This window comes from Talpa europaea (genome assembly GCF_964194135.1).
Source record: "Talpa europaea genome assembly, chromosome: 3".
Lineage (NCBI taxonomy): Eukaryota > Metazoa > Chordata > Mammalia > Eulipotyphla > Talpidae > Talpa > Talpa europaea.
Genome location: NC_140069.1, coordinates 140,678,216 through 140,798,468, shown reverse-complemented (window position 1 = coordinate 140,798,468; position 120,253 = coordinate 140,678,216). Strand labels below are relative to the sequence as shown.

The 120,253-nt window shown below is 38.4% G+C and overlaps 1 protein-coding gene across 2 annotated transcripts; it reads right to left on the bottom strand.

Annotated features, from left to right (window-relative positions):
• Positions 1-14,981: 14,981 nt before the first annotated feature.
• On the bottom strand, positions 14,982-93,294 carry TRIM24 (tripartite motif containing 24; the record flags this gene model as incomplete). 2 transcript variants are annotated; one of them, XM_084229720.1, is made up of 19 exons in its annotated part: positions 14,982-15,291; positions 16,109-16,258; positions 17,538-17,612; positions 18,692-18,824; positions 19,998-20,326; positions 22,826-22,994; positions 24,289-24,361; positions 26,340-26,475; positions 28,221-28,394; positions 31,358-31,528; positions 35,917-36,185; positions 38,495-38,612; positions 44,224-44,370; positions 46,811-46,925; positions 49,841-49,957; positions 52,454-52,586; positions 56,749-56,896; positions 63,232-63,350; positions 92,931-93,294. In XM_084229720.1, the coding sequence occupies 19 exons, from the start codon at positions 93,292-93,294 to the stop codon at positions 15,082-15,084; spliced, it is 3,150 nt and encodes a 1,049-aa protein (XP_084085846.1). In that variant the 3' UTR covers positions 14,982-15,081. The 2 variants fall into 2 exon arrangements, with proteins under 2 accessions (XP_084085846.1, XP_084085847.1); XM_084229721.1 differs by having other exon boundaries at positions 36,019-36,185.
• Between the last annotated feature and the right edge of the window lie 26,959 nt (positions 93,295-120,253).

Below are 120,253 nucleotides of genomic sequence, written 5' to 3'. Positions count from 1 at the left end.
TTAAATTACTGACCTATTAAATTTCCTCTTCTAGCAAATTAAATGAAGACCTGGAAGACCTATGTCCACCAGAGAACTACAGGACATTTTTTAAAACCTGGTTTTATTTCTGTACACTACTGGTATTTTAAGAAACTGATTGTGCAAGACATACGAATAAGGTGGGGTATCTGTATATTACTTTTTCCTGGGAGACAATAGGTAAAGAACCACACAAAATAGATTGATTAGAAAGGTCTGTCTGGGAAATGGCTTCCTTCCTTGACATTAAACCCGTTAGCCTTTCTATCAGTAATAAATCTCAGACAAAAGACACAGACTTGATAGTTTCCCATGAGGTTAGTAGTAAAAGTTGAATTCAATTTTTTTGTGTGTGGGACCCTCGCTGGTGGCCGGGGAATGAACCGGCGCTGCAGAGGCTGCAGGCAACCTCGCAGCCCAGCGCTCAACCGCTGCGCCACCAGGGGAGGCCCTGAATTCAAATTTTATAGAACTTAGGTATCACCCTAAGCCTTTCAAAGCGAATAGTCACTAAGTTCATTGTCACTTAAATTGACTCCTATACTTTAGTTGTAAAATAATACTTAGTAGGTCTTTTCCTGGTAACTATTTTTCTTCTGACACTGTCTCTTCATTCTGATTTAATTTTATGGGGGAAAAATCTGATTCCCATGTGATAAAAAAGTGCAGTTACACAGATCTTCTCATATGCAGGTATGCTGTTCAAAGTATGCCCCCTAAGGTTTTTACATTTATATTTAGTCTTTTACTGCTGTTTAAGTGTATTATAGTCACCTCTTAAAATGGGGACCCTAAGGCTGGCTACTCACTCCTCCCACCCCATTTTGCAGTGGAAAAAGAACTCACAACCACAGTAAGTCCAATAACAAGCCATGCATATGAGAAGGTTCACACCCCGCCTCAATAGGGGTGCAAGGCATTCCTATCTGAACCAGACACTCGGTATCCTCACATTTTTTCCTCTATAAGCCTTTAAAAACATTCTTAGAACTCAGGTGGCATGAAAGCAGACCATAGGTTGAATTTGGTCACTACGCCAGTGTTGTTGAAATAAATTTCTAGGGTCAAGCTAGAATCACTGCTGTCCAGGGTGGCACAGTAACTTTCTGTTCCAGTCAACACTCTGCTTGACTAGTGTAGCCAACCCCCAAGCTACCTCTGAGAACTAATTTCCTTGTTCCTTAATCCTACAGCTTTTGTCTTCAGCCCCATTTTGCAGTTCTCTGGACCATTAGGAAAAGAGAGAGACTGCCCGTTTCGGGAAGTGTTAAATAAAGCCTAGGGAGGCTCTGAAGCTCACGTCTTAATGGCCTGCAGGACAAGATACATCTGCTGAACCCTCTGCGTTCACTGTTCTTGTTTGAATGAAGGGCCATGGGTAAGTCATCCTCATTTGAGCTCTGCTCCCTTGTGTGCAGCTCTATGATCCAAACCAACTTGACTTTAAAACAATGGTTCCCAGAAAGGTTCCAGGACAGTAATACTGGTAGTTCCCATTAGGAGACTCATAAAACCACATAAATTTGGACCCTTTCAACCAATGGCACAACTAATTCTTAAGTAGATACAAGCCAGGTTATGAAGTCATTAGAGCATCTGCCACGATAAAGAAAGCTGCTCATGAAAGGAGTAACAGATTGGGAGAACCCAGGCGGTGCTAAAGAAATGGACGTTTGAAATGACCATTCCACCTTAGCACGCCTGTTTATGGCTACAAAAATGAAAAAAAGACAACCTTGAATGAGAAGGTTGGGGAATGTTCCAACTGGACAAGCTTGGCCATGTAAGTACACCCGAAAGGGTTCCCAAACCAGCCAGAATGGAGCACCCATTTTAACTTGTGGAGAAACCTCTGAAAGACTTCGTAATTCCAAAATAGCTTCATTGAAAGATTCAACAGGTACCTAGTCTTTGCATCTCTGTAGGGCATTCGTGAGCATGAAAAAAGTGGAATACCTACATTTTTTAATGTCAATGACTCACTATTTCTACCTATACAAACTAAATTCAAACTTACATTATTGAAATAGGTATCTCAGTAAATCTGTTGAACTGCTAGCCATGTTTAAATAATCTATCTAATTAGCTGTTGTCAAGAATTTTTCATTTACCAGTTGGGCAACCACAAAGGGACCCAGAAGGGGCAGGAGGACATGAGGTCCTAGTTAGCTGGGAGCCCTTTGAAAGCCCATCTTCCCACACTCAAGTGAGAGTGAGTCCTTCCTGGATCTCAGACCCAATGGTCCTTGAGAAGATTAAATTACTGTTTCAGGTTATGGAATTCTAGACTAACATTCAGGTTAAAAGAGTAAATTTTACAGCTCAAATTGCAATTTTGCTCAGGCAGACACTGTTCCTGTAAGTGGTTCACTTAATAGTAGGATATCAATTGAATATATTTACACAAGCAATCAGGAAAAGTCAGCTCAAGGAAAATAAAGTAGGTGGAATGACCAAGACATGCAAAACCAAAGAAACTACAGACAGCTTGGCTGAGACTAGAGGCCCTGAGTAAGGTAGAACCTTGCTGTTGCTGGCTTCTCAGATCTCTTTCCTAACTGGTCCAGATGAATGTTCCTACAAGGAAAGCTAAAGGGGGCTTCTCTTCCCTGAGTCCTCTTCTCTTGAAAAGTGACATCTGGCTTCCTTCTTTTGGCCTCCCTCTTTCAATGTCTCCTGTGTCATGCTTTGTTTGTGTTTTGTATGCTGTTGAAGATTTCTAATTCAAGGCTACAAAATGAACTCCAGCCTTCAGGTACTGGTCTAAACTATTTAATGGGTAGGGCAGGAAATTTGAGTCCCAGGTCTTGCCATTTACCCCCATACATTTTTCCAGTCTTGAGGACTGGGAACTGCCATTTTTAGATTTTGTCTTTTAAGAAGATGCACTGAATTAACGGAAATCCTGGAAGTCAAAAAGTCTTCCATGTGAAGTTTAAGTTGGAATAGATTTAGAAGACCCATCGGGTTAATTAAATAATGGGTTAAAGAAAGGATTACTTCATGCAAAATAATCTTACCAGGTATACTGATTGGACCAGGGACTCCATCCTGTACATAAAACTGTAAATGGTAATTCCACTTTAAATTTATCATTCTCCAAATCTCTTATGGAAAATCTAAGGTATTGCTAAGTTTATTGGGAATTCATAGAAAGCCTAAATTATTCCAAATGGAATTATTTTCAGCTCCTGATTAATGCAGGGGAACTAAAAAAAAACTAATGTCTATGAGTAAAATATGTCACCTAGAAAAACTGAAGCGCATATTTTAGAAACTATAAATACATAAAAATTAAGGTTATGAGTTCTGAGGAATGTATGAAATTTAAAGCTAATGGGAATAAGGATGTAAAAACAGGGACATGTTTTGACTGAGCACCTAAGAAAGATTTGGTGTGAAGGTAAAATAGGTTAGTTATGGATATGATGTAAGAAATGGAAAAGCAAAAAAAGGTTTGAGAGAGGAAAGAAATTTTATGTGGCCAAATGTGTTATAAAGGTTTTTTAAGCTTTAATACCAACTGTTTGAGGGATAAAATAAACTGATTAGCTTTTAATAACAAATACTGTTTAAATAACCTGAAGACCTGATGCTCTTCTACCCTTAGGCTTAAGTAGCTAGGAAAAATCTAGTCCAAGTATAGTTGAACTTAGACATTTTGCTCTAAAAGTTATTGTCACTCTGGCTAACTTTGTTTTATAACAATGTGTTTTAAATCTGTGACAAACTTCCCTGGAAATAAAAAATCCAAGATAATGTCTGATTAATTAAAAAATATATGGGAGGTCTTAGGAGGACTCCCACGATAACCCATAAAATTCTCTAAATATTAAAGCAGGCCAATTTAACTGGACACTGAAGTTCCATGGAAAGCACTGTCGAATTTTAACAGTGTAATCTACACGGGGAGGTTCCATGTTCTCTGTTCCACCCAATGAAGGGTGGCGCTGAGCATGGAGAAGCTAAAAAGGACTGGAGAGAGGAGACTGAGCCTGCTGTCCTAACTGTATCAAGAAGACATGTGGAGCAGAGGCACAAGAGAACAGCCATGCTCGCCTCTCAGGCTTGGACTTGACAATGTGAAAGGAAACATTTGAAAGCGACATTGGTGAGAGGCTGATAATGGCAGACTTTATTTTGACTGGCACTTTGATTTTGCTCCTTTCATTCCCCTTCTGTCCTTTTCCTATGGTTCCCCACCAGAAGGTGCCTTAATCCTAAGCTTTTGGGCCTCAGCCTCTTTGGCTGGCTGTTTGCCTATAGAGGATAGGTAACTCTGGGTGTTTCATTGGGAAACTTTTCTCTCTATTGCATGCTAATTCTATTAAAGTCCTTGAACACTAAGAGTATATTTTGTCTTTATGCGGTGGATAGCAATACCTATTTAAAGCATACAAGGTTTGAGGGGGTCCCATGATGTCCCTCATCTGCCCACTAACAATGTTAATTATATTCAACTTTTATAGTATAGATGTGTTCATATTAAAGTCTACTGTTTGCAATATTACTGGCTAATTCTGGTTTTTCTAAAATACTGTATTTTAGAAAAATGGTAAGTTAAGAAACTCATCAATTGCTTTATAATCAAATCTTAATTGTTTAATCATTTGCCAGTTTTAGAAGTCATAGGAAAAGGACTTATAAAATTTTAAGTGCAGTTTTTCTCAATTCTAGAGTACTTTTACTTTTTTCTAGAAAACTTGCTGAGCTATGATCTGCAGCAATGGTAAAATTTTTGTGGGTACAACTGAAACATTTGCTTCCTCTCAATCCCTGACACCCCCAAATGTGAACTTTTTACCAAGTATTAGTGTTTCTCAATAAAATATAGCAAGACTCCTTTTCTCCCTAATAGACTATTGGCAAGATGGGTGTATTGTCAAAGATTTGACCAGAATGTTATATAGTTCAGACTGATTTTAGGGTTCCAGTAAAAGGTACCCCTTGGCAGATCCAGAAATCCCAGGACATTTTCAAACCTCACAATGAGAAGAACTTACCCCAAACCACAGGTATGGCAGTCAAAGTCTAATGATGAAACCATGGTGTGGTCTTGAGTTGGGGCCATGAAGAGCTCAACTGAAGATTCCTTATGAAAGTTCCAGCAAAATAAGTATGGATTTATTTTGTTCCTATTATATTTATGGACAACAAATCAAAAAACCTGTTAATTTTCAAACAAGTTTACTATATTTGGAATTGAGTGAAGGTGGAGAAATGTTTTAGTAACAGCTTTTTTGAATATCAGATTCTGTCCTCTTATAATCACTGAGTTTTTTTAACCAGTGAACTGGATCCTAAATTATCCTACCTGGCTATGATGTTCCAAGCTCATGTTTCCAATTTGTCTCCCAATCTTTTTCACTTAAAAAGCACCAAATGACTGAGCCTGCTGTCCTAACTACATCAAATTGCAAAGCACTGTGTGACGCCCATCTAAAGATACTTCATTCCTTACAGGGCTTGGATTTACTTCTGTCTTTAACCTTTGTCTCTTTAGAAATGTCTTTCTTGCCTGACATTGAATAGAATTGTTTAAATTGGATTCTGAACTGTCACTGGTACAGTGGGTAAGATCACTTTAAGGGACAAAATATTAATTTTTAAAACCTTCCACTAAAATGTTTCCATGGCCTCAGAAGGGCAACAAGAGGTTCAGATCCTGTAAGAAAGGTAAATATGATCTGACATACCTCTTTAAAATCCTAACGTTGGGCAGGATGCAATATTGGTCAAAAATGTAACAAAGTACTTCTAACCAAAAAGGGGGACTAGAAACATCAGAACATTTTCGGGAGACCCTACACCTGATCTAGCAGGTTGAGGTTAAACAGTATTTAATTTAAGAATATTTTTGTCCTTCAAGCAGATAAAAGCTTTGTTTCATGAACCACCTGCTGCCTGAAGGTCAAGTTAGTCTTTTCAGATTAAAAAAAGATCTAATAATGGGTACCCAGCCTTTACATCTCTGCAATGCATTCATTAGCAAGAGTACCAAATTCAATCTACAGAATGCCAGTGTAACATGGTTCACAATTGTTTAATATGTTTCCACTAGGTATTGAGTGGAAGAATTAATAATTCTAAAACAAAATTATAAGGGCTAAGAGGGAAATTTCTTTGCAAGGAAAAGAAAATGTTTTTGTTAAGGGAAAAATCCAGTTAAAACCTGAATATTAAAAACTTGTAGAGGTTCGTGAAAAGGAATGTTACATGTTGTCAAGATTGGAGTGAACTGTAAGTTATAAAAGTGAATAGGAAAATGTGTAGGATTGCCATTAGATTTTCTGTTAAAAGGGAATGTTTCCTTAGATTACTGACCTGTTCTTAATATTACTTTTTAAAGCAACTACACAGACTTTGTGTATTTGAAGTCAGCTTGGTTCAATGGATCTTTTTGACACTTTCCAAAAATCAAATCTTGATCCTGGAATATCTCAAGATTTAGATTACCTGAAGTTTTCCAGAAATTGGCATGTTCTAGTATATTATCAGTCATACTATAATAGACTCATTAGATCTTTAATCATGGATATTTTAAAGCCTCAGTCAGTTATGGTTTTACTTTTGCAAAAGTGTCATGGAAAGGACCCTGCTAGGTACTCGACCACTGGCACTGCTTCCAAAGGTCAATGTGTAAACCTAGGGAGCATAACTCATAATTGAACTCTTTTTTTGTTGACTGTGACAACGCCAGAGACCTCAAAATCAAATTAGGAAGAGAAATAGCAAACTGCAAGATGGACTGCTTTATTCCTAGACATCAGGTCAGGCAAGATAGCCTCCATTTCTCTCCCACCCTGAATCTCCTTTTCCTAACATTTTGTCCCCCTTTTGGCCTTGTCCTGGTGTAGAAAAATGCCACTGTTCACTTATTTTACACTATTACAAAGGAAAGTCATCTAACCTTCATTGACTGTTGGATTTGCTGCACCACAGGTGAGTGATCCTATAGTTATTTTCCTCCCAGATTTCCAATACCTCAGTTTCTCTATAACAGGTTTGCAGGCTAAATACTCCTGGGGAAGTAAAAACAGTTTCACAAAATATGTAAGCAAGTCAAATGACTTAAAGAATTATTTTTCTTTTTTTTAGTAGTTGGTTGGGATATGGAAACCCTCAATCAGGAGTACTCACCAAACCGTGGCATTATTTTGTTGCTAATTAAGCCTGAAATGCACATGGGCAGCCATTGACCAGCTGTTGGAAAGACAAGAGAACACAAAACACGTAGCCAATTTTAAGAACAGGAACCTGACATATACACTAACAGTATTTTTGAGCCTCAGACCAAACCTCTTGAATGGTCAAAGGATAATCAGAGAGAGTAGTACTACTGAAATGGAACTGTCCCAGATGTCCCATCAGCAAAATGAAACTTTTTGTGTCCCAGTAAATACTCGGCATGGCGACAAACACATTATATCTAGTAATCCCCAAATGCCAAGCTGACTCTTGTTCCTTACCTGTAAAAACTTCCTGTCTTCCAGACACTTGGGATTAGAAAATATGAAGTGTTAAATTGTCTATAATCATTTTTAGCAGTGTAAATCCAGCCTAGAATTACCAAAGTTTAGCCCAAAGTATTTTTGACACAAAGATTTATTATAATCATAAATGTAGGGCTAAAGAACCCACCACAAATTGTAATTGAAAGTGGCAATTTATAATTAAAACCAAAGGGTGCAGGCCAATAATAATGGCCTGACACTCCCAATACAGAAAAGCTGGAGACTTAACACCTTAAAGAGGAAGCTACCACCTGAAGCTGAGACATTCAAATCATCTGCCTTATACCCCTCCGGCTCCCAAAACCCAGGATAAAAAATGAGCACTGTCATTAATCACAGTTGGAGGATGCATTAGCAACAGGACCCAACACCCCAGTATAAGGTTCTGTGTTGAAAGAAAAGCGCAGCTTCCAGGTTGGACCCATCAAATACAACAGGGCAGCTAGTGCTCAAACCTGCTCGTTACTCTTCAGCCTCCGAAACCACCTGCCTTCCACACCTAGAGGTGGACAACAGGAGACAACTTGGATGCCCCCCGCCCCTAACACTCTGATTCAGAGCACACGGGGAACTTAAATGCTGTATGTTCACTGGAGGGGATCCTGGGGTGTCCTACTGCCCCCAGTTTCTTTTTACCTATTATCCCTCATCAATACCATTTCTCTGATTACTTCAACAAATACAAAGGCAGCAGTCTCAGAGTCTATCCCTATTATAAGCCATAAATACGAAACATGGTGAGACAGAAAAACATACCATAAATGCTAGCGCCAAAACCAAAAACCGGCAGCACTGTGGGATATGGCTGAAGGAGTTCAATGTAACAGTTACAATGTTCCTCAAACTAAAAAACAAAAACAGTGGATGATATAAAACAGTAACAGAATAAAGATCATGAAAATCTGAAGCACTTAGAAGTAATGGATCTAAAAAATATAAGCAAATAAAATATATCTGAGGGCCTCAATAGCAGACAAATGCAAGAAACGGAGAATTAATGAGTCTGAAAACCTGATGTTGGAGAACACAGAACACAACACTGAGAAAAAAGAAATGTAAACAAAACAAAAAACCAAGATGGCACCAAATGGCAATCAACACATATCTCAACAATAACCTTAAAGTAAAAGGCCTCAATTCACCAGTCAAAAGGTACAGAGTGACAACAAACCTATCTTGCCAACAAAGATAAACATCGATTTAAAGATTGGAATACAGTTATATAAGTAAATGGCAATCCAAAAAAAAAAAAAAAATCAGGAACAGCTATATCAGATAAAACACTTTCAATTAAAAAAGGTAATATGAGATAGACAGACAATATATTATGATTAAGGGCCTAACAGAACAAGAATAATAATACACACACGTACGCACCAAATGCTGGGACACCAAGATACATACCATGCCACAATTAGAGAGCAAAATTGTAACTACAGTTAATACTAGGGCATTTTAACATTCCACTTGCAACTATGGATGGAAGAAGACAGAGTAATGAGGAACTAGAGCAAATACGCTTAACAGCTGTCTACACAGCACTTGTATAACTGAGAAACACTTGGATATATTTTCCAAGTGCACATGGAACATTTTCAAGAAAAGACCATTATGTTGTGACAGACATCAATTGTCAAATAAGACTTCAAATGCCGAAAGATTGAAATTATGCCAATACTCTCTCAACATAATGCCATAAGAGCTAGAAATCAAAACTATGTGATGGGCCTCCCCTGGTGGTGCAGGCAGTTGCACGCATGCTGTGAAGCTGTCCACAGCCTCTTCGATCACGGCCAGCTGGCAAGGGTCCCACATAGCACAGTAGACCTCTCCTGTCTCGCCCGCTGCTCCCCTCAGCAGTGTATTTTCATCAGTCTGCCTGTTGTGTTCCCTGCTCTGTCTCTGGTGAATCCTTTCACCCTTCCGTGCATCTGGCCTGTACCCTGGCTCTTGCATAAATAAATAAATCTTAAAACAAACAAAAACCACTATGGATACATGGAAACTAACCAATATGCTACTTAATAGTTATTAGATAAAAGAGGACATAAAAACAGAATCAAAGAACACCATGACATGAACAAAAATGAGGATACAAGTTACCAGAATGTATGGGATGCAGCAAAGCAGGCTTAACAGGGAAGATAAATCCGCAAATAACTCCCTACTACAATTAGAGCAATCTGAAAAAGAAACAAGACCCAAAGTTAGCAGAAAGGAAATAAAAAAATAAGAGCAGACATTAACGAGAAAGAAGACTAAACACACACAAAGAAACTGAAACAGAGTTGTTTCTTTGAGAAGATAAAATACACAAATCTCTAGTAGGCTAACAAGGAAAAGGAGAAAACAAATCGAATGAGAAATGAAAGAGGACAAATTACCACAGATAGTACAGAAAAAGGATTATAAGAGATTACTATAAACAACTACATGCCAATAAATACACTAACTTGAAATGGACAAATTTCTAGATCAACAGTTGACCAAAACTAACCCAGAAAGAAATGGTTGTTTTGAACAAACAGATCACAAGCATGGAATCAAAACAGCAAAATTAAATCTCTTGCAGATGGGAAGTTAGAAACAATAGATGTATGCAGCAAAATAGCAGGTTACAAAATCAACACACAAAAATCCATAGCCTTTTTATATACAAATGATGCAAAGGAAATGAATAACTATAATTCTTCAAAAAGAATTACTAATCACTATTTGCAGACAATATATTTATAGAAAATCCTAATGATGCCACCAAAAAGCTATTTGAAACAATGTTAACATAATTTTAATTGAACGTAAATTTGAGAAATCCTTAATAAACTCTTACTAGTATTAGTAGTAGAAATAGAAGTCAAATTTTAAGTCGCTTACCTGTAAAAACTTTTCTGGATTGGTTTCACATTCCACCAAAAGATAAAAAGACAACATTGTTTAACTGTTAAAAACAACAACATAACAGGAATCTGTTTTGCTTTCTGCAATAGGATAGATAGAAGTCTAATCTGTCTGAATCTAACTGCTACATATAGAAGGGAACTGATTTCCACAGGTCTAAGCATATAGCTTATGATGGCAAAAAACCTTTTGGTAACATGAATGCCACAACTTTTATTTTGCACTTTTTGTGTGCTGGGGATTTCTTAACATACATCCTTCATCCACAAATCCCTAAACATTCAAGTAGGAGAATTAGCATCATCAAAGCCTAACGCATAGGGGAATCACAGAGAGCTTGTTCCTGCCTTGATGCCCTGACTCATTCTCTGGGGCATTCCGGTCTCAGGTCAGCACATAGCCATTCCCAGGGTAAGTAGTACTGAAGCCTGGTTGATCCTATCCCCTCCCCTAAGACAAAGACAACTAAGTTGTAGTCATTCATAAAGATTTCTGAGTGAATGTTCTAGCTCACTTGATTTGGGCCTAAAGGCAAAGAACAACTATACATGGCAGGGGAAGTTAAAAAATAACTCTTCCACACCAAGTTTGAAAATGTGGGCAACACAGAATTTTGCTAAATGTTTACCTTGTGATTTCTTAGGAAAAACAATTTTTAGGACTCAAGTTAGGACTTATTCTATTAAAATTAGTTATTTGAGAATACAGTAGAAGGTTCTGTCTGTCCCCATCAAAGTAAGATCTATTAGACATCCAGTAATGACATTAAAAATAGTTGTAATTTCTCAGAATCTACTTTCCAAACTTGGTAAGCGAAATAAACACAGGTACACTTTCAGAGTAACTTGCAAAAGTTTCCAATCTGTCTTCTTCCTCCATCCACCAACATGTTTCAGACATGTAGAAATCTTCATGCCATCTTTGGTTCTTCTATTTTCAAGGGGTTAGGTTGTTTAAGGGAGGAAATTAGCAATTCAAAATATTAATCACCCTCTGGCTATTGGTTAAAATGATTTTTTTCTCATCTTTTAAGGCTTACAAAATACACTTTCTAATCAAAAAAGTCAAATACACTAGTCCTATTTACGGACTAGTGATTAATCCCTGTTATGTGTTAATTTTTTAGAGGAATACAGAAAGATAACAAACGGAGGTTCATACTGAATGACAAACTGTAATTTTTCCATTAAAAATTCCTTGTGGCAAAATATTCACAGTAAAAATCCATGAAGGCTAATTTTTATTAAAATCAAAGCTCCAGTTGGTGCCCCAAATTTACACTCACACACACACACACACACACACTCTCTCTCTCTCTCTCTCTCTCACACACACACATACCCGAAAGACTATTGACTCAGATGCCCTTCACAACATGCAAAACCTTTATGGAAAAAGAAATCTGTATCTGACTGACTAGCATTATTCTCAGGAACATGAGCCACCAGCATGTGAATCATGACCTAGTCAATTCACACCCAAGATGAGGGGAAATACATAGACATCAACTATTAATTTACACAACGTTATAAAACACATTTAAAAAATCTATATGGTCATTTAAAAGGACAGCCTCTATTTCGATCAGAAATTAGATGAACTCGTTGTCCTGTCCATAATTCTAATGACTATGTGATTAGATCAGACTAATCACATAGATCAGACTATGTGATTTCTCTCATAACAAATACAGATAAACAGAGAGAGAGTACATCTTCCACAAACTTAAAAAACTTTTGCTCACACACAGGAAATTACTCTTAGGATTCACATAAATTTATGCATCAAGCCTTAATATGAGGAGTTCCCACCTTTCATTGTCTAATTTCTCTCTCCATGGAACCTGTATTTAAAAGTTTGAAGCACTGTAACAGCACAGAAAATTTAAACGTACCTTCATAAATGAGCAGTCAGCTAAATATTCAACCTGTGAGTTTGGGGTGAACCCTTTTGAAAGCAGTCCTTAGTTACATTACATCTATAGTCTTCAGTGGAACCTGATGTTTACAGCTTGGGGGGAGGAAAAAACGTAAAACTACCACAGGAAATTTTCTATTTCGCTTTCCTACCCCTCCATTCAGAAAAGCTAAGTAGGGGCTGTTAATTCAAATGACAAAATGATTGTATGGCCAGATGCTTAAGTACAAACACATTTAGCATTTAATATGGTATATCTCAGTCCATTTACACTTCTCCCAATAGCCGTATAAATCACTGATATGTGCTTGGGTTTCCTTATTGCAAGAAAGCTTTTGAATGAGATGGAATTGAATAATCCTAACTCCCAGTCTACTCATTCATAAGCCCTGGCCAGGTGATCACATTCTGCACTGAGAACCTTGTGGCAACGACACTGGGCTCTTGGTCTCAAACCAAGAGGGAAATCTTTTAGAGTTTTTGATCAGATGTAAACACTAAGTATTTTAAGTTTAGTTCAAGGTTGCTTGAATTGCACTTACTTTCTGGGAGAATGTTCTCTATAAATGAGCATGGGGCTTGGTTAGGGTCATCTTATAGCTCACTTCTATTAGAATTAGAGAACTACTTAGCTGGGACTCACCTGGGCACACAGATGATTATTAAAAAGGTCACAGGACTTTATATATTTACCAAAACGGCTACTTGGAGAAAGAAACTTTTAATATGATAATTGCAATTATGTAGGCTTACAGGAAAGATGGTTCTCAGTTGCCCTTCATGTAGCAAAAGAGTAAGGGTGAAACAGAAATACTGTTTTAAGAGATTAGTATGGCACTGAATATAATAAAATTTTGAGTACATTAGTAGAAACTGGTTAGGATACATTTAGAAAATCCTATTTTTTTCTTTTCTTAAGTGCTACTTCCCTTTGTGATCCTCAAAAATTACCTGTGTTTTAACTCAGGACACAAGTACAGAAGAGCAAAATTCTAAAATACTTATTAACACCACAATAAACTTACTAGCAGAAACTCCACAGCTGCTGTGCTGGAGCCAAATAAACAAAACACTTGCACTGTTACCAAGTGTGTCCAGTCTATTCTAAATGACAACATGACCCATACACACATGTGGAAAAGTGACAGGCATTTGAACCATGAACACATAGTTGAAATACGAAGATGTATCTACACAGAAGTGGGCAGTTATTGCTAATAAGGTATTTTTTCACATTTAATCTCTAGCAATATCAAAAAACTCAATGAATTAGTCACAAGAGTATTTTTAAAACCGTCCATTTTAAGAAGTAATGCCATGTGGCTAAAGCAAGCCCTCTACATTTAACTCACAGGAGCTGATGCAATCCAGAGAGTAACATTCTTTCAAGTCAGCTATATTTTAATTTTATCTGCCTAAAGAAATTTTCCCTCAGCCAACGAATGTTTTATAAATAAAGTTATACATTGGTAAGCTAATAAAATACATGTGCAAATTTTCGGTCTAATGTTAGATTAGCAAATGGCACAACAATTTTCTTCTACCTTAATCTAGTTTTCTTCTTTGACACTAAGCAAGTAAGAGGAATAAATGAATGCCAGTTAAACAAGCTAGGTCTGGCCAAGTAACAAGCTAGGTCTGCCCTCAGAAGATAGGTCTTTCTTATTCCCATCAGGAGAATGAAAATAATTCATAATTAAGACAGATTAAGGTTATCTGAAGTTGTGACTCCTAAAACAGGAACTAGATGCTTCAAAAAAAATTAAATTGTCACTATAATTCCCTCCAACTGCCTGCTCCCAAACCTCCCAGCACATTTTAGCATCCAATTATAAAGACAGAAAACTAGTCCCCTTTGGGGAAACATATTTAATGTTCAATAAGGTTTATGCTGAAGAATTCTCACAAAAAATATGGTACACACTGCTATATTTCATATTTTGTATAATTCTACCAAAAGCCAAACTGCAAACAATGTTTTATTATAAAAGGACCATCTGCACTGTTAAGAAAACAACCCACATGGAGACACACGGCAAAACCAAATGTGTATACTTATTTCCTCAGTGGAAGAAAATATAGAAATGTATGAAAAATGTCCTTGAAAACCTGCTATACCAAACACCTCTACAGACAAGGAAAAAAACCAAAACCAAAAATGAAACGTTCATTTTCCTGTTTTTTCTTTAATACAGTTGCCATCTTACATGATATACTGTTAGGTGCCTTCTTAATAGCATCTAATCTACTTTTTGTTGCATCAGCCAGCATCGTGGAATAGAACTCTTCTTACCACTCACGGCCATGGAGTACTGCTCTTCAGTACAGTGCATATAACTCATGTTTGGCCATAATTAATGGGTAGTAGTATTTTCTAAAAACTGATTAATGCACACATCCAAACCACATTAAAATTTCAACTTAAAGAGTTCATACAAAGTCTACTTCCTTCTATAGTAGCTATCACCCAGACTCTGGTTTTAAAATCCAAGAAATGGAAAGAGTAACAATGTCATTTTATTTTGTTTTTGATGATTCTTCCATTCTTCTTTCTTTCCTTTTTTCTTAATAAGTTTAAAAGAAATGATTAAGGAGATCGAAGTCTAGTAAACATCAAAAACTTATAGATCAGTGTGATCACAAAATCTTTGTAATGTTAAATTATTGACAAAATGTTTTTTGAAAATAAAACAAAAAAAATCTAAAAACCAGTACACGCCGACAGTGCTGCTTACTTAAGCAACTGGCGTTCCTCTATGCTTTTGAGGCGTTTCTTTCGGGGCTGTACAAAGTCATCGTCTGAGTCATCACTAAATTTATTATCTTCTGATTCATTCCTGAATTCCACTTTAGGAAACCTTTTTTCTGGATAAAGGTTCTTTAGAAGTTCTTCAAAATAGCTTTCAAGTTTTATGCCAGCATTGGCTACTTCTGAATCAGGCTGTTGGATAAAAATAAAAATATGAATTAAAAAATAAACACCAACATTTCCTCTCATGGCTGCACCTCTGGTCTACACCCCAGCTCTTTATGCATAAATAAAAAAAGAAGAAAACATTTTGGAGCATCAATAAAAGTAGTCAATTTTTCACAGTCTTACTTTCTTTTAACTCAAGATTATGTATACGATGGATTGTTTGGGGGAAATGTTTATGCACAGTCATTGATACAGATTAAATGATAGTGTGGGGCCAGACACAGTCTACAGGTGAGCTAAAAAAGTAAATAAAAGGCTTTGATGCCTCTGGATTACAGGGGGTGGTAGTGGAAGGATTAGAATGCCAAAGAGATATCAGAGCCACCATATCATAAACTCATGAAGCAGGTATTCTTAGAACAAATTAAATGAAATGTGGAACTCTGGAATGAGGAACTAATACACTGACTAAGCCACCCACAAAACGCCATAAATTTGACAGATGTTTGGATAAACTGACAGATGAGAAAAATCTGAGTTTATTTCAAGACCAATATTAAAAAGGCCTCTGAAGTCTGCAAGTGCTATTTCAAGAAATAAAGGTGGGAATGACAGAAAATGCTTCTTTTATTACTAAACTTTTTTTGTATTACTTAACTTTTCAGGTTATCAGGTGTAATTTGTACTTCTACTCACCATATAATAAATCTTATAATTACCTTTCATTTCCTGACAGACTCAATTTTTTTGAAATTTATGTTAACACAGGTATCTTGATCTCATTTGTTAAGGTGATTGGTTTACTAGTAATTTCACATTGTTATTTTTATTTTCTTCCTACCTCATTGAATTCAGCACAGTTTTGAAAGATCAATCTAAAATCAGCTACAAAATCTTCAGGCTTTGTGTACATGGAATAATCCTCTTGTAGTCTTTTCTTGATAGTTGACAAGTCCATTGGATTTTTAATTATTTTATAATAGTCAGGCACCTTTCAAAATAAACAAGATGCTATTAATACAAATAAATTCTATTAGTAGTAGTATAAAATTCAAGTTGTTTTTATTACTTTAAACTGTACTATTTTGTCACTTTCAAAGAAACCTACTCAGCAACATTTAAAAGTGACTAAACCTTTCACACATTAGTAAATGTTATGTGTCACTTTTTTCAGAGATTTTTCACCAACTGCTTTCAATGAAAAATTTGTTTTTCCCTCTTAAACTTTCTCTTTCTCCTTCATTGTAAACAATAAGCATGCTGCAATGTTACAGCAAATAGTGTGAAAAAGGGCTTTCAATCTGAATTGCTCTTGGTTATTTTTCTTCAATAAAACTTCATATCTTCATAGTTCAGTAACAATAATGCTAACAACTGCTAGGTGTTTTTGTAAAAACTAAATGAGAGGCTATATATTAAGAAAAAGGGGCTATTTTGCTGCTGCTGCTGTTGTTAGTAACACCAAATGTAACTGCAAATGATAAAAAGCGTTAAGCTCTAGGTTAAATTTTTACATGGGTAAAGCTGTTACTGGTGTGACTAGCCTCTTTTCTTTATTTGCCTTGCTGTTTTGGTACATTTCCCCCTAAATATAATTTTTTCTCTTTCTCACTTCAAACTCTCAAAACCTGTTGTCAAGAAAGAAGTCAGTTGTTTATCAGCTGAATGTATTACTAATTCTTTTCTAATCTTGCATTCAATTTTTAAAATTTATCAAACTGTAGAATAAATCTGTTAAATTTCAAAGGAATTCAGACTCAAGAAAAGAACATATTGAGCAGTAAGTACACTCTTTCAGCACTCTAAAGTTACTTATTCAAGTTACATCAAACTTTCAATATAAACCATCAGTCCAAACTTTCAATAAGAAACACACACCACCACTTCTCTATTGTAAAAGTCTACTTATTACTTGGAAGTCTGGATCTATAAATCAAAATACGTACGAGAATTTTAAGGGTCTTTATCTCCAATGCAAACTTTCCAACAGCTTAGGATACACGCCTAAACCTCTTGAGAGTGAAACAATTGATAGAAATCATCCCAGAGAACAGTAGGCAAAATACATGAGATGAAAAAGTAAAAATGTCAGAAGCAAATAGAAGTTTTGGGCTAATTTGTTAAATTATATTTTAGATCAAAACATTTAGTACATGTTAGTAAACTTCAAGGAAATTATTGAAAAGTGAATAGAAACTAGGTTCACATTAATCAAGTTTCAGAAAAATCATTGTACTTTTTAATAAAATGCACAAAATGACAATACTTACAGTAAGAGGAACTGGGTCTTGAAAAGCCAGACTCATTTCATGGCAGTAAAGAAATAAAAGTAGGCGCTCACACTTCTAAGCAAAAATAAATAAACAAGCATATAACAAAATAAGTCACAACTTACTTTAAATAACATTGTCATGGGTCTCACAGTAGAATAAAATTAAAAAAACAAAGAAAAATGTTGACAGTTTTGATCTCCTTAACACTTACGTTGAACTGCAATATTTGACAGCTCAAGGTATCTGTGACATTAAGACCTGTCCTTGTAATTATAGGAACAAAAGCACTATCACTAGAAATCCATTTGAAGCTCTTTAAAAATGAATTGCACTCTCTTCACTTTGCATATTGAATTATTAATAGCCAATAAAGACAGACTATCCATACGTGAAAAGATCCAGAGGTGGGTCTCTTCTATTGCATACTCTGTTCTAAGGCCTCCTTCTCTGTGCGGGCTGGCGGCCCCACCATACTCTCTGCTACATCCGTGTGCGTTCACGCCAGTAGCACTGTGGTACCGGCAGTGCTTGTGGGCCTCTCCTGCACAACTACTTTCACAATGACTCTTCTATGTCAGCTACTAAAAGAGCTTTCTTAGCAATAAAGAAGTGCTGACTGAGTAGCTTTTAAACGTTAATTATAGTTAGCTATATTAGCTGGCTTTGGATATAAACCTAGTAACACATGGTGAAAGAATAAAATTATTTCCAGCAAGAATAAACAGAAAAATATCTTCCTTTGGTGCTAACTCTTAACAAATTCTAAGTTATCTGTACTGGAAATAAAACACAACGGAAATTTACTAAAGGTAGACTAAATCTGAAGATCCAAAACACATAAAGGATAAATTTCCTACCTGGTTCAAGCATAGTATTTTAAGCCTCTAGAAAATGTGTATGCAGTACTGTAATTTTTTAATTAAAAAAAGTCATAGTATGTCTTTAAGTCTATTATTTAAGCTTTCTATATATTTTTGTATAAAATTACTCCTAAAGAAAAAAATCATCAGCATAAGATTTGATTGAATACATATATTTCTTTGACAATAGGCACAAACAACTGCATTACATTAATGCATGTAATACCAATCATATCCCTCTACCCCCTAAACTCTTAACACTTTAAGACTGAAAAAGAATCAAAAACTTACCCTTTTATCTATTGGTGTTAATTTAACAAAGCCTTCAGTTTTCTTTTTTTCTGAGTTGTGACTAGGAGCATCACAATCGTATTCAACTTCTGGTTTGGATAAATCTCGGCAGAAAGTGCAAATCCACTCTCCACTGTTGGGGGATGAAGTATTTCTGAGTTCCTAAAGCATCATTTCTCACTTTGCCATCTACCTCCCTTTCCCACCTCCTCCATGTCATCTATTAGAGAAAATTATTTGGCATGAATTTTAATAACTATTGACCACATGTCTACTAGGTAGAGGGTACCATGCCGAGAGAACCTAACAGCAGAAATAGAATGCAACGGTCTAAGCAGTATGTATTAAAGTCTAGTTAAGCAGGCATGAATTACACATATGAATGAAAACTAAATTAAACACACACATTTAAATATGACTGGGGTGAGGTACAACTGACATTTCCCCCCAGATGGTTCAGGACAAAGAAAACCTGCTGGTATGATTCATGCAACGCTCAAGTTTGAAATTAAAATTTAAAAAGTACAGCCTCTGAAGAATTGAGCCATCACCCCATAGTTCTTCATCATCACCTCATAGGATTTGAGAATGTGAGATATTTGTAAATGATACAGCACAATGTCTGGCAAACAAGATGTAACAAGCAGTGACACTTTGTATATAAGACCATTTAAGACCATTGTTCTTTATAGTAATTCCTTGAAATAATGTAAAGGGCTTATTATCTTTTTTTCTTCTCATAACTGTCTAGGTTTTTTAAAAAAGCAAATGGAATGGGAGGTAGGGCAGAGGAAAGCCTAGGTTGTAGGTTTTGGAACATACATATGTGCCAAGCAGACTTTCACCTAAGTTTTTTTTTTTTTTTTTAATTTTTTTTTTTAATTTTTTTTTTTTTCATAGAGGCATGTTATTTATTTATTTATTTGTTTGTTTGTTTGTTTATACATGCACTGGGTACAGTCAGAAGCGCGGGAGGGTGAGAGAATTCACCAGAGCCAGAGCGGGGTGCAGAGCAGGCAGAAGGACCGAAGTACACTGCTGAGGGGAGCAGCGGGCGGCAGGAGAGGTCTGCGCGCCATGTGGGACCCTCCTCCGGTGGCTGGGGAGCAGCCGGGGATCGAACCGGCACCGCAGAGATCGCGGGCAGCTTCGCAACCCAGCGCTCAACCGCTGCGCCACCAGGGAGGCCCCACCTAAGTTTTTATAAGGATTTTGTTACAAAGATCATTCCAAGTTTCTTGCCTTTGGTGTTTTTTTTTTTTTTTTTCCGGTAGTGAATGTTAGAAAGGATGAAATACTATCTTACCTTGGAAAGTTCGCCAATGTGGGCACATGACAAGAAAGATGGAATACTTTGGGACACTTCTCACAGCACAGGAGTTCCCCTCCATTCTGACAAACTGCACACCAGTCCTCATTGGGGTCATCTTCTTTCCTTGTCTCTCCAACATGAAGGGGTGACTTCTGGGAGGCATCAAGCCACTCAGGCTTTCCATTTGAGGAATTTTCCTGGTGAAGTCCAGGCTGATCTCCTGTGCTGTCAGGAGCATCTGATCTTAGCACAGACTCCTCAGAAGCAGAGCTCTGACTACTGTTTAAGAGCAGGGAGGTAAGTATGCTTCTTGGATAGTTGGTCTGCAATGGAAAAAGATTAACACTGTGTATTTCTTTCAACTGGCATTCTCTGCTATCACTACTGCAATACTGGCTGGAGATTGCGCTCTCCTGAGCACCAGGGCATGTCAAATAAGTTTGTAAACATGCATGAGAATAGAATATTTTACTGCTGTTTAAAAGAGTCCCTTGATGGTACAGAATACATGAAACTCTACTAAAAAATACAACTGAAACAGAAACTTAGCAGTAAGGGGGGTATGCATAATAATGGAAAAATACCTGAATTTACCTATAGCCACAGACAGAGAAGAATATGTAAGTACTGTGTAAGTCAACCACATGAAATATAAATGCATTTTATTGGAGCTGTTAATCTAAATTATACCTAGACACAAAGATGCCTATAGTAGTTTTAAATTATTCATAGAAATGTATATTGCTTAATTTTTGGAAGTATTTCACCCCTGCAAAAGTCATTAATAATAAAGATGAACCTAAATTCTATACTGGAGCCTAGGACAGTGTAAACTTCTAATCACTAAGAAAACTGGTTATCTTCTTTTAACTTTTAAAATTTCAAAGTAATGCACGTATATTTAAAGTATGGGTATATACAGCAGGTCCCTGATTAATGTCCTTTTATTCAAGATCCTTTCATATTAATGGGGGGGGGGGATCAATTCCCTACTGGGGACACTGTGGAGTCTGAGTGTTCTCATCTTATCTGTATGTTTTCTCCAGGTATGTAAAATTCCTCCCACATCCCAAACATGCCACTCATGTGGGTCTCGGTTGTCTCAGACTGAGTGTGGGGTACAGGTGTAAAAGCACCCTGAGATGGAAGGGTGCCCTACCCAGGGTGGAATCCTGTCCTGCACTCTGATGGTGGAATGGGGTCTGATCACTTTTAACTATGAAATGGAATAAGCCCCTTGGAAAATGAATAAGTCTAAATGAATGTTTAATATTATATTTATATTAGAAGTGCTTTATGACTTTGTAAGTCTGATGATGCTTTGGTGACCAGAAATATGCTGTAGGGACTTAACTTTTGTTTATAGCAATTCACCTAGTGTAAAACTAGTTTTGTTATGTGTCATTTTGCTAAAAGTCACAGTTTGCAAGATTCTAGACATGTTATGGGAATCTCATTCCATGGAGGCAATTATTTCCAAATCATTTAGTCTTTCTTTCTGCTAGTTTCATTTTCTTTTGTATCATGTACTCTTCTATAATTTCCTGAACCTTAAATTTCAAACACATTTTACCTATGTTATACACACACACACCCCCAGGTATTAAAGATTATTTTTTTTCTTGATGCTCCATTTTTTTTACACACACACACACACACACACCATTCATACAATTCTCTTAACATAGCTCACTTAAGCACTGAGTATTTTTAGTTTTAACCACCCCATATAACTGTTTATGGCCAACATCTTCCAATTGGTAAGTATCCTGAAAAAAAAAAAAAAAAACAACAAAACACCAATGTTTGTTTAAATGCACATTCAGGTTGTACCCACTGCATTTATTTATAGGTGTTTGTTTACATTATTATGACTATATAAATATTGCACTGCTTAACTCTAGAATGTACGATGGATATACTTCCTTTCTGGTCTTTTTATTTTTACTGAGTCAATAATTACCTCATTCATTCATTCATTCATTCATTCATTCACTCACTCATTCTCGTAGGTACCGATCTCTATTACAGTTGTAAGTGCTTCTCAAACTGTCAAAACACCACACCGTCTTCTGTGCCCCTAGCACCAGGTGCTAAAGGAGCTATACACTGGAGACTGCCTTTTCTCTTGGTCTCTCTTCATGTCCTCTCTTTCTTGGCTTACACCATTTTTTATGCAGCATATTCTCAAATATCTTTCTGAGAGTTCAAAGGAATTAATTTTAGAGAATTTGCATGCATATGTAAATTATAAAAATGTAAAAATGTTTAACTTCAAGCATGATATATAACTTGCATGGGTATACAATTCTGACTAGGATGTAATTTTCCTTACAGTTTTTAGCTTTCTCTATTGTCTGCCAGCTTATAGTGTTCATGGTGAGGGCTTGCTGTCAACTTCATGTCTGATCCTTTCTGCAAAGTGTTTTTTCCTCTGGAAGCTTTTGGACTCTATTCAGAATCCTGGTTTTCCTAATGACTTGAGTCTTTTTTTTCATTCAATGTTCCTGACTTGGTGGGCCCTTCAGTTACACGAAGTTCCTTATGTTATTTCTTTGGCAATTACTTTCCATGTTCTTTACTTCTATATGTTCTTTCTTCCAGATGCCAATCTTTAATTTGAGCCTCTGATTTTTTAAACTCTTCTGTTTTCCACATTTCATTGCTCTGCTTGATAATATTGAGAAATTCTCCCCAAATTTTCAACACTTAAGTTGACTAAGTCTCTGCTTATAAATATTACATTTTAAACTGCTTAAGACCTATTCATAGTTTCTTTTCCCCCAAATAAGAATAGTATTGCAATCATTTGCTATAATTACATTTTGAGGCCTGGATTCTTCATCTGATTCTTGTTTCACTATAACAACAGGAAAATCATAATTTTCAGGTGGTCCACTGTTTTCTTGTTTTATTCGAATTGGCTCCAACATGACCACTGGTACTTTGTGTGTGGAATCAGCTCCTGCTGGTTTGCTGGAAGAGCCAGAGCTATAAGAAAACAAATACATACACCTCTAAGAATGCTACGCTTAAGAATCTCAAATCAAATTACAACAATAGCTTTCAGCTGCTGGACTGCTGCTACTGCTTCCCAACAATGATAACTATTACCTCAGCAAAAAATGATGCATCACTGAAATGCAACCACTGCAGGCAAAATAGTTTCGCTTATGTATAAAAATGTCCTACATATTAACCTATCTGGATAGTTACATTATACATCTAGAAAGGTATTTATATAAATTTAAGCAAAATCTAAATTAAAATAGAAATCACCTTCAATATTCTGAGGCTCTAAAATTAGTCAGTCAGATTTAGTATATTAGATTTGACATCTTTTGTTCTCTAGTTGGTTCTCTATACTCATATTAACAATTTATTGTCATAGTATGAAGACAATTAACTGCAGATATAATTTATCGACACTCTGCTATTTAAAAAATGAGTGGGACAAAAACCTTTCAGATAGCCACTATGTTCTCAGATGATTAAAGGCAAACTCTAATTCCTCATAGAATTAAGAACTGGTCTCACTGTCTAGGAGAAATTCATAAGCATAATGGATGAGCAAAACAGTAAGTTAAAATGCAATTTTAACAACTGTTACTTAATTTTAAAATGGAATCAGTGTTTGGTCATCAGAAAGTCAGAGAACAGTGAAATTAGCACAAAATTGTTTCTTTAAGTTTGTATTTGTACATGTTCCATATAGTGCACAGTTATTATAGCTATTTCATTTTTATATTTTTTTACTTGCTATCATACTAAAGTCAAACATTGTGTGCTTTTTATTTTCAACATAGACAAAGATTTTTTTTTTTAAGATTTATTTATGCACACAAGAATGGAGTATAGGTCAGAGGTGCAGGGGTGAGAGGATTCACCAGAGACAGAGTGGTAAGCAGAACAGGCAGATCTACTGAAACACACTGCTGAGGGGAGCAGCGGGGAGACAGGAGAGGTCTGCTGCACCATGTGGGTCAGCTCCCTGGCCAGGAACTGAATTCATGCTGCAGTGGCTGGTGATAGCTTGAAAGCACTGAGACTTTAACCCCTGTGCCACCAAGGAGGGCCAGCATAGACAAGTATTTTTCTATCTTTGAAGATAATGTATAACTTTACTCAGTCCATTAATTTATGAAGAAATATGATTCTTAAAATTTTAATTTAAAAATGAAAATTAAAGAAGTTGTTAAAATGTACTGAGTATTGAAGTAGGTTGAGCACAGTTAAAAGACATCTCACTAGAGATACACTAGAGAATAAGATTAAATCACTTTACCTTCCTCGGCTCCCAACACTGGAGGCACTAGGTGAACGTATTGGTGGGTGTACACTAGTCATCGTAACAGGTCCTGAGAGGTAGGAAATCATCCACAGTCATAAAATGAATTAATAATTATGTATTTTTACTACTGGATACTACTGGATACTACTGGATCTGTTCACTTAGCTCTATAGTGATATGTAAAGAAAATATTTTAGATAATAAATAGTTGCTGAGCTCCTAACACAGTCTGTTCAGTTCTGTTAGACTAGCAAGGCTGCTCAACTTTAGCACATTTTGGGTCATATAACTTTATGTTGTGTATGTATGGGGGGTTGTGTGCATTGCAGTATGTTTTAGCAGCATCCCTGACCTCCATGTGTTACATCTCACCATGCTTCCTACCCAGGGACCTGACCTGTTAATCAGAAATTTCTCTAAACGCTGCCAAATGTCCCCTGTGACGACACTAGTGCCAGTGAAAGCTACAGAAGACATTAAAAAGTGGTATGACCCAAGGTAAAAGTTGTCCAAGAAAGACCACACAGATATGAATCAATGAAAGGCACTGAAAGTCAGAATCAGGGTGAGGCTTGAGGCAGTAAAGAAAGGGAGGGATGCTATCCGGCTGCCATGGAAATGACTAAAATTAGGCCCAGGTGGTAGTATAGATTGAAAGAGGAAAGGGGGAATAAAAACAGCAAAGAGAAAAATAGTGTTGTCATAATTTGGCTGGAAATGATGAATTAAGGCCCAAACTAAATGGTGATGTAGGAATACTGTGAAAGTAGGAAACAGAAATTTCAAAGTGAAAAAGTTCTAAAAGGTTGATGACCAACAGTATGCATTTGTTAAAATAAATCATGAAAAATTCGTATCAACTTTAAAGAACTTTCTTTAAAAAAAAAAAAGCCAAATGTTTCATTTTGTAGTATCTGAAAACTAGAAAAAGACACAACTTACATTGCCTCTAAGTTCTCCTTTTACTTAAACATTGATAAAATTGAATGATCTCCTTCCATTTCACAAATACATATATATCTTTTGTAATATACTTAAGTTTGGATATTTACATTATTTCAAATTTTCTTACTATTGTAAATAATGCTTTGACAAATAACTTTTCCCTGTACAGTTCTTAATTATTTCCTCATAATTGGAGTTTTGAAGCAGATTCAATGGCATATACATTTTTTAAGGCCCTTGAAACAAATATGAGACACGTAAGGTACTTCCTCCAGTGCCTGGCAGTGTCAGTATTGCATGAATGCTAGCTGTAGTAATATGCCAACATTGTCTTTCCAGAAACACTGTGCTGTTACACTTCTACCAGCTACGTATATATCACATTACTTGTTAGTCTTTGCAATGAGTATTTTCACTATTTAAAACTTTGCTACTATTTTTAAAATGACTGCTAATGAGAACAAGGCCCTTTATGTCCCCCATTTTACTGGCTATTGTGTATTTCCTCTTCAGGGAATCAACTTTCATTGTGTTCTTTGGAAATATTGAATATTTATTTGCACATATTTGTTATATGATTAAATAGTTTCACTGCCCTATTTGTCAAAAATTTCCTTTAGGTTTGTACACTCTTTACTTGTGCCTGAAGAAATAAGAATCTCATTTTAAACTATCTTAATATTTAACTTGTGTGGCAGGTGATTTACTTAAGAAATGTTCTTTTTTTCTTATTGTGATCTAAGGCAGCTGTTTTTTCACAATGTTTCTTTTTTGGAGGAAATAAGAGAGTGATTGCTCTGTCTATTATTACCCTAAGTAAATTACATCCTCCTGCCCCCTCCCCTACTGTCCCCTCCCCTCAATCACAGGTGACTTATCAAAAGATAAAGTATAACACTAATTTCCTCCGGGAAGCGCTATAATGCTTTTAGGTTCTGTTGACATTGAAAAGGTACTGAAGTTTAACTAACCTTCATTTCCCATTTTGAAATAATGCCAAAAGCTTAGCCACATTTTAATTCAACAAAGCAAGGAGGTAGGCTAAGTATTACAAGTAAACTGCAAAAACATGAACAAAATTCAAAAGAAGCCCACATTACCTGGAAGGCCTGGAGATGGCACTGATGAATTTGGTGACTGGACGGTTCTGTTTGAGGGTGGTCTTGGCTGGCCATGATCTATATTAGTATCTTTCCTTACAATATTGTCCAGCATAATAGTACTTGAACAGTCAATCTTATAAGAAAAGAAATTATTTCAGGACATCCTGACTTTGCAAGTTAAAAAATACTTCAAATTAATTACCATCGTATACTAAGACATGTTAAACATATTTGAGAAGTTCTGGTGCCTATTTTTCCTATAATCTCAAATAAAAGCTTTTAGGCAAGAATTCTCAATGTCCTATCTGAGTAAATAATTCAAGGAAATACTATTTCAGAAATCATGAGCCAGGGTCAAGAGCATGTGCATCATTTAAAAATTAAAATGAAAAAAATTTTTAATGTTTCAAAATGTATGTAAAAGAATTGCTTCTGCACTTAATTTGCTGTATAGTGTGGTTCCGGTTAAGGAAAGTGAAAAAAATCTGGCATCATACAACCTTGGGAAAGGATTGTGGGGGCCGCAATGTCTTTGGTACATAGTTTCAGAACTGCTTCTCTGGTATGCACTAGACAATCCAAGCAAGTCCATACCTAACACATTTCCAAAACACTAAGCTCACCTAAGTACTTTACAGATTTTTGTGTTAATGCAAATACTCCATGATTAAGTACACCATATTTCTCAAGCGAGCCTTTGTGATTAAAACCCAGTTCAACTGTCTAATGTAATTCCAGTCTTTCCCAACTAACACTTTATAAGAGAATTTTCTACAGTCTGAGGGCAGAGATTGGATGTAATGGATTTTTATGTTGAATTTACTTCTTGCCTCTAAATCTACAACTCTGCTAGCTATGAACCATCCTTGGGAGGACTGAGAAAATGATCACTCAAATCACTCTTTATTCCATGGTTGGGATGAGGAATTTCAGTTGAGAAAGGCTAGAGTACGAAGGGTCACGTGTATCTGAGGACTGCAGATGGAAAAATAGATCACCTTTAGCGGGTCCCCTTTCCTTTAGAGGAGAGGGGGACGTACACAAAGTCATTCACATTTCAGTCTTCTTTTGGTGATACTTTGTCCAATACTTTTCAGAGTGCAAAAGGTACCATAATGACTGCATTTTGTTATATTTTAATATAAAGTTACACTGTTGAGCAATCCTAAAAGCTAAAATATATAGGAATGAGACAAAAGTAGTTTTTCTATATAGCATCTATGAATGAAAAATATATGTACTCTACTTATTTAAAGTATATAAATTTTAAAATGAAATAACTCTGGTAAGGTTAATGATACAACTATTAGGATAAGAAAATGTAAAACAACTATTAGGTATGGAGATCTGTTGATAGAAGGTTGTATTTTCTGCCTTTTGAAAAAGATTTTTAAAAAAGCCATAATGACAAAGTCAGAATTTAGAGATAAGTATATTTATTTTAAATATAAAATAAATCAGGTAGTATTGATTGGTCAGCACAGTCTAGAAGAATACATTTTCATTTTTATTACTGTCTCCTGATAAAATTCTAGCTTCACTCTCTATCTTTACTGCATCATACTCTAATAATTCAATTTTCTAGTATCTCCTCCCATGTCCTTATATCCCTCCTCTCCTAGTTTAGAGTCTAAGATGGATCATTATAATTACTGATGTACAAACGCCTCTAGCTCCAGTGCCCTGGAAGACATTCAGTAGTATGTTTAACTGCTTGTAATCTTATTATTTTTCATGTTATATATCTAAAAGACAAAAGTAATTCCTAAAAACACACAACCAACCAATGATTCAATAAACTCATACCTTTCAGTAGAGATCCAAATTCACTTATAATTTTTCAAAGAGAGTCTTACTAGGAATTTTGTGTATACTCACATCTGGAAGAGAAGGAAGATTGTAAGAACCTCCTGCTGGTGAGCTCAAATCAATCATGGGGGAACTGAAAGCTTTCCCATCATATCCTGCTGCACTGGTGATGGTGGGACTGGAAGGGGTAGAGGACGCACTGTTGGCAGTTGACGGGGCAGCCTGTCCACTGCTGATCTGCCACTGTGGTAGCAAGAAGGGGAGAAGAAAGGATGTCTATCAGCAGGCTTCTAACAGAAAATGTTCACCTAACCACTGTTCCTGACACAGAAAGAAGTAGAAGACCGTTCTGCTATTTAAATTTGAAAGGAAAGGGAGGAGGGCATAGATATATAACTTTCATGAATTCTAAACAAAAGTAAAAAGCACTCAATTTTACCCCAAAAACAAGGTAATATACACAAGAAAAGCATAACATTTAGTCTTGGAAAGCTTATACATACTGGAAAAGAAATATATACCCAGCAACTTTAAGGTAAGGAGGGAGGATGGAAAACATATTGTCCATGATACAGATGAAACTAAGCAACAGTTAAAAGGGAACTTTTCGAAAAAGGCAATGACTCACAAAGAATACAAAAAAGAACACAAACAGAACATTTACCCACAAGGGGATGAGCAATTTTGGGTGTTTCATTGGGAAACTATATTCTTTCTCTATGCTACTGCACACTATCTCTATTAAGGCACTTTTCTATGGGTGGGCTTTACAAAACAAAAGTCACACTTTGGAAGTTGCAAAGTAGAAAAAGCAAACAGAATATCACTTAGTCATTTGATAAAGCTGAAACATAAGCTGGCAATGGGGGAAAAAAAGAGAAGCAAATCAACATGTATTGCAGAACCCCTTAAAGCATGGGTTTAGAAGCATGAAAGGAAAAGTGGCTAAAAACAGGACAATCTTTTTAAAAGTCTAAGAAGTGTTAGATCTTATGTTCTTCTGCTACTCTGTCTGTAGCCACACCAAGATGATAAGGACATCTTCCACCTCCACAGAAGGCTGGAGATTTAGCCTTTAGAATAGCCAGTGCGGCTGGCCTTAAGGGTGCTGGGTCAGTTGAAAGTATAAATATTGTGCTGAAAACAAAGACTGAAAAACCATACACGCAATGAACGCTGGGCTTCTCACTCTGCCACTGGCCCTCCAACCAGCAGTCCCCCAGCTGGCTTCAAGGGGCTGCCACATACTGCATTTTTAGGTAGCGGCAGGAAGATATTAGGTAACTAAACCAGTCTAAGACCTAAGACCTAAGATGGTGACACTAGGAACGCACTCATTCAACATGCTTCACAGTTCTTACACTAGAGTGAAGCCTCAGTCTCCAACATTGGCCCCAGACTGGGATTTCAGGTGATGCTTTTTAAAACTTATTTAATACATGAAATTGTGTATTAATATATAATTAAACATCTGAGGAAATTCATGAGAGGCTGAGATAACACATTAAGATAATGCTAGGAATGCTGAAGTATATAGAGGTAAACAGTATATATTGTCTACAATGTACTTTAATGCCTACTAACAATAAGTCTTGATTAAAGGATGGCTAAATGAGTATAAAGATATTAAGTGAGAAAGCAAATAGGGCATACAATTCTTTCAACTTGCTATGTTTGAAAATTCTCATAGTAAAATACTGGAGAAAAGGAAAGCAACGAATAGGTACATCAAGACTACGTAGGGGAAAAAAGTTACCAAGCACAGTAACATCTATGTGTGGATTACATAACAGAAAGTGATGGTGTTTGAAACATTCTAATTTTTAAAAACCCAATTTATAGGCTCTATTGGAAAAACTATTTAATCAAACCTATGAATGGGGTGTCACATTCACTTCCTATTCACCTTTCATATTCCTCCCTCTTCGACTGGACCTTCTTCCACTTTGCCTTTCCAGAATAATCACTTATAGTTAATATCTTTCCAGATTTTTTCCTATGTGCATGAGATTTATAAAACCTAACACCTAACAACATGTTTTCCCCTATCTGGAGAGCATATACAGATTACTGGATTTTTTAATCTAGAGTATCACTAATTTTTCTCCTAGATTGCTCATTCATTTATTCATTCATGTTAGATTTTAGACCATGAAAAAATTCATAAACTTTTTTATAGTGTGTCTACCCATAAAACCTAATACACTGGGAAAAAAGAAAAGTAAACATTTGAGTAGTTAGAACATGCTGGTTGCTTTTATTTATTAGCATGAGTCTCAACACAGCTCTGCAAGGTACTCATTTTAAAGTTTAGGCAAGTAAGATCTAAAAAGAAGAAACCTACAGAGAGTCACAAAATTGTTGGGAACATAAATAGAATTTAAGGTCAAAATATAGCTTAAATCGTTTTTGCTTCATTGCTAATATGAAAAAGGCAAGAATGAATTTTATTTAAAATAATCAAACTATCCTATAAGAACACTGAGTGACAGCATAGCAAAGTTAAAACTAATTATAACTACACACACAATGTACACTTTAAGCATGAAAATTTTAAATCATTTGACTAATATAAATGTCAGGGAATTGTAGAAATACCATTATATTAGTTTGGTCTTGGCAAAAAAAATTAAATTAAAATCAATCTACAAGTCTTAAGTTAGAAAGACTTGACCCAAATACTTAGGGGAAGACAAAGCACTGAATTTTTAACATAAAATACATATAAAATTGGATAGTATTTACATCCATGGACATTAAGAATATAAATATTAAGACTTATTACATTAATAACTAAGTATTAAACTTTATCAGATATCTAAGCACCCTGCATTAAATCATACTAAGTTTGTTTCCAAAATGTCTTCATGAAACACTTTAAAGATTTATTTATTATTGGAACACTTCTAAGTTGGAAAACCTAATGTACTCACCTCGAATTTATACAAATCAGTGAAAAATATCTTGATTTCACTGACTATTCTGGGCCTTCACTTTTATGTAAGTGGCTTGACTTCTCTTGCTAATACGAAACTTTAAGACACATCCCTTTGGCTTTGTTTTTATGCCTGTTTGTAATGCACTTTGTAAGTCACACTACAAAAACAAACCTGTTCTTTGTACCTATAGTTTAATCTATAAATTCAATGTGATTTGGAAGTAGAGAAGCAGATATGCAAATGAGTAGAATAGGTAGATAGAAATACCTGTTTTATGGCTTGTTGAGCCAAGAAAGCCATCTGTAGGGGGTTCGGCTTTATTGCTTGTCGTGGCATATTCTGGTTTGGTGGATATCTCAGTTGTGGATGAGGAGGAAGAACTGGTCCATTGGGTTTTGGGCTATGATTTTGAAAATTTATCAAACGTGGCGGGGGTTGCTAGAAAAAACAAACCAATTCAGTAACAATCATCTCCTTGAAGATACAGAGAACTGTTTTATAAAACTTTTATAAAAAGATAACTCTGCCACAGATGAATCATTTCTTAACATTACAGTGAAGGCACAGGGAAAGGAGTAGCCTTCTGGAATTCAAAGAGGTTTTATTAGGAAAGAGCCTTGGGAGAGGTGTTGCTAACTGTTTAGCAGATTGTACCAAAATTGGATCATGATGGGAAGTAGGTATCATTTAAGTCCTTGATGATTATCTTTTAGCAATGAACTGCTCTGCTCAAGCCTAAAATAGTTAACATAATGGTAGAATAATAATTGATAACATTTATTGAGCAGTTATTACATGCCAGGTACTGCTTTAAGTTTGTTACATGTGTTAACTCAACCTTCACAATAATCCTGTAAGGTAGGAATTAAATCTACTTTAACAATAAGGAAACTAAGGTATAGAGGATCTAAATAATTTGTCAAGAGTAATATAGCCTTCACTCTTAATAGAAAAATGATTAATAATGAAAACAGCTGACTATTATTAACAATTAAAGATTAATGAGTTTTTGATCTTACTGAGGTCAAACTATATGCCAGGCATTGTGACTAGCATTTTACATATCTCATTATTACCCTTCCTTCATTTTACAAATTAGGAAATAAACATAGGAAAGCTGAGATAGTCTGAAAAAAGTAACAGCTAGCAAAAGGAAGCAATGAGGCTTTAGTATGAATCTAGTTTGCCATGTCACCAAAACACGTTCTGATGTTTAGGTGGCAATTGTGTAAGATACTAATAACAGCTTAGAGGATGAGTTTTCCTAAAAGAAAATAATGAAAGAAAACCCTTTAAGGACAATATTGATTGACTATAGGACAGGGCAAAGGCTGGGAAGGTAAAGCTACTTTGCTTATAAATGTTAGCTCTGGAAATTGAGACTAGTGTTCTAGAAAAAAGGGTAACATATGTGCCAGTCTTATCTTGATTATCCAGTTCTCTTGATGGTTGGCAGCTTAACACAAAGTAAATACTTCTTTTAAAGCAACCTTAACTATATGATTAGAACTTTACAGACAGGGAGAGCAAGGGGACAAATAAGGAATTTATAAGACTGAAGTAACAACACTAGTTTTGACCCTGTTAAGGATAGTTCTGCCCTTCTGTTGTTGTGTCCTCCCATTTTTGGAATTTACTGTTTTCCTGTGAAAACTGCTTTTCTTTCTCCCCCTTACAAATCAGTTAGCATGGGCCAACACAGAGTAACTTTCAAGAGTGGCAGCAATTACAGACCCAATTCAAAATAGATTTAGATATTGTTTTAAAACCAAGGGGAATTCTGTGGATGAAGAATAGACAAATATTAGAGAAAAATTCAAACTTTTATATATAAGCATAAGTCGACAGTCACAGCAATACTATTTTATTTTCTATAAAAGTGTTGTGACTTGAAGATTTTATGTTACAGGAACACAAACAGAAAATGTAGTAGAAATAGTAGAAAACCTCTAAATTTATCTAAAAAGGTAATTTTTAAAAAAGTGGGAGAGCAACCAAAATGATCCCTGAGGGAAAATGAAAGTGCTTATACAAGTCTTATGATGCTCTGGTCTCACATTCCCACATTGTATAAATACTGCGTCAGTGAAGAAAGGACACTGAATGCTAGTAATGCACTCTGATAAATGAGTGTGGGAATTCTAGTCACTGAGAAACTCACGATCTGGTAAGATGTGAGGTGACTCCCCCCTTCCCCACCATATCAATTGTTACAGTGGACTGAGTTAATTTCTAAGAATACTGTGAGAGGAGAAACAACTTGAAAGAGTAAGATTAGGAACTAATTGTGAACATAAAAGAGCAGTGCTATTTTAAAATCCAGTGCTATTTACAATTAAATGAAATCCATTAATTTGCAAAATACAGAGGGAAAAAAGTGACAGAATAGAGAATAATTAAGACCCTAAGCAAACTAACATATTATTATTCTCATCTTCATTCTAAGTACTTTCATTATTACAGGTTTTGATTTTATTCTAGGTCAGTAGTTTCCAACTGTGTATAATCATGAAGGATAGCACATGTCCTATCATCTACCTGCTATTTAGGAAAATTATGCAGACATATGAATTAGAGTATCTCCACAGCAGTAAATTTAGTTTAAGAATGAGAACCACTGTTCTGAGTTTGTATAAAGTAGTAAGTGGAGAGTGTAGTGTTGTCTAAGGAACTCAGATCTGTCCACTACCGTAGTACATGAATAAAAAGAGATTCACATCATCTATCCAGAATGCAGTCATGTAACCATTATTCTATCCCTGCATCCACAGCACTTTAATGATGGTTAACCTTCAGAGGAAGAACCGTGAAATGTTAAGTGATTCTTAGAAGAAAGCCTTTTAAATTTACCTATAGCCTATGGATAGATGTGGAGTGTAATTGGCACATGCCCATAGAGCCAGCGGTACACATATCTGCCTTTAGACAGACTTTTTCCCACAGCGCATGTAAATATGTAAGCGGCAAGTGGACAAATTGATGAGAAGAATGTATGAGCAGGTATTTTGATAGAGAGCAGATAAAAATGAGACATGAGAATGATAGTCGAGAAGTCATTGAAAATTAACGGGAAAAACAATAGTAAGTATGATGACCAATAGATGTGAAAATTACTTTATTTCTACTGGGAAAACTAGAGATTGCGCAGTACATTCAAAAACAGGATAAAAAAAGATTAAAAGTGAATTTATGAGATAATCAGGCTAAAGGCTCAGAGGTTACTTTTGTTTGTCACTGTCACTGCTTACATAATTATGTAACTATTAATACTCTAGTATCAACTGCCTCAGTTCCTCACTTCTTGTGAAAAGGTAACACAAATAATGGATGTACCTCTTTCAGATTAATCAACTATTTTTTCAGATTAAATGATTAAATAAAAATAACTTCACCTCTCAGACACTTGAATATTAAGCAAATGCTTAGCATTAGGCACTCAACAATTATTTTCCCTTCTTTTCATATTCTGAAAAATTTTCCTCCTCTTTACAGTCTAGCTGAATTATGTCACTGCAATCTGCAGAGCTAGTAACAAAATTATTCCTCAATTTTCTTAACAAAATTTCAACTGCCAGTTAAGGTCCTGGTTTTCTTTTCCCATGGAACACTCACCAAAGATCTCTTAAATGCTTGTTATTTACTTCCTGTGAAAACCTAAGTTAAAAAAAAGTCTGAGAGGACAATCAGTTAGGATTGAGATTTCTTTAGATTTGACATGCCTTGTTAAAGCAAAATTACCAGAAAGCCATAAACCTCTAGCATGTTACCTCAGGCCTTCACAGAAGCAATTTAACAAAATTAAGATCTACATATGCCTACAATTTTTATTAAAGGTTGAAGTGAGAATCCTGTAAGAATCATTTTTTTGTTTTGTAAAATTACAAAAAAATTCCAGTTAATTACTATTTCATAAAGAGCCATATTATATCTCCCTCTTTGGGCTTGTAAAATACTAGTATAAAGTCTCTTCTCTAATTAACTGGTATGCATTGTTTTTATCAAATAATATAAATATTATTCCTGTTTGGTTCTGGCTTTAGTTGACAAAAAATTTGGAGCTAAGTCTTATCTCAAGTATAATGAGAATTCTTAGCCTAGTTCTGCATACTTTGACTCATTAGACTCTGTTCCACTTCAATTTGTATCAATTATAAATCGTATCAAATTCTCAGAAACAGGAATAAATGGAAATGAAAATAAAAATTTATATGAATTAGACTTTATAGTCTTTTTAAAATGTAACTAATATGCCCACATCTAACCTGTCAAACTATTTCACAAAAGCATAAATACCTTTTATCTTCAAAAATCCGGATTAAAAGTAAGTAGAATATTACTATCTGGAAAAATAAGAATGCTTCATGGACTTATCTACTCAGAAATGTTTGAAAAAGATACAACCCTAACAAAACATCCTTGCCCCTTTCTATTTCATTTTGCCTGTGTCACTATGTGATGTGATTCCTCAATGGTTACCTAAAGTATTAGTGATTCTGAAGCACTTATATAGGAATTATGAGTTAAAGGTATACACCTTTTCCTCATCATTTATAGGGTTATGTAGGAATAGAATTATTTATCCTCTGTCATGATTTGAAGACAATGAAGAGTAGATGAAAACAGATGTAGCAACTAAATAAATCATTAAATTCTTTTTTAAAAGGGCTAAAAAACTAGGAGTTAAATCAGGGATCCTTTATGTTATAAATTTTTATAACTTCATATATTTAAATCACGGATAATGGATGTCTTGGTTATTTTAAGAGCTGCTGAATAAAATTGTACTATAATGATCTAAGTTAGGATAGCCCTGCTTCCAAATTTACCTGATGAGAGATGGAAGGTTGCTGGATGGGCCCCTGCATTCTAGGGTTTGGTAAACCCACAGGTGCTGGCCTCCGTTGCACCTGTTGCCTCTGAGCCATTACCTGTTGCTGCATATGCTGGAGTCGTAATTGAGCTAGGCTGATCTGTGTTGGAAACTTGGATAACTGGTTTGAAGATAAACCACCTGGTGGCTGTGAATTCTGTTCCACGACAGGATTCTGCTTAGGCATTTGAGGCTGACTCTCTTTATCTTCAATTACTAAAGAACCTAATTAAAGAGAAAAGATTAATTTCTAAAGTTTTTCTGATAGTGAAATACCACATTTTGTAAGGTTATTTTTTTCTGAATTTCAGAAATGCTGAGAACTTTTTTGTCTTAGGAACACTTTAAACTCTTAAAAGCAGAAGACCCCAAAGAACTTTTGTTTCTGTAGGTCCTGTCAATCAAAGTTTACCATTAGGAACTAAAAATGAGAATTAAAAAAAACTCTACTTATTAAATCATTTAAAGTAACGATAAACCAATAACATGTTCTTAGGAAAAATATTTTTAAAAAATTAGTTAAGAGTGGCATTGTTTTACATTTCTTAAAATCTCTTTAAGTGTCTGCCATATTTGTTTGTATTAGCTGTCAGAATACAGCCTTCAGGCTGAAATACAGGAAGAAAACCTGCCCACACAGGACCATGTTGTTGGAGGAGAGGCCTCCATGGCCCTGAAGAAGCCTCAGGCTACACTTTAAAAACTGCCGTATATCCAAATAAGCAAATCTGACACTGGTCCTAAAGACAGCCCCACAAAATATTCAACTGTTTTATATGAACAATTTGTTATCTCTCAAATTTTTTACACCTTTACAACAACACTATATCAGTTCTCTGACAGAAATGCTTTGACTAGCTTGCAACTGCAATTTTAGAGCTTAAAGAAAACCCATGCCAGGTGTGATCCAAACATAAGGCCAATCTTGATTTCTTCAACAGTAGAAACTCAAAGAATAAGTATATGCATCCTAAAAAACATAGTTATTGTTCATTAAATACTTACTGTGTTAGGCATTGTAACAGCAGATCTATGTATGTTCTTGTTAAAGTCCTTTTTTTACAGATAAGGGATCTATAATTTCTGAGAAACTGAATAACTTACCTAATCACTAAGACATTGAGCAAACATTCATCTAGATAAGTATTTTTCCCTTCTAAGATGTTTCTCTGAAGTCACGGATAAGTAAGTTTGGGAAACTTGTCTCCATAGAAGATCTCATTGTAAATGACAATTTACAAGAGTTGACAGCTCTGAGAAGTCTTATAGCAAAGGATATTGTTTACCATATATCAGAATGTTACAAACTCTTCAAAAACAGGAGATACTGTTTTGATTTTGTTTTCACTGATGGTGACGCAGGGCAAGAGAGAGTCACATGCCTTGCATTAAGAGGTTTCTTTTTGGTCACACTGGGGAGTGAGTGTGTGGTCCCAGTTGCCTACAACATATTAATAAATATGTGGCTGCAGGACTTCTAACCTGACCTGCAGGGGTCTCCTTATCACCTTTCTTTAAGGATTCCTTTTGTTCTTCCTTTGCATGAATGAGGATTTGTTTGAGCCTATTTCTTTCTTCCCTGGATTGTTCTGAGCACTGGCCATTCTTCTAGTCATTTCTTCCTTTCCTATCCAGAATTTAGCTTAGGGACTGAAAGAGCAGAAACATCTTTGATGTTTCTGAAACAGAGTCAATGAGCCCTAAAATTTCATCAAAGGAATATTGGTGCTTGATGAAGAATATCTGAGGAATTCTTTATTTCTGTTTCTATGTGAGTAATGTCTATGTGAGTTTCCCTGAGAGAAATTAAGAAAGGAGGCAAAAAGTGAAGATACATCCTAGTCTCACAGAAAAATTGAAGTAATAACTTCCGGTTGAACTGCCTACAAGAATATTTTAGCTTGTGGTATTACCAAACTGAGAGTCTCCCTTTGTGATATTCAGTTGGCTATAATATTTAGGACCTGTGGCACTTTTCTTTATGCATGTGATAGCCCAACCAGGAAATTAAAAACTACATGTAGTTATTGCTGAAAGGCAGAAGGAAAAATTAAGTCTTCCCTGGCAAGATAAAGCAAATGAATCATTAGGTGTCCCATGTGACTAGGTCTAAACAGTTACTCAATAATAGTACTAGAAATACTATTTTAACAGAAAACATTCCAAAGGGAAAAAAAATCCTACATCAATAGCACTCAAGAGGCAAGGTTTTTTTCAAACCATTCTGGTAAGTTTACAAGTTAATATCAATAGTATAAGCAGGATTCTATGGAAGAAAGTTCCAAAGTCCAGATACCGTGTAAGTCAATATAAAGGATATTTCATATCCCCCATATATTTACATCTGTGTTTACAGTCTTGGATGTGTCATATATAGAACAAATTAATGAAGTGTCAGTGAAAATAACGTCTTTGAAATCAGATAATGAAAATACTTTTGGGGGTAGAAGAGGATGCATTTCCAATAACACGACATAATCACTAAGAGTTACAGAAACAAATGGCACTTTGAGAAAATGCATATAATAGCCTACCTAAATTGAGAATATTTTGAGCCCAGAAACTAGGATCACAGTGAAACTGGATGGTATTGTTGGTCACTGGGGAAGCATCACACCTAGCTCGAAGGAGATGCCGTAACCGGTATGTAATCTAGAAGGAGATAATAAAACATCATTATCTTTATCAGGCATTAAGTGGCCAACAGATACACAAAAAAGTCTCTGGTATGCCAACATAAAATAAACAATCATAAGTTATGAAAAGTGGATATGAGTATCATTTTCTACATTCTATATCTATTCTATATCTATTTCTATATAGAGAAAATACTTTCATATTTTCTAGTTTTTTGTTTGTTTGTTTGTTTATACAGCACTGGGTACAGTCAGAAGTGCAGGAGGGTGAGAGAACTCACCAGAGCCAGAGGGGAGAGCAGAGCAGGCAGATTGACAAGTACACTGCTGAGGGGAGCAGAGGGCAACAGGAGAGGTCTGCGCGCCATGTGGGACCCTCGCCCAGCGGCCAGGGATCGAACCAGCGCTGCAGAGGCTGCGGGCAGCTTCGCAACCCAGCACTCAACCGCTGCGCCACCAGGGAGGCCCATATTTTCTAGTTTTGAGGTATAATTCAGCTATGTGTTTTAATATAAAACTGAAAAATAACTAGGTTAAAGTCAGTTTTTTAAAAGGAAATTTCAGAGGTACCAACTAAGAGCTTGTTCTTTTACTTAATATTTTAAAGAAGGATGCAGGATTTAGAGTTATTGAGTTATATAGTAAATACAGATTAATCTCTACTTGGGAACTATAAGTATAGGCCACACCTAGGCTCACTGGTGGGATGGGATGGTTCTCCTGGCTCCCAAGTCATCGCACCATGCCTTCTACCATCACCACCCTTCACCCCTGAACAATGCAGTTCTCAGGAAACAACTCAATCAATGAAGAACTGGCTCACTATCAACCTCTCTAACATTACTCCTCTCATAAATTTTTTTTTAAGATTTATTTATTCATGCATATAAGAACCGGGATACAGGCCAGATGCATGGGAGGGTGAGAGGATTCACCAGAGACAGAGTGGGGAGCAGAACAGGCAGAATGACGAAATACACTGCTGAGGGGAGCAGCGGGGAGAGAGGAGAGGTCTGCTGCGCCCTGTGGGATTCTCGCCGGCCAGCCGGGATCAAACCTGCGCTGCAGAGGCTGCGGACAGCTTCATAGCGCTACACTCAACTGCCTGTGCCACCAGGGGAGGCCCTCCTCTCACCCTCCCGTGTATCTGGCCTGTACCCTGGCTCTTGTGTAAATAAATAAAAATCTTAAAAAAAAAAGGAAATCTCTCTGTATCGTTTTACCATTTTCTAAATTTAATCACTATTTATTTTGAAGTAATTTAAAATTGGAGCAAAGTATAAAACAAGCCAAAACCCAAAACCCCCAAAACACACATACACATTTTCCAATTGTTACTATATTACCACATTTGCTCCAGCACTCGCCCAGCTACTCCTGTGCATATACACTATTGCTGAATTTTATGTCAACAACCTACTGGCATGAAGTTTTGTCTCCGCTAAACATTCCAATAAGAATATCTAAAGCAAAGATCCTCCAGAAAACATCCATCCAAAGACCTGATTCAAATGCCAACTATTCCAACAGTGCCTCTTTCCAGGATGGTCAAGGAATACAGTTTGTATTTCGTTACCATGTCTCTTTAGTTCCTTAGACTTTCCCCGTTATTCTGTAAGATGACCTTCAGCCCGGGTCTGAGCATACTTCCTCTTACGTAGAAAGCACTCTCCTCTGGAATACCACACAAACAATAACGTGTGTTTCTCAGAGTGCCGTTATCCAAAAGCACAGGATGTCAACTTGTCTAACCTGCTGATACTAATCTTCATCACCTGGCAAGTTTGCTGCCAACCTCTCACCCTTCAGTTTACCATTTTCTCTCTTTGTAACTGATTAATATTTTGCGAAGACATACTCTCGCATTATACCAAAATACTGATCCTCTTCAAACCTCCCCCCACCACTGGTAGCCACTGGTTACTCCTGAACTACCACTATGATATTGACCAAATATGCTTCTTTCTGGCCACTATGCTTTCTACATTAATTTACATTCTGCCATAAACTTTGCCCTTCTTTCAGTTATCATTTACTTACATATATCATTATGGATTCATGTGTCCTTTTAAATTCAATGCACTGAAATCCATTTTTCTATTTATTTAGTTAGTTCAGGAAATTTGATTTGCCCAGTGGGAGCCCTTTTAGGCTGGATCCTGGTTCCTTATGATACGCTTCCATCATTCTCCGATACAGGATATTCTGGACACATCTTATACTTCCCCCCACTTTCCTTGTTATTTAGAAACCAAGATCTAGAAGGACAGATAATACTATTTTCTCCTTTCTGTTGAAGTTAAACTTTAAAAATAAATTGAGTATTTCTGAGTTTCCAATCCTATAAAAGTTAATATGAACTCTTGTCTAAATGTACTTTGTTTATTCTGACAGGAGATGATATCTGGCACTTCATTTTTTTCCACCATCAATCTCTGATCAAGCTCCCATAGGTCAAGCACTGGGAAATACAAAATTTTTTGTACTTAAGTTGTATAAAATTTAATGATATTCACAGAAAACTGTGCAACTATAACAGTGGAAAAATTATTAACAATAGGATGGACATATGCACAAGGCTCTATAAGCACAGAGAAAGGGAATCCAACTCTGTCTGAGTCATGGAAGGTTGACCAAAGAAAAGGATGAATAAACTAAACTGAACCTGGTAGTCTTTAAAAGATGAACACGAGTCACTCAGGAGAAGAAAAAGGCATTCTAAGAAAGGGTTTCAGTACGCAGGCAAGAGTGTACAATATATTCTGAGCATCAAAGATTAGGACTAAGGACAGGCAATGATACACACAAGAAAAATAAAGAACTCTTTGAAGATTAATTAAAATAGGATATGGGGGGGCTGGGGAGTAAAATTTTTTTTAAACAGTTTCTCAGTCACTAATATTGGAGAAATACCTGCTACCAAACTCTCCCGATCCATATTTGGTCAATAATTCTTGCTTTCCTTCTAAGTAATATATAGATGCAATGTAATGTTTAACAGATGGCAGGGGACCCATAAGAAAACGTTGTCGAAATATTTCAAAATATATTACATAAAGACTGGACTTCTAAAAGGATTCCACTATTCCACTGGGCTGTTTTTTAGTGACTAATTCCTATAGCAAAAAGATAGCCTGGCCAACCATTTCTCTTTAATTTTTTTGGTATATAAAAACCATCATTAAAGAATAACCCCAGTAAACATGGCTAAACTGACATATCACAAGAACCCCAAAGAATGAAGCTGTACTCTATAGTGACTCTCAAATTTTCTGGAAGTCTTCCTAAATGTTTACCAGTTACCACAAACATCAATGCTACATGCATTGCAGGCAACTAATGCAACTAGTAATGCAGGAAAGCCCATACGGTTCCAAATGATTTTAGAAATCAAGAGAAACACAATTTAGTCGACCAATAATTTGGTTATTGGATATGTATGGTTCATGGTGTGTTATACTGCACTATATATAATGAGAGGGAAAGCACTATCTCTATTTTAAGAGATCACCTTGCAGTGTAACTAAACCCATCTACTATTTTTATTGTTTTCTCCATTATAATTACAATCAAAATCATACAAAAAAGTCAGAGGAAAAAAATTTCAAATGGATATGGTCGACTATTTGTATAAATAATATGCTTCCTTATACAGATACAAAAAAAAGTCATATGAATATAGTTACAAAAATTTAATTCTCAATTCTGTCATCTTTGATCCCTTCTTCTGTTTGACTTTCAGGGAAATATAAGCAAAAGAAATTATATATATTATATATTTTTTCATTGACATTTGAAGCAGTTTTGGAAAAAAAGAGAAAAATATACTCAAGAGTAAGAGACTGCATCATAAGATAATCATGAAAAAGAATTCAAAGAATAAAATACAATTCATTAGGACAGTATTTAGAAATAATTACAAATTAGTTGTCTAATAAGTCACTCAATATTTCAACCTATTTATTTAGTCAGCTGAACAGGATGGTCATAATTTGATTTCAAAGTATAAGTCTCTACGAAGTCTTTAATAAAATGAAAGTAATGCAGAAGTTTTTTATCATGTATATATGGTTTACTTCTACCAAATAGAAGTCGAGATTCTTTATAAGAAGGATGGTCATAGAGCATCAGTATCATGTGAGAGCCTGTTAGCAATACAGATCTGGCCATAGCCCAAATTTACTGAGCCAGAATCATCAGGTCATTAGTAGGCAGCAAGCATGTTTTCATTAGCAAGATTTTAGACTACTGTGGAAAGAGTTGACCAAATCTGCAGCAAACGGGATTGAAATATCCAGGACCATATATTGCTGACAGAGTAGCAGTATAGTGCCAACAAGAGGAATACAGCCTTTGGGCTAATGTCTCTCAGTTGGAATCCTAGCTATACCTCTTACTGTGGGACTGTACACACATTATTTAACTCTGTGCCTTGGTTTCATCACTCATACAATGGGGGCGAACAGGCATACTTATCTCATAAAGATGATGTAAAAGTTTAAATGAAATACAAGAAAAATGCTTAGAATTCATTCTCGATATACATAAATGATCAGGAAATGTTTACTACTAGACAGGAAAGATCCTGGGACAAGATCAGGACAGGACTCAAGGAAAAAAGTCTGGTTTTCAGGGCTGGTAAACAGATGACTTTAGGCCTGGACACCTGATGCCTTAAGTTTCCTTGATCTATTGCTTTTTATTACTAATTTTCCCCAGCCTGAGCATTCTTGAGCTATCTTTCCACTGCTTATCAAACTGGCAGCTATGTGGAAGAAAGGAAGATACAGAGCTAGAAGACGAGAGTGACAAGGCCTAAGACCGGACCCGTCAAACAGGACTGTGGGTACACTGCCTACATGAGATGCACACCTCAGAAATGGTCACACGCCCTCATAACCACTGAGCTGGCTGACTGGTGCTCACAATTAGTGAAACAAATGAACTTTAGCCAAGTCTCCTCTCCTTGTTTCTCAGTCAGTAAAATTTAATTTCTGTGTTTTCAAACCTCAGTCCTAAAACCTATGTAGACACCTAGCGCTGGGACCTCGGCGTTTCTTATGCCTAGACAGGTCTCTCTGAAATTCTCTTCCCTTGCTCTTTTACTAATCAATAGATATTGATTGCTTGCTTGCCCTACCAGTATATGTGGAAAATTCAGTCTTGATCAGAGGGTCTCAAGAGCCCTTTTACTGGGCTTGTGAGCAAGGTTTTCTCAGCCCACCCCTCTGATTTTCAGTGAGCAGAGCAGTGGACACTGGTGGGTTCACTCCCAATTTATCCCCTGTGGTTCTGGAGGGTGGGATTACACTGAGGGAGCCCAGGTCTGGCCCCTTGTCTGGAAAGGAATTGTTACCATTGTTAGTGTTGATTCCAACTAACACCAATACAGAACTTGAAACAAAACAGAAACGACAATGGTAAATAAAATGAAATTATACTAAAATCATGGCAGTTAAAAATAGCATTTTTTTAAAACCAAAGTACTTTGACCAACTCAAACTAGAATTAGGTAAAAGGCATTTAAACAGACCTTAACAACATTTCTGAGTTAAGAATTCCAATAACTCCATCATTTTTTTCTGCATTTCGATGGAATGTTAAATGCCATAGTTAGTCTCTCTTACCAGTCGCTTGCTATAAAGTAAAGCTGTACTACTGCCACTGGAAACTGCCCATTTAGAAAAATGCATGACATGTTCCAACTGTTTAGAAAGTCCGGCCACTTCCTGTTGTTGTTGCATAAGTTTCATGCGATGGTCCTTTGCAAGGCTCTGAAGAAGAAAATAATTTCAAAATTATTTCTGCATGACATATTTTAATGGTCATTTTCAAATTACCAAATTAGAATAATGACTTCTAAATATCCAAGTGATACAAACTAAAATTATTCTTAGTATTTTTTCCCAGTACTGAGAATATCACTATAGTAAAAAAAAAAAAAAAAAAATCCACCTCCCCTCCCCCAACGCATACACAAAACCACTGTATCCCAAATGCCACTGTCTCCATGGCCCTGCTAGGTCCTCTGGTTTTTACCTATTCTGGGATTTGAGTCTCTGTTCATGTATCTCTTAATAATCGAAAATGGGGCAAAACTGGATGAGCCATAATAAAGTAAATGGTCTGTTAAATTCAACACTAAAATAAATGTACCATCCAGCAATTTGTAATAATACTAGATCACAAATGAGTCAATCATAAAATCTCTCCTTTTAGGCATTCTAGTCCAGACTGTGACCAGTTTGTGCCTAGTCATGGCATAAAGTGGGCAACACTTATGCTTTGTAAGTGGTAAGAAGAGCATCACATTATTTCTTTCCGTTGAGAAATACCTTGGGAACCAATTGTGCCCATGTACTCTCAGGAAAGCTACCTAAACAGAATAGGGGATTTCTTGGAGCGAAGTACACAAGCAAGAACAGAGGTTGATCAAAAACAAGAAAGCACTGAACTTGGGTTATTTTAAAGGTCTCTATCCAAACATCTCATGCCCTACTGGTAAAGAAAGAGGACCAGAATAGGACTTTGCACTGGATCTGAAACATTAGAAAAGTTTAAAAATAAAATTGATATACTCCAACACAGACTTATAGTCGTAATTGAAAAATGAACCTAGATTCTGGCCCTAGTTAAGTTTTAAATTTGGGAAACACATGTATGCTAAATCGAATTAAGGGGAAAAATGCACTGTCAATGACTTTGCAATATTTAAGTTCAGAGATAACTTATTAAAGCTATTTCTGATCCCGATAAAAACTAAAGGTTTCTTTGGATACATTCTAGAAGGAATAGAAATTCTGTCGACTTTTGGGGATGTTGCAAATTGGGAATTAGAAGGTCCAGTTTTCTTGGCCTTCTGTGGCAACAAATATTTGGGGGCTAGTTTCCCTTGTGTGTTAAGATAAAAAAGGGTAATTTGCCTTAAAGGAGGATTTTGTAAGCCAGGAGAATGAATATGAGGACTAGAGACATATTTAAAAGGTGTTGTAAAAATTATATTTCAATGGAGTTGATAAAAATAATATTTTTTTCAAATCTAGATTCATTTCTACAGATGTGAGGCTCCAGTCATCTTTTCTTTATCAGATTCTAAAACACTACAAGCAATTCTGAGTTAGTCAAGCTTGGAGACTGCCATATGTGTACCACTGTTTCTGAGAGCAAATTAAGTCAGGTGTGACTTTAAGCAGAGCTCTGAAAACTTTTTAAATTGTCTAGGTATTTCAATATGAAGAACAAACAAACAAAACCTCAGAACCTTGAAAAAATAATTACTGTAACCGATTAGATTCATCCTGCCCAGAATAGTTCTTCACTAAGTATTTGATTCCAAAAGAAAGGATTTTTTAGAATTACTTGCTTTCTATACCTTTGGTGGGCCATGGAATGAGCATAATTTCCCAGAAGGGATAGAACTTTCTGACAAGGACCTCATAATCTGTCCACTATAAAGAAGCTGAAGTAAGTTATTTCCAGTAGTTTATTTTTATTTTTCAAACATGAGATTTTTATTCTCTTCTCATTCTAAGTTGCACTTTACTATGAATTCTTTCTATAGCAATATGCTAAAAGAAAACCAAAGTAGAATGCAATCAATAATATATTAGTATACCACCTAGAAACTGTGACCTCATTATTATTTCAAGTCAAACAATGACTTTGGAAAGAAGCTGAAGAGAGTTATAGTTTTCTTACTGCAGTGAAAAACTACTAAAGTGTCCTGAGCATTTCTCCCTAAGCACTACTTTCACAATTAAGACCACAGAATGTTAGAGACAAAATGCATATTCTTTTCATCTAATTTCTAATAAGGTTAAATGTATATCCTTGAGAACAAACCATAGTTAATAGGATATTTTTCCAAGAAATTTTTACTAAATTGTACTCCTTTTGGTGATGCATAGCTTGTCTCCTCAATGGTTCTTTAAAATGGTATGATTCATCCCTTTAGCATTGAGACAGTTCCTTCAGGTGAAGCATTATGCTTTGCACTATGAAGTAATCAAGAATTAAGACATTCCTAGTGTATAAAGCCTTAAATTGTGGCTACAACGTAGAATCTGGCAAAGGGAAACTTTGAGATGGAGAAGCAACAATATTGAATCATAAATGGAAACAATATAAAAAAGGCCGTGAAAATTCAAATCCACATACACATAAAACAATACTGTATTAAAATCACAACATACTATGAAAGGAATAGTAACCTACCTCAAGTTGATGTAGTAGAGCTTTACCTTTCTTATTTATTTCTACCATCAATGTAAATATAGCAACTTTAATATCTTGTTCCACCTGTTTTTGATTTTGATTTACTTCAATTATCCTGAAAATTAAGCAAAAACAACAAAATATAAAATTTAAGGTAGATTTATCTTACAATATTAAAAATTGATCTTTTTAGTGTCTAAGTTATATAAAAACACTTTCAGCTCTTAAAATAGCTTTGCTTCTGTTTAAATCATCTTTCTTTGGGCCTCCCTGTGGCGAAGGGGTTAAAGCACGAGTTCGAGCCCCGAGCAGGGAGGTGACACACATGGTGCAGCAGACCTCTCCTGTCTAGCCCACTGCTCCTCTCAGCAGTGTACTTCAGTGGATCTGCCTGTTCTGCTCCCACTGTCTCTGGTGAATCTTCTCACCCCCTGCACCTCTGGCCTACACCCCAGCTCTTGAATGCCTAAATAAATAAATCTTTGGGGGAAAAAAGGTCTTTCTTGAAAATGAGACAGCAGAAATAAAATTCTTCTAGAAGACAGTCTCTAAATTCAATCCTAAAATCAAAATGCATGAAATTAGAAATTATAGGAGAACATCATTCAGAAAGGTGACACCAGCAAAGTAATTCTTAAACTATAAGGATATGCCAAAAAAAAAAAAATATATATATATATAAATGTATATATATATATATATATATATATATATATTTTTTTTTGGCATACACACACACAGGCAAGATTCAAGAAAACTATTAACTCTGAGCTCTATTTGTTTTCATTACAATGAAAAAGTACAAAACTGCAAATGTTACTCTTAGCTTAGTCATCTAAACTACTACAGTATTCATTACACCTGAATAGAAGCAAAAAGATAACAGTTGTTTGCTCATTTAATAACATTTGTCTTAAAAATAAGCACAGAAATACTAACTTTTATATTTCATCAATCACCACATCCATTTCTTCCTTTGATTAGAGAAATTGTAAATGCCACTTTCAATGAGATAGAGACTGACTGAAAAAAGTACATAGAAGCAGAAAAGAATGTGCCACCCACCAAACATTATGAAATAAAAAGCTTCATTTCTTCTGCCTGCATTCCCCAAAATTTAAGGCCAAAGGACAGACATTTCATTCTCTATTGGAAATTCTTTGAGAAAATTATTTGACATTAATATCAGCTAACTGATCAAGGAAACCAGATGGGGAAGTAAACAACCTCAGAAACTACATTATGGGGTCCTCCCTGGTGGCACAAGGGGTTAAGCACTGCACTATGAAGCAATCCGCAGCCTCTGCAGCACGAGTTCGATTCCCGGCGGGCCAGAGAGCAACCCACTTGGTGCAGCAGACCTCTCCTCTCTCACCCGCTGCTCCCCTCAGCAGTGCATTTCAGTCAGTCTGCCTGTTCTGTTCCCCACTTTGTCTCTGGTGAATCCTCTCACCACCACCACCCCCCGCATCTCTGGCCTGTACCCCAGCTCTTATATGCATAAATAAATCTTAAAAAAAAAAAAACTACATCAGAAAGCAGTATCATGTTTGCACATACATAAAAATGAGTTACTAGCACAGTAAATGAGCTCAGTAATCTAATCCTTCCATAATTAGGTAGACTAACAATATAAGACCAGTTAGCACCTGATCCATTTATATTATTATTCAAAGAACAGAATCCTCCCACATAATAATGTATTACCTTGTTAAAAGTATTACTTTTTTTTTTTTTAAAGCACAGACCACTAATAGATTTAAAAAAAAAATAAGTTCAAGACAATGCTACATCTAAATGTGAATCTCAGAGGCCTGAGCGCACAGTTTATATAAAGAAAGAGCTTAAAAAACGTCAAAAGGGTAAATGTTATCGAAGTGGAACTTTCACTTAAAATTATTTTACAACTGCTGCATTTTGTCCCTAGGTGGTATAAATACCTATAATTATTTCTCATCATTCCAAAACATTAATTACTAATTTACAATTACTCAGATACAAAAAACTTTAAAGCCATCATTTACTCTACTTGGCAAAATATAGCATTCTGATTAGACTATGGTAAAGGTAATAGTATTTGGTTAATTAATGCTATGTGAAAGAGAAAGGTAAAATGAAAAGAGTTGAAAAAGAACAGTGAAACAAACTAAAGGAAACACAATGGAACTGTTATTACCACATTGTATAATAATGAATGGTATAATATCTGGGTATCAAGAAAGGGTTAAATTATGTTTAAGAACCACATTTAAGGAAATCAGGTAATCCAGGGAATGCATGGGAAAAATTCCCAAATGCCACGCCCTAGCTATGTTCCAAAAAGATGATAATAATAGATGACGAAGACTGATGAACCTCAACTTTCCCTATGAACATTCAAATCCCCTACAGGACCTTTTTCATTTAGACTCTCTTTAACAAGCATTTCTTGATGTGTTTAGGCAGTGATACACCACTTTTACATGCAAAACAAAAGAGGGCCTGGGATTTCAGAAGTGTTGTAAAGGTCTTTTCAAAACACCAGTGTGTACCCCCAAATGGGATTTAAAAATGAAGCTAAACAAAGTCCCACTTCCTATTGAGGTGGGACTATTCGCTTCCTATGCAGCTAATAGTGGAGAAAACATTTAAGTACCATATCTGACAAGGAATAAAAGTACTGCCTCCTGATGCCCTAACATCTCCATCTCACTGCAAACATGGCATCTAAAGTTTAGCAATTAGGCATATAATCTAGTGTTAGAATGTAATACTGACAAAAAAGGTTGATGGTTATGTTTTTAAATCTTGGCATTTCAGAAAGTAATAAATTATCAGTATCTGTCAGTTAAATGAACTGTTAATAAGCACAGTTTCTTAAAATAATTTTGGAAATGACATGCCTAAAAAGGTTTCAAACCCAGTTTCCAGAAGTTGTATCAACAGGTGTTGTTATAGCCAACTATCAAATCAATTTCACCATGAGTTAAGAAAAATACTTAGCACATTATATAAAAATGTGTGATTATAATACCATAAATGTAAATTTACCTGCTTTGGATTTGATTTCCCGTAAATTTTATGTATTTTGTTTTTTCCATCAGTTTGGTGATGAGTGTATCTATGATCACTTTCTGATTCTGAAAAGCTTCTTCTATAAATTGATATCTAAAAAAATAAATAAGCCAATTATTTCACACAAATGTCTTGCCTAAAATAAGAAATCCAAAGCAAAGAAATATAGAAACATTTCTAAGATTATAAAAATATAAAGAATATAATGATCTTTCCAAAATGGTAAATATATTTCTAGAAGGCAGATTTTTACCACCTCTCAGAATTATCCCTTAAGAAAGGGAGTGATTAAAGATATTACTCATGGACATGAAATTCATAGAAGTTTATAAAGCTCACTTGGCAGACACCTCACAAAACATAACAGATATTTAAGCAGATTTATTAGCTATTTTGCAATTTTAAATCATAGAAGTTTGATGATACGAACGTTTTAAAGATCACTTTTACAAAGTAGGTAGCTGTGCTGCAGAACTGTACAGATTTGTAATACATATCCGTGCCTTTAGGCATGAGGGAGAGTGCAGGGTGAGGAGCAAAGCCCTGCTGGTAGAGAGCTATGAGTGTGATAGCTCCAAGTAGCAGTATCCTATAAAGGACAATCTGCAAAGTATGTAAGATGACTCAAAAGGAGCTCTGCAGAAATATCCAAGTATAATATATAATATATACATACATGTACATATGATTTATTGAATGTTTTCCATAAATTATTAGTCTTTTGAAAGTTCCAATTTTCAACTATTTCTGCATGTCTTTAATATGACCTTTCCTCACTGCCTTTGGGTTTATTTTGCCACTTTTTCTAACTTGAGATAAATGGCTAGCACATTCACTTTTTATCCTTATTACCTAATGATATAAATTCCCCCTAATCATGGCTTTGGCAATGTATTTTAAGGCTTGATCTGTAGTATTTTCATTATCATTCAGATAAAAATAGTTTCTAATATCTACTGGGATTCTACCTTTGTCACTGTATTTATATTCACTCATAAATCATCTTATTATTTTGAAATAATATCAAAGCTACATTTGCAAGAATATACAAATCTTGTGCATACTTTTACACAGCTTCAGAGTTTTTCAAATACTGCCTCATCAGTAGGTGCTTAACTCCTTAGTAATTAGTATACATGCTATAAAACTGGACTGTTTCATTACATAACCATAGTACAATGGCTAAGTAACAGGAAGACTGACATTGGTGTGATACTTTCATCTAATTTGCAGACCGAACAATGTTTCATCTAACCTACAGACTGCCATTACCAATTATATCATTTGTCTCATTAACCCTAATTTTATCCACCTCTAGTCCAGGATATAATTCAGGATCTTGTACCACTGCTTTTGGTTTTCGTATGAATTTATTCATTTTCAAAGGTATGGATATTTTCTCATCTATCGATGTTATTCAGATTATTTGCATTAAGTTTAGAGAAGACTTTGTATGCTCTCAATTCTATGACATGTAAGACTTTGTGCTAAGAAGGACAATTAAACTTTTTTCCTTTTCATTCAAAAAGAATGTTCATTGTTGAAAGAAATGTATATTTGCAGCAGCAACACTGTATCAATTAAATCCAACTTTGTACACTGAAAAAGATTTGAAATGAGCTTTAGTCCCCTTAAGGACTATTTAGTAGCGAGTTCATCTTTACTGTAATTAGTGTAGACTTTCAGGATTCCAATGCAAGGCAAGAGGTCTTCAACCACCGTGACCCCTGAATTCCAATCCTTAATGTCCCAGTCTGGAAAGACTATAAAAGATACTCAAATCTCTACATAAATGCTTTGAAGGGGGTGGGAAAGTCCCTACCGTGCTCTGTCCCCACCCCTCCAACAAAGTCCTGATCCAACATCTTCTAGCTCCAAAATTTCATATCGATAACTAGGTTTTCCAGTTACCCACTGGTATGCTTGGTCCAAATTACCTAGTCTGCCTTTATTGGAAGCCGACAGTACTTTAAAATGCTCTATTTTTACCAACTGACCAGAATCTTACTGTTTAAATCAGTCACTGCTAACTGAAAGCCTATGGAGGTGAGATTTAAAAGTAAACTTGAAGAAATTATGATGAATTGGAAAGCACAAGCTTCATTCTAAAGAGCATGAGTCAATTCTAGCCAAATGCTGAAAAGAACGAACAGGAGGCCCACTTTCTTTAAAAAACAAACAACAACAAAAAACCTAAAAGATTTAGACTTCTTTAATGTAAAATCTCTGCATTTTACAATACTGGCAAGTAATTCTATATATTTAAAAAGAGTTGTAGGCCAGTGACTCTCGATTTGGAATGATTTGATTCCCTAGGGCATCGCAATGCCTGCAGACATTTTGGGGAGGCTTGCTGGAAGAATGCCGCTGGTATCTCATGAATAAAGGTTAAAAAAAAATGCTACTAAACATCACACAGGGCATCACAAAGAATCATCTGGCTCAAAATGTCAACCGTGTGGACGCTGAAAAATCATGGAACAAGGTGGCAAACTGCTGCCTGAACAAGAAGTATGTGGAGACCACCCCGTGGCGGCGCCGCCAGTGCTCACGGAGCTAGATGATGTGCACGATGGAAGACGCTGGTACCTATGTTCTTTATGCTCTAATAGCTGGCAGTCCCGACAGGTCAGTTTGTCACACGTTTCACAGTAAAGCTTCAGTTGCTCCTTTTTATGAAAAGGACAAAACACTGGTCGCTGACTGGTCACACCAACTGCTTCTATAGAAACAAAAGCAGGCATAAAATAAGACTAGTAACAGCAAATCATTATTAGCCTGCCCATTTAAATTCAAGAATATGCTGATATAAAAGAGCCAGTTTCACAGACCCCATCACCACCACTTGGCTTTACAGATACCAAAACACTAAGTATTTTCAGCAGTTCAAAAGGAAAAGTAAATAAACTTTTTACTTTTCAAAGTAGAAATTCAAATTAGTAAGAATATGATCTACCTGAAATTAACTTTCATGTAATCATCAATATTTAGAAAAACTGTAAATGAGTAACCTGCCAGCAAGCAGGTTAAATTAACGAACTCACATTTTCCTTCATGATAACCATAAAGTTGAAACCAGAAACAAAGACATGAGGAAATTTTCCTTTTTAATAAATTCTTGGGTTCATAATAATCACACAGAACTTGCTTTCTGCATTTAATACACAGAATGGGCCTTTGTCCATATCACTGTATGTGATTTACCAAAGTAACAAACACAAAAATATAGAAATCCCTCTTGGATAACCAAAATTTAAAAACCAGCAGAATCAAACTAAGAAATGGCAATTAAGGCTTTAAACACTTGTAATTCTAAGGAAAATTAAGAGAAATAGCAAATATTTATCTAAAAGCTGTCAGTAATAGAACTTTAAAACTAAGTTGAAAGGAATTAAAAATAAAATTATTGAAGACACATAAAGTCTAATTAGATAATGAAATTCAAAAGCTGAGGATAAAATAAAAACAACACAGTCAGATAAAAAAAGTACATAAAATTGAAAAAGAGGAAAACAGATTTAAAAAAATAGTAGTATGTTAAAAGAACATGAAAAGACTATCACATCAAGACCAAAAGGAATTAACTGCAGGAATGAGAAGATTCTTCATCATCAGTGAACAGGACTAGCCTCCTAACTCCCTACACCTCTGTTTGTGATGTTTCTGTCACATGGACAGCTACCACAGTAGAGAGGGGGCACCATCTGCCCTTTGCTTAACATCCTGATTTGTGCCGAATGTTCAGGAATACAAGTTTATATAGCCTCTGTCTGATTTAGATAATTAGTACATATCATGCATTTATAGATGTCCTTTAGCTAGACTAATAAAGAGAAAAAACTAATAAAAAAAAACTAGAATGAGGAGAAACTACCACAGCAGCAGTGAAACACAAATGATATAAGAGATTACGATGAACTATATGCCAATAAATTTAATGACGCTGAAGAAATGGACATTCTGATATTTCTAGAATAATATAGTTTATTATCAAGACTAAACCAGGAATAAACAAAACAGGTGAACTAACCAAACATAATCATGGAACTGAAAGAGTAATCAAATATTTCCCCAAAACAAAAGCCTCGGGGCCAGGTAACTTTACAAGAAAATTCTACCAAACCTTTAAAAAAGAACTTATGCCCACCAAATACAAAAGGGAATGCCCCTTAATAATGCCAACAGTACCCTAATACTTAGACAAAAAGAACACATACACACAAACAAAACCAGGAATTTAAGTAAACCCCCATGGTAACCACTAGCCAAAAATTCCGAATAGATACCTGCAGATGAAGATGCAAAGAAACCAATAGGAATACTACGGAAAGCCATCCAGAAAGAGCAGAGAGAAGCAAAAGGAAAAAGGAACAACAGAAAAATAATCAAAAATCAAAAACAAAATGACTAAGAATAAACGGTTCATATCAATTATTATCCTAAATGTGAATGGTCTGAATTTACCAAGAAAAAGACAGGCTAACAATGTGGGTAAGAAAATTCAGCCATCAATGCTTTTAAATGCTCCTTAAAACCCAAAGATAAAAACAACAGGCTGGAGTACAGTACAGGAACTGCTATCCTTATAACCAATGAGAGACTTTCAACTGAAAAAGGAATCAGTGACAAAGAGACACTACATAATGATCAAGGGAACAACTCACCAAGAAAATACAATGCATTAATATTTAATGAGGTGCTTCAAATATAGGCACACCTAGTGTAAAGCAACTATTAACAGACCTAAGACAATTTATCAACAAAAATATAATCATTGTGAAACTTCAAAATACCACTGACACAGAGGTAAATCATCCAGACAGAAAATTAACAAAGAAATAAAGGTCTTAAATAAAGTATTAGATTAGATGGATTTACTGAATATTTACAAAGTTTTTCATTCTTAAGGCAAAGAATACACTTTCTTCTCCAGTGCCCATGGAACATTTTCAAGAATAGATCATACATTAGGAAACAAGCCTGGGAAAATATACAAAAATAGAAATTGTATCAAGCATTTTCACAAAACACAATGCTATAAACTAGAAATTAACCATAAAAGGAATCCTGGAACAAACCAAAATATGTGGAGATTGAACAGAATGCTTTTGAACAACCCTTGGGTCAATGAACAGCCAAGTAAGAGATTAAAAAAAAAAAATCTAGAAACTAATAAAAAGGAAAGACAAGCTACCATACTCTATGGGATGCTTTAAAAGCAGTACTATGCAGGAAGTTCATACCTATACAGGCCTACATAAAAAAATGAAAGATCCAAATTTAATAATCTAACTCTACAGTTGAAGAAACCATAAAAAAGAACAAAAGCACCTCCAAACCATTTTTTAGTTTTTTTTTTTTAAAGATTTATTTATTTATATAAGCACTGAGTACAGTCAGAAGCGCTGGAGGGTGAGAGAATTCACCAGAGCCAGAGCGGGGAACAGAACAGACAGATTGACTGAAATACACTGCTAAGGGGAGCAGCGGGCGGCAGGAGAGGTCTGCGTACCATGTGGGACCCTCGCTGGCGGCTGGGGATCGAACCGGTGCTGCAGAGGCTGCGGGCAGCTTCGCTGCCCAGCGATCAACCGCTGCGCCACCAGGGGAGGCCCACCATTTTTAGTTTTTTAAGGTAAATCTAGATAGCTTTTCAAAATGGTCACACCAGTTTATATTCTTGCCATTTATGACAACACAGAAGGACCTTGAGGGCATATTGCTAAATGAAGTCAGACAAAGGAAGGCGAATACTGTATAATCTTACTATTTATATGTGGAATCTAAAGAAAACTGAAGCTCACAGATCTATGGGTGGAGACAGATCTATGGGTGGGGGCAGGTGTGGGGCAAGGAGGAGTTTAATGACGTGAAAAAGTACAAACTTTTAATTATAAAATAAGGTATGAGGATTTAATATACAGCAAGATGAATATAATTACTAACACAATATTGCATATTTGAAAGTTGCTAAGAGAGCAGATCTTAAAGTGCTCATCACAAGAAAAACAAAATGTTTGTAAGTATGCATGGGAATGGATGTTAACTAAAATTGCCGCAGTGATTGTTTCACAATATATACAAATATTGAATCATTATTTGCACATCTGAAACTAATATAAATTTATGTCAACTATGGCACAATATAAAAATAAGTTCTGATAAATGCTACAGTATGAATGAACCTTGGAAATACCTTTTGACTTAGTGAAACAGGTCAGATACCAGGGACCAAAAAACCAAAATAAGAAAATTCACAGAGACCGATTAAAGGATATTTGGGACGAGGAGAGCAAACAGTGTGTGTATACACGGCTCCTTTTCACAGTGACTCCAAAGTGTGGAAGTAAACAGTGATGACGGCTACACTGCGAATGCAATTACTACTACAGAATTTTACACTTGAAAATGAAAAGGCAAGGTTGACATGTGTTTCCAGTTATCAGTGAACTCATACAAACAACACAATAAAAACTTAGAAACCATAATTATGTAAAAAGGAAGCTTCTTTGGTGATTTATATATCAAACATCATGAACCAGGTTTAATCAAGAATATCAGCGGGATAAGAACAGTAACGCTTTCAAGTTCACTCCCTGACATCTTAGAAACAAAGAAGTTTAAAAATCAACTTTTTTCCTTTTTCTGCATATTCACATCAAATTTAAGGCTTTTATAGGCGATAAGAGGGTGGGACGACCCATTTTTAAACTTACCAACATTTGTGGGTATTCAAATCTCAGTTCCAACATATATCTCCTTGTATCAACATACTTAAGAGTTTACTAGATGCTTGCAAGTGTACCAAAACATGTAAGTGTAGGCGGGAAGAAAAGACGGGAGGAACAGAGGGTGAAAAAAGATTAAAAAGACGAATTTGTTACCTGGAGAAACTTCCTCTTTCTGTCTCACAGTGTGGTCTTTTGTGAATTTCACCCTCTGATGAGCTCTGATGCATGTCTTACAGAGCCATTCAACACACTCTACACAAAAACCATTAGCTTCTGCATTGTCCTCACAGCTTGTACACACCTAATAAAAGAAACATGTCACATCAATTTTTGAGAAAAATGACAAGGTGTTCATGGCACTATCATGTATGAGTGATATACCAAGCATACTTGTCTATCAGTTCTTCTTAAAAATGTTCTTAAATTTAAAATAACATTGTTTTAAATTATACACATATGAAATGGAAATAAGGATACAGTCCTTTGTTTAATATACCAAATATTGAGACACTATGTTAAGAGATGAGGATGTAACATTCAGGAAAAGCAAACAAGGCCCCTGCCCTAGTCTCATATGGCTTATGGGTTCAAATCCCAGGTATTCTAACTTGCTATCGGAATAGACTTGCGTGGGTTACTTAGAATGCACCTTCCTAAAATAAGAGTAATAACACAGATGTTACCACACAGTTGTAAAGATTTTGAAATGTGAGGCAAACATTATTGGAATAATCACACTAATACATAACTATAAACTGAGAGGTGCCATAAAAGGAAAATATGAGAAGCTATAAAAAGCACATGACAGTGGAAACTGATGTCATTTTACTGGGACTGGAAGGTTGGGGAGAGTACTGTCCAAGGATTACTTTCTCTAAGAGATCATTTTAGCACCAAGATATGAAAGGTGAGTCATCAATTACCAAATGAAAAGCCTTCTAGGCAGAGAACTGCATGCACAAAAGCATCCAGCAAGAAGAGCAAGGCAGGTTCAAAGAACCGACAAAAACCAAGTATGACTGAAGTAGAAAGATCAAGGGGAAGACTGGCAAGAGAATAAGCTGGCAGAGAGCAAGCAGGGGCCAGATTAAGCAGCTCACACGACAATTTTGGTCATACCCTAAAAGCTCCTGAGTAAATAAATAACATGGCCAGATCTGCTTTTTTTCAAAAATCACTGCTGCTGCAATGTAGAGAAGAGGTTACAAGAGGGGCAAGTGTGCCTAAACAGAAGGAAGTAGCTTTTGTAGCAGTGTCAGTGTAGTGGAGATGAATGAGAGATTAAGAAGTAAAACTGACTAGTTTGGAGGAGACAATGGATATGGATGGTGAAGAAGAGGTTACCCGTATGGTGAGACTATTAAATCATACACCTATAGCATTCCTCATAATAGCATTTGTGACTGGCAGAAAAGAACTTCACTGTTCAGACAATGGTTCACATTAAGCCAAACTCCAATACCCAGATAACATATTTCCCTACACCAAAACCTTTCTTTGCTCAGCTCTTATCATCTTTGGCCTTTCTAACATTTGATGCCCAACTGACCACTGCAATTCTTGAGCATCTGTCCCTCAAGGTTCCACCACTACCAAACTTCCTTTCTGTGTCTATAGACTTTTTTTTAGATCTAGGGATTGGTTTCATCTGTTCCCTTAGCTTCAACTATCACCTCTACACTACAAAAAAAGGAATACACACACACACACACACACACACACACTGCTACAATGGGATTGCCAGTATATAAAGTAAAATTTAAAAAGCAAAGTGGAGGGCCTCCCCGGTGGCGCAGCAGGTTGAGCGCTGCGCTGTGAAGCTGTCTGCAGCCTCTGCAGCGTGGGTTCGATTCCTGGAGAAACCCACATGGCGGGGCAGACCTCTCCTGCCTCACCTGCTGCTCCCCTTCAGCAGTGTCTTTGGTCCCTCTGCCTGTTCTGCTCCCTGCTCTGTCTCTGGTGAGTTCGCTCACCCTCCCACGCCTCTGGTCTGTACCCCAGTACTTGTATAAAGAAATCAATCTTAAAAAAATAAAATAAAAAACAAAGTGGAAAACCATATAATGCTACTACAGCTTATCTAAGAATCATGGGGATGGGAAGGGATGACTTATTTGCTTATATTTTAAAAGTAACAAAATTACTTTAAATTTTATATACATATAAAAAATATTAAAACTAAAGACTAAACCATGAAAGAAATTAAATGGTACCTACAAGGTAGAGAATAAATAATGTAGCTGTATAGAAGAGACAAAATTAGAAGTCTGAGTTCTCTGAATAAAAACCTGTTTTACAGATTTTACTTTGGAACTAAATAAACGTTTTATGTTATAACATCTCTTAACATGAAAAGCAAAATGAAACAAATGAACCTGCCTATCAAGTGGTTACCTTAACCACTCAGGAAAGATTTATTTACTTCAAGTAACTTTAAATCATGGTGATCTGCATGCAGTAAATGCTATCTTCCTTGCTTTCTATTTTGACAGGAAACAACTATGATTTCTACTTTCAGCACCAACTCCACTCTTCTATACCCTTACCCTGTAAGCTGGTCTTATGCTTTATGAGCTGATTCCACACTAGAGTCTAACAACAGATGGTGCTGGAGGGAGACTGTAATGTCAGGGGCTGAAGGCATTTCATTGTATTAGTTGGTTTCCTGTTTGCTTGCAATTTCTGTCAACCTCACACCAATCAATGCTGCTTTACCCCAATGGAAGTAGTTCCTTCCCATAACAAGAGGCAACTCTCATTTACAGTTTTTCTGACACTGTGGCTCTATCATACCAGTTCACAGGTACCAGTACCACAGGCCCAATTCTGCTCCTTGGAGGTCGAAGATCCGATCTTAAGGCTAAAGGCTCAGAAACCAGCATAAGACAAGCAACACCTCCTCTTAAGATGCCTGAGCTGATGTTCCACAAGGCCCTTCCTCTAAGTTCCTAACTTACACTAATTCCAACCCTGGCTTTATTCCCTCAGCTTCTCTATAGTTGCTACCTCTATGATACTTTAGCAATTAATTTATTCTTTCAATAAATAACTTTATATCTAGCCAATAGTTCTCAATTTTAAGAATTAAAATGGTCCCTGACATCTGATAATGTTTTTTTAACACACACAGAGAGAGAGAAAGAGAGAGAAAGGACAAAGAATAATTATATCAATGTAATTAAGACCCAAGATTTCTAATATAGGAGAAGGGAGGTAAATATGAAATCATTAAAATTCACTGAAAAATAAATTTTCTCTTTCTCTTATTTAAATAAAATATTTGTTAAATTATTTTCCTGAAAGGCCTAGAAAAATGACTAGACACGCACCCATGATGATTAGCACCCATAACGTAGCCTCTAACTACCACAGGAACCAATGGTTGGTTCCAGGTCTACAACAGAAAATGAATAAATAACATCTTGTCAAAACACAAAGCAAAGGAGATAAAAATGACTACTGCAAATTTCTATGAGGAGGACTTAGGAATCAATGTGAGGTACATACTGCCAAGGTGGCTTGTTATAAGCCCCAGTAAGGAGGACTACAATACACTTTATATCAAAAACCCAAGTTCATTATGTAAACACACACTCTACTCATCAGTCATCTCTGAAAAATGCTAAGAAACTATGTCTCTGCTCTTAAAATTGGCCAACTAAAGGGAAAAAAAAATCTAGCATTTAACTTACCTTTCTTGTGTAACTAGAGGATAAAGGAAGCTTTCTATTTCTACTCCAGTTAATAAAGGAGAAAGACAGGTTGAGAATGTCATCATTTTTCAAAGTGCAAATGAAATATGGGATGTTAGCAGTGACCATTAATGGCCATTCATTAACATCAGGAAAGAAAAAAAAAAAAAGACAACCAAGGTTACATCATGTTTCCCTACAGAAATACATACAAACATATAGATCAAAATAGTCTCATGCCCCTTCACTCGATGAGACCTGAACTGAAACCGTATTCTATAGCTTTATTAGTTCATACAAAACATAACAAGTTTATACAAAATATGAAGGAAGAATGTTAAATGATGTGGAGTAGTCAGAAAAATTCAGAATAAAGCTAAGTCTACTGGACTATAACTCCAGTTTCTCTAATAAATACAAATACATTAAAAGATCAGAAAGGGAAAGCCAGAAGGTAAAGGGATAATTCAGGATTAATTAAAAAGATATGTCTGAGACAAATCAAGCAAATTCAGTGTATAGGCCTTATGGGATGCTTACAGAAAAAATCAGCTTAAAACAAAGAAAAAAAAACCCATTACCACAGCAACGATAACAGATATTTGATCACTGTCTGGATATTTGATGCTATTAAGGTACTACTATACATTTTACATTTTTTTACACATGAAATTGATGTGGTGGTTATGTTTATAGAAAAAAATTTATATAGGTAAATACTAAAATATTTATGGATTAGAAGACAAAGTGCCTGGGCTTAAACATCAATATAATCTAGTGGTAAGGGGTGGAAGTGTCAGGTTCTATTAAGATAAAATTTGACTGCTGAGTGAGGTAATGGCTACTTGGGAATGGTATGCTAACCTGCTCCCTTTCTAGTGAGGTTGCAATTATCCACAACTGAAAGCTATTTTGTATTTAAATTTTTTTAAAGACACATTTATTCAGTATCATGATCAGCCCATTGCACTCAGCAATCAGTATGGGTACCAAAAAAAAAAAAAAATACATTAAAACCTTTGGTTGGACTGCTTTACATTCTCCACAGAACAGAAACTAAAATAACCTGTTACACAACTAGCCATCCTGTCTGAGTCAAAGTTTCGCAAGTAGTAGAAATAAACATTTTCAAAACTTTATCTTCAGCTATGTGTCCTCCTGGGAGCTCCACAGTGTCTATAGATGACACCTACATTTAGGCCCCAGGACAAACACATTCAAAACCAAATCACTCCCTCTATTTACACTTCCTTGCTCTCTTCATCACTGAAAGGTACAGCATTCTGGCCGTGAGGAATCTCCTGCTTCTCTACATCCAATCAGGAACATCATCTCCTATGCTTTGTGACTTACCCCTTTCTTCTCTGCAACCAGCAATCAGCTATCCATTCCCACTACCTCTTGCACAGTGTTTCACAGTTTCACTCCATCCTGCAGTATCACACCTCTCCAATCTTCATTCCCTAAATATCCCTATAAGCATCCTACTCTTGAATCATCTCTCATATCATCCCCCATCCCTACTCACCTACATTTAGGATATCTACTGTACTCTTCTTTAGTTTGATTGTAAGTCAACCCTATTATTTTTCTGTGACAGATACAGAATACATAAATATAAAGTTTTTAGTTAATTAACAACCAACTCATTATATGGAGGCTTAAAGTCCATCTAAAATTTGTCCTTTAGAATCTCTTCAATTCTCATGTCTCTTCCTTTCCTATATATATCACATCATAGCATTATTCCATGTTGATTATTTTGCTATTTTCCTGGATTGAGTATTCACATGCACAACTACAGTTTGCCTAGTGAATTATAATTGGTGAGTGATATGATCAACAAAATATTATCCAGTATAAACACATATGAAGCAATGACACCTGGAAGACAAAATCATTAGCATTCTGAATGGGAACTTTCAGAGGGGTTACATACTTGAGACTATAGCTCACATAAATTATAATGTCTCCATTCCTTAAAGTTGTTTTCACAACAATTAGAAAGTATATTTTCTGTACCAAGTCCTATTTTGACTTTTGATGAAAATTCACATTAGGTAGAATTGTAGACACTTTTGAAACAAAAAGAGGTATTTCAGTTACTAGTGAATAATTTAAATTTAAAATGAATCCTAAATTCCTATATATCCTCCAAGAAACAAAGGGCTGAAAATGAAAAAGCTGAGAAACATAGCTGTCATTCCTGAGGCATCCTAAACATTACACTTTAGATTTCAAATTTTATATTAATAATCATTTTTCTACAATCAGATTCAGTTCTTTCACAGATCTTCTGTTCCAAATTATGAATCATGATCCAAAAGCAGCCTAATACACTATAGTTAGCACATACTGTAGAAATAATCATGGCTCACTCCCCTTGGAGTATGACAGCTCATCCACTAGGGACATGACCTTTACGTTTAAGGGACCAACAGAAATGTTACACATGTGGGTTATGGAAGTAAGGAAAAAAAGAAAACTATCAGTGCTCTTCTAAATGTAATGCGGGGAAATGCTTCCAAATGAAGTTTTCACAAAGATACTATGTAGGAAGGATAGCATATTTAAAACTTAGAAAATCTTACTGAACAAAGGTAGGGGATTTTTCATATGTATCATTAAAAGAGGGAAAAATGGGGGGAAAAGGTGCTTAAAAAATCTAATCGTCAATACATAGTGAAATTACACAGAAATAAAAATGAAATAATGTCAAATATGAAATATTTTTTCTGAGATAGAGAATGTGGGGCTGCAACCAGAACTTCTCTATTGGCACTGTTTCATTCCTTAAGACAAATTATTTATTATTCTTTATATACCTTCTAAAATAGTATATAATTTCACAGATAAAATGTTTGATATCTTTCTCTTACAGTTTCCAGCAATTAAGGCCACCTCATTAAGAGGAGGCAAAAAGCTCAAGACTTAGTACACTTACCTGATTAGACTTTTCTACTGTACTGCTGGGAACTTCAGTAGTGTCCTTCACAAAAAAATTATCTATAATGTGTCTCTCTGCACATTCTTGGCTGCAAACCGGACATCGAATGACTCCAACTAGGAAAGACAAAATTGCAATCTAAGTTTTAATATAAATATACTGAGCATTAAGCCAGCAGTTCTCATACAAAACTGACTGGGTTCTTTTACAATGACCATTATCTTCAAATTCATACCTTTGTGTTATTTAACATGAAGCAATTCATTTTATGCACAGATGTAAATTTTGTATTTACAAATCATGCATCTCATATATTAAAAGATGAGTAAATACTCATAATTTTAAATGAGATGACTCCAAACAAACACGTCCATGCACAACTCTTTGTATTGTTTTGCAACTTCTCTAGCAGTGGTTTCTACAGGAACGTGCAGAACTGCGTGGGAGATTTCTCAAAGAAATGAGAGCTCTGGCTTTCTCTGGAACTATGAGAATTAGGATTTCTGAAAGCGGAACAGATATACTTGTTTTGTTTAAAATCTCCATGGGAAATTAAAAAACACTATTTGCACGTGCGAAAGTGCAAATAGTGTTTGAATTTAAAAAAGAGGAAGAATCATCTTTTATAGTGTTTGATAAACAAAGACTTATTAAAATGTAAATTTTAATTTTTAAAAATCTAATATAAATTTGATGCTCTAGGGACTCCCCGGTGGCGCAGCGGTTGAACGCTGGCCTGTGAAGATGCCTGCGGCCTCTGTAGCGCCAGTTCGATCCCTGGCCAACGGCAAGGGTCCCACATGGCGCACAGACCTCTCCTGCCACGCCCGCTGCTCCCCTCAGCAGTGTGTTTTGTCAGCCTGCCTGTTCTGTTCTCCGTTCTGGCTCTGGTGAATTCTCTCACCCTCCCGCGCTTCTGACTGTACCCAGTGCTTGTATAAATAAATAAATAAATAAATCTTAAAAAAAAAGTTTGATGCTCTAGCTTGTACTAAGATAGCAATAAATTCCCTACTTTTGTAAAACGAAATGCTTAAGAATGACCACAAGTAGTTCTAAGGTCAGCCTCTTTTGCATATAAGCAAAAAAAATCCATTTTGTAAAAGCAAGAAAAATATATTAACTACTCAGGAATGATTTTTTTTAAATGAAGGTTATTGTGGAGAAAAATGTTAACTATACTATAAGCATTTAAACATATGCAAGTAATGAAAAAAATCACGTTGATGATAAAGATTCCAATTCTCCCCCAAACACATCTATATATTCAACAGTTCAGTAATAATTCCAATAGGGATTTCAAGAGAATTTTGACAAACTGGGGGGGACATGCTTACCAATTAGTAAAAATTAGTCTAATATGACAGTAATTAAGATGGTGTGAAATTTATAGAAGGATAATAAAAAGTGGAACTGGATATCAATATCAGAAGCAAGTTCACATATATGTAAATTTTACATATGACATCTGGTAGAACAACTTTTCATACTCTAGGGGAAGAAATTAGATTCCCTACTTTACCCAATTCAAAAAATTACTCTCTTAGATTAAGTACTTTAAAACCTTCACAGGGATATCTACTAAGCATCAGAGAAGGAATTTCTAAGGCAAGAAACAAGTGCCATGAAGAAAATACTAATTCAACATCATTAAAAGTTAAGAGCTACAGCTAGTAAAAAAAATTACCATGAAAGAAAATAAGAAGACAGGCACAGATAATAGGGGAATACCAAGGACGTTCCACTTACACAAATTTGACACTGTAAGTGAAATGGACCATTTATTCAAAGAAATAATCTGACCAGCCCTGTAGTTATACAGAAATTGGCTGCAAACAAAATAAAATACCTTGGCGTAAACCTAACAAAACATGGAAAGGACTTGTATACTGAAAACTACAAAATGCTGATGAAAGAAATCGAGGTTCTAAAATAAAAAGACAGTGTTTGCGGATAGGGGTGATCAATGTAGATGCCAACTCTCCTTAATGTGACCTATAGGATTAACACAATTCCTAACATAACCACAGCAACATATTTTTTGTAGACATAGACAAGATTATTTTAAAATTTATATAGAAAGACAACTGCACTATAACAGCTAAATCAAGTTGAAAAGAAAATGGAGACATCACTATAACCAATTGAAGGACTTTATATATAACTACAGTAGTTATCGACAGAATGACAGACAAATGAACAAAATATGAAGACCTAAAACAGACCCACGTGAGTAGGCCAGCTGATCTTTGACAGAGGTGCAAAAGCAATTTTATGCTGACAAATACAAATGCTAATGAGAGATATATACTGTGTTCATGGAATGGAAGACAATAAAGATGTCAGTGCTACACACACTGATCTATAGACTAACATATTCCTATCAAGATTGTAGAGAAGGTTTTTTGGTAGATACAGACAAGCTATTCCAAGATGCTACACAAGTAAAGGAACTAGAATAGTTAAAGCAGTTTTGAAAAAGAAAAGCGAGAAGAATCACTGTCCAATTTTAAGACATACAGATGTAATAGCTGAAATGGGTTATTGGCAGAAAGACACACAAGTGAATGGAACAGTAAAGAATACACTCACACAACTAAGTTCAACTGATTCTGACACGAGCTGTAGTCTTTCCACCAGACTGTGAGGATGTGGAGTAACTGGGTATCCACAGGCCAAAAATGAACCTCAACCTAAACTTTGCATTTTAAAAAACCAACACAAAGTGAATCAGACTTAAAGTGAATCAACACAAAGTGAAGCAGACTTACTTTTTAAAACAGTACTCCTCAAAAAAAATGTAAAGTATTTATAAATACAAATACTTGTATTTATTTACAAGTATTTTTTTATATTTACTTGTCCTTATATTTACTTGTCCTTATTTTTGCTTTAGAAGCAAAAAATCTTAAGGACATAGGAGATATTGAAGAATTTCCTACATGATCTCAAAAACACAATTCATAAAAGAAATTTACTTCATAAAAATTTATAACTTTTGTCCTGCAAAAGATCCTGTCAAGAGGATGAAAAAACAAAATACACACTAGGGGACAGTATTTGCAGGTCACAGATCTGACAAAGAATTCATGTCTACAATACATAAAGAACTATCAAAATGCAAAAACTTGACAATAAAAAAACAATGCAGTTATGGATAAAATATAAGTAGAGACATTTCAACAATGAAGACATAGACGCAGTAAACTAAATTACCACATGAAAAAAGCTTCCAAATTACTTGCCATTAGATAAAAATGTACTTGGCGCAAAGGGTGCACTACTAATATTTGGTGAATCAATGAATAAATTCCTTAAGTAATTCACATACCCTGTAATTCCACCATGGAGAAACTCATACCTCAGAATCAAGAGACATGTTCAAGAATATTTATTTTAGCAGTTTTTATAAGAGCCCCCCCAATTGGGAAAAACCCACTGTCCAGCAATAGCAGAAATAATATATTGTAGTATATTCAAATAATGGAATACTACACAGTGATGAAATTAATGCACTTGAATTACAAGTAGCAATTATGACAGAATCCCTGATGCCTGATACTCAAACATGGATGACTGTATGTATATAACAAAAGACCTAATTAAATGCTATCTAAAAGAAACCCAATTTAAATCCACAAATTTAATAAGAAATGGATGGATTAGATACACACTCAAACAACAAGCCTGTGAAAACTGGAGGATTTTAAAATAATATCAGACAAAAAAGACTACAGAAAAAGAACTATTACCTGAGTTAAGTGTGGGCAGTGTGTAATAACAATGGGGTCAATTCCTAACAAAGGCATGTAATCCTAAATACACATAAGCCTACTGTTTCAGAACACATAATATAAAAATTGATACATCTGAAAAGGTAAAGTAAATCCACATGATAGTAACTCTCTTTTCAGTATTCTACAGAACAGGAGTCACAAAAATCAGCGAAGATAGAAAAGACTTAAAAGAATCAATTAATTTGATCCAATTGACATTTAAAGAACACCCAATGTCAACAGAATGCATATTCTATAAATGTGAATGGAATACTTGCTAGGATGTAACATATGGTGGGCAATGAAACAGGTATGAATAAATTAAAAGAACTAAAAACAAAATATGCTGCATGATCACAATGAAGTAAGTGCAGGAATGAGTAACAGAGAGAACTGGAAAATGCCCAAATATTTAGAAACTGAATAAATTACTTACAAATAATCTACTTTCAAAGATGATCTAAAAAAAAAAAAATCAATAACCTAAATTTCCATCTCATTAGCTAAAAAAGGAGTAAATAAATCCCAAAGAAAGCAGAAGGAAACAAAGAGTTGAAAATAATGAAAAAAAAAAAATAGGAAGAGGTGGGAAAATTAATAAAAAGAAGCTGTCTGAGGGGGACTGGGTGTGGATAATAAAATTAATAAACCTCCAGTTAGAGTGATCAAAAGAAGAAGGCCAAGTCAGAATTAAAGGATATCTTGGGAACAAGTAGGGCAATACATGGATGGAATATGAGAAAATAACAGCTATTTTAGTTAGCTATAACAATATTGGGATTATCTAAGCTAGCAATGCTTATATTTTGTAGCTACTAGTTAAAATATTTAAGGATGAAATGTCAAATCTAATTTATAATAGCAGCAAAGAATGGTAACAAAGGATGTCATTGTAAAGGGAAAACTTCAGAGATTGGTCCTTCTACTCAAACACTAAACTGAAAAGAAAACTCAGAATTAGCAATTTCAGAACCCACTCAGCCATTAACAGCAAACAGGATGCACCTAATTAAAAATAGTGACTACTGAACTTGGGGAAAGAGAGTTTCTTGTAGAAATTAACTATGTCCCCCATTCCTTACTTCTTCTGGAAAGTGAAATTGGTAGCCCATAGTTCTAGAGTTGATTGCATATGCTGGGGTGGACAGTAAGTCCCTAAACTCTAAAATTTTGGGGTCCCTGGAGGCTAACTTGGCTTTATTTGGTTTCCTCTGGCTAAAACAGATCCTCTGGTGACACCTAACAGAAGTTTTAAAGAGGTGTGTATATATATACACACAGTTAAAAGAAAGATTGCAGGTTGAGGTCCAAGTTACCAGCAACACAGCAAGGAGGACTTTGCAAAATTAGTTTGGAAAAGTCATATATAAATACACTACTGAAGAACTCAACAAGCAGCATAATCAATCCCTGAAGAGGGGAAGAATCTGATTTCCATAGCTACCACAATACTCAAAATGTCTAGTCATTGCCCTTCAACAACAAAAATTAGAAAACACACAAGACACCAGGAAACATGGCTCTTTTATAAATTTTTTTTTCAACTTTTAAAAAAGATTTTATTTATTCATGTATACAAGAACCAGGGTACAGGCCAGATGTGCGGGAGGGTGAGAGGATTCACTAGAGACAGAGCGGGGAACAGAACCGGCAGACTGACGAAATACACTGCTGAGGGGAGCAGCGGGCAAGACAGGAGAGGTCTGCGGGCAAGACAGGAGAGGTCTGTCATGCCATGTGGGTAGCTCCCGGCCGGCCGGGATCGAACCTGTACTACAGAGGCTACGGACAGCTTCACAGCACTGTGCTCGACCACCTGCGCCACCAGGGAGGCCCTCATCAAATAATTTAACAGAAATGACAGATTTGAACAGGCTAAGGAAAGAATCCTCAAACCTGAAGTAAGACAACTGAAATACCTAGTCTGAGGAGAATAAAAGAAGAAATATACTTGAGCGATCAGTGGAATACCATCAAACACACCAACATACACATAATGGAGTCCCAGAAGAAAAAAGAAAAGGGCGGGAAAAAATGGTTGAAGAAACAATGACTGAAAAGTTATTAACTCTGATTACAGACTTGAATCTACACATGTAAGAAGCCCAACAAATTCCGAGCAGGATTAAAAAAAGAAAACAACAGGCCACAAAACTCAAACGCTAAAGCAAAAAAAAAAAAAAAAAAAAAAAAAAAATCATAAATATTAACAAATCATTTCTTCAATGAGTAGAAAGGACATAACATTACTAAGCAGACTTCTGCCTAGGAATGTAAAATCATTTTATTAGAAAATCAATCCCTAGAATTCACAGCAGAGTAAGGGGAAAATTGTCTTACTAGATAACGGTTTTTTGGTGGTGGTTTTTTTTTTTTTTAAGAAAATGAAAGAAAAAATTAAAAAAACAAATACCTACTGTGTATTAGGAATTTAAATGTGGTAGCATGAGGCCTAAAAGGACAACTTAATATTTGCTCTCTTGATTTGGTAAGATTGGAAGGGTACAGATCAGCCTGCCCAGAGGGAACCCTCCCCATTCTATTCCTACAGATAATGTCCTCTAACAAAGTATCTCTCCTTTATCAAAGGGACAAAGCAGTTTCCACTTTTTCTTGAATAGTGGGCTCAATTCCCTGTGAGTGCACAAAATTATTCAAACATGCCAATCATATCCCCTATAGTAACCAGCCCCCTCCCAACCCACTGCTTTCACAATACTATCAATACATACAAAGCCTACCTCCCACAGCACCTGGCTGATCACTCTGCCCCTAAATGCAAGGCCTGTATGAACTAACATGGCACAATGAGTATATGTGGCTAATAAATTGCTGTCAATCTCGTCTGTCTAGAGTTGTGCACTGTGCGCTAGGCCATTCTTAAAACCCTAAGGCAGGAATCCCTTCCTCACCAATGGGATGAAGAGTAGACTATTAAAACAATATATCATGTTTAACATATTAAAATAACACCTATAACTTAACAAGAACTATAGAAACCTTACTGCAAACTTCATATTTAATTATATGTTGAAAGCTTTCTCTGCAAGCTCAGGAACAAGACAAAGATATCCACTGGGTACCACTTTCACTCAACAATGTACTGGAGATTTTAGGTAGCAGGGTATAGCAAAAAGAATAATTTAAAATTCAAAATAATTTAAAAAAGAATAATTTAAAGACCGGAAATGATGAATTTAAAGGCGTTGCTATTCACCAATTATATGACTGCATGTAAACAATATGACCACATACATAGATGAAAAGCCAAGTAAGACTATAAAGAAATCACTAGAATTAGAACAATTCAACAAAATCACTGAAACAAATATTTGAAACACACCTGCATTTATGTTTACCAAGAACAAAAGGTAAACGATACAATAGGACACTACAACAGTATCAAAGACTACCAAGTACGTAGGAAAAAACCTAAGAGAATACATGCAAAATCCCTATGGGCATAATTATAATTGCTTAATGAGTCGCTAAAGAAAACATAGTAAGAGACATCATAGCTATGGATTAGCAAACTCAACATTACAAAGGTTTAAAGTGATCTATCAATTTCCCACAGTCAATATCCTATTAGGTTTTCTGTAAAACTTGAAAAGTGAATTCCAAATTTATGATAATTTCAACAGCTAACACTAATCACAAGACATTTCTGATGATAAATAACAAGTGGTGGCAGGGATTAATACAAGGATTTGTTTTACCAGTTATCAAAATGTATTGCAAAGACAATGACTAAGAGAGCATGGCACTGATTCAGGGAGTGACACATAGACCAACAGATCAGAATTGGCTGAGTGAGAGCAACTACTGAGAAACAGAATCACACATATGTAAATACCTACTAACTAAACAATACTGCAGCGCATTGAGAAAGAATGGTATTTTTAGTAATCGTGCTGGAAGAGCAGGTAAAAAGTGAAACTAGAGTCCAACCTCTGACCACGTATATAAATGAAATTTATACATTGAAACAAAAACATATTAAGGAGAAAACTTATAGAGCTTTTTAAAGAACACAGGAAAATAATTTTCTGGCTTTGGGATTTGGAATGATTCTTTAAACTAACTACTAATCAATCACAAATGCTGATTCACAACATGAGTTTGATTCAAAGACCCCATAAAAGACAAACAAAATGTGCTAAGATATTAAAGAAATCCTATTAAAATATGCAATCCAGTAGAAAGATGGGAAAGAAACTTGAACAAGCACTTCTCAATTTCTGAAATCCAATGTTAGGTAATGGCTGAAATTAAATCAATATGCATAGAAAGATGTTAAGCCTAACTGTACTTGGAACAAAACATCAGAACCAAAGAAATAATCAAGAGACATCTATCAGGTTGGCCAAATTAAATTGGTAATGCCAAACATTGTTGAGATCTAGCTCTTAACCAAGAGGAAAACACATGAGTTGCTGGTGGGTAAATGTCTCTGGCGAATCCTCTCACCCCCCCACACCTCTGGTCTGTACCCCAGTGCTTGTATACATAAATAAATCAATCTTAAGAAAATCAAAATTAAAAAAAAAAAGCTTTCACCTCTAACAGTACTTTTAAACCTATAATGACTATACAGGAAAGAGAGAACATAAAAATAATGAACTTTTACACAATCAAATTAAAGATAAATAAGTCAAGCTTTAAAACTAAATACTGCCACAGGAATGATTAATACTTTTTCTACTTTGAAAACAATTTGCCCTATTAAATCAACTAGCATCCTCTCATGCTTTTCTTTTTTAATTTTACTGATACATATACCAAGTTCTTAAATTATATCATTACAAGACTTAATTTTTTACAAGTCCCTATCCAATTATACAATGGAAGATGGTGGATAAGCTCCTCCATCCAAAATCTCCTCATCCTAATATTTACTTCTATTAGTTTTCCATTACATCAAACCATTATGAACATTTAATAATATTCACAACTGTGCCAAAGAGCATACTACTTTTATATTTCCTTTCTGAAACAACTTTGTTCTTAAGTTGCCAGTTTTTTTTAAAATCTGCCTAGTTTCTAAGTATCACCAAATCAGTACCAAAATTTCCAACAGAACTGCAAATCCCTTTCAATGTGTTCAAGTATATATAGCAATCTATAAATTTTACTTGTTTCCTCAGGTACCTTTGTCTGAACTCTAAAGTCATTCTTCTAGCTATAATCTTTCTTAAACCTGCTGCAAACTGCTTTCCTGTGACTTTCCAGCATCCTGGGAATTCCTCTAATGACATTAATATAATGATCTATTTGGCTTATGCCACATGAAATCTACATAGTTTCAGAATAACCATGTCAATATATCCAGTGAATGAAATAACATTTCCTCTTGTGTCTAGAAATGCACAACTAACACTGCAATTTAAAAATCAGTTGAGGGGGCCTCCCTGGTGGCCTAGGGGTTAAGTTTCAGTGCTATCACTTCCCTGGCATATCTTCTAACTGGTTAGAAGTCAAGGGTGACTTTATGTAGTCACGTATTACATACATGACAGGGATACACTAAGAAATGCATCACTAGATGTTTTCATTGTTGTGCAAGCATCATAGAGTTGATCTTTGCAACTGCTCATCTTTGATAAACACAGTGAAGTCATGAACAAACCTCCTAGTGTCAAGTGTAAGATTCCTGATGCAGTCATAGACCTTGACTTTGATGTCTGATATAAACAAGGACTTCCAGAAATATATCGGTGTCTTTCCCTGTTGTAGCAATAGCCACTACCAGAATACTGCCCTTAGATAGTGGGCCTTAACAGCTTCTATCAACCATAAACAAAATCTTAAACTGTGTATTATTTTCCATTTTGCTGGAACAACAATTCTGAAGGGCATCTTGGAAGGGGGTGAGGGGCTCATCCATAACTTCTCGCTGCTCCTGTAGTGCACTGGCAGTGAGTGCTTACCGCAGAAGTGCTTGAAGGTCTTGGGGTTCTCAGTGTACCAGATCATAAAGGTCAAAATTTGCAGCCTGCATCACTGTTCACAAGCAAGACTGTTATCCTGTCCAAAAAACCATTGAAACCTGACCTTGACTTGGCCTCCTTTATGGATGAGATTAGGAAGCTCTCATTCATATTGAAGATTTGCTCTGGCAAGTAATTTTCCCCGGGTTAGCTTAGTTTCTGAAAAAAATCCAGCTGAATTTGTATCAGCACTCGGATACTCACCACTCACCTTCACATTATGTAATGAATAACAATTCTTGAATCTTTTCCTTCTCATACTTCAGCTCAACCTTTTCTTTCAATAGCACAATCTTTTTGCTTTGGTTGTGATCATCATGGTGCTGAGAGGGAAATACTTCTGTGTCTGGTCTTACTTAAATTCCAGGTCATCAGAAATTACTCAATATCTAATAAGGGCCCTTCTGGATTTATGTTAGTTGGAAGTGTAAGATTAAATAAAGCACAGCATATGGGGACTGCGAGGGGGGTTGCTGCCATCAAGAGATGCAGTAAACATTGTTGTGGGACTGCAAACCCAGTGTAAAATACTACAGTGTTACCAAGGCTATATCATCACCAGACAATAGGAAAATGGGGACCAAATGTGGTTATGTGGCACATCACTGCATATGTGAAAGATGTTAATTTCTTTATAATTTTATGCCCTACTTAAATTTTCATATTATTTATTTAGTTCCATATATACCGGAGAAAAGTCAAGAGAGCCACGTTTTCTTCCCCCCTGATTTTACTCTAGAGTTTCTCCCACTAAAATGCTGGCCTTTGAGACGAACTACACTTAACTTTCTATTTTGAAGTACCTATCAATTCCTTTTATTGACTATTCTTAACATGGAGAATTGAATTTTGCCAAGTGACTATTCTACTCTAGCAACAATTTCGCCCTTGCGTTCCTAGAATAAATCTTCGTTGTTTTTTAAATATGTTGCTTTGTTGCTAACATTTTACTTAAGATTTTAATATCAATATTCATTACTGTGAATGATGTGTAGACCTGTATATTTGTGAAATAGGTGGTAGGCTTTAGTATGTGTTATAAATTCTTCAGAAACAGAATTTAGTTTTCCTTCCTTTTCTAAACCTTAGAACTGACATAGCACTGGGAGTATCTGAATCCAGTATGAATCCTTCCGGGCTTGGAACTACTGTGCAGGAGAGACATTTTGCACTACTTTTTGTTTCTCTATGGAAACTGGTGAATTTAAACCGTCTCTACTGAGGTCTATTGTGATAAATTATTTTCCTTTTCATCATCAATTTTCAAATTTATTTGCATACATTTTCATAAGTTTATCTTCCTGAATACTTAAATTTTCTGATTCTGATGGACACTTTCCTATTATATTTAAGGCTTCTTTTATCCTTTTTAAATATTAAATTAGCTAGTAGGTTGTCTGACAAGCTTATTTTTCTTCAAAGGACCAAAATTTTGATTCATTCTACACTGACTATCAAACTCATTGTTACTTTTATCATTATTAAATCTTTCCTTCTGCATTCTCTTGGTTTGATCTTTTTCTATCTTTCTGAGTATTCATTTATTTTCATTTTCAGTGATGAAAGCATTTCATGCTGTGAATTTTCTTATGATAATTGTTTTGGTTGTAACAAGTCAGCAGACTATCGCCCATGAACCATAACCAGCCTGTCACCTGTTTTTGCAAATAAGGTTTTATTGGAACCCAACCATACCCACTCATTTTGATACTGTCCTGCTACCACAGCAGAATTTACAAGTTGCAACAGAGACCATCACATGGTCCACAAACTCGTTACTACCTTGTGCTCCATAAACAGGTTTACTGACCTCTGCTGTTCTCTACTGAATCTGATGTGTCAAGAAACCTAGCAATTTTGTTTTTAATTTCACGTTAAGCCAAGAGAGATTTAGTAGAATATTTATTAGTTTCCTGACAGAAGGGCCTTTTAAAAAACTTTTACTGATTTTTCTGGTTAGAAGTGATCTATATGGGGAGGTTTTCTTTACATTTCAACAAAGAATCACTTGTCATTAGTGTTCCGTGTGCATTTGCAAAGAAGGTATATTTTCTCACATGCAATATACAACCAGAGGTTCATCTTTTGGTCATGTCATTTGGGTCTTCAATAGTACAGAATAATCTAAAAATCACCCTTTTACATCACAATAAAAATGATTAAGTCAACAATCATGAATGTCAAATCTTAAGTTTTTATGAAAACAGAATATTCACAGGCCCCTCCTCCCCCAAAGTATCTCCCAGGAGAAAACTTATTAATTACAAAGTGGGGTGGGGGGAAGTGTCTTTATAGAGAAGAAAATTGGTAGTTCACCCCCTCAAAACCGGCACTATCAATGGGACAGAATGAGATTATGGTTTCTTAATGTAAAGCACTGAAAAGGACATATAACTTGCAAAAGAAAAAAAAAATGATGCAGTCAGGATACAATAGAGTAACACACATTAAGCATGAGTAGAGAAAGGTGAACAGATAATCAAATTAACTATACTTAGAAACTGAGTTAACAAGGACCGGCTAATAAGTTATTAGAGAACCCTGAAGATTACAGATATGAACAGAAATGGACTTTAAGTCTTCTATTATTAATGTGCTTCTATTTTATTTTAAATGTTTAAAATGTTATTCTTTGTTCTGCAAGCTGGGGGGGGGGGTCAGGGCAAGTCACATCAGGAGTCAGAGACAAAGGCAGAATCCAAAACAGGTAGGTTTTCCTTATCAGACATGCAGCAGAGTTTAAGTCAGGCCACAGCCACGCCAACTCTGGCCTCAGCCTACTCTTTATATCCTGGCCCCAGATCTATTGGTTGCAAAAGAGCTTCACTTCATCACAGGGCCTAGTCCGAAGGTACTAATGGCTTCCTCAAGTTTGGACATCGTTATGCCTGATGCTGGTGGTGCCACTCAGCCAACAACTGGAGCATCCACCTGGTCTGAAGTTTGTACAAGGAGTTGTAAACCATGACCTCTGAGAGATCTGAGGATTCTAGAACCTTTATCTCAAGCATGGCTTTGCTCACTTTCTTGAAGTTTGGGATTCCAGATCCATATGGGACAAATATGGCTTCCAGCAGTTGCATCTGGACCTAGAACACCTTAGGAGCTTTCAAAATATTCAGGAACTTTCACCCACAGAGGGAACTTTCCATGCTGGCAGTGTTCTCATCTTGAATGCCTACAAATCAACCACACTCCCATCCAGGTTAGGTCTTAACTCTGCTTCCAACTCTTATTGCTTCTCCCGAAACTTTTTTTTTAAATAAAAGTTGTCATTAATATCATGTATCCAAAAATACAGCTTCACTCAACCTCAAAATAATGACCTGTTTTTATTTAATTTGTCTGGTATATCATGCTTAACCGTTGAGTCTTTCAGTTTTCTGGTTCTATCTTTTACACAGAACACAGTTGCAGTTTATATATATATCCTATGTTAGTTAACCTGAAAATATTTCTTCCTCTTAATATTTCTTCCGTTTACAGGCTGTTATAGTCTTAATTCCTGTCAGAGAAAATAAATAAATTTTTTCACTGCCTTTGTTTCCTTTTTTTTCCTTCTGATTTTATTTTGGTATCTAGAAAGGACTGACTTTTTTCCAATGGTTATTCTAATACCACCTTAGTCTTCTTTCTTAGATACTGTGTATTGATTCCCTAGTATAAGCAATAATAGAAATTATCTCCTTTCTTCCTTTCAAGCTACCTTTGCACCACATGCCCCAGAGCATCTATATAAAGTAATAACATTCTTTGATACCCTGGTGAATTTCTGTAAGGCAATCAATGAGCCTATTAAAACCATTTCTTGGTTGTCTGAAATGTATTCTCTAATAGCTTCTTCAGAAAAGATTCATGTGACACAATATCTTAGGCTCTTGAATAACTGTACATCCATACTGCCAGAGCATACAACAAGTACACACTAGTTTGTCACCACTAATCTCCATCATCAAATTCAGTTCTACCGTTAGACTGAGTTAGACATAAGCATTGTCTGCAGAATGTATTCACTGTGGTCTTCCTGGCATTAATATACAGGCTCAACAGCAAAATGTTGGTGCAAACAGACAAACAGATCAATGCACAAAACAGAGAACTTCGTAACAAACCCACAACATACACAGGCAATTGACACTTAACAAAATGCAGTTAAAGAAAGGATAGCCTTTGCAAAGTGATGGTGGAAAAATTAAATACCATATGCAAAATGAACTTGAATCCATACCTGATGTCACATATAAAATTTAACACAACATGGATCATAAACCTAAATGTAAACCTTAAAGCTATGAAATGTTAAGAATAAAACAGGGCCTCCCCGGTGGCGCAGCGGTTGAGTGCTGGGTTGCGCCGGTTCGATCCCCAGCCGCGGGTGAGGGTCCCACATGGCATGCAGACCTCTCCTGCCGCCCGCTGCTCCCCTCAGCAGTGTACCTCGGTCCTTCTGCCTGTTCTGCTCTCCGCTCTGGCTCTGGTGAATTCTCTCACCCTCCTGCGCTTCTAACTGTACCTGTACCCAGTGCTTGTATAAATAAATAAATCTTTAAAAACAAAACAAAACAAAAAGTAAAAAAAGAATAAAACAGAAAGGAACATCTGTGTTTGGTAAAGATTTCTTAGCTACAGCACACACACACACACACACACAATCATATAAGACAAACTGGACTTGATCAAAGTAACTGGTACTCTTAGAAGAAACAACCCAGAAAGAAAAAAGAAAAACACAAGATGAAACAGAAACCGTTTTGCCAGAAAGTGCTCAAAAATCAATAGGATCATGTTAAAAGACAAAGATGTCAAATTGAAGAGATTTCTGCTTCCAAATTGGGGCAACCTGGTTATCAAAATACAGTATGTTACAATAAATAATAAATAGTACCTCTGAAAATGAGACAGAGGGCCCAAAGAATCTTCCCTTCACTACTAACATGGTCTTTGTTGGAGAATGCACTTACAGCTCACACTCTGGGTGTCGCAAAAGTGGGATTTGATAGAAATAAACCCTCAGGAACTTGTTCACAAATTTATTCTAAGGAATGTATTGGCAACCTTGTCCTGGACCTCCCCCCCCAGCACCCACTCCCTCCAAAAAACAAACTCCAGGGCCTCCCTGGTGGCGCAGCGGTTGAGCGCTAGGTTGCGAAGCTGCCCGCGGCCTCTGCGGCGCCGGTTCGATCCCCGCCTGCTCCCCGGCCACCAGAGGAGGATCCCACATGGCGCGCAGACCTCTCCTGCCGCCCGCTGCTCCCCTCAGCAGTGTACTTCGGTCCTTCTGCCTGCTCTGCTCCCCGCTCTGGCTCTGGTGAATTCTCTCACCCTCCCGCGCTTCTGACTGTACCCAGTGCATGTATAAACAAAACAAACAAACCAACCAGCAAAACAAATAAATAAAGCATGCCTCTATATAAAAAAAAAAAAAAACAAACTCCACTGTGAAGGACATTATTGGGATAACAAGCAAAATTAATTATTGATTCTATGTTAAATAATATTGCTATATCAATGTCAAATTTTCTGAATTTGATTCTTAGAGTGTGAAAGAATCTTTGCATATGTTAAAACTCATCAGCGTGTACATTTATTTTTTAAAGATTTATTTATTTATTTATACAAGCACTGGGTACAGTCAGAGGTGTGGAAGGGTGAGAGAATTCACTCACCAGAGCCAGAGCGGAGAGTAGAACAGGCAGAGTGAGGAAGTACACTGCTGAGGGGAGCAGCAGGCGGCAGGGGAGGTCTGCGCACCATGTGGAACCCTCGCCCAATGGCCGGGGATGGAACCAGCACTGCAGTGGCTGCAGGCAGCTTCGCAATCCAGCGCTCAACCATTGCGCCACGGGGGAGGCTCAGCCTGTACATTTAAATGTATCAGTTTACTGTATCCTAATCCTATCTCAATACAGTTTAAAGATCTATTTTAAGAAGACTGTATACTGATACTTTTAAGGCTAAAGGATCATGATGTCTACAACACTCTCAAATGGGTAGGAAAAAATATTACATATAAAAGTGAGAATAAAAAATATCCTCAGGTAAGACCCATAGGAACAACATACTCTAAATTCTTTTTTTTAAGATTTATTTTTATTTATACAAGAACCAGGGTACAGGCCAGATGCGTGGGAGGGTGAGAGGATTCACCAGAGACAGAGCAGGGAGCAGAACAGGCAGACTGACGAAATACACCGCTGAGGGGGCAGCGGGCGTGACAGGAAGTCTGCCGCACCATGTGGGAGCCTCTCCAGCTGGATCGAACCTGCCCTGCGTTGCAGAGGCTGTGGACAGCTTCACAGTGCTGCACTCAACCGCCTGTGCCACCAGGGGAGGTCCCATACTCTAAATTCTTACTTGTGGTCCTTAAGTTTGAAGATCAGTTAATTGTATATAAGTCTCAACCCACATTTTTCCCCTTTCTGTGAAAATCTTAGAATTTTTACTCCATGGTCTTTTTTGGGGAATGTGATAATGTGATATTCTTTCCATTATAAATTATGCGGCTTTTTGTTTGGATTTCCAAAGTATTTTCTTTTTGTAAAGACAGTTGGTGGCTGTTCATTTTCAATTTTCTTAGGCACATGGTGAGTCTTTTTAATAGATGTTTCTCTCTCTTTTAACAATATTTTCTCAGGTTGTAGGTTTTTCCCCAAAGTTTTTGGTTCCTTTGTCTCATTATTTAAGTACTACTATAAATGTATATTTATCAATTATGAGTATATAAGATCTTGTCAATTTCTCTATGAATTTGTCTCTATTTTACTTGTTTGATTTCTTCTCATTGTCTTTCCAGCATTTATGGTACTTTCTAGAATGTCTGTTCACTCACAAAACTTCTGGTTCATCTTCAATTCTGAAATATTTTTAATTTATTCCCTTTTTTCTTTTCATGACCTCCTACAGCATAGCTACTTCTGTTTTTCTAATTCTGCTTTATGTTGTTTTTCATGACATACTGTTTTATTTTCCCAGTGCATTATGTAGAAATATATTTCATTATACCTCTGCTTTAAGACCAAGGAATAGTACTACCTTCATTGCTTTAGATCAATATTCAGAGAGCTATTATCCTCTTATTTCTTATGCTATTGTTGACCAGAGTAAGTCCACAGGGCTGTCTATAATTCATATTACAACAGAAGTTTCTTATGCAAGAGTTGTAAACAGGCTAAGATGGCTTTCTCAGATTCAGAGTTACAGGGTTTCCTCTTCAAGTATTCAGATATATGGTACTTTAGTGTAACCACTTTTCTAAAGAAAGTTCTGGAATCTGCCTCTTCCAGCCCCCCCACCCCCATGTGCCTTTTCTTTATTCTTGGTCAACTTGTACTTATTTGCAGTACTCTCTTCTCTGCATGGGCTCTGTTCTTTCACTATTTCCAAGAACCAGGCTAGGCAAGCTCCCTCAGACTTTCCTAGCACTCACACTCAGAAATCTGGACCTGATATGCTTTTTCCTGGTCTAAACTATTCCCAGCCAGGTTGACTGCATTCTCCATTCTGAAGTTCAGATCTCCATTCCCCATTGTATGGTCATAGCTCTTTATCATGAACTGATAACTGATACACCATGGACTTGTTTTTGGCCTTTCAATTCTGCACCACTGTTCCAGGTGTCTACTTTTGTGATGATACAATATTGTTTTAATTACCACTGCTTTGCAGTATAGTTTAAAGCTAGCTAGTAACACATGCTTCCATTTCTCTTTTTCTCAGGATTTTTTTTCCTGCTATTTGAGGCCTTTAATGGTTCCATATAAATTTTAATATTTTTATTCAGTTTCTTTGAAGAATACTGTTGGTATTTTGATGGGGATAGCATTTAGACTTACATATGTATTGCTTTTGGTAGAACAGTCATTTGACTATATTGATTCTCCCCCTCCATGAGCATGCAATGTCTTTTCATCTCCTTATGTCATGGTTGAAATCTTTTAATAATGTCTGGCAGTTTTCACTGTGTAAGTCTTTCACATCCTTGGTTAAGTTAATTATGGGGCATTATTTTTGAAGCTATCATTATATTGAAGATATTATTTTGACTGTGAATGGAATTCACTATCAACCCAATGGAATACACAGTCAGCTCAACTAAAAAATTATATGCTCTACAGTACTTATTGCAGAATTATTTCCAAGAGCTACGACACAGAAACAACATAGTACCTACTGATAGAGGACTGGATCAAGAAGTTATTGTATATCTTATAATGGAATACTATTCAGTCATAAAGAAAAATAACAACATTTATAGCAAAATGGAAGTTCAAAGAAATGATGTATAGTAAAGCCAGTCATAATGACAAACACTGGACATTTTAATAGTCTACAATTCAACAAACAAAATTTTTTAAAAACTAGCAGACTCTAATAAACAAAATGAGGTTTCCGAGGTTAAAGGGAGAGGCAGCAAGAGTAAAGGGGGTATAAGAGATGGTAGAAGGAAAAAAGAAATATTAGACAAATATACTTAAGGTATCCTTCATCACTAACAATCGAGGATATCAATTTTAAATTGTTTTCTTGTTAACTTTGAAACTTGTAGGCCTATTTCTTATTAGATTTGGATAGTCATGCTGTTCAATGATAACAAGACTGATAAAGAGTCTATAAAGTGCTAAGTTCTGTCACTCTAGTGTTGCTATGCTTGCAAAATATCTTTATCACAGCAGAAAATGAGACATCAAAGATTCAAAAAGTTAATGTTGGAAAATCGCAACTATCAACTTAAAATGGGACAGCAGCCGTTACAACTTTCTATAAATCACTGGTCTCCTTACCAGTTAGCACACCATTAACTGCACATTCAGGTGCCAAGAATGACAAGTATCTATCCATCAACACAGCACTGAAGAAGTCATCAGTTCTTAGCGGACCTGATTTCTCTGGGATCAGCCTTCTGTACTTTCCTAAACTGCAATAGAGATGAGCCATCAGCACTAACCTTGATTACAGACTTAAATGGAACTATATATGCTGTTAATTGGAACTGGGGACTCTTTATGGCTATTGCTCATATGCCCTATATTCTACAATTCAGGGACCTTCAGGACTACTGAAACTGAATGGTTTTTTGGGAGTGGCCACCATACAGGATTTCTCTAGGAACTGCATTAGAGGGTTTTGTGTTAGAGCTCTAGTAATGACTTGCCAGTGATTTTCAATCTTCTGGTAGTCACTTTAGTTAAAAGTAGATGTTAAAATCCACAAACCTACTTATTTAGGAACAGGTAAATTCTGTTATAATTTGTAGGGGAAAAAAATAGTATCCGCAGTACAGAAATTCTATTACCTCTGAGGGAACTCTGCATAGTTTGATAGGTCATACAACACAGGGACTGCCTGATTTAAGAGAGAGAATGGAGTTATTAGTATGTATTCCATTCCCTACACCATGTATCCCTTGGTGCTACATATGCCAAAAGTGCACTTTTTTTCCCAAAACACACAAGAGCCCTGACCCCTCCCTCAGCATATTTTGTATACCATATGTAAACTGTAGTCACTTCACATGTTTATTTATGTGACCACAACAATCCACATGTCACATACTTTAAAGCTTAATTCATGCAAAGAAGTTCTAATGTTGTTCATTATTTCAGTGGATTATGTTTTACCTCATGAAAGAGGCCCACATTCCATTTTGCAAACTACTGGTCTAGTATCCACTTGACAGTGCAGGAGTAAAATTTAAGGAAGGAGTAAGGTTAAAGGAAGAAATGAGAGACTCATACACCTAGGTGACAGTGTACTTGGTGTGAGGTCTCAGAAAAATTAGAGAGACAGAAACTAGAGCTCTGAGAACCAAAGTTTACAAATTACATACATTTGAATATATAAATAAAAAGGTGCAGTGCAGGACAACAGGACAAAGTAATTAGTAATGAGACAAGCTTTTCTGCTTGAACAATATTAACAATTTGAACAATATTAACTGAGGTAAACACAGGAGAAACTGTTTCCAGGTATAGGAAAACAGGCAATGCAATACCGCTGGCCCTAGAAAAGGGAAACTCAGGAGGTGATTCCCTGAAAATGTCTTGATGCTCTCTCTACCTGGGGACACTTTTCCAACTATGATGGAAGAAGCGAGCATCAAGGAGCCAGAGGAGAAAGCGGGGCTGTGAAACAGATGGAACGCAAAGGAAAAAAGGGAGCTGCACAGAGGTGGAGCACCAGTGGCTGATGCAGCATTTCTCCAAGTCCTAGGCTTGGAGCTTTCACAGGGTGCAGAGTGAGACTACAGAAAACTTACAGGAGAGCAGGTGCTAGGGGATTGAGAGCAGACCAAGAGGGAACCAAAAAACCCCCCAAAAAACCCAAAAACTTGATCACAGTAACAACTATTTAAAATGTAAGTGGAGGGCTTCCCCGGTGGCACAGCGGTTGAGCGCTGGGTTGCGAAGCTGCCCTCAGCCTCTGCAGCGCCAGTTCGATCCCCGGCTGTTCCCTGGCCACAGGAGGAGGGTCCCACATGGCGCGCAGACCTCTCCTGCCGCCCTCTGCTCCCCTCAGCAGTGTACTTCAGTCCTTCTGCCTGCTCTGCTCCCCACTCTGGCTCTGGTGAATTCTCTCACCCTCCCGCGCTTCTGACTGTACCCAGTGCTTGTATAAATAAATAAATAAATCTTTAAAAAAAAAATAAATAAAAAAATAAAATGTAAGTGGATAAAACAATTAAAAGCCAAATTTACAGCTGGGACAAAAAAGTAAAACAACTATATACAATCTATAAGAGATATACTCTATATATAAAGATAAGAAAAATATACCACCGAAACACAAAGAAAAGAATATCACACAGTGTAAACTTCATGAAAAACAGTATGGGCAATAAAGGGCATTTCATGGTAAAAAGGTCAGGCAATACATCAGTAAGATAAAGCTTCAAAATACCTGGTTAGCAAAAACTAACCAGACTAAAAGGATAGAGATAAATCAACAGTCATGAAGATTTTAAGACTTCTCTCCGTAACTGATAAAAAAAAAAAAACAAAAAACCGCACCCCCCCCCCCCCCAATCAGTAAGAATACAGACTTGTGCAACACTGCCAACCTACTTGACCCTATTGACGGTTACAGGACACTACACCTAACAACTGCAGAATTTAAATTCTTTTCAAATGAACATAACATTCAGAAAGATAAATGGTAGCCACAGGATATCTCAATAAGCTCCAAAATTTAAATCTTAGACTATGTCTTCACTAGCCATGTTTTCGATCATTGGAATAAACTAACCTAGAAAATCTCCCATACACTAACGTAATAAGCAAACCATTGGTCATGGTGGGGGGAGGGGGAAGACCTTAGTTGGCTAATGCATTATTTAGGGAAGTTTATATATTTAAAGCAGAGAAGAACAAAATTAACAAAGCCAAGAGTTAGTTGATTAAGTACCTAGTAACCAAAGAAGGGAAAATATGAATTATAAATAACAGATTCAAGAGAGGAGGGCATCATTCAGGTTCTAAAAACATTAAAAGAGTAAGGAAACAATGTGGACAGATTTATGTTAATAAACATACCAATTACATGAACTGGACAACTCTCTTCAATTTACCCAATCAGACTGGGAAGAAATGGGAAATCTGAATAGCCCTGTATCTCTTAAAGACACTGAATTCCTAGTGAGACTCTTTACAATAAAGTAAACTCCAAGCCCAGATAGATTTATCAGTGAATTCTGTGTTAAATATTTAAAGAAGAATTAACATTAATTTTACAAAGCTCTTTCAGAAAGGAGATGGAAGGAAACCACACATCACATTTTGAAGTCAATATTACCTTAATATCAATATCAAACAGATATAAGAAAACTTTATCATGAATGACTCATAATATAAAAACCCTTAAAATAATAGCAAATCACATTCAAGAGTGTACAAAAAGAATTCATCATAACCAAGTGGGGGTATATCCCAAGAATGCAAGATTAGTTTAATATCTGAAAATGAATGTATTCATCCTTTTAACAGGAAAACAACACACAGGATCATCTCACTAGATTCAAAATAGGCACTTGACTAAATTCACATCCAACCATGACAAAAACTAGCACACTAATAGAAGAAATCGTCTAAATTTTTATACTGGTCATCCATAAAAAACTAACAGAACATATTAACAATGAATGACTGGTTTCCTCCCAAGATCTATTCAGTATTCTGAGGGTTCTACCTAGGATCTCCAGCTAGGAATAAAAAGACTTACATGATAAAGAATGGATAAAAGTAGTAGGCAACATTATAGTCTACACAGAGAATCCTAAGGAATCTACAAAAAACTACTAGATTTAATTGAATCTAGCAAGAGAATGGGGCACAATCAATATAGTAAAGTCATTTACTTTTCAAAATACTTGCAACAAATAGAAATCAAAGTTCAAAGCCGCACTTACAATATCATTAAATCATATTTTATAATAAACAAAATATTTGCAACATCACCACAATGAACAAGGAAACGACAAAGATCTGAATGAGGGATTAAGAAATTATTCATGAACAGGAATAGTCAATATTGTTCATAAGCTCATCTCCCCCAAACTGGTATCTAGATTCAATGCAATTCCAATCAAAACCAAAGTAGCCTTTCTGTGTAGAAACTGATTCTAAAGTTTATTAAAAAAAAAATACAAATGTCAAAAAACCAAAACAATTTTGAAAAGGAACAAAAGTGCCCAACTACATGGCCTCCCTGGTGACACAAGAGGTTTTCTCAGCACTATCAAGCTATCTGCAGCCACTGCAGCACAAGTTCGATCCCCCGCCAGGAAGCTGACCCACATGGCACAGCAGACCTCTCCTGCCTCGCCCGCTGCTCCCCTCAGCAGTGTATTTCAGTAGATCTGTCTGTTTTGCTCCCCACTCAGTCTCCGGTGAATCCTCTCACCCCCCCCCCCACCTCTTGCCTATATCCCACTTCTTGTACGCATAAATAAATAAAAATGAATCTTTAAAAAAAACTGCCCAACTACAAAATTTGCTTTAAAAGCTGCAACAGTGGAGGGTGGGGGCGAGTTATTAGCACTGAACAGGTAGATGAAGAGGACATAAGAGAGTTATTTATGTTCAACTTACATTTTACAAAAATGCCATATTAACCCAATGGGAAAGAATTTTTTTCAATAAATGGTGCTTTAACATATGGTTAAAAGCATGACCTTAGCTCACACAAATACAACTCAAAATGGATTAAAACTAAAACTATAAAAATACCAAAAAGAAAGACAATAAATACATGTGGAGCAGGCAAAGAATTTTTAGGTAGAACACAAAAATCACTAACCTTAAAGAAAAAAAATCAATAAACCAATCAAAATTTAAAACCTCAGCTCTTCAAAAGACACCATTAAGAAAATAAACAGGAAGGGAACGGTCTCCTCCTGTAGCAGGAGCAGCTGCAAAGGCTATGTGCGGAGTACCACCTTTTGATTTGGGAAGTGCACCTGTGTCTTAACAAAAGACTACACTTCTTTCAAACTGCTTTGCTGGTCATTTCTGAATAAACCCATTAGGTTGGTAGAAAAGAAAAAGAACAAGCAAGCCACATAGTAGGAGAAGTATTTGTAACACATGTATCTAACAAAGGACCAGGATACAAAATATATAGAAGTTTTACTTTTCAATAAAACAAAGAATTAAAAAGAGCAAAAGACAAACTGAAAGTTCATCAAAAAAAGATGTAAGAAATGACCAATAAACACAGGAAAAGATATTCATCATTACGCATCAGGGAAACGAAAATTAAAACCATGAGTTACCCATTCACACATACTAGAGTGGATAAAATCAAAGACTAACACCACCCAAATTGGTGAGACTGAACTCTGAGATATTGTTGGAGAGAATGCAAAAAACCAATGCAAACATACATTTATGATGCAAACAAGAAATTCTAATTAAGTAGCTATGCAAAGAAATAACACCCACATAAAGACTTACACATTTACAACACCTTTGTTGATAGTACCAAATTGAAAACAATATTAATTATCAACAGGTGAATGTTATATACAGAACTCTGGTATATAAAACTGATAAGACAACATAGATCAAATCTAAAATAGCTTTGTCATTGTATTCATAAGATGATTTATATTGTTCACCAAGAACCAAAAAAAAAAATCAGCTCCCAAATGGCAGTTACCTATCTTATAGACTGCCAGTCTGTAATGAGTCAGAAAACTGATGCACTTTCATATTTTACTCTCCCTGGACAAATAAAGTGACCCCCTTTAGTACACTCAGTATTTAAAAATGGCTCTTAAGAGCCCAGAGCCCCCCCCCCGCCCCCCGCTTTCCTACCAGATTGGATGTTTTAGAGTTCAGCTATTTTTATTATACATTATTTTTGCCACCATTTTACCCCCTCTCTCTACCAGATTGGATGTTTTAGAGCCCCGGCTTTTTTTTTTTTTTTTTTTTTAAAACCTCTCCTTTCATTTTCACTAGGTTCAGCTACTATTTAACCTCTCTCTACTGGACTGGAGGATGTTACAAGTTGTTTTAGAGGTTCAGTTACTTTTTTATCTCTCTCTACTAGACTGGATGATGTTATTATGAGTTTTAGAGGTTCGGCTATGTTTTTTTTTTTTTTTTTTTGACCTGTCTCTACCAGATTGGATGTTACAGTTTATGAAACACAAACACCAGGAAGTTTACCAAATATCAGGCCCAAAATTTTATAGCTTCTGGAAGAAGCACTATGTTCCAGATGATAATAACAATGTGGCTACTAAATGTAAATGGCCCCTTCTGTCACTTTTGAAGAAACTAACCCATAGGAATGTACACAAGATGGGCCATTCCTAGTCAAGAAATTTGTCTTCCTATTCTTGTTTCCAAAGTTTCAGAATGACATCTTTGAACAAGAATCCATTGGAAATGGAGTATCAGTAATCTTAGGTGAATTCATTCTGATTCAGCCACACCACTTGGGAGATTCCATCTTAAAATTTAAAATGGGAAAAGAACTTTCAGAACTAATTACAGGGTTTTCATAATAATCCTAAATGGCAAGCATCTCAAGTTGTCTGTATTGGGGAAAAGAAGGGGGAGGGAGGGAAAATGAATGAATGAATGAAGAACGATACTGAGTCCTTAAAGAAGGAAATGAAAGAAACGCAGGAGATTAAAAGATGAATGGAGGACCTACAGAACTCTGGGAAAAGCAAAGAAAACAGAACTGATGAAGTGGAAGGATGAATCAGCACTCTTGAAGATACAGAAATTAATACACCTAAGAGTACTGATACTCCAGAGCCAAAAAAGAAAAGAGAAGCATGAAGGAAAAAGAATAAACACTTCGACAACTATCTGACATCACGAGGAAAGGATATATGAGTTACAGGAATCCCAGAAGGAGAGGAGAGAGACCAAGGAACCAAGGAGAAAATCTGAAATTCCCAAGCAAGAAGGAGATGAAAACAGACATACCAGAAGAAAAACACCAAATTACCACAATGAAAGGAAAACTACAGCATGACACATGATAGTAAAGCTTCCAAGAATCCCAAACAAGAAAAAATGAAGCTGACAAGGGGGAAGAAACAGACAACCTATAAAGGAAAACCAATCAGGCTGACATCAGACTTCTCCGATTAAACGCTATGGGCAAGGAGAATGGAGATATATATTCAATAAACTCCAAAACAACAAATGCCAATCATGAATGCTTTACCCTGCAAAGCTCTCCTTCCTCGATGAAGAAAAAAATAAGCATCTTCTCAAACAGAAACTCCAGAAATTCATTATGATTAAACCCCTACTCCAAAAATACAAGTGCTAAAGCCAAAACCAACAAATGAATAAGAACAGAATAAGGCAAGGAATAAAATCACAGAAAGACAAACAAAATGGCAAATACAGATGCCAATGTATCAAAAAAATAAAAAAAAAGAAATTGGCTCTTAAGAGTTTGCAACACTTTTTCAAGGTTTTTATTATTTGTTTGTGCATACAAGAACTGGGGAGCAGCCAGAAGTGCAGGGGGTGAGAGGATTCACCAGAGACAGAGTGGGGAACAGAACAGGCAGACTGACTGAAATACACTGCTGAGGGGAGCAGCGGGTGAGAAGGAGGTCTGCTGTGCCATGTGGGTCAGCTCTCTGGCCAATGATCAAACTCTTGCTGCCAGGGCTGCCAATAGCTTCATAATGCTGAGACTTAACCCCTTGTGCCACCTGGGAGGGGCCGAGAGTTCGTAACACTTTGGATGAACACAGTGTAACACCACCACAAAATATTACAGGATACAATATTTCTTCAAGACCAGCTAGTCTCCAGACTTACTGAACCTAAACAAAATATGTTGTCTAACTTCCCTCTTTTCTGCATATCAAAAAATGACAGTAAAGATTGAGGTAGTTATCCAACTTTAGCTTAGGGTCTCTCACCGTCATTGATTCCAACATCTTGCCTTAGAAAGGTAAGCTCAATAGGGCCTCCCTGGTGGCGCAGCGGTTGAGCGCTGGGTTGCGAAGCTGCCCGCGGCCTCTGCAGCGCCGGTTTGATCCCCGGCTGCTCCCCGGCCACTGGAGGAGGGTCCCACATGGCGCGCAGACCTCTCCTGCTGCCCGCTGCTCCCCTCAGCAGTGTACTTCGGTCCTTCTGCCTGCTCTGCTCCCCGCTCTGGCTCTGGTGAATCCTCTCACCCTCCCGCGCTTCTGACTGTACCCAGTGCATGTATAAACAAAACAAGCAAACAAACAAAATAAATAAATAACACGCCTCTATAAAAAAAAAAAAAATGAAAGGTAAGCTCAATAGTCCTTGGGGTCTTGGAAACTGGTGCAAATGTGCCCTACAATCTATACATTAAATACTTCTTTGTAGTTACAAATTAACTTTAACTTTTAAAAAAGGAAATAAAAGCACTCTGGGGCCTACTCTGGTGGCGCTGGCTGTGAAGCTGTCAGCAGCCTCTGCAGTGCTGCTTCCATCCCAGCCCAGGGTCCCACATGGCGCCGCTTCAATCCTGGTGAGAGCGAGGGTCCCACATGGTGCAGCAGACCTCTCCTGTCTTGCCTGCTGCTCCCCTCAGCAGTGCATTTCAGTCAGTCTGCCTGTTCTGTTCCCCGCCCTGTCTCTGGTGGATCCTCTCACCCTCCCGTGCATCTGGCCTGTACCCCAGTTCTTGTATAAATAAAATAAATCTTAAATTAAAAAAAAAAAGTTAAAGCATTCTGGTGAGTTCTGTAAAAAAATGTTAGGATCTATTTTCCACAAATTTAGGATAACAAAAGGAATGTCAAAAACTATTCTGCTAAAGGGAAAGTAGGTCTGAAAACCTAGAACTTTGATCTTTATTTTCTGGAAGAAACCTCTTAGATCAACTTTATTGTGGAATATACTATCACTTGAGTTAAAGAAGCACTAGGGTTTCATACACTCTAGAACTGTAAAACTATACCAAAGTGGGCTTTCTGGGGCAAATGGCCTAGGAATCGAAATTTTTAACAAGGATACAAAATCATTCCAGTGGAGCTAAGGTTTGAAACCTATCTAGATCTGAAAGGGAAGAGTATGAACTGCAACATGACATGTGACCTCATCAAAACTTGTTCTGTTTGTGCTTTGTGCTTACAGAATGGGCGTGCCTGGGTCGTGCATGCCTGCCTGCGTGAGTGCATGTGTTTCTGCGTGTGTTTCAATTACTTGTCAACATAACACTAGAGAAATTTAACAGAAAAATCCAGGCTTCAATCACAAAAAAGGCCCTTAACCCTTGCCTTGCTCGCTCACATAATCTGCTCCAGCTGAACAGAGTGTCTTTCTCCTTCCTTTCACTCCCCACCATTTCCCTACTATTTTACTCCAGGTTTTCCACTCCAACTACCAGCTTAGTGGCTGCAGGTACTGCAGGTGGACGCAATATCCCATTACCCACAAGTTCATTAGGCGAATGAAGGACAGATGATCAAATAACCCGTTTATTTACTTCTGTAATGTACTGACTCAACTTTTATTTCCAACTTATTTCAGTAAGCTTGCAAGGAGAGAAAAAGGGAGGAAATACCCAAGTGAGTCACACTCAAAGATAGTGTTTTTAATTTATTGAGGATAATCCTGACTTTTTTTTTTAAGAGGTATATTTGAGAGTGTGATTTGTTAGCCTTTTCTGATATTATTAAAGGAACAACATCTTCCAATATAAATGCTTTTCTTGAACTTCCACTTCCACTACAAAAGAAGAAGTGGAAAATTATTTAGACTGATAGTACAAAGAACATTCTGAGAAACCTGGAATTATAAACCTTTCTCAGAATTGAGGATCGGAGCTTTTACCACGTATGTTCTCATTCATTCAGGTCTAAATGTCACAGCCAGGCAAATAGTAAGTCTTCATTCTAGAATTATGTAAAATTCTGATCCTAAGGGACTACTGGCCAGCTTAAGAGCATAAAACTAGTAAAATGAACCTTCAAATGTGCCTAAAAAATAACTAGGATTTAAGTTTCACCTGCACTAACTTTCTAAGAGGAGTGTCACTTCAGAGCAAACTAAGATTTATCCCACTTGCCAGCTAACAAAGTGGCTCACCTTGGATGCTGGTGGCAGACACGAGACCCGGCGCGGAGACAAAGGGCAGTTCCCAACACACAGTAAGGAACGGACGCCAAACCTTCAACATATCTGCGCTGCCTCCCAGAACCCCAGGTCCCAGGGGGCACGGTGGAGAGGGCCGGCTGACACCTGTGAGGCGTTGTGTTACAGGAGAGGAACCTTAAGCACTGGGAACCCTAAGTTTTGATGATGAGCAAGAAGCACGCCTGCCTTTGACTCCAGGAGGCATTTATGTTTATTAGCCGCAATGACCGGCAAGCCTGCTGTTTGCTCAGGTGGAGGCCACTATCTCTATCTCCCAAGGCTGATCCTTACACAAACATCCTTTAAAAACAGAAAACAATGAGGCATTCAGTAACTCCGCTGGCAAGACGGACAAAAACTGACCCTCGGAAAAACTGTCTCCCCCAAATACTGTTTCTGACATAATCAAATTGAGGCGTCTGGGACCACAGTCTATTAAAGCATCCACGGCACAGACCCCTCGACCTACCTCGATTATTTAACCAGCGTTTTGCCCCAAACTCAACCAATCGGTTCCTCTAAAAAGTACATGAAAAGTGACTTCTTTTCCTTTTCCAATTACTCTGCCTTTTTAAAAAGGCGCTCAAATATTTGCATTATGAACATTTAAAAACCTCCGGTATCCCGACACCAGCGAGCCCTCAGGGTGCACACTGCAACTAAGTTTACACGTTTCAAAAACCTGTTAACCGAAGCAAAGGGAACTACCTGTCAAAAGTCTCGCTGCAGAGCAACACACCCCACAAAGAGAACAGAAACTTCCACAGCCCCAGCTGGTGTCCACAAAACGCGAGACACCGCGGCCCCGAAGCCCACTTTGTTCCATCTCTCTCCGCATTTCACCGCCGCGGAATAAAATCTTCGAAAGAGGGAGACGACAGACCGCGGCTCGGCGTTCCTTTGTCCCCAGCAGAGCCGAGCGAGAACTGGGGGCGCACGGAGGGGAGCACCCCCAAAACGCGCAAGGTAGAAGCCGCCCGCACCCATCTGCTCCCGAGCCCCGGGAGGCGGCCTCCAGCACCCCGCGCGCCCCCCGGGGCTCCCCCGGAGGCGCCTCCGCACGCGGACAAAGATGCGGGGCGGCCGCGGGGGGCAGCGGGGCGGAGGGGGCGCGCGGGGTGCTGGTGGCCCCGGGCCGGGGAGCAACTGCCTGCGACTCCACCCGGGGCTCGCCAAAGTGCGGGGGGCCGGGCGCCCCGAGCCGGGGGGAAGTTGCCCGCGGGCCCTGCCCGTCCCCGCGCCGGCCCCCGCCCCCCACCCCGGCGCGCGCCCGGGCCGCGGCGACGTGACAGCGGGGCGCGCCCCCGGCCCCCCGGCCCCCCGCGCCCCGCGCTCACCTTGCGTGGCGAACGGCGAGGACCCGCCGGCCGGCGAGCCGGGCGCGGGCGCGGGCGGCGGGGTCTCGGCCGAGCCCAGCATGGGCGCGGGCAGCATGAGGTAGCGCTGGGGCGCGGGCAGGCAGCGCTGGCAGAAGGAGTGCAGGCAGGGCAGCAGCTTGGGCGCGCGGCTCTGGATGTTCTGCGTGCACACGGCGCAAGTGTCCAACAGGTTGAGCCGGGCCGCCTCGCCGCCGCGCTCCGAGTCGGGCCCCTGGCGGCTCTCGGCCTCGTTCTCCCCGCTCGGCGCGGCCGCCGGGGCCCCGGCGCCGGCCGCCGAGGCCGCCGCGGCCGGCGTCGCCGCCTTCTCCACAGCCACCTCCATTGTCCTGCCCCCGCCGCCGCCGGCGCCGCCGCGCGAGGGGGAGCGCGGTCGCCGCCCGCCGCCGCCTCCCGGGCCGCCCCGGGCCCCCGCGGGAGAGCGGGAGGGCGGGCCGCGCCGGGGAAGCCGCCTCAGGCCCCGGGGAGCCGCCTCCCGGGCGGCGCGGCCGGAAGACGGGGGCCCGTCCGCGGGGCCCGCTGCTCGCCGCGGGGAGGCTGCGCCCGTTCGCCTCGCCAACCGCCGCGGCGCTCGTCGAACGCGCCCCGCCGGCCCTCGCCGCCCCTCGCCGCCCCTCGCCTCCCCGCCTTTCTCCCCGGCCCGCGGCCCACCTCAGGCCCCGCCCCCGCCCCCTCGCCCGCGACGGAGACGGCCGCGCGGAGGCGCCGCCCAATCGCCGCCGCGCCTGCCCGGGGGGCGGGGCCTGCCGAGGCCCGCGAGGCTCCGACGGCCCCGGCGGGAGGCCGCGAGGTGGGCGGGCGCCGGCCGGGCCCCGCCCCCCGAGCGCCCGCCGCCGCGGCCTCTGATTGGGCCGCGGCGTGTGGACCGCTCCTCTGAGGAGATGAAGGGTTTATTTGTTAACGACCCGCCGCCTCAGTCGGGCCGCGGGCGTCGGCTCCGCCCAGTGGGCGGGGCTCGGCCGCGGCCACTCAGCGCCATTAATTAAGTGACTGCTTCGGAAACTCGGGGCTTACTCCTGGAAACGGGGGCTCCTAGAGGAGCGGGGTGCGGTGGGAGGGTCAGGGGAGGACCGAGGCGAGCGAGCGGGGAGCAAACAGGGAAAGAATTAAAAAAATGGAAACATGTTGTGTCAGAGATACCGTGGCGGCGGCACGGGGGGGCCCCCTGAGGGGACTCAGCTGGGGGATGAGGGGCCGACCTGGCGGGTGAGGGGGGACAGTCTTTTGCAGGTTGGAAAACGGTCAAGGATTCGCCGACGATAAAGGAACGTTGTTTTTTAGCCAAGTGAATTTTAAGCGACTAAAATGTGTCATTTCCCCAAAAATTGGTCCATGAAGACCTTTTGCAACCGCGTTGATGGCGTTAATATGACCGCACGACAGGGAGGCGCGGACTGCTCGGTGTTGATATCCAGACAAGTCGTGATTTCAGTATTTTCTCATCTCCACCTCACACCAGAAGTAGCCACATTTTTTATTCAAAAAAATAATCATAGGGTCTCTAAGGAGCTTGAGGTATAGAAAGAGACTGTGAAGGGGGACGTGCCATTGTTAAGTACAAATCGGACCTTACAGGAGAAAAGGAAGGGTCAGAAAAGGCTTTGTTAAAATCCAAAAGGTCCTGATGGAAGAAGAGATGGCAAATGGGGGGGCGTGGGGGTGTGAACTCGAGGCCTCCAGGCCCTCCCTTGAAGACTTCCCCTTTACCGAGATGATTCTTTCCAACCCGCCCCTGACCCAAACTTGCCCTTAAATCCAGTCTCCACAGACCTCCAGAGAGAAGTTCTCTTCAATGAAATTCAAGGGTGATTTATTTTGTATAATAGTAGCTTCTAAAGCCTTACTTTGCATGAGAATTATCTGACAAGCTTACTTGAAAGCTGGTCCTTGGGGCCCATCACCCTGTTCAGTGAAAGCACAATTTTTTGATCTTGATCTGGGTGGTCCAAGATCACCCTTTGGGAAGCAGAGGCCTATACAAATCTCTTAACCCCACCTACCATTCCTCCAGGATTTCATCCATATACACCTCTCAAGCTGAAACTTTTGTTGCTTTCACAATTTATGGTTCAGCAATTTTAACACTTTCTTGTTTTGTTCATGACATTCTCTTTGTTTTAGAAGGCCATTCCCTCAAAATTCACTTAACTGTTGTCCCCCCATCCAAAGTTGATCACTTCTTCCCCAGTAATCATTTTGTACCCCATCTTTTTGTTGCTGCACGTTGAAAACCTACATACACTAGAAAAGCAAATTCTGTATTCTAAATTAATTGTTTTAGTATGTTAATAATTGGTAATACCGGGCCTCCCTGGCGGTGCAAGAGGTTGTCTCAGCGCTATGAAGCCATCCCATCCACTGCAGCCATGAGTTTGATCCCAGGCCAAGGAGCTGACCCACATGGCACAGCAGACCTCTCCTGTCTCACCTGCTGCTCCCCTCAGTGGTGTATTTCAGTAGATCCGCCTGTTCTGTTCCCCACTCTGTCTCTGATGAATCCTCTCACCTCCCACCCCCCCCACCACCACCTCTGGCCTGTTCCCCAGTTCTTGTATGCATAAATAAATAAATAAGTAATAATTGGTAATACATTCAGCTGGCTAAAGAACAAATGACTCCTACTCCTTCAGTTGGTGGTGGTGGAAAAGGAAAGAATGAGAAGTAAAATTGGAAAATCTTGTTTTGAAAGAATTCCATGAAATTTGATACAACCCACTCAAGTTTTCTCAAATTGTCATAGAGAAAATGATCTTCCATGTTCTTAGCCTTCCTAGCCTTGTGTAATTAAAGCAAACACATTTTACTTTGTTCAAATACCTATGACATCTTTATTTATTTATTTATTTATTTATTTATTTAAAGATTTATTTTTATTTATTTCTACAAGCACTGGGTACAGTCAGAAGCACGGGAGGGTGAGAGAATTCACCAGAGCCAGAGTGGGGAGCAGAGCAGGCAGAAGGACCGAAGTACACTGGTGAGGGGAGCAAGGGCGGCAGGAGAGGTCTGCACTGGGACCCTCCTCCGGTTGCCAGGGAGCAGCCGGGGATCGAACCGGCGCTGCAGAGGCTGCGGGCAGCTTTGCAACCCAGCGCTCAACCGCTGCGCCACTGGGGAGGCCCTATGACATCTTTTTTTTTAAAGCAGACCATGAGCTTAATCATTGAGGCCACTTTTAGTCTTCTGATTTTCTTATTTAGAGATTGTCCTCCCAAGTATATTGCAAAAATATTTCACAGAGATATTATCCACACTACCAATAGATTACTTTCTTAATGATAGCTCTCAGTCTAACTCCCTCTCCTCTATAATCTGTATGGCTCCCCCCTGCATCCAAGACTCTCCTTAATTTTGTCCTTATCCAGTCTGGCCAGATCATCACTGTTTTTCCCATACATATTTTATGCCTCAGCCCTAATTGAATGGCTTGCCATTTTCTAGCCTGCAACACCCCCACTGTTAGGGGAGGGGCCATGTTCCTTGCCCCCATCTACATACATTGGCCTTGCACTATGGGTCCCAGTGTGCTACTGGAAACTAGAAGCAGAGCTGAGCCATCAGGTAAAGCTAAGGCATGTGGACTCTAGAGAGGTCTCTTCCTTTTGTGGCCTGACTTATGTCCTGATACTGTTGGGAAGGTGACATGTGGAGGAAAGACATGTAGAGACACTTGGAAGAGACACTGGAGAGAATGACAATGGCAGCCGTTATCTCGATGTGGGATCTCCTTTTGCTCCAGCTTTCTGAGACCTGCTTCAGAACCTCTTTCCTATGGCTCCCTGCCAGAAGTTATCTTAGACCTGTGGCAAGTTTTCATGCCTCAGTGGCCTCACTTTGGGTTAACCCTGCTTGGCTGGGCATTTACCCAGGAGGGAATGGGTAATTTGGGGTATCTTATTTGGTGTCTCCTTTCTTCTCTTTCTATGCACACCAATTCTTTTACAGATCTGCCACACTAAGAGTGTGCTTCCTTTGTCCTTTTGTGGTCAATGGCAAGACCCCATTTTAGAGTGTGCAAGGATGGGGTCCCTGGGTCATGCACTAACACCACCAATACCACCACGTTTGAGAGAGAGAAAAGAGCTGTCTATGCTGAAAGAAAAGGGGGTCTGCCAGGAGTGCAAGAGCATGAGATGCTAGTGAGAATTTCTCATGCCCACCCCTCAAAAGTGGGTTGAAAGCCTGGAACTCCCAGGGAAGATTTAACAAAATCATTTTTGAATAAAACTCTCAGAGGTAGTCATATGGTCTAGGCAAGGAAGGTTTGAGAGAATCCCTTCATTCAATCTCCTGTGTTTTTAGAGGACAAGTAGCTTAGGAGGTCTGCGTGACTTGAAGCTTCATTGCTTGGATAAGGAGATTGCAGACACCAAAACGTGTCTCAGATTGAGGGTACCTGTCTTATTGGGGATATCCTCCACTGCATTAAAGGTAGAAAGTAAGGTAAGAATATTCTTTTTTTTTTTTAAGATTTATTTTTATTTATTTATGCATACAAGAACTGGGGTGTAGGCCAGAGGTACGGGGGCATAAGAGGATTCACCAGAGACAGAGAGGGGAGCAGAACAGGCAGATCTACTGAAATACACTGCTGACGGGAGCAGCAGGTGAGACAGGAGATGTCTGCTGCGCCATGTGGGTCACCTCCCTGGCCAGGGATCAAACTCATGCCACAGTGGCTGCTGATAGTTTGATAGTGCTGAGCCTAATTCCTGCACCACCAGGGAAGCCCTGTTATCACAAAATTTATGGAAAAATACACTGTATTGACAGACCTTTAAATTCGTATTAGTTAGCGGCTAAATTATTGTGACAAATTCCATGATTCAAACAATATCAAGTTTAGGGGCTTCTCTGGTGGCGCAAGGGGTTAAGTCTCAGCACTATCAAGCTATCTGCAGCCACTGCAGGATGAGTTCAATCCCTGGCCAGGGAGCTACCCACTTGGCACAGCAGACCTCTCCTGTCTCGCCCGCTACTCCCCTCAGCAGTATTTCAGTCAATCTGCCTGTTCTGTTCCCCATTCTGTCTCTGGTGAATCCTCTTATCCCCTGCACCACTGACCTGTACCCCAGTTCTTGTATGCATAAATAAATAAATCTTTAAGGAAAACAATATCAAGTTTATCTCCCTTTCATGTGACCTTTCCAGACTGCTTCTCCATAGCTGCACAGCTCTGCTTCTCAATGATTCAAGGCAACAGGTTTCTTCTGTCTTGTTCTTCTCCCATCTCTTAAAATGTTGTGCTTGGTTACATGCCAGATCTGGCCCACAGTTATCAAGATCTTCTGGAAAAAAGAACTAGCAATTTTTGTCAAGTAACACCAAAGGTCAGCATTCACCTCTGCTGACATTTAGTTGTTATGGGGCCACAAGTAACTACAAGATGACCTGGGAAATCTTTCCAAGAGAGTAGTTATGTGTCCTAAAACTAACCAGAATAGAGATTTTTATTAGTGAAAGGATGAAAGAAGATGTGGTGCAAACAGGGGGCAGGACTTAGTAATCTCTGTGATTGCTCGCAGCATGTCATTTATCTCTGTGATCTTAGAGTAAATTCTTAGAACAAAGGTTGCACAAATGCTATTTTTTTATTTATTGCCACACTGCCCTTCAGAAATAATTTATATTACACTCCCACCAATGATGCCATGAATATCAATTTACTTAACTCTTTGCCATTATTCTAGTGAATCGTTGCCAATCTGAATGCCTAAAAAAGGTAAATCACTATTGATTTTAATTTCATTTCTTTGGTTAATGCTGGCCAGAGCTTATCTTCATATTCTTGGGGACATTTGCTCATTTTCTATTGGGTGCTCATAATGTTTGTCATTGGTTTGAAAGGGATCATTGTTTACCACCTACAGATGTTGCAAGATTTTCCACTATGTGTCCTGTATCTCCTAATCTTGTGGATTTTTGTTTTCTACTAGGGAAATTGTTAACTTTTACATTGTCAGCTTTATCATTGTTTCTTTATGGATTTTGATTTTGTGGCATATTGAAAAATGTCTCTATACCCAGGATTATACAAGTATCACCTCAGAATCTTCTAAGGCATGTATTTTAATAAGGAGGCAACACATTCATGCGGTTTAGCGATAGAAGATAAGAAAGTTTGGCCTTCCTGGTGGCTCAGGGGTTAAAGACAACACTGTCAGGCTGTCACCAGCCATTGCAGCATGAATTCGATCCCTGGCTGGCCAGGGAGCAACCAACATGGCGCAGCAGACCTCTCCTGTCTCGTCCACTGCTCCCCTCAGCAGTGTATTTCAGTCAGTCTGCCTGTTCTGTTCCTCACTCTGCCTCTGGTGAATCCTCTCATCAGCACCCCCCCACACCTCTGGCCTGTACCCCAATTCTTGTATGCATAAGTAAATAACTCTTAAAAAAATATAAAGAGTTTTGACCTAATGAACCCCTAAAATGGTTTCAAAGACCTTTAGGGATCAATATAGTTATGAGCCTTAAAAAGCAAGAAAATGATGCCCCTCTGTAATACCACCTGACCACTAGGGCTGGTGTGAAATTCATCAGGCTGCTGCCTGGGTTCGAATCCTAACTTTGATTATTGTACTAGCCCAACACTAACTGGTAGAAATCTTTTAATAAAAATTAGCTGAACAGATTCATTTATTAAATAAATGAATACTAGTGATCTATAGTTTTTATAGTCCTTTCTATGTGACTGTTTCATAGTATTATTTAATTTTTAAATTTAGCAATTATGAAGTTTGGAATAAGTATAATGGCTCCCACATATGTTCTGTCCAGCTCTAACACTCCTCCTCATGGTAACCATGGGAACAGTTTGCTGTATATACTTTAATATACTTTTTCGGTACATATGTTTTCACATATACTTGTGTACTTGGGGCTTTGGATTTGAACACACACACAGAGGATAGTGCTGTATCTATTTTTTCTGTAACTTGCTCTTTTTACTTCAGTCTGACTTCTTTTCATATTTTTTGCACATAAATTCTTTATTCTTTTTAACAACCCCATAATATAGCAACAGGAACCATGACTTGGACATTATATTATTTTGACGGAGGAAGATGACCTGGGTGGAGTGGTCTAAGGCATGAACTATGACATGACCCCTTCCTTAGTCTTTCACCTCCCCATTCAGTTTAATGCACATTCCTCAGGACTGTGGTAACAGGTTGCGTAATGCTTAATGAGATGTTTTTCTTCCTTTTGAGGATATTGATAACATCAGTGCCTCAGGAACAACCATGGGTCCTCTTACACTGATAATGCAGAAGAGAGCTATCCCAGGAAGGCCATTGATAATCCTGTGACCAATTACCGACAGCCTGCTTGGCACCCTCCTGGACTTGAGAATGAAGAAACCTTGCCACGTGTCACATTTCCTTGAATTCCTTTCTTTCCTATATGATCTTCCTTCCCTGCCACTGGGGGAGAAGATTCTTTAGAATGATACCTCTGCTGTCCTCCCACGGTGCCACCATGGTTAATAAAGGGCTTCCTTGGAGGAAACAAGCACCTAGTTCAGAGTCTTACTTTCAGAGCAGTGAGTGATATAGTTAGGTTAATAACAAATTTTGGGTGTCTGTAGGGTAAGTGATCGTCAGGCTTTTCTGCCCTCCCGCCATTAGGATTAATGATGGATTCCTGCAGTCCTGAATGCATGCCTGATGGCGGGCACCTGGAGTGGAGTATGGGCATAGTAGGTGGGTACACCAGGGTTGAGACTGGGCTTATAAGGGCAGTGTGATAAGGAACAGACCCACCAGAAGGAGAACAAGCAAGAGAGGGGAACGGAACCAGCAGAAGAGAGAGAACGAGACCATGAGAGAATGCCAGGAGCCCAGAAAGAATGAAGATTCACTGGGGGCTAGGAGGCCTGCCAGCCTCCAGGGCGCTTAGCCGCCCAGCACCCCTTGCCTGCCTCGTACCTGTTAAATTCCCAATAAAAGCCTGAAAAAGCCACCGAGTTTTCCAGGACTCTCCTTTACCCATCTGCATGGGTTCATAGAGATCCTGCTTTGTGCCATCCTGCCACTACAGTGTCCATCCAGAATCCCCTTTCATGTGGAGCTTGGAGTCCATCCTTTGGGAGTGAAAAGGGGGAATGTTGGCCAGGTTTGGTGGCTGCACGAGCTTTTCTCTTGGGCGACTGGCACTATATCGCTTACTTTCCAGAGTGACCACCCTTTGCTACAAGTGTGCCTTTTGATTTGCACAAAGGAACTAAGTAAACACTGGCTAGGACCCGCATACATGTCTATAGTAAGTAACTGGTGGTACCCATAATCAGGGGCATTGCCTTTTCTGGTGTGGCCTTTATTTTTTTTAAGATTTATTTATTTATGCATATAATAGCTGTGATACAGGCCAGAGGTGTGGGGCATGAGAGGATTCACCAGAGACAGAGTGGGGAGCAGAACACACAGATTGACTGAAGTACACTGCTGAGGGGAGCAGCAGGTGAGACAGGAGAGGTCTGCTGTGCCATGTGGGTCAGCTCCCTGGCAGTGGGGTGGGGGTGGGGGATTGAACTCATTCTGCAGTGGCTGCAGATAGCTTCATAGTGCTGAGACTTAACCCCTTGCACCACCAGGGAGGCCCTGGTATGGTCTTTAGAGACCACCAGCTGCTCAGATCTTTAAGGCTACTGCATGGTTTTTTTGTTGTTGTTGCCATTGCTATTGGTTTCCCCAGGAGTAGACTCAGGATAAGAAACTTGTGAAGATGTTCTGACCCTGGACTTATCTGTTTTGTTCACATTCAGTCTACTCAGGTTAGCGTAATTTTGTGTGTCCACTTGATTTTGTCTTTTTAGTAAAACAGGTAGCACCATCATAGGGTAAGTAAAGCATCAGGCTTTTCTGCCCTCCCGCCATTAGCATTGGCATGCCTGATGGCGGGCACCTGGAGTAGGGTGTGGGCATACGTAGGTGGCATACACCTGGGCTGAGATTGGGGCTTATAAGAACGGCGTCACAGTAGAACAGAACACCAGAAGAGAAACAGCAGAGAAGCACAGAAGAATGAGAGAAGGACGAGAACACTGGAGAGCCCAGGAAGAGTGAAGACCTGACGAGGAATGGGAGGTCTGCCAGCCTCCTGCCCCCCTAGCACCCATGCCTGCCCCGTACCTGGCACACTCAATAAAACCCTGAAAAAAGCCACCGAGGGCTCCAGGACTCATTTACCACTTCTGCTTGGGTCACAGAAAATCTGATCTGTACCCTTCCTACCTCTACAACCATATTAGCTGGAAGTCCCCTAGGATGCACCCTGAAAAACTAGGACAAAAATATAGTTATGAGCCTATGATAGGGGAGAAAATGATCTTCCTCTATTATACTGCATGACTACTAGGGAACAGTTCTCATGGAGCAAAATTTGTCACTGTTTCTTGGCATCAATACTCCACTATGATTACATAATAAATGATTTGTATATCACTGACACTTATTTCTATTTAACAACTCAGTGACTGCTCAGCAGGGACTCAGAAGGACCATCTGAGAATATCCAAGAGGGTGAAAAGTGGGTGTAGGTACCAGCGGGCCCACTGAGCCCACCTGGCTCCCCATAGTGCTAGTCACAGCAACAATTAATCCTAGGTTTGTTACAAGGCAACCCTGATATAAAATGGGTTGCCTGACTGTGGGTCCTCACCCATGCACTTAAAGGGGACTTAAACTGCAGGCACACACGAAAGGTTAGCAAAAGGTTTATTTACAAGGGAAAGGGAAATGAGGAAATGAACAACTCAGGGAGAAGAGGGAGATAAATTCTTAAATGCATCCTACCCTTTCTGCTGACCTGGAATCCCAAATGACCCACTGAGACCAAACCTGCCTGGCCAAGAGCAGGAGCAAGAGAGAGGGAGAGAGAGACACACATACCACTCACATGGCTGGTTATAAACACAAGCCGCCCAAAATGGCTGCTTAACTCCGCCCTTAGGTCCTCGCAACTTCCCTTTGGGGATCATGGGATTTGTAGTTCCCAGCGTCTTGATGGAGTTGGGGAGGCATCCACAAAGCCTGTATGGAGTTTGCTCAGGACATCCTTCCCCTCTAACAGGTTCATGGACCTCCTGGCTAACGGTTAAATGTTCTTGAGTTTATTAGATAATTGTTTTAGGTTGTTCAGGTGGGACAGGTCAACCTCAGCTCTTGCAGAGGGAGATTGGAGCTGCAGACTAAGTTGTCCAGATTAAAGGGAATAAGTTTGTGGCTCAAACTGGCATTTTACTCAGACACTGCACTTGAAAATAGTTCCTTAAATGGAAGGATATTACTGGAGAGCCATCATTCTAATATTATCTGCCTATGCAATTAGAAAGTTGGCCTAAGGAAAATAATAAAATTAATGAAAGAAATTGCAAAACCTAGCTTTACTACCTAGGACCAGAGAGACCCCAACTAAAGTTCGAAAGTAAAGCTGTGATGTTTCCAGTTCTCAGACTTTTACCAAGTGCTCCACATGCTTGTTTCTGAAAGTAAAACAAAAGAATAGATTCCAAATAGACTTTCTTTCTTGAATATTATTCTTTTTGGAAAATGAGATCTGGCTGCCTTCTTTCTTTCAGCCTCCCTTTTGAGTCTTTGTTTCTGATGTAATGAGCAGGGTCTAGATCAGCTTGGTGCGGGTGGTAGAAGAAGCCACAGAGACTGAGAGATTAAAAGTAAAGCTTATTGAAAATACTTTTCCAGGAAAGGACAGGTGTCTAGTTGACAACCTGCCCTGGGACTGGGGTGCAGTTTGATTTTATATCTCAGCTTCCTTTGCATTTCGGTTTCTTTTTGCTCACTTAGCAAGTGCCAGGATAGCAAGTACTGGGTACTTTTGTTCTCAGACTAAGGAGCAAAAAAACTTTAAGACTGTGGGATAGGAAATAATGTGGGTGGTTGAGGTGTTGGTTGGGGCAACCAGCTTACAGGAAATGCTGCCGGAAGTGGTTAGGTGTTAATTGGCCTAGTGCCAGCATGCACAGGGCAGATTCACTATCAATTCCGGCAGATAAAGGAGAGTCCCAGAGCCCTCAGTGAAATTTTCAGGCTTTAATGCCCTCAGAGAAACAGGTGCAGAGGCTAACCAGGCAGGGATGCTGGCTTGCAAGGAAGCAGGCATGGATCAGGTAGGGGTGGGGCTGGGGGGCAGACAGGCAACTGAGCCTCAGCCGCTCATGAATCTTGACTCTCTTTCTCTGGTCTCTCTTTGGCATTCTCTTGTGGTCTCATCTCTTCTTTAGTCACTCATACTCCTATAGCTGTCCTCCCACAGCCCTGCTTCTCTGATTGACGCCGCCCTTACATCACTGGCCTCTAAACTCAGGTGTGCACACTTACACACAGCCACACCCCCATACCCCAGGTGTCCACAATCAGGCATGTGTGCCCCGCACCCATGCTCCCAAGTGCCTTCTGCATCAACAGATCAAGGCTGCAGGTCATTGCCATAGAGGCTTGTGGCAGAAAAAGCCTGATAAATTCACTTACCTTACAATGGAGGTGCCAGCCCAGGACCCAGTTTTAATTTTAAAGTTTAAGTTAATCCGTTTCCAAAATCTTTTATGTGCCTTATTTTGTTCCTATTATGTGTTGTGTGCAGTTTTATGGTGATGTGTTCTAGATTTCTAACGAGGTTAGATATGGCTTTCACCTTGAGGTGATTTTTGTTCCCTGTTCTGTTTCTTGGGAAGAAAATCTTCAAAGCCAATATCAACAAACTTGGTTGGCATAGATTGTAATTATGGGTCTAAGGGATTCCTGAAAACTGTTCATGTGCATTGAGATTTTCTGCCCATTGTTGTGCTTTATTCTGGGGATGAACTTTGGGATTTGGGGGTAATCTTACCAACTGCATGAATCACTGTTGATTTGGAAATTTCCTAGATTGCTTGTTGAAGTTATGGCAAGCATGGAGGGCATTCAAGCTAATTTTTTCACTGGAAAGAAAGACTGTATTAGTAAAGAAAAGGGGAGTGTAGAAAAAAAAGGATTTGGCTAGCCTTAAGAAATTTTTAAAAGAGGAAAGAAATTAGATTTAAAATCATTTAACACAAAATTTTGGGCTTCCTTTTACAAATCCTCCTCGATAAATTGGGCCAATAATATTAAGGATGCCCTTAGAGTTACCATGGCCACAAGGGACTCTTGAGTTTCCAAAATATGTCTTTTGCATGCTAAATTCAAAAGCTGAGGTTTAAAAAAGAAGAATTTTGAAAGAACTGATGATGAAGGTCAGTGAACAGCAGAATATGAAATAAGAGATTTCAATTTATCTCCTTGGTACCTCTTACGTGCATTTATTGCCAATCTCATCTTTTATGCTCTTCATTAAAAAAAAAAAGAAAAAAAAAAACCATCATTGTGGGCCTCCCTGGTGGCGAAGGGTTTAAAGCGTCAGCGCTATGAAGCCATCCCATTCACTGCAGCCATGAGTTTGATCCCAGGCCAGGGAGCTCACCCACATGGTGCAGCAGACCTCTCCTGTCCCGCCAGCAACTCCCCTCAGCAGTGTATTTCACTAGATCTGCCTCTTCTGTTCCCCACTCTGTCTCTGGTGAATCCTCTCACCACACTCCCCACCCCCACCTCTGGCTTACATCCCAGTTCTTGTATGCATAAATAAATAAATCTTAAATAAAATCATTATTGGACGAAGTGTTCTTTTTTCTTTTTGAGAACTAAGCTTGGTGTCAATATGGTTGAACAGAGAAAAGGACTTTACTCCAACTATGGTCTCTTGCCAGCCCTCAGAGAAACTTTAGTTATCTTTGTTATGGTTTTGTTGTAGAGCAACCCCGATACAAAACGGGGTGCCTGACTGTGGGTCCTCAACCGCGCACTTAAAAAGACTTATCAATGCTCTACTGCAGGCACACGTGAAAGGTTAATAAAAGGTTTATTTACAGGGGAAGGGGAAATGAGGAAATGTACAGCTCTGGGAGAAAAGTGGGAGACAAAGTTTTAAATGAGTCCTACCCGATCCACCGATCAGGAATCCCAAAATGGCGCTCTCAGAGTTGGCCGCCAGCCAGGAGCCATGAAGCCAGAAGGCAGCGGTCACGAGCCAGAGAGACCCCAAGGCCCACGTGTTTGGTTTTTATATCCAACCTGGCTGCCCAACTCCACCCACAGGTCCCAGCCACCCTCCCTTGGTGGTGATGGGATTTGTCTTTCCCAATGTCTTGATGGCTTTAGTCTGGAGTGGGGGTGGGGTCCACAAAGCCTGTATGGGATTAGCTCAGGACAGCCTTTCCCCCTAACAGTTTCAGTCTTGGACCCTAGGAGTTTTCATTGTAAATGGATGAATATTTAAATAGAAAGCTTATTCTAGCATATGAAGTTTAACATTCATCTTATAGGAAATCTCTTTGAAGTAAGAGTATGTTAGAGGAAAATGTAGGTAAAGGATATATCAAACTTTTCATCATACAGGTTACACACAATTTTTTTTTTTTTATATTTAAAGAGTAGGTTTTTTAGGGAAAGGGACAGAAGAATAAAGGACACTTGCATAGACACAAGCCGGCAGAAAGGGCTGCCCCGAAAGGGACAGGTTTGCTAAGAGGGGCCTGCAAGTTTACAGGCGGGCAGCCTTGAGGACAGCTTTCTCTGCTGAGGGAGGTCAGTGAAGAGAAGTCCTGGCGTGGGATAGGTCCCGGGCAGGCAGGAGGCTGCCCCCCTGCAGAGGGAGAGAGTGGGTGAAAAGAAGCACCTGCATAGTCACAGGTGGGCAGATGGAGAGCTGCTACACACAAATCCTTTGGGGGAAAAAATCGGTTATGTTTGTCTTAAATGATGTTTGCAAGCCTGAATGTATAAATCCTCACTCTGGAGTCCACCCATTTCAAGTTTCTTCTGGTTATTTAGGAAGAGAGAAATAAAGGATTATTTAAAAATAGAGTCAATGATGTTTTCAGTATCTTCACAAATATTGGTAGAATAACTTATTTCTTCAAAATTAGTGTATAAGCTGAAATTTTAACTGAATACTAAGAGATTGCTACCTGTGTCTGTGTGTTTGCATTTCCCATCATTTTTTGTCTTGTTTTTGCCTTTACATGGTAATATTAGAATTAGTTTGTAAATGATACCTATATAAATTACAAACTAAATAATAGAAACTAACCTGAATTCTTTTTTAGAAATCATGATCTAGGAAAATTTTTGGCTAATGAAAACTAGTTCAAAATTTAATGATTTAATTTAAAGCATGTATGTCTTTAGAACTGATAATTTTATTCTATGTTTAAATGTGTTTAATCAATCAGAATTAGCTCATGGTATTCCATATGAAAAAGAAATTGATTTTGTCTTATAAGGTTTTGCGGCTAAAAATAGGGCCCATTTAGTGTCATTTGTGTTAAGTTCAAGTCAGGAAACCTGAAGTTTTCTGGTCAGATAATCTTGAGAAGTAAGGGTTTAAACAAATGTGATGGGGATCTTTAGAAATTACTAGTCTCTTAAAAATAGGTTAAATTAAATAATAGGGATTCGTTGAATTTCTAGATCATTTTGACAAATTACCTTTGGTTACTTGTTGCAAGGGAACTAGAAAGATAACTATGTCACCTAGATAAAAAAAATTTTAAGCATGTGTTTTAGAAAATTATGAAAATTAACTTGTATGTCTTCTAATCTAAAGGGGTGACGGCGTAACAGTTATTAAAATAGCTTATGATTTATAAATTAGAAAAGCTGGAATAATTCTGCATGTCAGTAATATAAGATGTGTGTGTTTGAAGAAAAACATGTAGAGGATAGATAATTTTTTGAGGGTCTAAGAACATTTAGTGTCAAGATGAAACTGGTTTTTGGAATGGAATGATGCAAGAATAGGGAAAGTTTAAGATCATGTTGAAAGTTTGTAGGAGAAACATCTTAGAAAAGAAACTTTATGTGCTCTGGCCAGATGAGATCGAATGATTTGCTGTAAGAGTTTTTAAAATTAAGCTTTAGTATCAGTAGTATACTTATGTGAAACAAAATTTTAATTTTATTTCATCTGCTAAATGGGACAGATTATTCTTTAAGAGTGCTCAGATTTTGGTAAACTGTTTAAGTAAACAGATCTGGTTATCTAGAGAGAAATCAGTTTCTGTCAACATTGTTGAGCCTTGTCAGAGACATAGATTTGCACTTCAAAATCTTTATTTGTCACTTAGGTAATTCTGTGTTGCTTTTTAAAATCTGTTTTAGCGTGTTAAGCCTATGATAAAACTTCCCTGAAAATCAAAATTCTAAAGTAATAAAGTCTTTGTTTGATTAAAATACATATGGGGGGTTTCAGAAGTACTCCTAAAACATCCCATAAAAATTTTCACCTTGGGCATCCCTGCTGGCACGAGGGGTTAAGACACAACCTATGAAGCTGCCCACAGCCACTACAGCACGAGTTCGATCCCCAGCAAGGGAGCTACCTACATGGCACAGCAGACCTCTCCTGACTGGCCCGCTGCTCCCCTCAGCAGCACAGTTCAGTAGATCTGCCTGTTCTGCTCCCCACTCTGTCTCTGGTGAATCCTCTCACTCTCTGGCCTACAGCCCAGTTCTTGTATGCATAAATATATAAATCTTAAAAAAAATTTTTTCACCTTGTAGAAAGAGATAGTCAATGAATTGGTCCAATTTGGAATATGGAAACTTCAGGGGAAGCATTGTCATATGAAGAGAAATGTTAAGACTTTCTATTACATAAGTATATATTAACATGAGTGTTCGAAATTATGTGAAACTTCTTAAAATTACAAATGTTCTGATAGAATGTTATTTCTGGTCAATTATGTTTATTACTCTAAAATATTGTATGTCACAAACTTTCTTGTCAATTAAACTATAATCAGATGTCAATTATGTTCATTTTAAAGTCTTCCGTCATTTACAGAAGGTATTATTTACTCTGCATTAAGAGAAATTCACAAGAAATACTCTGACAAATATTCTAGATATAAATGTTTGTCATGGAACAGAGGATAAAAAAATTACAGAGATTATGAAGAAAAAACTGGACTCATAATAATTGCAAAGATCAAGATTTTCAACATTGGATCAAATGATCTATGGGGTACTAACATTTTTGATGGCTTTTTGTCTGAAACTTTTTATGTTTTGCTTTTTTGGAAAACATTTTTTGGACTGAGCTATGATCTCAGGAAACGGTAAATTATATATTTTTGTGACTAGAACTAAAACATTTCCTTTAATTTCTCTCTGATACCCCAAAATGAGAACTTTCAGTAATGTTCATATTTCTCTTGGCAATGTGATTATTTGCATAATCCATTAAGACTCTCTTTCTGGATAGTAGATTATTAGAAACATGGTTATATTTTCAAAGACTTGATTGGAACATTGTATTTGAGACCAGATTGCTTTCAGGAATTCAGAGATTTCAGAGCTTTCAAAGAAAAGACAGCCGGGAGGGAGAAGGGTCCCTGGTGGCCTAGGAGCTAAGTCTCAATGCTACCACTGCCATGGCCTGCCTCTACAGCCTGTGTTCGAACCCTGGCCAGGGAGCTGACACACATGGCACAGCAGACCTCTCCTGTCTCACCTGCTGCTCCCCTCAGAAGTGTATTTCAGCAGATCCACCTGTTCTGCTCCCCACTCTGCCTCTGGTGAATCTTCTCAATCCCCCCTCTCCCACCACCTCTGGTCTACACCCCAGTTCTTCTATGCAAAAACAAATAAATAAAAATCTTTTTAAAAAGCCAAACAAATAAAAAGAACTCTGAATGCCTTGCTTTTGGGGTTCTAGGAAAAGGGTACAGAAGGTCACCCCTTGGTATGCCCATAAATCCCAGGACATTTTGGAACCTCAAGGAGAGGAACATACCCAAAGACACAGATATTTCAGGTGAAGTCTGCTGGTGAGGCCATTGCATGATTGTGAGCCCCAAGAAGCTGGCTCTAGTCTAGGGGGGGCAGCTTCAGCCCCTCGAGCACACCTTTGTGGTAACTAAAAACAAAAATGTTTTTCTTAAATGGTTGCCCCATTTTAGCAAGAAACAATATAAGATGACACCCCCACCATCTTGAGTTTAAGCATAGAATATCATTTAAAGAAGGGGGGACTTTGTGGTCAGGTCTGAGGCCAGGACCCTGACATGACCCCTTCCTTAGTCTTTAATCTAGTCATTTAGTTTAATGTATAGTATTACATTCTTCAGGTCTATGACAACAGCTTGATTGATGCTTAATGAGGTGTTTTATTCCTTCTGAGGAGGCTGATAACATTGGTGCCTGAGAAACACCCAGGGGCCAGTTTAAACTGGTAGTGCAGAAGAGAGCAACTATAATCCTGTGACTGACTGTGTCTACACTGCTCCGTACCCACCGACCTGAGAATGAAGAACCCCTCCACATGTTCTCACATTTTTTCCCCTATATAATATTCCTTCAGTTGTCACAAGGGGAGCTGGTTCTTTATAGTGCTAACTTTGCCACTCTGATTGTCAACATTGTGTTACTGAACTAAGCCGGTGCCTTCATAGAGATTGAATATTGTTGTTTCTGCTAATTTTCTAATATTTATGGCAAAGCTTCCCAGAAATCTAAATTCAAGTACAAATTTGGTAGCCTGTCATTTGACTGATACAAGGAAATTTTGTGGAACTGTTAGGGGGAAGTGATGTCCTGAGTTAATCCCATACAGGCTTTGTGGACTCCACCCCCACTCCAGACTAAAACCATCAGGACATTGGGGAAGACAAATCCCATCACCACCAAGGGGAGGGTGGCTGGGACCTGAGGGTGGAGTTGGGCAGCCAGGTTGGATATAAAAAACCAAACACGTGGGCCTAGGGCTCTCTCTGGCTCGCGATCGCTCGCCTCCCGGCTTCACTGCTCCTGGCTGGCGGCCAGCTCTCAGAGCGCCATTTGGGGGTTCCTGATCAGCGGATCGGGTAGGACTCATTTAAAACTTTGTCTCCCGCTTTTCTCCCAGAGCTGTATATTTCCTCATTTCCCCTTCCCTTGTAAATAAACCTTTTATTAACCTTTCACGTGTGCCTGCAGTAGAGCATTGATAAGTCCTTTTAAGCGCGCGGGTGAGGACCCACAGTCAGGCACCCCGTTTTGTATCGGGGTTGCTCTACAACAGTTTGGCGCCCAGCGTGGTTTCCAAGTTACACCCGCGGTTGACCAGCCCAAAGTAACATTCCTTGCGTTGGTCACCATAAGCGCACTAGTTCTGCAGGACTAGCAGTATAATATTTGTCTCTAGTCCTGAAAAGTCTGTTTTTTTTTTTTTCCCTGTGCGTACAGCCCTTGTGGGTGTGTTTTGACTCAAATATGGCCTCAACCATGAGCCTATACAGTTTCATCCCTAGCCTGAGTTCTTTCAGTTTCCTTCCGGCCTTGAATTTGAGCAGCCTTCTTCCATTAAATATCACCACCAGTTTCATTAATATAAATAATTTGATGAAGCCTGGTGTATGGCACGTGATTTTACTATTGTATACATACATGGGTGGTTTACAAGCCATCCCTTTACAGACTGTGCTTCTGGGTGGTTTTTTGGTAATATGTGTAAGCGCAGTTTGCTACATTCTTGTTTCTGTGAGAGGTAGAAGTTCTACTTCACATACTGAGAATGTGCAACAACAAATTCAGGCTTTTAACGTGGCCATACAACAACTAAATCAGGTTTTTGATTTAACTATTAAGAGTATAAGGGATGAAAATCGTAACGTTTTTGAGTCAGCTTATCAAAGCATGCTGTCTCAAGTGCAACAACAAAATCGGACTTTTGAGTCAGCTTTTAAAGGTATGCAGGACCAGATGCAGGCCGCCCTCCATAAATTAGATATGGCGGAGGCGAAGGCTAGGCTAATGGTGCAGAGAAAGGATAGACCTTCCCCTTTCCATGAGGACAGCCAGCGAGCAGAGTTAGAAGAGGAGGAGCATCATATTTTAAATACTTTAAATACACGAGGACAAAATCCTCTTCCACGTGACAAAGCCCCTCCCGTACAGACCCCTGAGGCTGCACAGCCTCCACTGCCCTCTGGGGAGGACACTAAAATGGCGTCCCCTCCCCACACTAGACTCGGCACCCATTTTGGCAGGAAGGATCAACCTGAGGCAGGGCAGTTTCCCCTTCGCCAGATGCCAATGGGTGGCTTAAATGAACATGGGAGACCTGCTGGGTACTTTTGGTCGCACCATCCGTTCAGTACTGCGGACCTCCTAAATTGGAGGAGCTCTGTTCCCTCGTACCGGCAGGCTCCTCAGAGGATGGCGAACTTGTTTGCCTCTATCTTTGTCTCCCACCGCCCTAACTGGGCAGATATACAGTCCATGCTGCATACTTTATTAACGCTGGATGAGCAGAGGATGGTATTCAGGAAAGCCAGGGAGGAGGCTGACCGTCTCCACCAACAGGATAGGCAGTCCCCAGAGCCGGAGGTTGTTGTCCCAGAGAGAGATCCTGGATGGGACCCTAACAATGGAGGAACGGCGATGTTGGATCTCTATAAAAAATGCTTATTGGTAGGACTGAAGCAGGGGATCCCCAAACAAAAAAACTTTAACAAAATATTGGAACTCGAGCAAGGAGCTAATGAGGATCCGTCAGAGTTCCTTGAGAGGATTATTCAAACTTACACTAACCACACGGACATAAACCCAGATGCCCCAGAAAATGCTCGTCTGATCACTACGGCTTTCATTACCCATAGTGCCCCAGACATAAAGAAAAAGTTAGCTAAGGTGGACGGCGTCACTGAGATGAGTCCGTCCCAGGTAGTGGACCTGGCATTCAGGGTTTATAATAATAGAGAGCACAGGAGACCGAAACCTGCGACTGTTTTTTTACAAAGAGAACACAGAACAGGGTTTCAGGGAAACAATAATGGACAGAGACGTGAACCCCTAGGAAGAAATCAGTGTGCTTTCTGTAGGGAAGAGGGACATTGGAAGTACAGTTGTCCCAGGTTACAGGGAAGCGGCAGACGCAATAATTATAGAAGGCAGGATAGAAGACAGAGAACCCCAAGACATGATGATTCACGTAGGGGTTACAGGAGGGAATATAGAAGGAGCACACAGAACCAGGAACCAAGGAGAGAGGAAAGAAGACAAATGTTAGCACAGAGTGGAGGCTCAGATGATGACAGGGAATACAGACAGAGAAGGAATCGAGAGCCCAGTACAGAGGACAGGAGACAAATGACAGCACAGGGTAGAGCCTCAGGTGAAGATAGGAGGGAATACAGACAGAGTAGAAGGAATCTAGAGTCGAGTGCAGAGGAAAGGAGACAAATGATAGTTCATGGAGAAAGTTCAGATGCAGAATAGGGGTGCCCGGGGGCTCCACTAGATCTAGAGAAGCCCATTAGAATAACCCCCTCAGAGCCCCGGGTAACCCTCGCTGTGGGGGATCGTCTGATTGATTTCTTGGTGGACACTGGAGCAACATACTCAGTTTTGAATTCGAAATTAACTAAAATGAGCAAAAAGACTGCAGCAGTCATTGGGGTTACAGGGAAGTCACAACAGACACCCTTCCTGCAACCTTTGGAGTGCCGGCTAGGCACCACACAGCTCCAGCACAGCTTCCTATACATGGAAGAGTGTCCAATCCCTCTCCTTGGTCGTGACCTTTTAAGTAAGCTCAACGCACGAATTATATTCTCACCAAAACATCAGAGGCTTCACCTACAGGTGCCTCCAGAGCATGCTCTGCGGTTCCAGATGTTGCTTACTCAAGATGTTCCACCGAAAGGTGAAATTTTACCTCCAGAAATTGTTGAAAGAGTAAGTAAATGGGTATGGGCTGATGGAACCCCAGGACGTGCGAAAAATGCTGAGCCTGTAAAGATAGAAGTGATAGAGGGGAGTAGAACCCCGAGGAGGAAGCAATACCCCTTAAAGGAGGAAGCCTTGAGGGGAATTGAGCCAGTATTGAAAAGGTTCCTTCAATCTGGACTCATTCGGCCCTGTCGCTCACCGTATAACACTCCGATTCTGCCAGTGAAGAAACCCCATACAGGCGAGTACCGTTTTGTCCAAGACTTAAGGGCCATTAATGACATTGTTCGGGATTTACATCCCACTGTGCCTAATCCCTACACCTTATTAACTGCCATACCTGGTGATTTTGGGTGGTTTTCGGTATTAGACCTGAAGGATGCCTTTTTCTGTATCCCAATAGATGTCCAGGATCAACCGCTTTTTGCCTTCGAGTGGCAAGACCCTAAGTCCAAGAGCACTCTCCAGTATTGCTGGACTGTGCTTCCACAGGGGTTTAAGAACTCCGCAACTATTTTTGGGGAAATACTGGCCAGGGATCTCAGGAAGGTTCAATTAAACCAGGGCGTCTTGTTGCAATACGTAGATGATTTATTGATTGCAAGTCCAGACTACAAATCTTGTCTGGAAAATACCATAGTGGTACTGAACCACCTGGCAGAATGTGGCTATAAGGTGTCACCCCAAAAGGCACAGATCTGTAAACAAACGGTGACGTATTTGGGGTTTGAAATTAGGAAAGGCAGACGGAGCTTGATGACAGAAAGGAAACAAGTAATTTCAGCCCTTAAAGTCCCCAGCAACCGGCGACAGTTGCGTGGATTTTTGGGTATGGCTGGGTTTTGCAGGATTTGGATTCCTAACTTTGGATTAATAGCAAAACCCTTGTACGATGCTCTCAAAGGCCTGGACTCTGAACCTTTGTCTTGGACCTCAGAATGTCAAAAGGCCTTTGAAGAAATAAAAGTAAAGTTGATTTCAGCACCAGCATTAGGGCTTCCAGATCTTAGGAAGCCATTCAAACTTTATGTACATGAGAGACAGGGTGTTGGCCTTGGAGTACTAATCCAATTGTTGGGACCAGAAATGCAGCCCGTTGCATATCTGTCCAAACAATTGGACCACACCACTAAGGGATGGCCTCCATGTTTGCGTGCTGTGGCTGCCACTTGTGACCTCCTACATGAGGCAGAGAAGTTTACATTGGGTCAGCCCATCACTGTGTGTGTGCCACATCAGGTCTTGACATTGCTGGAGCAGAAGGGTGGACTTTGGTTGACTGCCGGGCGAATGGGAAAATATCAAGCAGCTCTGTTAGACAATCCTAATGTGAAGCTGCAGGTTTCTAACTCCCTGAATCCCGCCACACTGCTTCCAAGCAATGCAGATGGACCTGAGGATGACACTTTAATCCACAATTGTTTAGAAACCATAGACACAGTGTATGCCAGCCGACCAGATCTAACTGACCAGCCTCTGCCAGACCCAGAGTGGGAGCTATTTACAGATGGCAGCAGCTTCATGGACCAAGGCCGTCGATGTGCTGGATATGCAGTGGTGACGCTCCAGAACACCGTGGAGGCCAAGGCTCTTCCGGCAGGTACATCAGCGCAAAAAGCTGAATTAATAGCCCTGACCCGTGCATTGGAACTCTCGAAAGGTAAAAGAGTCAATATATTTACCGACTCCAAGTACTCTTTTATGATTCTCCACATGCATGGGGCCATTTGGAAGGAGCGGGGACTTCTTACTGCCAGTAACAAGGATGTCAAACATCCATTAGAAATCCTGGCCCTGTTAAAGGCAGTAGCTTTACCATCAGCTGTTGCCGTGATGCATTGTCCTGGCCACCAAAAGGGTGGGTCTGACATGGCAAAGGGCAACAGGGCAGCCGATCGGGTGGCTAAGGCCGCTGCCCGTTCTGCCCATTCTGCCCTCCAGGGTGCACTCATCCCTCTTGTGGACCTGACTCAGTATGCTCCTGAATACACCGAGCGGGATGAGGAGAGAGCTTGTGCATGGGGATTTACTGAGTTTGATCCCAGCTCTACTTGGAGAGTAAACTCTCATGGGATGATACTCCTCCCGGAGGCCCTGGTATATCCGGTGCTAAAACATCTTCACGAGGGATCTCACTATGGGAGAGATGCCTTATTAGAAACAGTGCGCCCATATTTGAAGGGCCCATATTTACACAAAATAGCACAACGGATCAGCAGAGGTTGTGAATTATGTGCCAGGAATAACCCCAAGACTAACTCCCACCCTAAAGCCATTGGGGTTCAATATCGGGGCAAGTGTCCTTTTGAGGACTGGCAGGTGGACTTCACACAAATGCCTAGAACAACAGGCAATTTCAAATATCTCTTGGTTTTTGTCGACACGTTCTCGGGATGGGTGGAAGCATTTCCCACAAAGACGGAAAAAGCTTCCGAGGTTGCCAAACAGCTACTGAAAGAGATAATTCCTCGCTTTGGGTTGCCGGACTCTATCCAGAGTGATAATGGGCCGGCATTTGTCTCTGACGTCACCCATGCAGTAAGCAGTGCGTTACAGATAAACTGGAAATTGCATGCTGCTTGGAGACCGCAGTCTTCCGGGCAAACAGAAAAGATGAACCACACCTTGAAGAAAACCTTGGCAAAACTGTGCCAAGAAACACAACTTCGTTGGGACCAGGTACTATCCCTTGCCCTCCTCCGCATAAGAGTGGCACCTAGAAGTGGGCTACAATTAAGCCCCTTTGAGATTGTGTTTGGAAGACCTTTTCAGGCCTCAGTTCTGAAAGCCAGTCCGGAAATAACACAAGATTGCCGGATCACGCAATATGTGAAACACATCCAGGAGGTTCTGGCAGTGATTCATAACTTTGCAACCTCAAGGATCTCTATGCCTCCTGATCAACCATTGCATCCCTTCAAACCTGGAGATCAGGTCTTACTGAAGACTTGGCAGAGCGGGGATGCTCAAAACCAGCTGTCAGAAAAATGGACTGGTCCCTATGATGTCTTGTTGAGCACACATACTTCTCTGAAACTTGCAGGCATAAAACCCTGGGTACATCATTCCAGAGTTAAGAAAGCCCCAGGAGGAACTGACCCAGAGACGAAGTCCCACTGGTCTTGTGAACCCATTGAGGACTTGAGGTATTTGTTTAAGAAACAGACAAAAACTTGAATGTTACTGACTTCTTTTCCAGTTATTGTTACAGGATACCCAAGGACTCATTTTTTTTTCCTGAAGAAACCCTGAGAAAACTAACATGCTCTAACCAATCTTCTTCTTTTCAAAGTTTAGGAGACGTGAAATAACATCTAGGATCATGCATATGGTGCCACTATTTTTTTTTACACAGAAAGGTTTTCAATCTTGATTTTGATTTTGTTATTTTTTTAACTTTCTGCTTTTTTTTTACCTTTGAGATTTTTTTCTCTGCTTTCTTTTTGTTACTTTGGCCAATGAGTGAAACTGCAGTTGCATGAGATATCCCACGCGTGATAAATGGTAACTAATGAGCTCTTTGTGTCTATATGTTGTATTTCTGTATGTCCTTTCCTTGTGTCCTTGTCTTGACCTCAAGTGATTGACTAATTGGTATACATGGTGCCCATAGACGTTGAAAAAAAAAAAAAAAAAAAAAAAGAGAGTCTCCAGTTATGAGAAAAAAACTAAAGGTTATGGTTTGATTGTCAACATTGTGCTACTGAACTAAGCCGGTGCCTTCATAGAGATTGAACATTGTTGTTTCTGTTATTTTTCTGATATTTATGGCAAAGCTTCCCAGAAATCTAAATTCAAGTACAAATTTGGTAGCCTGTCATTTGGCTGATGCAAGGAAATTTTGTGGAACCTCAGTAGAGCTCCTGAGACACTCCACAAAGTTTCTCCCTTTCCTCCTGGGAAAGGCATTAGATGAATTTTTTTCTATTTGGATTTTACCTAATGAAGTAAAACTGGAAGGGAAGCATTGTCACTTGGGAAAATGGTAAAACTTTGGTATGTACAAAATGTTAACAGCAGTATCTGGTATGTATGTAAATTGTCAATGGTGATTGTCACCTTGTAATATTATATAATTCAATTGTTTCACATCTACAGAAATTGTTTCTGAAAATATAGGGAGAAAAGGTCTCAACAGATTCCTATTGATGGAACTGTTGAGAGTAAAACTTTTCTACTAAGGACTGAATAGACTTGGACATACGCCTCATATTTACTAAGTTTTCCTTGACATAATAATACTGATGATTTTTTTTGCATTTTGCTCTAAATCCACAAAGTTTTCTTGTTTTGGTGACCAGGATCTGCAGCAAGGTTGTAATTTTTTTTTTCCAACAAAGCTAACTTGTATTTGCATTTTCTCTCCCCTTGATACCAACACAGCATAAAAATAGTGGTAGTAATCTTTTACTACTTATCTCAGAGTCTGTTTTTGTATAACTTCCATAGGGATTTTGTTTAAACTGAAAAAATTGGACATAAGTTTCATTGTGTGGCTTTGTGTGGAGTTCTTCCAGAAAGTTGAAACAGAGCTGAACCAAGAAGAGGAGAACCTGTTTGCCTTGTTTGTAGGGTTCCAGAGACCTCCAAAGAAGGTGAGGAAGCTTGCCTCCATTGGCAGGACTGGACAACCCGGCCAACGAAAATGCCCTGGTACCCTCGAGAAGAGGAAAGCCCAGGTGGAGTCTGATGAGACTAACTTTGTACCTGAAGCCTACATCGACCGGATGCCAATGGTTCGCTCTGATCCTATATGGAGTATTTCAACAAAGCCAGCTAAAATTGCTGCTTAGTTATTCTGCCCTGTGATTTTATGCAAAAATAGGCAAAATGGTTTAAAAGTAGACTTAATTGCAAACTTTTGCTATGCTGTTAAAGTTTGGGATCAAGGTTGAGAGAATTCATTTTTGCATAAGTTGAACCATTTTAACATTTTTTTTCCTGTGATCTTGACATATCTGCTGTCTTGTTCTGGCTAATGCCTCCAGATGTTTTCTTTCGGCTGGGACTGATGAACTGTTTTTCCAGGAATGGAGGACTTTTGCTTTCCACAATGGACAATACCTGGAGGGATTCGTTTTCTTTCAGACTGGAACCCTGGAAAACTTTCATCTGAGACTGTATCCCAGCATCCATATGTTTGATCTTCATCACCATGGAAATGGTGGCAAAAAGTGAAAGGGGAGAATTGTTAGGGGGAAGTGATGTCCTGAGTTAATCCCATACAGGCTTTGTGGACTCCACCCCCACTCCAGACTAAAACCATCAGGACATTGGGGAAGACAAATCCCATCACCACCAAGGGGAGGGTGGCTGGGACCTGAGGGTGGAGTTGGGCAGCCAGGTTGGATATAAAAAACCAAACACGTGGGCCTAGGGCTCTCTCTGGCTCGCGATCGCTCGCCTCCCGGCTTCACTGCTCCTGGCTGGCGGCCAGCTCTCAGAGCGCCATTTGGGGGTTCCTGATCAGCGGATCGGGTAGGACTCATTTAAAACTTTGTCTCCCGCTTTTCTCCCAGAGCTGTATATTTCCTCATTTCCCCTTCCCTTGTAAATAAACCTTTTATTAACCTTTCACGTGTGCCTGCAGTAGAGCATTGATAAGTCCTTTTAAGCGCGCGGGTGAGGACCCACAGTCAGGCACCCCGTTTTGTATCGGGGTTGCTCTACAACAGAACCTCAGTAGAGCTCCTGAGACACTCCACGAAGTTTCTCCCTTTCCTCCTGGGAAGGCATTAGATGAATTTGTTCTATTTGGATTTTACCTAATGAAGTAAAACTGGAAGGGAAGCATTGTCACCTGGGAAAATGGTAAAACTTTGGTATGTACAAAATGTTAACATTAGTTTTCTATAATGTGTATGAAAAAAACCTCTCAGTATCTGGTATGTATGTAAATTGTCAATGGTGACTGTCACCTTGTAATATTGTATAATTGTTTCACATCTACAAAAATTGTTTCTGGAAATATAGGGACAAAAGGTCTCAACAGATTCCTATTGATGGAACTGTTGAGAGTAAAACTTTTCTACTAAGGACTGAATAGACTTGGAAATACACCTCATGTTTACTAAGTTTTCCTTGACATAATACTCATGCTTTTTTTGCATTTTGTTCTAAATCCACAAAGTTTTCTTGTTTTGGTGACCAGGATCTGCAGCAAGGTTGTAATTTTTTTTTCCCAACAAAGCTAACTTGTGTTTGCATTTTCTCTCCCCTTGATACCAACACAGCATAAAAATAATGGTAGTAATCTTTTACTACTTATCTCAGAGTCTGTTTTTGCATAACTTCCATAGGGATTTTGTTTAAACTGAAAAAAAATTGGACATAAGTTTCATTGTGTGGCTTTGTGTGGAGTTCTTCCAGAAAGTTGAAACAGAGCTGAACCAAGAAGAGGAGAACCTGTTTGCCTTTTTTGTAGGGTTCCAGAGACCTCCAAAGAAGGTGAGGAAGCTTGCCTCCATTGGCAGGACTGGACAACCCGGCCAACGAAAATGCCCTGGTACCCTCGAGAAGAGGAAAGCCCAGGTG